Below are 127717 nucleotides of genomic sequence, written 5' to 3' on the forward strand. Positions count from 1 at the left end.
AGATGCATGCAATTGAATTCAATGCATGCAGTGCTGTGAAGCGAGAAGGCTGAATGGAGAAGGAATCTTGCAAGCAGAGGCTTGCATGTAGAACAAGTGGTGACCATGTGGCCAGAAACAACGGCAGATAAAAGGGAAATATTGGCTACTCCAGATTAGTGAGATCATGGAGAAATTTGGTAGTTAGGCAGAGAAATCTGGACTTGATTCAGGAGCCCATGCTATCTCTGAAGCAGGAAAAGGACAAAAGCCTTCAGAGTATTATAAAACAAAGAATGTTAACCCACATCCAGTTCTACAGTGACTGTCCCTAGCTCCTGCAGTTGCTGATCCTAAGAATTAAGAACCAAGACAGAGCACTTCCATAATTACATATATACCTCAGGAAGAATTTTGATAGGCCGAGGTTTTTTGCACTTTCCCATATTTACATGGAAAAACCCTGAAATCATTAACTGAGATATCTGTTCCTTGTGACTGACAGTAATCTTTTACCAAGATGTAAGCTTGACTGTATGTTCCCCCAAGCCAAAAAGTTAAGTATATACTAGCTTCACCCCTATGCCTTTGGGGCAATTTTCTCAGAGCTATTGATTGTCATCTGGGATATTGTCCTTGGTAAAACTCTAAACAAAACTTAAATTCACATCTCTATGTTATGCATTTTTCTTTCAATCTACAGTATTAGAAAGGTGAATCTAGGTGAATTTAAGGAAGAAAAGCCTAGAATGGAGGCTGCAGCTGGTAAGTTTGAAGGTAGAATGACGTAGCTATTAGAGTTTACTGCAATCAGATGGCCAGACAGCCAGGAACTGAACCCTGGCTTTATTTCTTACAATAAATTGTTTTTTGGGCAAGTCAATCTATACGATACGTCTGTAAATGGGGCTGAGAATCACCCCTGTCTTACTTGACCATTACTATGATCTAAGAATGAGGATTTGAATTAGCTTGGTAACACATAATAGAGAGGAAATGTGAAACAAACAGACAAATAAACTCCTCTCATAGCTTTGAGTCCACAAGAAAGAAAGAATGATTACATAGTACCAAAAATCACAAAGGGACTTCAAGATGAGGAAAATAAATCTGATTTCCTTTCAGAAACAATATTTCAAGCTAAACTTTCCAAATCCTTGCAAAGTAGACATACATTCATTTATTTTTGTTTCTAATTAGCTAGAGTATTGTCCTCTTTTGAGAGAGCTGGATTGAGATAATCTTTTTGATAATATTTTGTTTCTGGAAAAGGAATTGGCATGATTTTCAATTTTACTGGCATTCAGGGAGTTTGAAATAAATTTAAATTCATATGCTTTAATTCGTGTTTTAATTGTTATTATGAGCTTTGTAGTATTTGATTTTCTTCATCGTCATAAAGAGAATTTGTATGCCTACTGATGTTAAAAAGGAGAATCCCTAAGACACAAAATATTATTCAGAATGTTCTTTTCTTCTTATACTTATAGCATAAGGTACTTATATAAAGTAATCTAGACCACAAGGGTGAGGATCTGGTGGCAACTATTGATCCCTACACATCATGTTTCGGTAGTAAAATGCAGCGCTCTACATGAAGCTCTAACCTCCAAGTTCAGATGATTGGGCCACTGACTTTAAACTTACTTCATTTTTTACTTGCTGTTATTTGGTCACTAAGCCACATCTGACTCTGTTGCAACAGTACCCCACCAGGCTCCTCTGTCCACGGGATTTCCCAGGCAAGCATACCGAAGTGTGTTGCCATTTCCTTCTCCAGGGGATCTTCCTGACCCAGGAATCAAACCTGAGTCTGAGAGAAGCCCCTGGTGGCTCAGTTGTAAACAATCCCTCTGCCAATGCAGGGGATGTGGGTCATTATAATTGCCAAAACCCATAGAATGTATAGCACCAAGAATAAACCCTAATGTAAGTTGGGTGATAATGATGTGCTAATATAGCTTAGGTTCAGTGATTGTAACAAATGTACCAGTCTGGTGTCTCTGGTATAGGATGTTGATATTTGGAGATTATGCATGTGTAGGGGAAGGAGGTTATGCAGACCTCTGTACTTTCTGCTCAATTTTTATGCAAACATAAACCTGCTCTAGAAGTGTTATATTTATTAAATGTTTTGTATTTTGCTTTTATTTTTTAATATAAAAGGAGTTTTTTAGAATAAAAACTTTAGAAACAAAAATAATTTAAAAATTTAACAATGGCTTTAATCTACTTTTAAAAAATGTGTGCTCTTTAGTTCTTCTTCGCTTTCTGCCATAAGGGTGGTGTCATCTGCATATCTGAGGTTATTGATATTTCTCCCAGCAATCTTGATTCCAGCTTGTGCTTTATCCAGCCCAGCATTTCTCATGATGTACTCTGCATATAAGTTAAATAAGCAGGGTGACAATATATAGCCTTGACGGACTCCTTTTCCTATTTGGAACCAGTCTGTTGTTCCATGTCCAGTTCTAACTGTTGCTTCCTGACCTGCATACAGATTTCTCAAGAGGCAGGTCAGGTGGTCTGGTATTCCCATCTCTTTAAGAATTTTCCACAGTTTGTTGTGATCTACACAATCAAAGGCTTTGGCATAGCCAATAAAGCAGAAGTAGATATTTTTCTGGACTCTCTTGCTTTTTTGATGATTCAACAGATGTTGGCAATTTGATCTCTGGTTCCTCTGCCTTTTCTAAATCCAGTTTGAACATCTGGAAGTTCACAGTTCACATACTGTTGAAGCCTGGCTTGGATAATTTTGAAGAAGGGCTTAAGAACCTCTTAATGAAAGGGAAAGAGGAGAGTGAAAAAGTTGGCTTAAAACTCAACATTCAGAAAACTAAGATCATGGCATCTGTTCCCATCACTTCATGGCAAGTAGATGGGGAAAAAGTGACAGACTTTATTTTCTTGGTTTCCAAAATCACTGCAGATGGTGATTACAGCCATGAAATTAAAAGACACTTGCTCCTTGGAAGAAAAGTTATGACCAACATAGACAGTATATTAAAAAGCAGAGGCATTACTTTGCCAGCAAATGTCCATCTAATCAAAGCTATGGTTTTTCCAGTAGCCATGTATGGATGGGAGAGTTGGATTATAAAGAAAGCTGAGCAGCGAAGAATTGATGCTTTTGAACTGTAGTGTTGGAGAAGACTCTTGAGGGTCCCTTGGACTGCAAGGAGATCCAACTACCCTAAAGGAGATCAGTCCACTCTAAGGGAAATCAGTCCTGAATATTCATTGGAAGGACTGATGCTCCAATACTTTGGCCACCCGATGTGAAGAACGGACTCATTTGAAAAGACTCTGATGCTGGGAAAGATTGAAGGGGAGAGGAGAAGGGGACAACAGAGGATGAGATGGTTAGATGGCATCACCGACTCAATGGACACGAGTTTGAGTTAACTCCAGGACTTGGTGATGGACAGGGAGGCCTGGTGTGCTGCAGTCCCTGGGGTCACAAAGAGTCAGACATGACTGAGGGACTGAATTGAACTGAACTGAAAAATATAGTCATGTGTAATGTCACTTCAGTCGTGTCCTACTCTTTGTGATCTTATGGATGGTAGCCCACTAGGCTCCTCTGTCCATGGGATTCTCCAGGCAAAAATACTGCAGTGAGTTGCCATGATCTCCTCCAGGGGATCTTCCTGACCGAGGGATCAAATCCATGTCTCCTGCATGGGAGGGCAGGTTCTTTACCACTAGCACAACCTCTCTCTCTACATATGCACATTTGTATGTATATGTGCTAAACCGCTTCAGTTGTGTCTGACTCTGAGACTGTATGTACCGTAGCCCACCAGGCTCCTCTGTTCATGGAATTCTCCAGGCAAGAATACTGGAGTGGATTACTATTTCCTCCTCCAGGGATATATGTGTGTGTGCGTGCGCATATATGTGTATATATATTTCATGTGTTCTGAGTATGACTTACTACATTTATTTTTGAATCTTTAAGATTATTATTCTCAACAGAACAGAGATTATGTGAAAAATCTTGATTATAACAGCATGACTCTGCTGAAATAAAGATAAGATAAATTTAATGGAATAACAAAAACCCAGAAAATCCAAACAAATCATTAATATCTTTGTAATAATAATTAAGTGCAATCATCTCAACAGTTTTCTTGATATTCAATCATAAAAACTACAACCTTACACACACACACACATTCATATACATAGATATATTTATTTAGTCACTCTGAAATGTATTTTTCAAGGTAGAGAACAGCTTGTCGACTTGGCTATAAGTTTAGAATATTCAGACTTGGAGGAGGCTGAGGTCCGGAATCCAGGTCTGAGGTGGATGGGAAGGTTCAGGCGTGGCTTCTGGGGTCTTGGCTTGGAGCTGGATGGAGGCTGGTGACAGGATTTCGTGTTGGCTCTGCGGCAGAGACTGTCATTTCAGCTAGGAATTGGTATGACATTCTGTGGGCTTAAAAATACCGCCAGCATCTTCCTTCCCCTCTCTTCAGCTAAGGGCGTTTTCACTGCATTTCTTGGCAGGTTTTCCAGAGCTTCTCCCCTGAGAACCCTCTCGGGCTCGTGTGGGAGGTGGGATAGCTGGAGCTGAAGCTGATTCCAGGAACCCAACTTGTAAAAGTGGGGTGTGGCACTCTGTAACAGGCGCTTGTGCTAGGGGACATTTTGCGCTTTATTAACGATTAGGAGTACTTTTAAAATCTGTACTGTGTATCTATCAGCTCTGTGAAGTATTCAGAAGAGGTATTAAGTCCGTTTAGTGACCTTCCATCACTCTTGGCCAAGAGAGCTTAATGGGCTCATCCAAAGTCACACGGGTGGCTTGCTATAGAGCTGTATCAGGGCCCATCCTCTGAAATAATACTGACATTTAGTTTCATACTTTAGCCCATTTGGAAAAAGTAAGTTGGAGTCAGATCATTGAAAAACAGCAGATTTAGAACTGTTAAGAAGCAAAATTAGCCACTAGTTCCCCCTACCCCCTTTTTTAACAGATTTGCCCATTAAAAAAAAAAAAGACCTGGTGCATCCATTTCAGAAACTGCAGGAATCTCAGGCCTGTGGCATGAGGCAGGCAAAGTGAACAGGTAAGACGTTCAGCATGGGAAGGAATGGAAAATCATAGGGAACGTATAAAGAGACGATTTGAGCAGATTCTCAAATCCAGCCTGCTTACCCCCAGTTGAATATAGGCCCACTGTAGCCAAAGGTTTCATTCCATAAGAGAAGCCAGAAAACTGGATTTTCTCTCTAATAAGGCATTTCTCAAAGTTTTAAAATGCAGGCCAAATGAATTGTGTGTGTGTGCCTCTAGGATATACCTCCTGTGAAAGCAGATGGTGTGGTTCTATTCCCACCCCTGTTTCTTTATCCGGCTTTTAAATGAGATATGGGCAGAAACATTAGAAAATTTGCTTAGGCAAAAGACTTTGAGCTTTAAATTTTCCATTTTTTTCTTCCCATCTGCTATTTCAAGAAAGCTATTTCTAGAAACATTACAACAGTGCTCTAGATTTGGGCCTTTTTGTTGCACAAGCCACTGAGCTAAACTTCTTTACCCAGATACCTGACTCTGAAGTACACTCCAGCTCAGTAGTGTAATGGAAGTCAGATTATATGTCAGATCATCGATGTGGTATAATGATAGGAGATTTCCATTTAGAAATACACAAACTTTTCCTTACTTGGAGGGTTCACTGTGGAGTCTCATTCTTACAATATTTGAATTGTATATTTTTCAAGCCAAATAACTGAGAAATTTAGTCATTTCATACTATTCAAAACTGCAGTCAGCCTAACATACAAAGTTGGGGCTTCATGTATCTTCACCTCATGACAACACAAGAGTAAATTAAGTCTCTTGTGATCAGTTTGGGAGCCAATTTACCACAAATACTGTGGTTAAAAACAAACAAACAACTTCTGTGTGCCAAAATAACCTGAACAAGAGTTCCAGAAAAACATTTGCCTTATTGACTGTGCCAAAGCCTTCGACTGTGTGGATCACAACAAACTGTGGAAAATTCTTAAAGAGATGGGAATACCAGACCACCTGATCTGCCTCCTGAGAAATCTGTATGCAGGTCAGGAAGCAACAGTTAGAACCGGACATGGAACAACAGGGAAAGGAGTTCCAAATAGAAAAAGGAGTCCGTCAAGGCTGTATATTGTCACCCTGCTAATTTAACTTATATGCAGAGTACCTCATGAGAAATGCACAAGCTGGATGAAGCACAAGTTGGAATCAATATTGCTGGGAGAAATATCAATAACCTCAGATATGCAGATGACACCACCCTTATGGCAGAAAGCGAAGAAGAACCAAAGAGCTTCTTGATGAAAGTCAAAGAGGAGAGTGAAAAAGTTGGCTTAAAACTCAACATTCAGAAAACTAAGATCATGGCATCTGGTCCCATCACTTCATGGCAAGCAGATGGGGAGACAATGGAAACAGTGAAAGACTTTATTTTGGGGGCGCTCCAAAATCACTGCAGATGGTGACTGCAGCCATGAAATTAAAAGACGCTTGCTCCTTGGAAGGAAAGTTATCACCAACCTAGACAGCATATTAAAAAGCAGAGACATTACTTTGCCAACAAAGGTCCATCCAGTCAAAGCTATGGCTTTTCCAGTAGTCATGTATGGATGTAAGAGTTGGACTATAAAGAAAGCTGAGCACCGAAGAATTGATGCTTTTGAACTGTCATGTTGGAGAAGATTCTTGGACTGCAAGGAGATCAAATCAGTCCATCCTAAAGAAATCAGTCATGAATATTCATTGGAAGGACTGATGCTGAAGCTGAAACTCCAAAACTTTGGCCACCTGATGGGAAGAACTGACTCACTGGAAGGGACCCTGATGTTGGGGAAGATTGAAGGTGGGAGGAGAAGGGGACGACAGAGGACGAGATGGTTGGATGACATCACCAACTCAATGGACATGAGTTTGAGTAAACTCCGGGAGTTGGTGATGGACAGGGAGGCCTGGTGTGCTGCAGTTTATGGGGCTGCAAAGAGTTGAACATGACTGAGCGACTGAACTGAACTGAAATAATGTGAATTCTGATATGGAAGTTGTTAATTTAAGGCATAGGCCCCCCTCTCAAAAATTATGGATAGCATTAAGCAATGTGTTCTTTTTCACCAAGAACATCATAAAAATTTGAATATTCTTTGATCTTCTCAGAATGTTAACTCTACAATATTCTATGACAAATGTGTTACTAGTAAGAATGCAAAAATATTGTATTACTAATAACAAGAATGTCAAGCATTTACTAACACTACCAAAAGATATTGATATGAACTGTCAGAATGTGTCCTCCTAGCAACTTTGTGAGTTAAAACTTAGTGTCCTTAATTTTGTAGGGAAAAAATGAGGTCCTGATCAGTGGAAAATATATACTGAGAATTCTAGTCTTTTAGTTTTGCCCTCACTTCATTTGGCTTCCTGTTGGAAAATAAAATTTCTAGAAAAAGAAATTAGACTTCCTGTGTGTGGATTTCCATTTGTGCCCTTGCCCTGGGGTCTGCAAATGTTAGGGGAGGCTCTGGAGATGTCAGGAGGCCTGTGGAGTTGGAAACCATCTTTCCACCATATGGAGAAAATCTACCTTATAACAGGAGAAGGAAATGGCAACCCACAGCAGTACACTCACCTGGAGAATCCCATGGACAGAGGAGCCTGGCAGGATGCAGTCCATGGTGTCACAAGAGTCAGACATAACTTAGTGACTAAACCACCACCAGCACTACCTAATAACAGAACAAACTCAGAGAAAAGCAGAGCCAAGAAATGGAGAATGAGACTGAGAACTGTTGATATGATTAACATCTCTGGGTCCTGAAGATCTCCCCAGGAACATTTAGTTCCTTGACATAATAAATTCCTACTTTGTGCTCAGGTCGAGTTTTCTGTGCTTGGTATCAAGTGACATGACTCATATGAAATCCCGCTTCAGTTTTGGTCCAGAAAAATGAAATATTTTCACAGATAGAGTTATCAATGAGAGTGACTAGATAGCAGTGTAAGGAGAACGGGAAGGAACTGAACTGAGGAGGTTTTGGAAAATGGGCTTGAGTGAACGGTGGCAGGGAAAGAAATATTACAAATGCCATTCCAGAAATGTAAATATGAATAATCACTTCTGAGGCTTATACCCGAGAGCAACCTAGTGGTCCACAGATAAACTAAAAAAGGTTCACATAATTTGTATGACTATGTATATGCTCTTTTCTGGAAAGAGAGTTCATAGCTATTCACAGACTCTCAAAACCAAAATAGAACTGTGAACTCCCATAATAAGAAATACTCCTATAATAAGTATTTCTTATTAATACTGTCTCCCTACTAAATGGAGACGGCTTCTGAAATAGGGGTGGGATGTAAAATCAAAAAGGTTTACTTTAGACTATGAAATCACTAATCATGGCAGTGACTCAAATTACATGCCACAACCTACGTTATAATCACGTGGGGCTGTTGTTCAAAATTCACGTTCATGGCCTCCACACAGACTCAGTGAAGCAGAATTTCTGGGTGCAGGGCCTAGCACACTCCATTTGAAATGTATGATATGTCAATATTTTGAAATGTTACATGACTATTCCATTTGATTGATAATTTGGCAGAATTTTAAGCAGAAATCATATTCCCTCAGAATTTCAAATGCAATGTTTCACTGTCTTTGTGTTGCTATTGATAAATCTGACGACCTTCTGATTCTTGATACTTTGTGACTTTCTGGAAGCTCTTAGGATCTGTATCTTGCCCTTCTGAAAACTCCTGTCCTTCATTCTTGTAGTTGATGATTTCTTCACATCTGGACTACTCTTTTAGTATTCTTTTTTTTTTTTTTGAAGAGTATTTTTGTACTTTGCTCAGACATTCTGATTTTTTCCTAATTTCTGTGATAATTCTAATTTACATGAACTCTATTCCCATGCCCCTTTTAAAAAAAAAAAAGCATCCTGTTGCAGTTTTCATCTTCTCTTACCTTTCTGGGGATATTACTGAGAGGTGTCTTTTTGTTTTCTTTTAGTATCCTCTGGACAATGCCTGTTTCCTCCATATTCCTTTCTCTGTTGTTCAGTTTATATTATTTAATTGTTTTATTTGTTCTCAGTGATTAAAAGTAAGAGGTAAGAAGTAAAAAGAGAGGGAGCTCTGAGTGGGTGACTGGTATTTTTGACTTTGAATTTCAAAAGGATGATCTCAGGGCATTTCTAATATCTTGGGTCAGGCACAGAGTTAGTTATATTCCTTTTAGGTTAGGCTTAGGGTTAGTGGTACCCAAGCACCTACCAGAGAATTCACCCTCTTAGAGAATTAAGCCTCCAAACTTCAGCCTGGGTAGGAGAAGGGCAGTTGCCCAGACATAATGCTGGAGAAAAGATCTATAGATCTGACTGCTTCTCAAGCGACTCTCACCTAATTCCCTGCATTTTCTGACATCCTAACCTCCATCCCCCCTTCACCTCTAATTTCTGAGGTACCTCTTGCAGTTCTAGTGATAGGGACAGAGTGAAAGGACAAAGTAGATGATTAAACAGTTAATCCCACTAGGGGATTGTAAGTAGAAAAATGGGAGACCCTTGTTAAGTTAATGATTACTCAAGAGAGCAGGTTTGCTTAACCACAAAACCAAGCAGTCTTGCTTAGCAACAAAACCATGCAACAGACACATGAGACATGCCCCCAAACAATAAAACAATGGTGGCATGAGACCTGCGCAGTGAACTCAGTAAATTAATGATCCCTGCACATGCTCTCTGCACACACACACACAAATGATAATTTGGGGACCTAGCTTGACTTTGTAGGGATGAGAAAACTCCCCTGCTCAACCTGGAAGAGGAGCTGATGGAGGCAGAGCATCTACTCAGGAAAGACAAAGAAATTCTTTTCCTCCCTACTTTTCCTTTGATTATAAAACTGTAGTCCAGTAAGTTCTTGGGAGTATAGCACCCCCTTGCCCACCCACTTGAAAACATCACAAGCATCTTATTCTAATAAATCACTTCTTATCTATCACTTTGCCTCTCGATGAATTCTTTTCTGCACTGAAAATAAAAAACTATGGTACCAGAGCTCTTTGGAGCCCCAGAAACCACCCAAATTGCTTCCCTGAGAACTTTTGAAGATTCTATGAATTAGGTTGTTTCTCAGGTTTCTGTACTGTTGGGAGTTGGGGCACCCAGGCCTCATACTTGTGCTTTCAAACTTCCAAAACGTTGCTGTTATCTCCCTGCCCTTTTGGGTTCAGGTTTTTACTGGAGTTTAAGCATGGAAGGAAGCGAAATTAGAGTCCATATTCAAAACACCATCTTAATTCAACAGATACCCATATCTTTAAAACCTTTGGGCCATTCCCACCAGGTACTACAGTCATCCCTTCCAAGGCACCCTACTTCTCCACTTCGAGGGCTCCCAACGGTTTTCGACTCCACAAGGAAGAGACACACAACTATGACACAGGGCCAGAGAGAGGCACAAAAATGGGAGGCGGCATACACTTGAGCCAGTGCCCTGCTGGCCACAAAGGCCCTGGCTGCCTGGGCTCAGTGTGTTTTGCCAAAGTTTACGTCTGTGTAAGTTTTGAAGGGTTCATTAACAAAAGAAACCACTCATCACAGACAATAAACACTTTCCATATTTAATAGAAGAATATTTGACACAATTTCAATATACAGTCATTAAAAAAGAGAAACAGAAAAAGTAACAGCACATCCCTTGGGAAATCCCATGGACAGAGAAGCCTGGTGGGCTACAGTTCATGGTATTGGAAAGAGTGGGACACAAACTAGCAACTAAAACAACAGTACATCCATCACCAAATTGGGCTGACCAACTTCCAGATTAAACAGTGCTAGGAAATCCCTTATTAACAGCAATCTGGAGTCTCAATTAGGAAAAAGTCCTGGGCAGTGGGTCCACCCCATGGATGAGACTTCAGATTGTAGTTTTGGGGACCCCCGCTCATAATCCCAGGTCACAAACTCAAATCATCATCAGTTTACACGCAAAAAATACAGCTCTGGTTTTACTTTAATGTTTGCAATGCTGTTCCCCCCCCCCCCCCAACCCCCCTTCACCTTTTAAGTCATAAGATTTTCCAGATACCAGGGGTTCTGACGAGGTCTCCATGGGCTCCGAGAAAATTGAAGATCCACTCCCTCTCTTATCTAAAGCACGGTCGCTTGACTGGCTGATAGGAATTCGTGTGTTGGGAGACAAACACCTAGCCCGGAGGGGGTGGGGGTGGGGGGTTAGAAGGCAGTCAGAAACCTCCTCTCCTGCTTCTAAAGCCTGCCCAGACCACTTGCTTTTTAATTTCCTTCACGCGGCGCTTGTTGTTGTTCAGTCGCCCAGTCGTGTCCGACTTTTTGCGACCCCATGGACTGCAGCACGCCAAGCCTCCCTGTCCCTCAACATCTCCCGGAGTTTGCCCAAGTTGGTCTGCAAGGCGCCGGAGGCTCGGAAACTTCAGTGCCTCCTTCCGACAGCCCAGGGCCCCCGGCTTGGAGACCGCAGCCTCCCCACCGCAACCTGCCCAGACCAGGAGCCCCGCCCCACCCCTCCCCGCCTCTCCCCGCCTCTCCCCGCCTCCCCCCTCACCTCTCCCCTCCATAAAGCTGGCCCCAGCTGGGAATCCGAAGGTGCCGCTGCCTGGTGAGCGGCTAGCATGGCCCGGCTGCAGCCCGCGGGGAGCCGGCGGCTCGCTCCCTTGCCCCGCCGGGCGCCCAGACTCGCTCCGCTGCTGCTGCCGCTGCTGCTGGCGCTGCCCGACGGGGCGAGGGCGGACTGCCCGTGCCAGGTCCCAGCGCTGTGCCGTCCCATCACCCACCGCCCCGACTTCGAGGTCAGTGGCATCCCTCTCCCCTGACCCTCCGGGTCTGGTCCTCACAGGGCCCTAAAAGGACTTACAGTAGAAGAACGGAGCCGGAAAAAGAGGTGCTGGGGGGTGGGGGGCGAAGCTAACTTTGACCGCTCGCGGAGGACCTTTCTGTTCATGGATTTCCCTGAGGAAATTTGGGCTCAGAGAGGTTGAGTAACTCCTCCCACGTCTCACAGTTAAGTATTCCAACCCAGGTCTGAATCCAAGTCCAAGCCCCTTGCATTAGCCTGCTGTGTCTCTCCTGAGGTACTCTGGGCAGCAAACAAGGAGGCCTGTAAGGGATTAACTCCCTAAGCAGCAAGACCCATTGGTTTCCAAGAGGATGAGGATGAGGTCCAGTGAAAGACCGAAGGTGCTCCTTACTCTGCTCGTCTATACCTGGCACTCATGAAGGGGGATAAAAATTGGTCTTTAATTTTCTAAAATGCATAGCTAAAATATGTATATTCTCTTCTTAAAACCCTTTCCCTCGGGATAATTTCTCAAAAGGGCTTCAAGTCCTTTCATGATTTAACCCTGACTACCTCTTTCTGGTTCTTCATTATTGTCTTCCTCCAAATTCTAGGTGTCAGCCGAACATAACACTGTGCTCTCTGTGCCTCCAGGCACTTGCCACTATTTCTTCCTAGCTTACCCTCCCCTGCTTTCCAGACCTGCTAATTTCCTCTGCCACCAATTAATTGGGACCCGTATATCTAATTCACTCTTGTACTCTCAGTGTCTACCAGTGCCTGGCATGTGATCGATGATTAACTAATGTTTCTTTGGGTGGTCAGAATGGTATTCTTCCTGGTTTAAGTGAGGGTGCTTATTCCTGTTGTTTTGGCAGGTGTTTGTATTTGATGTTGGACATAAAACTTGGAAATATTATGACTGGTCACAGATTACAACTGTGGTACTTTTTTCAAATTATGACCCAGAACTTATGTGCCATGCTCATGCAAAAGGAGCCAGAGTAGTGTTAAAAGGTAAGTTACAATTTTAACCAGATGTGTCTAGCCAATTGCTAAGTTTAGTTGCATCATCTGCTATCACAAATTTCCAAACATTTTCATGTTTATATGTTTAGCATCCTAAAATTAACTCACTGTTTAATTCATTTTTCAGGTAGAGATATTTTTAAAGCATCAAGTAAACCACCATATGGTTTTGGGCAAAATATTGAGTCCTAATTAGCATGATGACCCTTAGCTAGCCACAGCCCACAATCTCTGTTTTTAATCTGAGAATATTACTAATTATTCATAATGGTTATTTAGGAGATCAGTGACATGATTTTCTGAGATTTTGATGTATTATTTCTTTGTTTGGAAAACTTAAATTTGAGGCTGAGTATTCAAAAATTATGAGATGTTTTAAAGACATTAGGATCTCTTTGGAATGGGTTTGTGAAATAGATTTTATTAAAATGTGGAAAGCATGTATGTACAAAAGATGTATATTTCTTCCATAGGAGATGTATCTGTAAAGGATATCATTAATGCTACTTTCAGAGCATCCTGGATAGCTCAACAAGTTAAGCTGGCCAAAACACAATATATGGATGGAATTAATCTAGACATAGAACAAGATGTTGCTCATTCATCACCTGAATATTATGCATTAACTGCTTTAGTTAAAGAAACCACAGACTCTTTCCATCGTGAAATTGAAGGATCACAGGTGAAAATTCATTTGCTGTTTTTTGGAAACCCCTTGTTTTTCCTCTCAAAATGCATTAAGGTAGAATCTCAGTTTTACTGAGTAGGAAGAGTTTCAGCACATCCTAAAAAGTTTTCTGGAACTTTTGAGATTCTTAACTAGAAGAGTTTTATAAAATTTTAAGGTCCAAACCTGTTCTTTATTCACATAAGTTTACAACACTGAAACTGCCCCACCTGCTTGCCTTGCAGCATGGTTAGGTATAGTAGATAGGCAGAGGAAGGACTCAGTTGGCCAGGCCCTGCTTTCATCAGTTCAGGACAGAAATAGCTTTTGCCTAAGAGTAGAGATAGTTCTAGAGAAGTGTCTCACTTGCTCCATAGACTCTGAATTACTTTGCAAAGCACCTATGGCCCATTGAGACTCAAACCCTAATTCTAGGAACTGTATTTTTATCAAGAGTGATAAGTGATTCTTATCACTTATAGTTGGTCAACATGAATTTGAGAAGCACTAGAAAAATAATAGACAACATAAAAATTGATATCTCTGTGTCTGTATGCAAGTAGGGAAGGTTTGTCAGTGTGGAATTCAGTTTTTCAGATAAGTACAATTTAGATCAAGAATAGCAAATACCTGGTATGCAGGTCACCGTACTCTTCTCACAAATTTTAGCCTCAGAAACTTTTCCTTCATTCTCTCGATTGCTTTGTTAATAGGGTAGAATTAATGCATGGGAACTTATTTGTTAGTCCTGATTAAACTATAGTGAAAGAACAAAGAGGAAGAGATTGAGCAGACTTTGCAGTATGAGTGTCTATTTTCCGGGGCAAGTAGAACAATTTGGGCTACGATGTCAAGTTCATATTAGGTAAGTCAGTGGAAAGTACGGTTGCCAAGCTGAGCCAGATTGTCACACTGAACATCCAGGATGTCACACTAAAGAGTATGCATTTGATTCTATATGTAATGGGTAAAGTGTGTAGAAAGTATCTGAGGAAGATTATTTATGGTAGTATGTAAAATTGTCTAGAGGAGACTTATAAGGACTAACCCAGTAATCCAATAACTTAGAATTTATGGTTTGAGTAGGGATGATGCCATAACCCTAACTGGAGAACGCAATGGCACCCCACTCCAGTACTCTTGCCTGGAAAATCCCATGGATGGTGGAGCCTGGTAGGGTGCAGTCCATGGGATCGCTAAGAGTCGGACACAACTGAGCGACTTCACTTTCATTTTTCACTTTCATGCATTGGAGAAGGAAATGGCAACCCATTCCAGTGTTCTTGCCTGGAGAATCCCAGGGACGGGGGAGCCTGGTGGGCCTCCGTCTCTGAGGTTGCACAGAATCGGACACGACTGAAGCGACTTAGCAGCAGCAGCAACATAACCCTAATACTCAGAAAGTGTTCATTGAATTAGTGGACAAATGAAGAGGCAGAACAATTGTGAGAGGCTACCCAAAAGAAAATGTGAGATTAGTTATAGGATGAGAGAGAAAGAGAGTCAGAAAAATCCTCAAAGTTCTTAAACTGGTGAGCAGAAAAACAAAAACAAAAACAAAACAAAACAAATGAGCCCCTAGAAGGAGAAATGAATTTTGAGGAAAAGTTAATAATTTAGGATTATAGAATTTGTCCTCACAGAATTAAAAGAACTAGAAGGGCTCTTGAAGAATTCTTTCTATACTTCCACTGTTATAGTTGGAAAACAGACCACATATTTAAAATGAAATAATCTAGTTATATGAGAGCCAAGATAAGAATCCGTCTTTTGATTTCTTTTCTAATATACTAACACTACCTGCTAAAAAAGTATGAGATTAACCATGACAGAAAAACCAGTGAAAATATTCTCGCTGCTCAGAAGAGAGGCAAGGACTTGCAAAAATGAATTTTAAATTTACCAGCTTAGAGGCAGTCACTTTCTCTTATCACCTTATTATACTTCCATTTTGTAGAGGAGAGAGTGAAAAAATGAAGTCCAATATGTAAAAATTTCACTTTATAATCTATTTTGCTGGAGAGATTTGGGGAAAGCCTGTACTTACAAAGCAGAGCTTTCTTTAGTGTTAATAATGAGAGAGTTATAGAGAGAATTTTGAGAAAGTCCTAGGAAGAGTTAAGTAGAATAAATTGGCCAAAGTGTAAAAATTTAACTAAAATGCCTCAACTTTTTGTAATATTAATCAGTATATTTATTGAGAGCCTAATTAAGCAGAAAACTTTTAATGAAGCTTTAGAACATTTGCAGGCATATATAATACTCAAAGCAATAAATCTTAAGAGGCTCATCCTTACCGAGGACTGGCTCATATTCAAAATAAAAGATAATTTACCACTCAAGTTTTATTTGAATATTTCCATAAAATCAACCTTTAAGTGACTTGTATAACATTTTGAGTTGATTAATATATACTAGTAGCCATAAAATACCACTACTCTTTAACTATAATATTGGACTAAACCTACCAGGTAGCATAGTTGTAAATCAGGAGCTCAAACTCCCAACGTAGTCCAGTCAGCTTGTGCCAAGAGATGACCTATGTAGCTTGCACGACATTTTTAAGAATTTTTTAATTTGAATTCTTTCAGTGTGTTTTTACTCTAGTTGCTTATAGACCCTACCACACCCTACTGTGATTACATGAGTTTTCTTTAATCAGTTGAGTTGCCAGTCTGAAGGCATTTGAGTTTAAAATTCCTCTTCTACATTGTGCCTGCTCCTGGTCATTGTACAAGTCCAAATATGTCCAGGTCCAAATATATGTCCATTACCTATATGGCCAAGACATTGTCAAAAACACCTGTCTGGGTCAGTCCATGCAGGCAAAAAATACATTTCTTAGGATTGTTCTCATTCCATACATGTCAAACTGTATGTTCATACACCTAAGTGGTTCTTTTTAGGGGATAATATGAGTCAAGAGAATATATAATCAACAAAACATCTGCCATAATATGCTTATTTGATCATGTTACATAAAATGGTTTTTCTATAGGTAACCTTTGATGTACCTTGGGGTCCAAACTGCGTCGGTGCAAGGTGCTATAACTATACCGGAATTGCAGATGCCTGTGACTTTCTCTTTGTGATGTCTTACGACGAACGAAGTCTGGCCTGGTCACGATGTATTGCAGGAGCCAATTCTCCCTATATTCAGACATTAACTGGTAAGAAATCACAAAGTGATCATTTATCAGTAATAGTAATTCTATAACCTCAAACATTATAGTATATTTTAGTATTTCTAAGTCATTTGTATGTTTTCCATTTGTAACACTTTCTTAAAACATAAAAACCTCTTAATTTGAGAACTTTAAATTTTACAAAAAGTTTTAACATTTTCAATTACTTCTTCTAAAAGTCTTGTCAGATAGGTATAATAAATTAACCCTTCATTATAGATGAGATGAAGGGTGTTAAGATCTCATGATTGCATGGCTATTAGGTAGTATATGGTTGGGATTCAAGCAGGTGTTCTAACTTCAAGTCACAACTCTTTTCAGAAAGTTACCCAAAGAAGATATTTGCTTATTTAGAATTTTACAGAATTTTTTTGTTGAAATAACCAAAGTTAAATAATAGCAAAGGTAGCTATAATGTAACTATTGTACATGATTGATAGGATTGGTTTTACCTTATTTGGCATTTACTTTTAGTACCCATGCCACACTGACAATTAGATTCCTATTAAGAGTACTTCTGGTATCTCATTCATATGACATGGACTTTGTATTATCCTTTCTGAAGTTTGCGTTGGTTTGTATACCATAAACCAATTGAATAAAAGATTGCCTGTTAACTTTCGGACTTAAGTGAGATTTTCTGGCATAGTTGGCACTGATTTAACTATTAAATAATAAATAAAAATTCCTTTATTTTTCATATACAGGTAAAATCATAGAACCTGACCTGATTTTATCATGTCCTATTGTCTGGATGGGTTTCCCAGGTGGCTCAGTGGTAAAGAATCCACCTGCCAATGCAGGACACCCTAGTTCAGTCCCCGGGTCAGGAAGATCCCCTGGAGAAGGAAATGGCAACCCACTAGAGTATTCTTTCCTGGGAAATCTCATGGACAGAGGAGCCAGGAGGGCTATAGTCAGTGGGGTCACAAAGAGTCAGACATGACTTAGTGACTAAACAACAACAAATTTTCTGAATAGACTAGTTTGATCATAAGCATATCCTATTTAAAATTTGAAAAAAATGTGTTATAATACAAAATAATTATTTAATCCAGTGTTTGCAAGCTGTGTTTATGCAAGAGATAATAATTATATATATATCAATAAAAGATTCATTATCAAGTATGTTTGGGAAATGATGCATACTCCATCCTCTTGGATATTGAACAGTACATGGTAACTTTAAAGACTCTGAAAAACAGCAAATTACTCAACTCATCCTAGCTAATCTTGGAACATGTCTTTGTGGGAAAACATATTTTGCAGCATGGGCAAGAAAGGAATTGATAGGACCATGGATTTATTCATTTTTCTCTGTTTCCTATCTATAGATTATCTGCTACCAAGTAATATAGTGTAGCTGTAATTCATGTTTATAGTTCAGTTCAGTTGCTCAGTCGTGTCCAACTCTTTGCAACCCCATGAACCGCAGCACGCCAGGCCTCCCTGTCCATCACCAACTGCTGGAGTCTACCCAAACCCATGTCAGTAATGCCATCCATCCATCTCATCCTCTGTCATCCCCTTCTCCTCCTACCCTCAATCTTTCCCAGCATCAGGGTCTTTTCAAATGAGTCAGCTCTTCGCATCAGATGGCCAAAGTATTGGAGTTTCAGCTTCAACATCAGTCCTTCCAGTGAACACCCAGGACTGATCTCCTTTAGGATACTGATAAAATGTGAAACACTTGTGCATTCAAGAAGTAGTTTTGGGACCCTTACCAGAACGTTTTGGAGAAGGCAATGGCACCCCACTCCAGTACTCTTGCCTGGAAAATCCTGTGGATGGAGGAGCCTGGTAGGCTGCGGTCCATGGGGTCGCTAAGAGTCGGACACGACTGAGCGACTTCACTTTCACTTTTCACTTTCATGCATTGGAGAAGGAACTGGCAGACCACTCCAGCGTTCTTGCCTGGAGAATTCCGGGGACAGGAGAGCCTGGTGGGCTGCTGTCTATGGGGTTGCACAGAGTCAGACACGACTGACGTGACTTAGCAGCAGCAACCAGAAAGTTTGACTTACACAACTTTTTTAAAGCTTTAGAATCTATGATATCAAATCTGTGCCTTAGTAGTTAATAGACACAATTAACGTGCTTTCCTGAAATGTGCCATTGTTCTTAAATTTTGTGAATTTTTTGCTGCAATTTGATTTTGTTTCTAATGTTTTCTATTCATTTACATGCTGCAACTAAAAGAGCTGCATGCCAAAAATAAAAGATGCTGTATGCCACAACTAATGATCCTGCATGCCACAATGAAGACTCAGTGCAGCCAAATAAATAAATATTTTATAAAACAAATGGCTTAGAAAGTGATACAAAATTTAAAGATTTTAAGGGATGACTTTTGTAGTATATTAGAGAAACACTGTAGTGTCTTGCATAAATGTACCTGTTTTTACAAACTTGGATTCTGAGTGGTTACATAGCTTATATGAACACATTAGTAGATATATGAAGAGAAAAATAATATGCTTTTTCTGTTCCTATTTGATCAGGATATGATGAATTCATCAAGATTGGAATTAACCCTAAGAAACTTGTAATGGGTATTCCCTGGTATGGTTATGATTATACCTGCCAAAATCTATCACTGGTAAGAACAGATCATTTCTTATGTAATTTTTTTCTCTTTTTATTATATTTTTTAGAACTTGTTTTGTTTCCTCTATATAAACTTCATTTTATTTAGAGTTTAGAAACTTCTCTCTATAGAATACATATACTTTATGGAGAACTTCTTTAATATAGCTTGAGACTAAATAAATAATTAAATCCCATACAAGTGTATGAATGTTACTATATTTCTATTTAATGTTAAAATTTAACTTTAATTTGTATAGTCAGATTATCTATTTATAGTTTATATTTCATGTCTAATTTTTATAATTTTGGGTTTGACTCTGAAGGTTTGCTTAATTGATAATCTGTGACATGAACATTTTTGTGTTTATAGGATCATGTTTGTACCACTGCAAAATACCCTTGTAGCGAAGCTGTACATCATCAAGTGGCTTATCAGACAATTATGAAGCAAGTAAATAGTTCTACTTCTGGAAGGCTGTGGGATAAAAATCAGCAGTCTCCTTATTATCACTATAAAGTAAGACTATCCACAAGTTACAAATCTTTATTAGTTTTCATAAGTTCATGTTTTTATAATTACATATTTGATAGTAAGATTTTTTTCTATCAGTTTTCTTATAGGATACAACATACAGACTGCTGTTTACATGAGTAGACTTGTTTTTGAATCTGTGTAATCAGGAACTTGACTTCCCTTGTGAGCAATTCAAATTATGCTAATAGTGGAACTGCTCTGCATGAGCCACTTGTCATTTTAGATGATATAATAAAAACATGTATATCACAAACAATTTTCTTAGGAGTTGACAATTGTAAATGATGTCTGTGGCTTTTGAAAGGACTTTGGACCAAAATAGGTTACTTGCTCTGAAAATCTCCATTTCAAAGCAGCCTCATGATTCTTATGAGGCTGTTATATTGGAAGGAATGAGACTGAGACTAGGAGATGCATCATCATGTACTTTACAATGGAAAATTGTATCATTCCAAATTTATCCCATAGTTCAAACTGTGATATTAAATAAATTATAAACAATATTAAAAATTAGAGAGTGAAAAATATTACAAACAGAAACTTGAAGAAACAGAGTAAATAACTAATAATTCTGTCAGGTAGTTTTTGATAAACAGGAATTGCCATACTGAAGGGATAAAAAAAGTTATATTATCCATAGTTTACCTTTAGCATAATAAAAACTTTTTCACACCTCAAAAAATTTTAAATACAAACCATCTTTGAATTTGCCTTAGATTATGTTAACTATTAAAGGAACCCTAAAATGATATGATGAATGTTAATTCCAGCAAGAATGTATATATATTTTTCTGATAGTCTGATACCCATTTACAAAAAATGAGTACTTATATACATATTTAATAAATTATAATTGATGTACATGTACATGCCTGTATATTATTTATGTAGAAAGTTTTAGGGTAGAGCTTTTTAAACTTTAGAATCTAGAATGTAAAGTATAAACATTAATTAAACTTGGGTATATTGTGATCCTGTCTTTACCAAACAGTATTTATAGAATTGTGTTCTGGGAACTGTTAACAATGCACACACACACACACACACACACACACACACACATACATACACTCAAGTGGTTACTAGTGGGAAGTGCAGTGAGGGGGCAATATAGGAGGTGGGCAAGTGGGAGGAACAAATTGTTGGGTATAAGATAGGCTCAAGGATGTACTGTACAGAACAAGGAATATAGCCAATATTGGAAAGTAACCTTCAAAATTGTATAATTTTAAATTTTAAAGGTTAAATTAAATTCTAAAAGAATTCACTGAAAAAAACCCCCACATACACACACATGCCATAGCCAAATATATCTGGAAAACACTACATACTATAAGTCTCTCTTGAAGATTTATAATGTATAACATAATATTCAAGGATTTGAGATGTACTATAGTACATAACAGAGAAGGCAATGGCACTCCACTCCAGTACTCTTGCCTGGAAAATCCCATGGATGGAGGAGCCTGGTAGGCTGCAGTCCATGGGGTTGCAAAGAGTTGGACATGACTGAGCGACTTCACTTTCACTTTTCACTTTCATGCATTGGAGAAGGAAATGGCAACCCACTCCAGTGTTCTGCCTGGAGAATCCCAGGGGCGGGGGAGCCTTGATGGGCTGCTGTCTATGGGGTCGCACAGAGTCGGACACGACTGAAGCGACTTAGCAGCAGCAGCATAGTACATAAAGTCATTTAATTGTTTAACATAGAACCCTGTTTCTCAACACCCTTAGAAACTTGCAGGGGAACAGTTTTTCATGGACATCAGTTTGGTAAATGGCTTATTTAACCAATTATATATAGTTTGGAAATACATATTTTAAAATAGTTTACCCTATGATGTACTGTTTTTTTGTAATTCCTTATTTTTTTCCTTAATGCATAATAAGACATATTCTTTAAGATTTTAGAACTGAGGAAACATCTTGATGAGCCTTGAAAACCATTCATTTAATGGCACTTCAGACAACCATCTAGCTATAACCAATTTGTTCTCCTTCATTCTTTGTAAAATTCCATAGCAACCCAAATCAAGTTTATGTTTTAACTGAAGAGAATCATTGTGCTTTCTAATGCTGCCTCAGCAATAGCAGCTTCACCTTGCAGTCAATATTCTTGGAGGCATATATTCTTTACCAGGCATATGTCATTTTTACAGATATCCAGTTTTTCATCCTTTGATCCTTCACTATTTGAGGTATTAGAAATTTTTAATATATCAAAAAGACTCAAAGTTCTATTGGGTTGGCCAGAAATTTCATTCCGATTTTGTAAGCTGGTAGGGAAAAAGCTAAACAGACTTTTTGGCTAACCCAATAGAATGATGACAAAATTCAAAGGGATATGTCTTCGGGGCAATATGTCTTTGCCCCTGCCTCTAAAAAAATAAATCTTTCTATATTTAGGGACAAGGTTTGCAAGTTGCCTTTTAATATTGAATCACGATTGATACTAGAGCATGTATGTCTTTTTCTAGCTCTAAACATTTTAAATAATGGGATATAAGATATAGTATGAGATACGCTTATATGTAATGAATCTGCTATACTTATATATCCACAGCTTATTCATTTACCAAGTGACTACTATCCTTTAAAGCAGTCATCTTAGGAGATGATTCTAATTCTCATGGTGCTAGTATAAATAAAAATATTACTGATATTCATTGAGAATTGCCTTTAAAGAGTTCCCCAGATGTATATAAAAATCAGTAAATTATTTTAAATCACAGATCGTTCTATTTTTTACTTCCTATCTTTCCCCCTTCCTTTACCCTTTTGCCTAATTCTGCTCCTTTCCTCTTTCTTTTATCCTTTATCCATAGCTTATATACCTTCTAAAAGAGACTGTGGTTAGTGCTAGATAGAGGCAAGTGGTGGTGGGGAAAAGGACTTTTCAGGGTGGAAAGTAAGCCTAAGACCAGTTTCTAGCTTGTGGTTCTTAATCAGGTGTATGCCTAAGTCACCCATGGGGTCCAGACCCACAGGCTCTTAGACTCAATTCTGTAAGACCTAGAAAAGGAGATATTTTCTTCATCCATTGTCATTACCTTTTGAACTGACTGTTCCATCATAAACAAAGTCACCTGTTGAGCTTCTAACTAGGTACCTTCCCAGGAACTGTAAGTGAATGCAAAAAAAAAAAAAAAAGTGTATAAGTTGGGTTTTAGAGGGCAAAAGCAGTGATCCTCCTTAATCTTGACTACGTATCAGAATCACCTAATGGAACATTAAAACATAACACAAAGACCCAAATATGTTACAGCACTAGCCCTGGAAGATTTTGATTCAATAGGTTTCATGTGGTGTGGGTCCTAGGAATCTGTTTTTAAAAGTCCTCACAAGTGATTCAGATGTGACCAGTACATCTTGATTGATAATCACCAAATCAGAGTAAGGAAGGAATCTTAGAGCATGAGAAGGATTTTAAATAAGATATATTGGGAGGTTCATTTGTGTAATCTTTATTGTTGTAAAAGTGCTACAGGCAATGATATCTAGAAAGTATCACATATAGAACGTTGGAATGTATTATGGGTGTCCTGAAAGTTTTATTATTTCAGTTGTATCCTATTTGAATCATTGGATTTAAGAAACACTTTTTCCTCTTATTGTGCAGACTATTTTCAAGTTACATTTTAATTTATTTGTACAGGATCAGGCTGGCCATTTCCATCAAGTGTGGTATGATGACCCTCAGAGCATTTCTCTAAAGGCATCATATGTACAAAAACGTGGCTTACTCGGCATTGGCATGTGGCATGCAAACTGCCTTGACTACTCTGGAGATGCTATAGCAAAACAGCAAACTGAAGAAATGTGGAAAGCCTTAAAACCAAAGTTGTGACCAGAGATGAACGTCTTTTGTTAAACTATGAAGATTTAGAAAAATGATCTGTTTAAATCTATCTAGTTTCTGGAAGAGATTAAAAAATTTAGACCTTTTTTCATGTTCTTATATATTTTAGTTATTAGTATTCTCAAAAACAGATAAAGAACAAAGAAATGCTTTGATTGTTTGAAATTGAAAAATACTTACCTATGTATATCTTCTGTGGTACACAACATAAAGGTAAGAAGCAAGTCAACTTACCATGTCAAATATTCCCCTGTAAGAAGTTTAATACCTATAGTTGGGAACAACTGCTTTCAGAATTTTATTATGCTAAAATTTTAAATGATAATAAATGATATTAAAATATATACTTACAAATCAGTGACAGTTTTAAAAATATGTATAATTTGAAGTGGAAATTGTTTGCTTAGGGATAGATTTTTAAAATTTTACTCTGGGAATCTGTTTTATACTTTTTTCAATAAATTTTAAACCTGCAATTTTGTGTCTTTAGGTTCACCAAATTGATGCAAATAATTTTTCTGCTTCCTGATTCCTTATAACACTCATGTTCTCTGAGTCACTTGAATGAAACTCACTTAAGTCTCCAAAGGGGAAAAAATGAATATAAAAGATCAAAATACTTAGAAAATATAAGAAGGTAACTTAATAGTAATTTTTGAATTAGTAGGTTAAATATATCTAATATTTACCAACTAATTATTTTTTTGAGGTCATATCTGAAATGTTTACAAAAAACTTGATGTTGAACCCAGTTCTGTTCATTGTCATTTACCCTTCCAAATTATTAATATTCCTTCACTGATGGACATTTATATATCCTGGTTAGTTTTGTTTGCATAGTTAAATTTTTTCAATTTCTATATCTGTGTTTTGATTATCTAAAAACATTAGTTTCTTAACTGTGGTTTTCTTCCTAAAAGAAAAATTTTGTGCAAAGAAATGTACAGGGGTCTGTGTTTCCTTCTCAAGCCAATTTAGAAGAATATTGTGTTGCATTTATATTAATTCCTATAAATTCTTAGCTTAAAAATCTGCACTCTTAAACTCTGGATTTACATTAACCCTGCCTTCACTGTGCATTCTGCCCTTTTCAAATTGGATAAATAACGGTTGAGTCTTCTGTTATGAGAATAATTCATTTCCTACTTGCATAATTATTTATAGCAAAGTAAAACCAACCATTTTCCATAGTATTTGCTGATTACTATTGTCTTTGTATTTTTAAAATAAATTTAAAAGATTTAAATACTCAGTACTAATCTCTGTCATAGCTGTGAATGCAAGTTAGACTCATATTTATTAAATAACTTTTCATTTTACAGTCATATTAGGTATTATATTTTAAGACTATTTAAAAATGAAAATGATAAAATATAGTACTGTAAAATAAAATGTAATACATTTCAAACCTTAAAAAAATAGCCAAATAACCACCATTTTGCTTTTTTACACCTATATTTCCTGAAACACTGTATAATGGCCACAAGGGAAAATATGTAAAACTTATAATTTATATGAAACAAGGACAACAATGGTTAAACAAATATGTTCAAGTAAGTAAAAAAAAATTTTTTTTTGGCCATACCACAATGCATATGGGATCTTAGTTCCTAGACCAGAGATTGAACCTGCACTCCCTGTAATGGAAGTGCGGAATCTTAATCACTGGATCTTTGACCAATAAAAGTTTTAAATTAACATACCTAATTGAGATTGAAAAGCTGTATTAAGTTTCTTCTGTGCCAGTTCAGCTTTCATTGTGCGTAAATCTGAAGTTGCTTGTTTTCTCATCTATAAAAAAGAATTGTCTTTCAAAAATGAACTTCCATCTTTTCTAAAATTATATAATTGTCATATAAATAAGGGGTTTTGAAACAGCTTTCATGTCTTCTCTCATTTGCCTTCAGTGCCTTTGTTTGCACTGGATTACTGTGGTAAATGTATAGTTCATAAGTCCCTCTGAGAAAGCATGCTTATCTACTGCTAGGTATGCTACCAAATAATTTCACTTATTAGTATATAAACATGATAAAAATAAAAAACTAGAGTGAGAAAGAATTTTATCTTTCATTTATTTCAATATCTTCTCAATGTGTAAAGAAAATGGTAAAAGCAAAAAACCTGTGACTCCTAAATAAATTACAAAAAAACTTAATTTCCTGACCTTAGAAACCAAGCAAGTACTTAAGAAATATAATAGTGTGGTAAGCACTCTTTTAAGTGCATTAACCCCTTAGATTCTTCCGGAAAATTTAATTGAAGCTGTTACTGTTATTTCTCCTCATTTTACAGCTAAGGAAACTGAAATGCCTAGAAGTTAAGTAGATTGCTAAGGTATAAAACCAGAAAATGGCACAGCCAGAATTCAAACTTAGACCATCTGCTACCAGAACTTGCCATTCTGAGTATTGTTTGTGGACCAGCAGCATCAGCATCACCTGGGAGTCTATTAGTGCTGAAGATTTTCAGGCTTCCCCCAGAGATCTGTTGAATCAGATCCTGCTAGTTTTAACAGGATCTCCAGGTGATGTAACATTGAACTTTGAGAAGCAGATTGTGCTATATTATTTGAATATGGTTGCAACAGTCAAAATAGGTTTTCTGCTTCTTAGATCTGTATCTTATGTATAGATATATAAATTCTTATAATGTATCTTATAATGTCTACTATGTGACAGTTAGTCCCTATGGTTAATGTAGGATTTTTTTCCCCTGCAGCCTGTAAGCCGAAAATGTGGTTCTCTTTTTTTACATGTCTTTCCTGTTTTTTCACTATAGTTCTAATTTGAGTTCAAACCATTTATATGTAATATTTATAAGGCTAAAATATACAAAAAGTGGTAAGAACTAATGTGTATGCTTTCCAGAAGAAAATGGCATTGAGGAAGTTGTAATTGAAGGCCCTGGTGGGTCTTCTACCCATCCACCTATCCTTAAGCGGACAAGTTTTATGCTTGATTTCTCTCATTTTTCTGGATACACAGGAGTTTTTATTCACTGAATGAACTATTTTTTTGAGTGTATATTGTATAAAAATGTCAAATAACTCCCTTTTTTTTGTTTAAAATTGTCCTTTACCTTTTTCCTTTCGTGTAGTTTTAAGCTTCTCAGTGCTGAGCCGGGGTTTAGTCTGGAGAATGCTGCTAGTGAAAACAATCTAGAACAGTTCTGTCCAGTAGAGTAGCCACTTGTCACATGTAACTATTTAACCTGAAAGTAACTAAGATTAAATCTAAAATTCAATTCCTCAGTCACACAACAATCTATATATCAAGTGTTCAACATCCTTATGTGGCTAGTGGCTACATTATCAGATATTGCAGGTCTTAAACATTTCCGCCATCACAGAAAGTTGTATTGGACAGTGCTAATTCTTGACAGGGGTCATTATTCTCTGTCATAAAGCTATTTCTGATAAAGAGGTGAATTGAGAGCACTCATATAACATTGTATATATATCTATGAAAATAACCAGAGTAAATGAGATAATTACCCAAGAGAGGAGAAAACATTAAAATTAAATGGGAGCTCAGAGAGCTCAGTGGTTTGTCAGACTTAGGTATGAATGATGCTAATGTATGAAAATTACTTCTTTCAAAATATTTTATGGAGACTCTGTACTGATTCACAGGCTTCCCTGATGGCTCAAGAGGTAAATAATCTGCCTGCAATGTCTCCTGGTTCTGACAGGAGACATGGGTCTGATCTCCGGGTCATGAAGATCTGCTGGAGAAGGAAATGGCAATGCACTCCAGTATCCTTGCCTGGAAAATCCCATGGACAGAGGAGCCGGGTGAGCTACAGTCTATGGGATCACAAAGAGTCGGCAGACAGGACTGAGCACATGATGGATGGAAGGGATACTGATTCACAAGGTTCTTTTACTTTACTTAGTGAAATTTTACTAAGTTTTGCTTTGGCCTTGTTAGGGATCTTTTCACAGGATTTCATTATTATTCTTGTACTTTTTTCATTCATGCTTTTTGTTAAGGTAACAATTTTAAGACAGTCCTTACTGCCTTTACACTATTGACAAGCAAAGTTAAAACACCAAAGTAGTTTATTTCAAGATAAATGTTACAATCTTATTAGGGGAAATTCAGAGTACCTTAATTTCTATTATGAGTTTCATTTTGTCAGTATCCAGTTTTCTCTTAAGTTGATCAATAGCATGTTGTACTTCAGTGATCTGGATGATAAGGTAATTCTGTATGGGACATATAAAGAAGCCTGTTTAGTATAACATCTACCTTTTAAATTTTTAATTATTTGTCAATATAAACAACAAAAAGACACCAAATATCAAAAGAGCATATCATGAAAATAACCTATTCCATAAAATAAGCTTATTGCTTTGCAGTAAATTATCGAGTTGTTTAAATTATTGAGTTGTTAATTTCTTATGCTTTAGGGACCACTTTCCTTTATGCTCTACTACCATTTTCATGTGTTATAAAAATAAAAATGTATTTGTAAAATTTACCATTAAATTAGCACCATAGAATCCAACAACTATTACTATAAGATGAATATACTAGGTTTAAGATACTTTGCAAGACTTCAGAAATTGGCATAATGGTTTATCAGTGGAATCATAATAGAATCACATTAAAATATTTAATAATGAAATACTGTATTTTATAAGAAAATCTGTTTAATATGAGAAAACCTATTTTAGTGAAGTAAAGGTTACTTAAGTAACCTTTTGGTTACTTTTGTTCAGAAAAGTTTGTGAGCTGTTATTGTTCTTTCTTTAGTTGTTAGTTGTGTCTGATTCTTTATTACCCTATGGGCTGTAGCATGCCAGGCTTCCCTGTCCTTCACCATCTCCTGGAGCTTGCTCAAACTCATGTCCATTAAGTCGGTGATGCCATTTGACCATCTTGTCCTCTGTCGTCCCCTTCTCCTGCTGTCAATCTTTCTGAGCACAAGGGTCTTTTCCAGTGAGTCGGCTCTTCCCATCAGGTGGCCAAAGCATTGGAGCTTCAGTTTCATCATCAGTCCTTCCAATGAATATTCAGGGTTGATTTCCTTTAGGATGGACTGATTTGATCTCCTTGCAGTCCAAGGGACTCTCAAGAATCTTCTCCAACATGACAGTTCAGAAGCATCAATTCTTTGGCGCCCAGCCTTCTTCATGGTCCAACTCTCACATCCATACATGACTACTGGAAAAACCATGAGATGGTTTCGTCACTAAGTCAAGTCCAAGTCTTGCAACTCCATGGACTGTAGCCTGCCAGGCTCCTCTGTCCATGGGATTCTCCAGGCAAGAATACTAGAGTGGGTTGCCATTTCCTTCCGCAGGGGATCTTCCTGACACAGGAATTGAACCCAGGTCTTCTGTGTCGCAGGTAGATTCTTTACCAACTGAGCTACGAGGGAAACACCATATCTCTGATTATATGGACCTTTGTTGGCAAAGTAATGTCTCTGCTTTTAAATATGCTCTATAGGTTTGTCATAGCTTTTCTTCCAAGGAACAAGTGTTTTTAATTTCATGGCTGCAGTCATAGTCTGCAGTGATTTTGGAGCCCAAGAAAATAAAGGCTGTCACTGTTTCCATTGTTTCCCCACCTATTTGCCATGAGGTGATGGGATTGGATGCCATGAACTTAGTTTTCTTAATGTTGAGTTTTAAGCCAGCTTTTTCACTCTCCTTTTTCACCTTCATCAAAAGGTTCTTTAGTTCCCCTTTGCTTTCTGCCATAAGGGTGGTGTCATCTGCATATCTGAGGTTATTGATATTTCTCCCAGCAACCTTGATTCCGGCTTGTGTTTCATCCAGCCTGGCATTTTGCATGTCATCTGCATATAAGTTAAGTAAGCAGGGTGACCGTATACAGCCTTGACGTACCCCTTTACCAATTTGGAACCAGTCCTTTGTTTGGCTCTAACTTGCTTCTTGACCTGCATACAGATTTCTCAGGAGGCAGGTAAGGTGGTCTGGTATTCCCTTCCCTTTAAGAATTTTCCACTTTGCTGTGATCCACACAGTCAAAAGCTTTGCCATAGTCAAAGAAGCAGAAGTAGATGTTTTCCTGGAACTCTCTTGCTTTTTCTCTGATCCAGTGGATGTTGGCAATTTGATCTCTGGTTCCTCTGCCTTTTCTAAATCCAACTTGAACTGGATTTTTAAACTGGATTTTCTGGAAGTTTTCAGTTCACATACTGTTGAAGCCTAGCTTGGAGAATTATGAACATTACTTTGCTAGTGTGTGAGATGAGTGCAATTGTGCAGTAGTTTGAGCATTCTTTGGCATTGCCTTTCTTTGGGATTGGAATGAAACTGATCTTTCCCAGTCCTGTGGCCACTGCTGAGTTTTCCAAATTTGCTGGCATATTGAGTGCAGCATTTTCACAGCATCATCTTTTAGGATTTGAAATAGCTCAGTGAAATTCCATCACCTCCTCCACTAGCTTTGTTCATAGTGATGCTTCCTAAGGCCCACTTGACTTCTTACTCCAGGATGTCTGGCTCTAGGTGAATGATCACACCATCGTGATTATCTGGGTCATGAAGATCCTTTTTGTATAGTTTGGTGGATTCTTGCTACCTCTTCTTAGTATCTTTTGCTTCTGTTGGGTCCATACCATTTCTGTCCTTTATTGTGCCCATCTTTGCATGAATGCTCCCTTGTATCTCTAATTTTCTTGAAGAGATCCCTAGTGTTTCCCATCCTATTGTTTTCCTCTTATTTCTTTGCACTGATCACTGAGGAAGGCTTTCTTATCTCTCCTTGCTATTCTTTGTGAGGTGTAACTGTCTGCAAAGAAATAATTTAAGCTGCTTTCATGAAAAGGACATTATCATATATTGAACTGGAGAAAACAGTAAGATAAAAAGTTTCAATGATGCTTAAAAATAGTATCTTCTAATACGGAGAAAACTTTATTTAAAACTATTTGGAGTTTACATTAAATTGACCTAAATGGTAAACTTTTACTCATAGAAACAGAGTAGATTGGTGGTTGGCGAAATGGGAGGTAGGGGTTGGGAGAAATGGGTGACAGTGGTCAAAAGTTACAAACTTGCAGATATAAGATCTACAAGTTCTAGGGATGTGATATACAGCACAGGGGCTTCCCTGGTGGCTCAGACAGTGTAGAATCTGCCTGCAAGGCAGGAGACCTGGGTTTGATCCCTGGCTTGGGAAGACCCCTGGGAGAAGGGACTGGCAACCCACTCCAGTATTCTTGCCTGGAGAATCCCCATGGACAGAGAAGCCTGGCAGGCTATAGTCCATAGGGTTGCAAAGAGTCAGGCACGACTGAAGTGACTTAGCATGCACACACAATAGAATGTGAACACATTTAATAGTACCTTAGAGTCTGTGATGTTTGCAAGATTCTTTGGTCTCATCTTGATCTCCCTGGCTTCAAGTTGCATGAGCAATTTTTTATAGTAAAGTTCCAAATCTTCTCGAAGTTTTGTTAAAACTTCCTCCAATGATGCTGTAACTTTCTTTGTTTCAAAGCACTTTTTTTTCCAAACACCGCAGGCTTAAAAAAAACCACCAACAATAAAAATGCAAATGCTATAGTTTGATTAAATTTTTCAATCTGGAAAGGACCCTGGAGTTAATTCAAACCATTCCTCTCTCATATGCTGAGAAAATTAGAGTTAAGAGCAAAATGTTTATTGAATAAAAGGCCTACAAATATAGTAAAATGCTCTTAAATCCAGGAACCAAAATCAAGCTCTTCAGGCTTCTACTTTTTTAATAAAATCTTTCTTCAAAATACTACCTATAACAAGATGTGTATATTTTTATTTTGATTACTTTTATCCATAATCTGATTTGAATTCAGCATTTATATAATTGAAAATATAAAACACAAAGGCAAAATATATATTTTCAGATTTTCCTTATTTTTCAGCCCCAAAATGACTTGTTTTGTGAAATCAGTTGATTCTAATTCATCATTTATCAAAATTATTCCCAATATATCCCCAAACTTCTGTAGGGCAGAATTTCTGAAATGTGACTTTTGGTTGAGAAAATTAGAAATTAAACTCTGCCAGTTTAAGAAATCACTTTGACACTAATGAGATTCTAAATATAAACTTATTTGGGACACAAACTGCATGCTAGTATACCAGAATATGCTTATATTTCCTTTTTTAAGATTATCATGAAAACACCTTAAAATTCTATATTATAAGGTGATTTAATTAAAAATAAAAAACTACATGGAACTTTAACTCAAGATTTTAACAATTTATCTCAGCCCTATATCTAACCCCACAGCAAGTTCTACTGGTATCACTCCCAAAATCCTTTGCACATCTCACACATTCTCCCTTTTTCAGTGCTGCATTGCTAGGCAATCCACTATCATCTTTTGAAAGATGTATTATCTTTCTAATGGCCTCTCTGCTTCCATTTTTGCCCCTCTACAGGCTATTCCATCTTTCTAAAACATCTTTAAAATACTTTAAAAATCACATAAATCCAAATATTAAAAATCCTCTGATGTCTTCCCATATTACTTGTAACAAAATCCAACTTCTGGAACTGGTCTATCTGTTCCTTGCTGACCTTTTGATTTTCTCCCTCTACATTCTTTCTTACTGATCACACTCCAGCCACACTGGTCTTGGTTCAGGTCCTTAATTCTGAAAGCTTATTTCTATTTCTATATCTTGACTTTTAGTGTTCCTCCTGTTTGGACTCTTTTCCCCCTATCTTTTTACATGCTTGTTGTTGTTTAGCTGCCAAGTCATGTCCAACTCTTTTTGCGATCCCATGGACTGTAGGCCACCAGGCTCCTCTGTCCATGGGATTTCCCAGGCAAGAATACTGGAGTGGGTTGGTTTGCCATTTTCTTCTCCAGGAGATCTTCCCAACCCAAGAATCGACCTGTGTCTCCTGCATTAGCAGGTGGATTCTTTACCACTGAGCCATCAGGGAAGCTCCTTCACATGTGTATCATTTTATTAATCAAACCTTAATGATAATCTCCTCAGAGAAGCCTTTTGAAAAGTCTAGCTAAACTGTCTCTCCTGCCCCACTACTCTTTACTGTACTCTTCTAATTAACTTTTTAGCTCTCATCAGTAGCTGATATTATCTTATTTGTTTATTGTCTGTATCCTCCAATTAGAGGCAACCCCTTGAGTGCAGGGCCATGTTTGTCTTGTTTACTGCTGTATCCTCAGCATTTAAAACAATGCTGAGAACCGAGGTGCATAGTAGGCTCTATCAAAATATTTGATGGCTGATACATTTTATCTTGAAACATTCCTGTTGAAATAGAAAGTAAGTGATAATTCTTATTTTACAAATAGATAGAGTGAGGCACAAAGAGGAGAAATAACTTGTGTAAGTAAAAGATTATTCTGGTATCAGGTCCTGGTCCTGTGATTTCTAATTTCATTGCTCAAATCTGTCTGATAAAATTGTTCTTTTATCACTATAACATGGCCAAATCGTTGCCACCTCTTCTGGGGAAACGCTTTAATATTATGAGGTAAAACACTGAGAAATACCTCCTGACATTGTCTGTAACCTCCAGTCAGATCTAGTACTAGAGCAATAATTTTGCTGTAAACTGAGAGATTCAAGGGATTAGATCTGATACACAAAGCACCTGAAGAACTATGAACAGAGGTTTGTTCACACTGTACAGGAGGCAGTGATCAAAACCATCCCCAAGAAAAAGAAAGGCAAAATGGCTGTCTGAGGAGGCCTTACAAATAGCCGAGAAGAGAAGGGAAGGGAAAGGCAAAGGAGAAAAGGAAAGATATATCCATCTGAATGCAGAGTTTCAAAGAATAGCAAAGAGAGATAAGAAAGCCTTCCTAAGTGATCAATGCAAAGAAATAGAAGAAAACAATAGAATGGGAAAGACTAGAGATCTCTTCAAGAAAATTAGAGACACCAAGGGAACATTTCATGCAAAGATGGGCTCAACAAAGGACAGAAATGGTATGGACCTAACAGAAGCATAAGATATTAAGAAGAGGTGGCAAAAATACACAAAAGAACTATACAAAAAAGATCTTCATGACCCAGATAACCATGATGGTGTGATCACTCACTGAGAGTCATACAGCAAATTCCCATTGGCTATCTATTTTACATATGGTAATATAAGTTTCCATGTTACTCTTTCCATACATCTTACCCCCTTCTCCCCTCTCCCTGTGTCCATAAGTCTATTCTTTATGTCTGTTTCTCCATTGCTGCCCTGTAAATAAATTCTTCAGAACAATTTTTATAGATTCTGTATATGTGCATTAGAATATAATATTTATCTTTCTCTTTCTTACTCATTTCACTCTGTATAATAGGTTCTAGGTTCATCTACCTCATCAGAACTGACTCAAATGTGTTCCTTTTTATGACTGAGTAATATTCCATTGTGTATATGTACCACAACTTCTTTATCCATTCATCTGTTGATGGGCATCAAGGTTGCTTCACTGTTCTAGCTATTGTAAATAGTGCTGCAGTGAACAATGGGATACATGTGTCTTTTTCAACCCTGGTTTCCTCAGGGCATATGCCTAGGAATGGGATTGCTGGGTCATATGGTGGTTTTATTCCTAGTTTTTTAAGGAATCTCCATACCATCTTCCACAGTGACTGTATCAATCTATATTTCCACCAACAGTGCAAGAGCATTAAAAATTCAATTATCTTTAAAAACTGACATTTATTTATTCATTTTAACAGTCATGTATTAAATAAGTGTTTATTAAGTGCCTACTGAACTTAGTCACTGCTCTAGGGGGTGGGGAGTTAGTAATAAGCCAACATAATCTTGTCCCTGCCCTCAAAGTGTTTGTGGTCCAGTGGAGGAATGATGATCAGGTTAAGCAGTAGTGATACATCCTGATAACTGCTATGATAAAGGAATTACAGATTCTATGCATGGGAGTACAGATGAAAAACACCTAAATTAAAATGGAAGCGATCAAGAAAGGCTTCCAGGAAAAGTGGTAGATGTACTGGAATCTGAGCTTCCCTGGTGGCTCAGTCAGTAAAGAATTTGCCGTTTGATCCTTGGGTCAGGAAGATCCCCTGGAGAAGGAAATTGTAACCCACTCCAGTGTTCTTACTGGAACAATCCCATGGACAGCGGAGCCTGCCAGGCTACAGTTTATGAGGTCACAAGAGTCAGACACGACTTAGTGGCTAAACTACCACCCACCATATTAGAATCTGAAGTGTGCCTCCTCTTGGCTCCAGGCCTTCAGTCTTTTCCCTCAGCCATCTAAATCTTATCTTCTCCTTCTGCTCCTTTCTTCAGAGTTCCTGGTTATTTCCTACTAATCATTCAATCTCAGCTTAGATATCACTCTCGAAGCCTTCTTTGAGTCCCTTACTCTCCCCTAGATGCTCAATTTTTTTGGTTTGAGTATCTGTCTGCTTTGCTAAATTGAATGAATGGGTGAACGAATGAGAGAAATGAGGTAAGAAAAATAGTTTCCTTGCAATAATTAGAAACAGTGTTGTTAGAACTTGTAGAAATGAAAAAAATGGGAAAGGGTGGAGGAAGAATAGGATAATTTGAGAGATGGTTAAATAATTCAAGAGGCTTACATTTTGGGTTGTATTAGAAGATAAAAGGGTAAAAGGTATATATGGAATTAATTGCCTTTCAGTTCGGTTCAGTCACTCAGTCATGTCCAAATGTTTGCCACTCCATGAATGCAGCATGCCAGGCTTCCCTGTCAACTCCTGGAGCTTGCTCAAACTCATGTCCATCGAATCGGTGATGCCATCCAACCATCTCATCCTCTGTCGTCCCCTTCTCCTGCCTTCAATCTTTCCCAGCATCAGGGTCTTTTCCAATGAGTCAGTTCTTCCCATCAGGTGGCCAAAGTATTGGAGCTTCAACTTTAGCATCTGTCCTTCCAATGAATGTTCAGGATTGACTTCCTTTAGCACTGACTGGTTTGATCTCCTTGCAGTCCAAGGGACTCTCAAGAATCTTCTCCAACACCACAGTTCAAAAGCATCAATTCTTCAGTGCCCAGCTTTCTTTATAGTCCAACTGTCAAATCCATACATGACTACTGGAAAAACCATAGCTTTGACTAGATGGACCTTTGGCAAGGTAATTACCAAAGTAATTACCTTGGCAAAGTAAGGTCTCTGCTTTTTAATATGCTTTCTAGGTTGGACATAGCTTTTCTTCCAAGGAGCAAGCATCTTTTATTTTTTTCATTTATTTTTATTAGTTGGAGGCTAATTACTTTACAATACTGTAGTGGTTTTCGCCATACATTGACATGAATCAGCCATGGATGTACATGTGTTCCCCATACTGAACCCTCCTCCCACCTCCCTCCCCATCTCATCCCTCTGGGTCATCCCAGTGCACCAGCCCTGAGCACTTGTCTCATGCATCCAACCTGGACTGGCGATCTGTTTCACACTTGATAACATACATGTTTCAATGCCATTCTTTCAGATCATCCCACCCTCGCCTTCTGCCACAGAGTCCAAAAGTCTGTTCTATACATCTGTGTCTCTTTTTCTGTCTTGCATATAGGGTTATTGTTACCATCTTTCTACATTCCATATATATGTGTTAGTATACTGTATTGGTGTTTTTCTTTCTGGCTTACTTCACTCTGTATAATGGGCTCCAGTTTAATCCATCTCATTAGAACTGATTCAAATGTATTCTTTTTAATGGCTGAGTAATATTCCATGGTGTATATGTACCACAGCTTTCTTATCCATTCGTCTGCTGATGGGCATCTAGGTTGCTTCCATGTCCTGGCTATTATAAACAGTGCTGCGATGAACATTGGGGTACACATGTCTCTTTCAATTCTGGTTTCCTCCATGTGTATGCCCAGGAGTGGGATTGCTAGGTCATATGGTAGTTCTATTTCCAGTTTTTTAAGGAATCTCTACACTGTTCTCCACAGTGGCTATACTAGTTTGCATTCCCACCAACAGTGTAAGAGGGTTCCTTTTTCTCCACACCCTCTCCAGCATTGTTTGTAGATTTTTGGATAGCAGCCATTCTGACTGGCATGTAATGGTACCTCATTGTGATTTTGATTTGCATTTCTCTGATAATGAGTGATGTTGAGCATCTTTTCATGTGTTTGTTAGCCATCTGTATGTCTTCTTTGGAGAAATGTCTGTTTAGTTCTTTGGCCCATTTTTTGACTGGGTCATTCATTTTTCTGGAGTTGAGCTGGAGGAGTTGCTTGTATATTTTTGAGATTAATCCTTTGTCTGTTGCTTTGTTTGCTATTATTTTCTCCCATTTTGAAGGCTGTCTTTTCACCTTGCTTATAGTTTCCTTCATTGTGCAAAAGCTTTTAAGTTTAATTAGGTCCCATTTATTTTTGCTTTTATTTCCAGTATTCTGGGAGGTGGGTCATAGAGGATCTTGCTGTGATTTATGTCGGAGAGTGTTTTGCCTATTCCCTCCTCTAGGAGTTTTATAGTTTCTGGCCTTACATTTAGATCTTTAATCCATTTTTGAGTTTATTTTTGTGTATGGCATTAGAAAGTGTTCTAGTTTCATTCTTTTACAAGTGGTTGACCAGTTTTCCCAGCACCACTGGAGCAAGTGTCTTTTAATTTCATGGTCGCAGTCATCATCTGCAGTGATTTTGGAGCCCCCCAAAACTAGTCTGTCACTGTTTCCATTGTTTCCCCATTTATTTGCCATGAAGTGATGGGACCGGATGCCATGATCTTAGTTTTCTGAATGTTGAGTTTTAAGCCAATTTTTTCACTCTCCTCTTTCACTTTCGTCAGGAGGCTATTTATTCCTCTTTGCTTTCTGCCATAAGGGTGGTATCATCTGGATATATAATATTATTGATATTTTTCCCCTGCAATCTTGATTCCAGCTTGTGCTTCATCCAGCCCAGCATTTTGCATGATATACTCAGCATGTCAGTTAAATAATCAGGGTGTCAATATACAGCCTTGATGTACTTTTCCAGTTTGGAACCAGTCCATTGTTCCATGTACGGTTCTAATTGTTGCTTCTTGACCTGCACAGGGATTTCTCAGGAGGCAGGTAAGATGGTCTGGTATTCCTATCTCTTTAAGAATTGTCCACAGTTTATTGTGATCCCCATAGTCAAAGGCTTTGCCACAGACAATGAAGCAGAAGTAGATGTTTTTCTGGAACTCTCTCGCCTTTTCTATGATCCAATGGATGTTGGCAATTTGATCTCTGGTTTCTCTGCCTTTTCTAAATCCAGCTTGAACATCTGGAAGTTCACGGTTCACGTACTGTTGAAGCTTAGCTTGGAGAACTTTCATCATTACTTTGCTAATGTGTGAGATGAGTGCAATTGTGTGGTAGTTTGAACATTCTTTGGCATTGCCTTTCTTGGGATTGGAATGAAAACTGACCTTTTCCAGTCCTGTGGCCACTGCTGAGCTTTCCAAATTTGCTGGCATATTACATGCAGCACTTTCACAGCCTTATCTTTTAGGATTTGAAATAGCTCAGCTGGAATTCCATCACTTCCTCCACTAGCTTTGTTTGGAGTGATACTTTTTAAGGTCCACTTGACTTTGGACTCCAGGATGGGCTCAGGAAACTCAAGTAGGGGCTCTCAACCTACAGGGTGGGATGGGGAGGGATATGGGAGGGAGGTTCAAAAGGGAGGTGATATATGTATACCTATGGCTGATTCATGTTGAGATCTGACAGAAAACAATGAAGTTTGGTAAAGCAATTATCCTTCAATAAAAATTAAGTTGAAATAAAAAATAATTGAATTTTAGTAAAAAGCATGTTGCATTTAGTGTATAAAATAGTCAAACAATGATTTCACTGTTCCTACAGTGAATCTATATCAATAGTGTATCATTTAAACTATAACAGTAAAAGAGTAAATATCATCATTTTGTGGTTTATTCTGTAAAATAAATCACAGGCACAGAATTTACAGGCATGAATTCTGTAAACCTTGAGTTTCCTTTATAGTGATAAAAGATATGTAATAAATTTTACCATGATAGTGCTTTAATTTGCTTTGTTCCAATAGCCTTTCAGCTTTTTTCATTAGTTCTTCTCTAATTCTTTCCAGATATCTTCTTTCTTCCTTTACTTGTTTCATTTGTTCAATAATCTTCTCCCCTAATAGATTATAAGCCATACTCATAAATACCTAAAAGCTAAAAGATGGGTCAAATTCTAAAATATAGAATATAAAACTAAAAAATGCTTAAAACAGCAAGTATAAATTTTACCCCAAACTCTGTTTTTCTACCTGTAGTATAGTGATTGCCACTGTGGAAAACACTGAGGAGTCATTTCAGTGTCTATAGGAGACTTATATATATGTAAACAATACAGTATGTTTCTTTTGCATTTATATATATGTATAGAAACTAGGTAAAGCTTGTGTAGTTATATCTCTTGATTTAATTCTTTAAGTAAATTTATCTTGGGTCCTAAGTTATTGTACTTAAATCTTACATAGAAAAATGTATATCTTAGAATATATTTTTTAAAAAGTAGAAATAATACTAGTGACACATATATGCAGTAATCAACATAAGAATCATACACTTTAAAATAATTTAACTTTTTGTGGTAAAATATACATAATTTACCATTTTAATCATATTTAAATGTACAGTTTAATGGCACTGTGTGCATTCATAATATTTTGCAAGCATCACCACCCCTTCATCTCCAAAACTTTATCTTTCCAAACTAAAACTCTGTACACATTAAACAGTTAACTCCTCATTAACATCATTTAATGTTACCTCCTAGAATCATCTGTACTTACAGTATCATCATACTTACTCTCAATCTGTGATAAAGATTTATCAGTTATTCCTGGAGAAAAATCAGGTTGACAAGGAAGTGAAGGAAAATCAATAAGATCTGGTAGGGGGATGTATTCTGTTTTACCTAGCTGTAAGCAAACATGAAAATCAGTAAGATCTGGTAGGGTGACACATTATTTTTCACCTATTTGTAAACATCTGATAATGCCAACAGTAATGCATCTTTTAACTTATAAGGTGATGAAGTCCAAAATCTGTCTTTGTAACTATAGACCCTCTCTAGTGCTCTATTTTGTACATTCCACTATTAGTTGGACGTTATACCACAGGAGCTTCAAACTAAACATTACAAAGAAAAAATAAAAAAGAATCCATATTCCTTTCTAAGCATGATTTCATTCCAAGATTTCTGATTTCAATTGTTTGTTATGACAACTTTTAAATGTTTCTCAGATGGCTATTGAATTTTTTCTTCTTGAGCCAATTTTGACCATTTATATTTGCCTAGAAAATTGGACATCCTAGCACATTTTCAAATTTTAGCATACATTATATTCTCATAAATTTTATCACCTCTGTATTTGTGTTACATTGCCTTCATCTCACCTAATTTTTTTGTTTCTACCCTTTTTTGATAAACTACCTCAAGCCTTACCGATGTTGATGTTTCTGCCACTACCGCTTTATAGATCTTGAACTCTTTTCAATTCTCCTAGGCTGTTTACTTCTGTAACTTATTAGTTTCTACTTTTATCTTCATTAAGAAACCCTTATCCATACTTTGTTTCATTATTTTTTCTAGTTTATTGCATTTTATTTTATTTTGTTAACTTATAAGGTCAGATTCCCACAGGATAATGGAAACCACCTAAATTAGAATCTCTCCACACATGCTCTCAACTACTATAAAAAGAAAGCAAATATAATCACCCACAACTTATGTCTGTGGTGTAACTAGGACACAGAATCCTTTAATTTACATATACTTTAATTTAGTAAGTGGAGAAATAAACACCCTAGGCCAGCAGTGTGTGCTTAGGAGCTCACATCTAAGCAGAGTCAGATGGGGACTGTGCATTAGAGAGACAATAGAGACAATACACAGATAACACAGTGAACATTAACCACAGTTCAGTCTTAAAGGGGAGAGTCCTACATGTGGTGGAGAAATATTGAGAGATAGGCTATGGACTGGTAAATCAGAGCTCTTTCTATGAGGAATCTAAAAGAAAGGGGCTTTTAAAATGTAGAGGACCAGAGGTGGTAATTATGAGGAAACATAGTTACTAGGTGAAAGGAAAATGCTTCAGAAGCAAGAGATGTTCTGTTAAGCAAGGTTGTAAGAGAAAGAAAGGTGATCAAGTTAGTTAAGAGCTCTGCTGAATTAAATCAGTAAGAACGTATACAAAGAAAAAAGACCATTTCCTCCAAATGCCCCATTTATTTAAAAATAAACAACCACATTTTATTATAACAACAGAAGAGGGCACTCCTAATCTACAAACTAAACTAAACCACCAGAACACTACTCCCTGTTCCTCTGTAAGAACACCTGCTACTGATTCAGAAAAATCCAATACAAATAAGCAAAGACAACATCTACAAAATAATCTAACATTCATGCTAAGTTACTTTTTGAAAACCCTCAAAATTAAGAACTAAAACAAAACAAAACCAGCATCCAAGAGGCAGAAAAAATTAACAATATCCCAACATACTGTATTAAATGAATTCAAAGCATTTTAGGTATTAATGAACACCATAAATCACAAATTTAGACATTCAGAATAAAAGTGGAAAAACAAAAACCCAGGAAGATGTAAAATGGAAATTGACCAAATTGAAGAAAGAAATTAAAAGAAAAAACAAACTGTCTCAGAAATGAGTAACAGGTATCCAAACAGGAACAGATATGACCAAAAAAATACAGTAAGCATAATATAGAAGAGAAATAAAAGGAGCAAAGAAAATTAAACATAAAGAAATGGTAAACTTGACCTAGAAGAAATAAAAAGGAGTTAATCAATAATGAATAATGCAATAACTGAGATCAAAAACAATCTGGAGGGAACCAACAGTAGAATAACTGAGGCAGAAGATAGGATAAGTGAGGTGGAAGATAGAATGGTGGAAATAAATGAAGCAAAGAGGAAAAAAGAAAAAAAGAATGAAAGGAAATGGGGACAACCTCAGAGACCTCTGGGACAATGTCAAATGCCCCAACATTCGAATCATAGGAGTCCCAGAAGAAGAAGACAAAAAGAAAGGCCATGAGAAAATACTTGAGGAGATAATAGTTGAAAAATTCCCTAAAATAGGGAAGGAAATAGCCACCCAAGTCCAAGAAACCCAGAGAGTCCCAAACAGGATAAACCCTAGACAAAACACCCCAAGACACATATTAATCAAATTAATAAAGATCAAACACAAAGAACAAATATCAAAAGCAGGAAGGGAAAAACAACAAATAACACACAAGGGGATACACATAAGGATAACAGCTGATCTTTCAACAGAAACTCTTCAGGCCAGAAGGGACTGGCAGGACATACTTAAAGTGATGAAAGAGAAAAACCTACAACCCAGATTACTGTACCCAGCAAGGATCTCATTCAGATATGAAGGAAAAATCAAAAGCTTTACAGACAAGCTAAAGCTGAGAGAATTCAGCACCACCAAACCAGCTCTTCAACAAATGCTAAAGGATCTTCTCAAGACAGGAAACCGAGAAAAGGTGTATAAAATCGAACCTAAAACAACAAAGTAAATGGCACGGGATCATACTTATCAATAATTACCTTAAATGTAAATGGGCTGAATGCCCCAACCAAAAGACAAAGACTGGCTGAATGGATACAAAAACAAGACCCCTATATATGCTGTCTACAAGAGACCCACCTCAAAACAAGGGACACATACAGACTGAAAGTGAAGGGCTGGAAAAAAGTATTTCATGCAAATAGAGACCAAAAGAAAGCAAGAGTAGCAATACTCATATCAGATAAAATAGACTTTGACATAAAGGCCATGAAAAGAGACAAAGAAGGACACTACATAATGATCAAAGGGTCAAGCCTTTGATCTAGAAGAAGATATAACAATTATAAATATATATGCGCCCAACATAGGAGCACTGCAATATATAAGGCAAATGCTAACAAGTATGAAAGGGGAAATTAACAGTAACACAATAATAGAGGGAGACTTTAATACTCCACTCACACCTATGGATAGATAAACTAAACAGAAAATTAACAAGGAAACACAAACTTTAAATAATGCAATGGACCAGTTAGACCTAATTGATATCTATAGGACATTTCACCCCAAAACAATGAATTGCACCATTTTCTCAAGTACACATGGAAACTTCTCCAGGATAGATCACATCCTGGCCCATAAATCTAGCCTTGGGAAATTCAAAACAATTGAAATCATTCCAAGCATATTTTCTTATCACAATCCAGTAAGATTATATGTCAACTACAGGAAAAAAAACTATTAAAAATACAAATATATGGAGGCTAAACAACACGCTTCTGAATAACCAGCAAATCACAGAAGAAATAAAAATATGCATAGAAACGAATGAAAATGAAAACACAACAACCCAAAACCTATGGGACTCGGTAAAAGCAGTGCTGAGGGAAAGGTTGATAGCAATACAAGCTTACCTCAAGAAACAAGAAAAAAGTCAAATAAATAACCTAACTCTACACCTAAAGCAACTAGAAAAGGAAGAAATGAAGAACTGCAGGGTTAGCAGGAAAGAAATCATAAAAATTAGGGCAGAAATAAATGAAAAAGAAACAAAGGAGACCATAGCAAAAAAATCAACAAAGCTAAAAGTTTGTTCTTTGAGAAGATAAATATAGACAAACCATTAGCCAGACTCACCAAGAAAAAAAGGGAGAAGAATCAAATCAGCAAAATTAGAAATGAAAATGGAGAAATCACAACAGACAACACTGAAATACAAAGGATCATAAGAGACTACTACCAGCAAATATATGACAATAAAATGGACAACTTGGAAGAAATGGACAAATTTTTAGAAAAGTATAACTTTCCAAAACTGAACCAGGAAGAAATAGAAAATCTTAACAGATCCATTACAAGCACGGAAATTGAAACTGTAATCAGAAATCTTCCAGCAAACAAAAGCCCAGGACCAGATGGCTTCACAGCTGAATTCTACCAAAAATTTAGAGAAGAGCTTACACCTATCCTACTCAAACTCTTCCAGAAAACTGTAGAGGAAGGCAAACTTCCAAACTCATTCTATGAGGCCACCATCACCCTAATACCCAAAACAGACAAAGATGCCACAAAAAAAGAAAACTAAAGGCCAATATCACTGATGAACATAGATGCAAAAATCCTTAACAAAACTCTAGCAAACAGAATCCAACAACATATTGAAAAGATCATACAGTATGACCAAGTGGGCTTTATCCCAGGGATACAAGGATTCTTTAATATCCACAAATCAATCAATGTGATACACCACATTAACAAATTGAAATATAAAAACCATATGACTACCTCACTAGATGCAGAGAAAGCCTTTGACAAAATTCAACATCCATTTATGATAAAAATCCTCCAGAAAGCAGGAATAGAAGGAACATACCTCAACATAATAAAAGCCATATATGATAAATCCATAGCAAACATTATCCTTGATGGTAAAAAATTGAAAACATTTTCCCTAAAGTCAGGAACAAGACAAGGGTACCCATTCTCACCACTGCTATTCAACATAGTTTTGGAAGTTTTAGCCACAGCAATCAGAGAAGAAAAAGAATAAAAGGAATTCCAGATTGGAAAAGAAATAAAACTTTCACTGTTTGCAGAGGACATGATCCTCTACATAGAAAACCCCAAAGACTTCACCAGAACATTACTAGAGGTAATCAATGAATATAGCAAAGTTTCAGGATATAAAATTAACACACAGAAATTCCTTGCATTCCTATACACTAACAATGAGAAAAGAGAGAAATTAAGGAAACAATTCCATTAACCACTGCAGCAAAAAGAATAAAATACTTAAGAATAAATCTACCTAAAGAAACAAAAGACCTATATATAGAAAACTATAAAACACTGATGTAAGAAATCAAAGATGACACAAATAGATGGAGAAATACATCATGTTCATGGATCAGAAGAATCAGTATAGTGAAAATGAGTCTACTACCCAAAGCAATCTATAGATTTAATGCAATCCCTATCAAGCTACCAATGGTATTTTTCAGAGAACTAGAACAAATAATTTCACAATTTGTATGAAAATACAAAACAACCTCAAAGAGTCAAAGCAATCTTGAGAAAGAAGAATGGAACTGGAGGAATCAATTTGCTTGGCTTCAGATGATACTATAAAGCTACAGTCATCACGACAGTATGGTACTGTCACAAAGACAGAAAGGTAGATCAGTGCAACAAAATAAAAGGCCCAGAGATAAATCCATGCACCTCTGGACACCTTATCTTTGACAAAGGAGGCAAGAATATACAATGGAGAAAAGACAATCTCTTTAACAAGAGGTGCTGGGAAAACTGGTCAACTGCTTGTAAAAGAATGAAACTAGAACACTTTCTAATGCCATACACAAAAATAAACTCAAGGTGAATTAAGGATCTAAATGTAAGACCAGAAACTATAAAACTCCTAGAGGAAAACATAGGCAAAACACTCTCTGACATGAATCACAGCAGGATCCTCTATGACCTAGCTCGCAGGGTAATGGAAATAAAAGCAAAAATAAAAAATTGGACCTAATTTAACTTTAAAGCTTTTGCACAATGAAGGAAACTATAAGCAAGGTGAAAAGGCAAGCTTCAGAATGGGAGAAAATAATAGCAAACGAAACAACTGACAAAGAATTAATCTCAAAAATATACAAGCAGCTCCTATAACTCAATTCCAGAAAAATTAATGACCCAATCAAAAAATGGGCTAAAGAACTAAACAGACATTTCTCCAAAGAAGACATACAGATGGCTAACAAACACATGAAAAGATGCTCAACATCACTTATTATCAGAGAAATGCAAATCAAAACCACAACGAGGTACCATCTAACACCATCAGAATGGCTGCTATCCAAAAGTCTACAAACAATAAATACTGGAGAGGGTGCAGAGAAAAAGAAACTCTCTTATACTGTTGGTGGGAATGCAAACTAGTACAGCCGCTTTGGAGAACAGTGTGGAGATTTCTTAAAAAACTGGAAATAGAACTGCCATATGACTCAGCAATCCCACTGCTGGGTATACACACCGAGGAAACCAGAATTGAAAGAGACACGTGTACCCCAATGTTCATCACAACACTGTTTATAATAGCCAGGACATGGAAGCAACTTAGATGTCCAATGGCAGGCAAGTGGATAAGAAAGCTGTGGTACAAATACACAATGGAATATTACTCAGCCATTATAAAGAATGCATTTGAATAAGTTCTAATGAAGTGGATGAAACTGGAGCCTATTATACAGAGTGAAGTAAGTCAGAAAGAAAAACACCAATGCAGTACACTAATGTATATATATGGAATTTAGAAAACTGGTAATGATGACCCAACATGCAAGATAGCAAAAGAGACACAGATGTAAACAACAGTCTTTTGGACTCTGTGGGAGAAGGCTAAGGTGGGATGATTTGAGAGGGTAGCACTGAAACGTGTGTATTATCATATATGAAGCGGATCACCAGTCCAGGTTCAGTGCATGAGACAGGGTGCTCAGGGTTGGTGCACTGGGATGACCCTGAGGGATGGGATGGGGAGGGAGGTGGGAGGGCGGTTCTGGATGGGGAACACATGTGCACCCATGGCTGATTAATGTCAATGTTTAGCAAAAACCACTACGATATTGTAAAGTAATTAGCCTCCAATTAAAATAAATAAATTTTTAAAAAAAGAAATGGTAAACTTGATCAGAAAGAAAGTAACAGAAATAAAAGGTAAAGAAGAACTAATAAAGACAAATTGGGGTCCCTGAAAGAAAAAACATGGAATGGATCTGCTATTTATACTGTTTTTTAGAACTATAATTTGTTGAAATAAAAGAAGTCTTGATTTTCATACTGAGAGGGCCCACTAATGAAAGTTGCTCAGTCAGGTCCAACTCTTTGTGACCCCACAGACTGGATTCCCCAGTCTATGGAATTCTCCAGACCAGAATACTGGAGTGGGTAGCTGTTCCTTTCTTCAGAGGATCTTCCCAACCCACGCATCTAACCCAGATCTCCCACATTGCAGGCTAACTCTTTACCAGCTGAGCCACCAGGGAAGCCCTAAAAGGACCCACTGGGTACTCATAAAAACCAGACCTAGAACGCTCAACTGAAGTATAGCCTGATAAAACTACTACACATTAAAGGAATACTCTGGCCTTCCAGAATACCCAAACCGATTTACAAGGAAAATAAAATCAATTTTGCATCACACTTCTTAATAGTAACAAATAAAATAAGACATCAATAGGGGAACATTTAAATAAACTCAAGGAAAAATTTCATAAGCCGAGGATGTTACAGACAATCAAGCTATCCCTCAAGTATCAAGGCTCAAAGCAGGGATGAGCAAACTTCTTCTGTAAAAGGCCTCAGAATAAATAATTTAGGTTTTGCAGGCCACAAATGGTATCTGTCATAATTCTTCCTTTTCCAACTTAAAAAAAAATATTTTTATGTCCCATGCTACACTAAACTGGCTTGAGCCTTATTTGTCTATTCCTGCTCTAGACAGATTTAAATATGGAAGAAGTAAGGGAATATTGTATGTAGGAGCTTTTTAAAAAAATAAGTGGAGCTTAACCCAGCCAGGAAATGATTGAAAAATCTTGTGCAAAAGAACTGGCAGTAAGTGTTGATCATATTTAATTATAGATCTAAGACTAAAACAAGGTTGAGGAGAAGACAAGAAGCACAGCCCATAAATGTTCTGTTCTTTGACAAAGTAGAAATGATACAACTCAAAGTATATGAGGGAAGAAAAGAGACAGGGATGACTTTTTAATCACCTTGAATGTAAAGGTAGGAGTCAGAGGATAATTTTAGAGGTAATGAAACAAAAACTTCAAATTTTTGAAGAAGCATAAATTTTAAAAAAGGAAAAAGGAGGGTGAGGAATACTAACAAAAATTTGTATTAGTAAAAAGGTAAACACTAGAATAAGATTCAACCTTCCTACATACAAGGAAGGGGGAAAGTGCAAATAAGCCACATAGTAACTATAGCAAAGTAAAATGACAAATTTGAGGTCAAATATATCAATCCCATCATAACATAAAAGGGCATAACTCATCTAGTAAATGAAAATGACTTTCAGACTGTTTACAAAATGAAACCCAACTTTATGATGTCTATAAAGACGTACCTAAAACAATGCAATCCAGAAAAGTTGGGGGGAAAAGTAGAGGAGGAAGATGGGGTATACCAAATAAATGTAAACAAGAAGAAATGAGAAGTTAATGTCTTGATTTGCAATAAGAGAAAAATACTTCAACTACTTGAAAAGGTAGTTCTTCAAAAAAGTTATCAAAATGGAGCCCATAAAATATATAAACAGGATCAAACCAACTGTATGGGTAACCTGGGAAATTAAAATTCAGGCCATAGTTAAAAAGCATTTAGTACCCACCAGGTGGAAAAATTTTATTTTTAAGTGTGAAGATATTAAGTTTTAGTAATATCTAGCAACAACAAAATAATTATTTGCTGCAGATGGCATGCCTTTACTCCAAAACTCAAAGGCTCTGAGCTGTGATTCTTCTACCAGGACTTGTCTCAGACTCCATTCAGCATTCCAACTTATTACATATCAAGTATGATTGGACTAGATGAATGTTAGCACACAACTAGCAGCACTGCTTGCTGTGTCTCTTGGACCACTTTGTGAGCCATTTCTGCCCAAAGTTGATAGTCTTTTAGATTACTTGTTTGAGAAAAAAAAAAAGGAAAGATTGGAGCCACACATTTGAATGCTATATATAAATCTCCGAATTCAAAAGAGGTGCATCGGGTGACTAATTTTCAATGGTAGCTGGGACAAGGTTCAAATACCTGGTTTTTTACTTTAAAGGGCATATCTCAACATATCTCCCAGATCATAAAACTCCCTGAAATTTCACTGAATTGGCAGGCTCCTGAATTTTCTTGAAGTTTATCTCCCCCGTCTCTAATGTATAAGGTAGAAACCTTGGACATTTTAATCTGCAGTTTCATTTTCAATCTGCAATCTGCATTTCAATTTCAATATAAATATGGTACAATATCACATTTAAGAAAAATTTAGAAATCATACCTGATTATCCTCTCTTCTAGTGATATTAGCTCTATCATCTTCATTTTTCCAAAGAAACTGACTTAAAAGGGAATGATAAAGTTGACAGTCATATTAAAAATGATTCCATGAATATTAGCTTTTCATATTTTTAATTGTTTAACATTCTATAAACACAAATATAACATTAAAAATGTTTACAGTCATCTCAAAACTATTATGTTATCTTTCAAACTCATTAATGATTAACATAAACTACATTTAGCATGAGTTATAAGATAATATTTCATTATGCTGTTCAATTGCTAAGTCATGTCTGGTTCCTTGTGACCCCATGGACTGCAATGCACCAGGTTTCCCTGTCCTCTATCTTCCGGAGTTTGCTCAAACTCATCAATTATAGCTAAATTTAAATCACAGTCCAATGTTGATAGCAGGGTAAACTAACTGGAAATTTAATAAACATACTTTGTTTATAGTTATTTTGAGAATAATTATTCATAAAATTCCTTAATTTCAAGAAGAAGCTTTTAATATGCAAAGCTGTGGTTTAAGTACTATAATTTTGACTGAAATTATACCAATGTGAAACTCAAGCATAATGATTAGTTTACCATACCAGGAATGTAAAAGAGCCAGAAAGATTAATTCTAGGAAACAAAAATGAGGACAGAAACTTTTCTGCCATTTAGGTTGTCCCTGATGACAGAAGAATTACAATAGAATAAATTTAAGCAATACATTATCCCCCATTATATTGGAGGGAAATACTAGTATACAACAGTAAACATCAGAATCAAGGTAGTTTTAGTTAAAAATGTCATTAACTTCACTTGGTCCTTGTTTTAATTACAAGATTCTAAGACAGTACCCTGGGTATCTCACTCTTATAGATTGATATGTAGAATCAACATTCATGCTAATTACCTTTTACTGTCGCTAAAATAATCATTATCTGAATCTTCCTGTGATCGTGGCAATTCAGGATTTCCAGTTTGATTATTTCCGATCTGATTCTCATTTGGAGTAGCTTTTCCCCCAGCTGATGCTGATATCCATCCATAGCAAAGAAAGTTTACAATATTAAGAAAATACTAAAATAATAAATTTTTATATGTACATACTATATATTCTTCCATGTTTCAATATCTCCATGAACTTTACTATTTCCAAACTGAATTCCATGAAACCTTTAGTTTATGCAAAAGGCGAATTCTTTGGTAAATTCAGTTTGGGGAAAATTGGATTAAAGCAATCCTAACAGGAACACAAACCCCATTAAGACACACACCTATTGTAGGATTTCTCTGTTTTTATGTACAATATGTACAAGGTGAGGTAAGTTGGGTTTTATTAAAATCTAATTTCTCTAAAAAGCCTTTGCCAAAAGTACCTTTTAAAATAGCATCCTGAGGATCCTACTCTGGAAAGCACTGGGTATAAATACAGAGCATATGTCATTTGTTATTTTACATATGCAAACATGTAAGTGTTCCCGTCTGGGCATTATCACAGCATGTGTGACCTTAGGTAAGTTATTTCTCACTTCAGTTTCCTTAGCTCTAAAATGGCAATAGTGCATATAAAACACTTTCTGTACAGTATGCAATCGTTAGAAGTCTTCAAGTTCTGATCTCCATTCCATAGCATTTCCTAGTTCAGGTCTTTATCACCTCAGTCTAGTCTCCATATTGTCTCCCACATTGTTTTTCTGGAACTGAAATCCAATTACACAATTCCTGTTAAAAACTTCAAATGGCTTCCCATTCCTGCAAAACATTTTAGCTTTGTAAACTTGTAGCTAAATCCCTACCTACCTCCAATTGTACTATATGGTACTTTTTCCTCCCTTTCCTATCACCAAACTATAATAATAATAGTGTGTGTGTGTGTGTGTGTGTGTGTGTGTACTCAGTTGCTTAGTTGTATTCAACTCTTTGCCACCCCATGGACTATATTAGCCTGCCAGGCTCCTCTGTCCAAGGAATTTTCCAGGCAATAATAATAGTACTATTACTAATACCAGGTGAAAATTATTGAACTAACTACCACATTAAACAAATCCTGAAAGCTCCATTCAAATCATAACCTATGTGAAGAAAGCCTTCTGGAATCGGGCTGCATGGCCCAACATTTGTAACCCGGATTTGAAGTCAAGAGTATGAATAATTCTCTATGCCATTTTAAGGAGGCTTAATCAGTGACTCTTTCAAGGGTTTTTATATAGGAAGATAAATAATCCAACTTGTAACAAGAAGAATGATGCTGATGGCAGTCTAGAAGATAGACTAGAAAGGAGATATAAGCAAGAAGGCCACTCAAGATGCTTTTTAAGTTTTCTTTAAACTAAGAAGCTATCATTTTACAATAAGGAAATTTTCAAAGCTTTAAGCCTAAACAACTGGAAGAACGATGGAACGAAATAAATAAGAAAGTGTACTGGCTTGGGGGCAACAACAATCAAGGATTAAACATGATAAAGTTGAGGCATATCAAAAAATATAATAGAGATGTGTACTGCTGGAAAAGAATAAAAGATAACTAATGGAAATGACTATCCATTTTAATATGTAAAAATAAGTAAATAAATACATCTTTTCTCCTTCATTAAAGAACCAATGCAATATACTGTGCATATTTTTACCAGTTATATTTTGATACTATCACAATGTTAGAGCTCAGATATTTTGTATTCTCAAGCACCACTAAAGAGCAATCTGACAATTTTAAGATACTGTACAACTATCATCAATAAATGATAGTGTACATATGATAAAAATTAAGGAAATTCATCTGACATCACACATAAAAATAAATTCCTGTTATATTAATGAACTAAATGTGGAAAGCTAACCATAAAATATTTGTAATATAATACAGGGCCATATCTTCATGCTCTCAGGGTAGAAAAGGGATTTTTTTAAAGAAGACATCTTAATACAGAGCAAGCACTAACCATGAAAGAAAATGCTGACAAACTTGACTAAAGAACTGCAGCTCCACTTTTGCTAAGTATATAGAAAGACAAAACTACTCCCACCCGAACAAGGAGAAAAACAATCTATAAAATAACTGAACTCATCAGAGTTAAGTTTATAAGAAATCAGATTCCAGTTTCCTCCAAGGAGAAAATAAGATGTTTCATTTTTGGCAGAGCATTGGAGGAAGTAAGTGTCATTGTTTGAAGAAGTAAAAAGGAGGCTTCCTTGATGGCCCAGTGGTAATGAATCCATCTGCCAATCCAGAAGACATGAGTTTAATCCCTGATCCAGGAGGATCCCTCATACTGTGGTGCAACTAAGCCTATGCACCACAACTATTGAACCTGTATGTGCTCTAGAGCCTGTGCTCCACAAGAGAAGCCACCACAACGAGAAACCCACACACTACAACTAGAGAGTAGCCCCTGCTTGCCATAACTAGAGAAAAGTCCACAGAGCAATGAAGACCTAGCATGGCCAAAAATAAATAAATATTCAAAAAAAAAAAAAGAAGTAGAAGATGGTGGAGGAATAGGACAGGGAGACCACTTTCTCCCCTACAAATTCATCGAAAGAACATTTGAACGCTGAGCAAATTTCACAAAACAACTTCTGATCGCTAGCAGAGGACATCAGGCACCCAGAAAAGCAGCCCATTGTCTTTGAAGGGAGGTAGGACAAAATATAAAAGATAAAAAGGGAGTCAAAAGAGCTACGGACAGAGACCCGTCCCGGGAAGGGAGTCTTAATAGAGGAAGTTTCCAATCACCAGGAAACCCTCACACTGGCGGGGCTGGGGGAAGTTTTTGGCAATCTAACTGGGAGGAAAAATTAAACAAGCCCCACAGATTACGTGCCTAAAAGCAACTCCCAGCAGAAAAGTACCCCAGACGCCCGTACCCGCCAGCAACAAGCGGGGGGGGGGGGGGAACGGAGAGGAGCGGGCGGCATTGCTTAGGGTAAGGACCGGCCTGAAGACTCTGAGAGCAATCGGAGGGAGCTTTTTTAAACTGTGGGATATCAAGGGACAAAATTAACCAGTCCCGAACACACTGCCAGCGGTTCACAAAACAAAGGGACTGAGAAACTCCAGAGAAGAGCTGGCCCATCCCCACTGGAGGTAGGAGGCAGGGGGGAGGGGAAAAGGGCAAACTCAGCCCCTGAGAAGCCACCCCCTCCCACACTGCAAACAGGCCCCCGGTTCCTATCTAAAGACTTCCTGAGACCCGACTGGTGGCTCGCGCTGGGGCTGCGGAGGGAAAAAGCGCAGCGTACCCGGGGAGATTGCGCCCAAGCCTCTGGCTGCCTGAGCCGCTCGCCGCGGAAGGAAAAGGCGCGCCGCATACGGGGAGAGTACGCCCAAGCCTCTGGCTGCCTGAGCCGCTCGCCGCGGAGGGAAAAGGCGCGCTGCACCTGGGGAGAGTACGCCCATGCCCCTGGCTGCCTGAATCGCTCAGGCCGGGGAAGGCACAAAACGCAGGCACAACCGAATCCGCGCTTTTGTGGAGTACCCGAAAACTGGAACCGCACTCAACACAGGATCCGCTCCATATAGAGCAGCTGGGAGCCTGAGCAGTGTAGACGGGGAAAGCACTGACACCCATGAGCGGGGCAAACCCAGTGTGGCCGGAACACGGTGAGTGCTATCCACACAGAGCGGTATCTGTCTGCAGCGCCCCGCCCTCCCCGTAGCAGGACTGAACTGAACTAGCGAACCTAAATAAGATATCACCTCCACCCGCCTGTGTCAGGGTGGAAATTAGACACCGAAGAGACGGCAAACAGAAGCCAAATAAACAAAGGGAACCGCTTCAGAAAGGACCGGTACAACAGATTAAAATCCCTGAAGGTAACACCGACTACACCGGAAGGGGCCTATAGATATCGAGAAGTGTAAGCTGGAAAGAGGAGCTATCTGAAGTTGAACTGAACCTACACTGACCGCAACAACTCCAGAGAAATTCCTAGATATATATGTATATACTTTTTTTAATTAAAAAAATTTTTTTTCTTCCCTTTTTTTATTTTTTATTTTTTTCTCTTTTATTTTCTTTTAAAATTCCCTATTACTCCCCCATTACTCCTCAACTTTCATTTTCATATATTTTTATGATTTTTTTAATTAAGGGAAAAAATTTTTTTCTTTTTCTTGTTTTTCTCTCCTATGTCCTTTTAAAGTCCTCTAATACTCCTCTATTATTCCTTAATTTTCATTTTCATTTCACTATAACCTTGCCAAAAAAAAGAGAGAGAGAGAGAGAGAGAAACCCTATTTTTAAACTGAACTTCATATACATTTCTAAATTTTTTTTGTTTTTGTTTTTAAACATTGTATTTCAAAGAGTCTAACCTCTACACTAGATTTTTAATCTTTGTTTTTCAGTATGTGATATAAATTTTGTACATTTAAGAATCCAATATTGAGTTCCCATTTCTATTCAGGAGTGTGGTGATTACTCTCCCACTTTTGACTCTCTGTTTTCTACCTCAGAACACCTCTATTTCCTCCTTTCCCCTTCTCTTCCCAATCCAATTCTGTGAATCTTCGTGGGTGTCTGGGCTACGGAGAACACTTTGGAAACAGATAACTGCGTAGATCTGTCTCTCTCCTCTTGAGTCCCCCTCTTCTCCTCCTGCTCACCTCTATCTCCTTCCTCCCTCTCCTATTCTTCATGTAACTCTATGAACCTCTCTGGTTGTCTCTCATGGTGGAGAATCTTTTCACCATTAACCTAGAAGTTTTATTATCAGTGCTGTATAGTTGGAGAAGTCTTGAGACTATTGGAAGAATAAAACTGAAATCCAGAGGCAGGAGACTTAAGCCCAAAACCTGAGAAAACCAGAAAACTCCTGACTACACGGAACATTAAGGAATAAGAGACCATCCAAAAGCCTCCATACCTACACCAAAACCAACCACCACCCAAGAGCCAATAAGCTCCAGTACAAGACATACCACGCAAATTCTTTAGCAACGCAGGAACATAGAGTTCTGTATGAGTGTCAACATACAGACTGTCCAAAGTGACACCTATCACATAGACCCATGGCAAAACTCATTACCGGACATTCCATTGCACTCCAGAGAGAAGAAATCCAATTCCACGCACCAGAATGCTGAAACAAGCTTCCCTAACCAGGAAACCTTGACAAACCAATCATTCAACCCCACCCACTGGGTGAAACCTCCAGATTAAAAAGGAACCACAGACCACAAGAATACAAAAAGCCCACTCCAGACACAGCAATATAAACAAGATGAAAAGGCAGAGAAATACCCAACAGGTAAAGGAACATGAAAAAAGCCCACCAAGTCAAACAAAAGAGGAGGAAATAGGGAATCTACCTGAAAAAGAATTTAGAATAATGATAATAAAAATGATCCAAAATCTTGAAAACAAAATGGAGTTACAAATAAATAGCCTGGAGACAAAGATTGAGAAGATGCAAGAAATGTTTAACAAGGACCTAGAAGAAATAAAAAAAAGTCAATTAAAAATTAATAATGCAATAAGTGAGATCAAAAACACTCTGGAGGGAACCATGAGTAGAATAACAGAGACAGAAGATAGGATAAGTGAGTTAGAAGATAAAATGGTGGAAATAAATGAAGCAAAGAGGAAAACAGAAAAAAGAATCAAAAGAAATGAGGACAACCTCAGGGACCTCTGGGACAATATGAAACGCCCCAACATTCGAATCATAGGAGTCCCAGAAGAAGAAGACAAAAAGAAAGGCCATGAGAAGTTACTCGAGGAGATAATAGCTGAAAAGTTCCCTAAAATGGGGAAGGAAATAGCCACCCAAGTCCAAGAAACCCAGAGAGTCCCAAACAGGATAAACCCAAGGCGAAATACCCCAAGACACATATTAATCAAATTAACAAAGATCAAACACAAAGAACAAATATTAAAAGCAGCAAGGGAGACACAACAAATAACACACAAAGGGATTCCCATAAGGATAACAGCTGATCTATCAATAGAAACCCTTCAGGACAGAAGGGAATGGCAGGACATACTTAAAGTAATGAAAGAGAATAACCTACAACCTAGATTACTCTACCCAGCAAGGATCTCATTCATATATGAAGGAGAACTCAAAAGCTTTACAGACAAGCAAAAGCTGAGAGAATTCAGCACCACCAAACCAGCTCTTCAACAAATTCTTAAGGATCTTCTCTAGACAGGAAACACAGAAAGGTGGTATAAATGTGAACCCCAAACAACAAAATAAATGGCAACGGGACCATACCTATCAATAATTACCTTAAATGTAAATGGGTTGAATGCCCCAACCAAAAGACAAAGGCTGGCTGAATGGATACAAAAGCAAGACCCCTATATATGCTGTCTACAAGAGACCCACCTCAAAGCAAGGGACACAAATAGACTAAAAGTGAAGGGCTGGAAAAAAATATTCCACGCAAACGGAGACCAAAAGAAAGCAGGAGTCGCAATACTCATATCAGATAAAATAGACTTTCAAATAAAGGCTGTGAAAAGAGACAAAGATGGACACTACATAATGATCAAAGGATCAATCCAAGAAGAAGATATAACAATTATAAATATATAGGCACCCAATATAGGAGCACCGCAATATGTAAGGCAAACACTAATGAGTATGAAAGAGGAAATTAATAGTAACACAATAATAGTAGGAGACTTTAATACCCCACTCACAACTATGGATAGATCAACTAAACAGAAAATTAACAAGGAAACACAAACTTTAAAGGACACAATGGACCAGCTAGACCTAATTGACATCTATAGGACGTTTCACCCCAAAACAATCAACTTCACCTTTTTCTCAAGTGAACACGGAACCTTCTCCAGAATAGATCACATCCTGGGCCATAAATCTAGTCTTGGTAAATTCAAAAAAATTGAAATCATTCCAGTCATCTTTTCTGACCACAGTGCAGTAAGATTAGATCTCAATTACAGGAAAAAAATTATTAAAAATTCAAACATATGGAGGCTAAACAACACACTTCTGAATAACCAACTAATCATAGAAGAAATAAAAAAAGAAATCAAAATATGAATAGAAATGAATGAAAATGAAAACACAACAACCCAAAACCTATGGGACACTGTAAAAGCAGTGCTAAGGGGAAGATTCATAGCATTACAGGCCTACCTCAAGAAACAAGAAAAAAGTCAAATAAATAACCTAACCCTACACCTAAAGCAACTAGAGAAGGAAGAAATGAAGAACCCCAGGGTTAGTAGAAGGAAAGAAATCTTAAAAATTAGGGCAGAAATAAATGCAAAAGAAACTAAAGAGACCATAGCAAAAATCAACAAAGCTAAAAGCTGTTTTTTTGAAAAAATAAACAAAATTGACAAACCATTAGCAAGACTCATTAAGAAACAAAGAGAGAAAAACCAAATTAACAAAATTAGAAACGAAAATGGAGAGATCACAACAGACAACACTGAAATACAAAGGATCATAAGAGACTACTACCAGCAGCTCTATGCCAATAAAATGGACAACTTGGAAGAAATGGACAAATTCTTAGAGAAGTATAACTTTCCAAAACTAAACCAGGAAGAAATAGAAGATCTTAACAAACCCATCACAAGCAAGGAAATCGAAACTGTAATCAGAAATCTTCCAGCAAAAAAAAGCCCAGGACCAGATGGCTTCACAGCTGAATTCTACCAAAAATTTAGAGAAGAGCTAACACCTACCTTACTCAAACTCTTCCAGAAAATTGCAGAAGGTAAACTTCCAAACTCATTCTATGAGGCCACCATCACCCTAATTCCAAAACCAGACAAAGATGTCACAAAAAAAGAAAACTACAGGCCAATATCACTGATGAACATAGATGCAAAAATCCTTAACAAAATTCTATCAAACAGAATCCAACATCATATTAAAAAAATCATACACCACGACCAAGTGGGCTTTATCCCAGGAATGCAAGGATTCTTTAATATCCACAAATCAATCAATGTAATACGCCACATTAACAAATTGAAAGATAGAAACCATATGATTATCTCAATAGATGCAGAAAAAGCCTTTGACAAAATTCAACATCCATTTATGATTAAAACTCTCCAGAAAGCAGGAATAGAAGGAACATACCTCAACATAATAAAAGCTATATATGACAAACCCACAGCAAGCATCACCCTCAATGGTGAAAAATTGAAAGCATTTCCCCTGAAATCAGGAACAAGACAAGGGTGCCCACTCTCACCACTACTATTCAACATAGTTTTGGAAGTGTTGGCCACAGCAATCAGGGCAGAAAAAGAAGTAAAAGAAACCCAGATAGGAAAAGAAGAAGTGAAACTCTCTCTGTTTGCAGATGACATGATCCTCTACATAGAAAACCCTAAAGACTCTACCAGAAAATTACTAGAGCTAATCAATGAATGTGGTAAAGTTGCAGGATATAAAATTAACACACAGAAATCCCTTGCATTCCTATACACTAACAATGAGAAAACAGAAAGAGAAATTAAGGAAACAATACCATTCACCATTGCAACAAAAAAAATAAAATGCTTAGGAGCATATCTACCTAAAGAAACAAAAGACCTATACATAGAAAACTATAAAATGCTGATGAAAGAAATCAAAGAGGACACAAACAGATGGAGAAATATACCGTGTTCATGGATTGGAAGAATCAATATTGTCAAAATGGCTATACTACCCAAAGCAATCTATAGATTCAATGCAATCCCTATCAAACTACCAACAGTATTTTTCACAGAACTAGAACAAATAATTTCACAATTTGTATGGAAATACAAAAAACCTCGAATAGCCAAAGTGACCTTGAGAAAGAAGAATGGAACTGGAGGAATCAACCTGCCTGACTTCAGACTATACTACAAAGCCACAGTCATCAAGACAGTATGGTACTGGCACAAAGACAGAAATATAGATCAATGGAACAGAATAGAAAGCCCAGAGATAAATCCACAAACCTATGGGCACCTTATCTTCGACAGAGGAGGCAAGGATATACAATGGAAAAAAGACAACCTCTTTAACAAGTGGTGCTGGGAAAACTGGTCAACCACCTGTGAAAGAATGAAACTAGAACACTTTCTAACACCATACACAAAAATAAACTCAAAATGGATTAAAGATCTAAATGTAAGACCAGAAACTATAAAACTCCTAGAGGAAAACATAGGCAAAACACTCTCCGACATAAATCACAGCAGGATCCTCTATGACCCACATCCAAGAATATTGGAAATAAAAGCAAAAATAAACAAATGGGACCTAATGAAACTTAAAGGCTTTTGCACAACAAAGGAAACTATAAGTAAGGTGAAAAGACAGCCCTCAGATTGGGAGAAAATAATGGCAAATGAAGCAACAGACAAAGGATTAATCTCAAAAATATACAAGCAACTCCTCCAGCTCAACTCCAGAAAAATAAATGACCCAATCAAAAAATGGGCCAAAGAACTAAACAGACATTTCTCCAAGGAAGACATACAGATGGCAAAAAAACACATGAAAAGATGCTCCACATCACTCATTATCAGAGAAATGCAAATCAAAACCACAATGAGGTACCATTACACGCCAGTCAGGATGGCTGCTATCCAAAAGTCTACAAGCAATAAATGCTGGAGAGGGTGTGGAGAAAAGGGAACCCTCTTACACTGTTGGTGGGAATGCAAATTAGTACAGCCACTATGGAAAACAGTGTGGAGATTTCTTAAAAAGCTGGAAATAGAACTGCCATATGACCCAGCAATCCCACTTCTGGGCATACACACCAAGGAAACCAGATCTGAAAGAGACACGTGTACCCCAGTGTTCATCGCAGCACTGTTTATAATAGCCAGGACATGGAAGCAACCTAGATGCCCATCAGCAGATGAATGGATGAGGAAGCTGTGGTATATATACACCATGGAATATTACTCAGCCATTTAAAAGAATTCATTTGAATCAGTTCTAATGAGATGGATGAAACTGGAGCCCATTATACAGAGCGAAGTAAACCAGAAAGATAAAGACCATTACAGTATACTAACACATATATATGGAATTTAGAAAGATGGTAACGATAACCCTATATGCAAAACAGAAAAAGAGACTCAGATGTATAGAACAGACTTGTGGACTCTGTGGGAGAAGGCGAGGGGGGGATGTTTCAAGAGAACAGCATCGAAACATGTATATTATCTAGAGTGAAACAGATCACCAGCCCAGGTTGGACGCATGAGCCAAGTGCTCGGGCCTGGTGCACTAGGAAGACCCAGAGGGATCGGGTGGAGAGGGAGGTGGGAGGGGGGACCGGGATGGGGAATACATGTAAATCCATGGCTAATTCATTTCAATGTATGACAAAAACCACTGCAGTGTTGTAAAGTAATTAGCCTGCAACTAATAAAAATAAATGGAAAAAAAAAAGAAGTAAAAAACGAAAGAGATAAAATTTTAAGGAATTCTAAAGTCTAATGTGGGCTACCAAGATACTCTGGAATTTCTAGGATCCCCAGACACAAAAGGCAGTTAATACTCATAGCAAGCTCCTTTCCATGTACCTGTATCACACACTCATAAGAAAGACTAGGGGCAGGGCAGGAGACCCAAAAGAGTCATCAGTGATACACAGGTATGAATGTGTGTGAATAAGAAACCCTATCTTTCTTAACACTCTTTTTTCACAAAAAGTGAGAGCCTTAAGCCAATGGGAAAGGAGCACAAAACTCTCCCATCATAGGAATTGGACAACAATCCGCTGGCTCTGGAGGAAGAACAGTAGCAAAAGCCATACACCCTAGAGGAAAAAATAGGTAACTCCTCTTCCACCAATTTCAGGCTTGTAAATTTTTATTATCGAGTAGGGTATAGGAAACTTTCCCACCCCGAGTCTTAGATAAAGCCTAAAGGAAGAATAGAAGCTAAAAGCTGGCAGGGTCATCTTGGGCCCAGGATCACAAACATACAAAGCATTGGTTTACTACTAAATTCTCTCCTAGATTTAAAAAAGTCATTTTCCCTTTATTTTTAATTTCTTTAAAAGATAACACGCAGCAAAAGCAAAAACAATAAAAATGTATCATGGAGTTTGCAGGGGTAAGATGTATAACAACAGTAGCACAAAAGATTTGAGGGAGGGAATAGAAGTATATTACTGTAAGGTTCTTACCCTACATATGAAGTTGTATATAATTGAAAGTATACTTCAAATTAAAGGTCTATATAATGTATATCCTGCAGACACTTCTTCTTAAAGATACAGACAGCAAATATTTCAGGCTAGTAGACCATGGTCTTTGACACAGCTACTCAACTCTGTCATTGCAATGCAAAAACAGTCATTGACAATACGTAAATGAAAGGGCTTGGCTTTGTTCAAGTAAAAGTTTATTTATAAAAAAAATGAGCCAAAGGGCATGGATTTAAATAAACTTTTTTAAAAAAGGTGTTTTCTGACCATCAACCTACAGTAACCACTAAATGCTTTTTAAAATGAGGAATAACTAATGAGCTAATGGTGGAGATAAAGTTGAATCATAAAAAAAAACTACTCAATCAAAAATAAAAGCCAAGGAAAAAACAGAAAACAGATGAGACAAATAGAAAATAAATACTAAAATGGTACATTTAAAACCAACCACATCCATAATTACATTAAATGTAAATGGTCTAAACATGCCTAATATTAATAAAAGGCATAGATGGTCAAACTGGATTAAAAAGTAAGATATAAATATATGCTGTTTATAGGAAACCCATTTTGAATATATAAAGTCAGATAAAACTGAAATAGATATACCATCAAAAACTAATCAAAAGAAAGCTAGAGTGATTGTATTAATATCAGACTAAGTGAATTTCAAATTGAAGCATTACCAGAGATAAAGAGAAACCTTACATAATAACATAGAAGTCAATTTTTTTCAAGAAAACATAACAACACTAAATTGTGCATACATCTCATAACAGAGCTTCAAAATACATAAAACAGAGCTGAAAATGTCAACACTCATCTATAATTTTTAAAACATGCTGACAAAATTTAAGAATTCCTTTCCTCAAAAGAATCTAAAGAGAATAAAAACACAAGCCACAAACTAAAATCTAGAGTGAATTATATAGAAATACACACACATGTATATACACACACACACATACAAATGCTGGAAAAATATCTGTACATATTGTCACCCTGCTTATATAACTTATATGCAAAATACATCATGAGAAATGCTGGGCTGGATGAAGCACAAGTTGGAAACAAGATTGCCGGGAGGAATATCAATAACCTCAGATATGCAGATGACACCACCCTTATGGCTGAAAGCAAAGAAGAACTAAAGAGCTTCTTGATGAAAGTCAAAGAGGAGAGTGAAAAAGTTGGCTTAAAACTCAACATTCAGAAAACTAAGATCATGGCATCTGGTCCCATCACTTCATGGCAAATAGATGGGGAAACAATGGAAACAGTGACAGGCTTTATTTTTGGGGGCTCCAAAATCACTGCAGATGGTGACCGCAGCCATGTAATTAAAACAAGCTTGCTCCTTGGAAAAAAAGCTATGACCAATCTAGAGAGCATATTAAAAAGCAGAGACATTACTTTGCCAACAAAGGTCCATCTAGTCAAAGCTATGGTTTTTCCAGTAGTCATGTATGGATGTGAGAGTTGGACAATAAAGAAGGCTGAGTGCCAAAGAATTGATGCTTTTGAACTGTGGTGCTGAAGAAGACTCTTGAGAGTCCTTTAGACTGCAACGAGATCAAACCAGTCAATCTTAAAGGAAATCAGTCCTGAATATTCATTGGAAGGACTGATGCTGAGGCCAAAACTCCAATACTTTGGCCACTTGATGTGAAGAACTGACTCATTAGAAAAGACCCTGATGCTGGGAAAGATTGAAGGCAGGAAAAGAGGATGACAGAGGATGAGATGGTTGGATGGCGTCACTGACTTAATGGACATGAGTTTGAGCAGGCTGTGGGCGATGGTGAAGGACAGAGAGGCCTGGTGTGCTGCAGTCCATGGAGGTGCAAAGAGTCAGATATGACTGAGCGACTGAACAACAACAGCAAAATGAGTCAATATTTAAGAGAACATAAAATAGGCAAAACACTTGAATGAAGACAAATCCAAATGGCCATGAAACATATGAATAAATGTTTAAGCAAAGAGAATGACTAGAAAAGAGAAACAGAATATATGGAATTAAAAATTCAGTGTAAGGGTTTAATAGCAGAATGGCACCCCACTCCAGTACTCTTGCCTGGAAAATCCCATGGATGGAGGAGCCTGGTAGGCTGTCATCCATGGGGTCACTAAGAGTTGGACATGACTGAGTGACCTCCCTTTCACTGTTCACTTTCATGCATTGGAGAAGGAAATGGCAACCCACTCCAGTGTTCTTTCCTAGAGAATCCCAGGGATGGGGGAGCCTGGTAGACTTCTGTCTATGGGGTCGCACAGAGTCGGACATGACTGAAGCGACAGCAGCAGCAGCAGCAGCAGCAGACATAGCTAAAAAGAGAATTGGTAAGGTAGATTTGGAAGAAAGAGGTGAACAAATTATACAGAATGTAGTCTGACAGCAAGATTATGGTTCAACAGGAACTTTTAGATATTGTTGTTAGGTACAGTCATTTTGGAAAACACATAGAAGTTATTTAGTAAAGTTGAACATGTACATACAATGCTAATTCTAGGTATACTTTTTTGAGATCCTTCTGCACATATGCATTTAGGACTCATGTACAAGAATGTACAAAATAACATATTTGTAATAGCCCCAAACTGGAAACCAGTTGTCTGTCAGCAGAAAAGGTAAATAAATCATGATATGATCATACAATAAAATATTATACAACAGTAAAAAGAAATGAAATAGTATTATACATGACAACATTGTTGAATTTTTCAGTTATAATGTCAAGTAAAAGAAAAAAGTTCCAAATAAAATGCTTTCAATATGATTCTGTCTAAATAAAATTCAAAAGAGACAAAACTAAATTATTATTAAGGAATACACATTCAGGTTGTAATAAAACTATACAAAAAGTAAGAAAATAATTCAAGTAAGTAAAAAAATCAAGTAGGACTTCCCTGGTGGTCACTGGTTTGGAATCCACCAGCCAATGCAGGGGACATGGGTTTGATCCCTGGTCTGGGAAGATTCACATTCCATGAGGCATCTAAGCCTGTGCACAACTACTGAAGCCCACACACCCTAGAGCCAGTGCTCTGTAACAAGAGAAGCCACTGCAATAAGAAGACCATGCACTGTGACTAGAGAGTAAACCCTGCTAACTGCAACTAGAGAAAGCCGCACACAGCAACAAAGACTCAGCACAGCAAAAAATATATAATTTTTAAAAAAATCAGAGTACCCTTTTTATTGGAGAAGGAGGAAGATGTGCCCAGAAAGAGGCACACAAGGTTGGAAAGCTCTTTTAAGAAGCCTAGTGAAATATGCCAGTCAGACAGAGACAAATACTATATGTTATCATTTATATATGGAATCTAAAAAATAAAATAGATGAATATAAGAATAACAAACAAAACACATCCCCTAAGAAACAGCCATTAAACTTCTAAGAAGATAATACGATAAATGCATGATATTGTATTTAGAAAAATGTTGCTTATAGCACCATTCATAATAGCAAGAATATTAAATCAAGGTTATATAAACAAATATACCACAAGAGAATTCTATAATGATATAGATCTATATTTATTGGCATGAAATGTGGGTGACGTTTTCTAAAAGAGGATTTAAAAGAGTTTGTATGTGTTCTCATTTTTCAAAAGTTCAAAAATATTTATATGAACTAAAAAAAAATTGGAAGAATATACACCAAAATACTAACAGATACTAACAGCTATGGGCTTCCCTTGTGGCTCAGCTGGTAAAGAATCTGCCTGCAGTGTGGGAGATCTGGGTTCGATCCCTGGGTGGGAAGATCCCCTGTAGAAGGGAAAGACTACCCACTCCAGTATTCTGGCTTGGAGAATTCCATGGACTATATAGACCATGGAGTTGCAAAAAGTCAGACACAACTGAGCAGTTTTCACTTTCACTTTACAACAGCTATCTCTGGATGGTGAAATTATTGTTAATCCTTATTTTCTTCCTAATAGTTATTGATGTTTCTAGAACTTTTTAAAATGAACATACACTGGGCTCTCAGTTAAATTATAGTTAATTTTTTTGATGTGAAGCACCAAGAAATTAATACTATTTAAAAATTACAATTACACAAAATTCATAAAGATTAAATATTCTCAATCAAATACTTTTTTGGGGTTTTGTGCAAGTAACATAGTTCAGGGACTTGGCCAGTAGCCTAGAGTATAAAATATGATACTACTCATAACTTTATGTAGGGTAATTGCCTACTTCATTAGTTACTTGATCTTGTACTTTTCAGGACTACTGGAATCCCACAATCAACTTTTTTCCTAGGTGTTTCTTCATTTAACCTCTAATTGATACCATGACTGGAAAGCCATATGTAAAACTGCAGGGATATACCTAGATAAAAAAAATAAGGTAAAGACTCTCACTGATCACATCAAATGTGTGCATGCTTAGTTGTTTCTGATTCTTTTGAGAGCCCATGGACTGTAGTAGCCTCAGGCTCCTCTGTCCATGGGATTTTCCAGGCAAGAATACTAGAGTGGGTTGCCATTTCCTCCTCCAGGTGCCTTCCCAATCCAGGGATAGAACCCGTGTCATTTGTGTCTCCTGAATTGGCAGGCGATTCTTTGTCACTGTGCCACTTGGGAAGCCCATATTAAATGTACCTAAGGTTAAGCACACACACACACACAGGAAGGGGCTAAGTTTGGAGTGTCACTAGGCATAGTATAAACTTAGAATGCAGAATGCAATAATTGTTATTATTGAATTGTTATTACTGAAGATGAAGAAAAATGCAACTAATTAAGAATAAGTGTATTTTGCAGCTGTAAAAAGTGTTGTCATTAATTGATGGGGGATTCATTTAATTCATAAATTTTTAGTATATTTGGTTTTCCATCACAATTTATTTGCTGTATGCAGCCAGGTAAAAAAAATCCAACTGACTTATTTCAATAGATTCTTAGAGTGTAGTACCAGCTTAATTTATATGTTTATAAGTTTAACTTTGATTTTTTAAAAACCTACCACTTTTTGAGAACTAAACTACCAGTAAGTTGGTATGTGTAATCATAAAAAATTTTTTAGTCTTTGAAATACAAATGTCTCCCAATATTAAAGTTATTTTGCTTTGGCCTGATACTGTTTGCCTGGATAAGATACTTCTGAACTTACAACAATAAGGTTTTATGTAACAATCACTTCCCTTCTCTTCTCCTTTAGCCTTAACTTTATCTGAAACTATTATAAAAGGTGGTAGACTTTGTGTTGTATTTTGATTTTATTTTTATTTTAGCAGAGTATTTAGTCTTTTTTTCTCCCAACTCATAAAACTATTTTTAGAAATCCCCAAATTGAATTGGAGCTTTCCTATTATATTGTCTGTATTTGTAAGGCTAGATTTGCCCAGAGTTTGCCCAGACTTGACTATTAAAATGTACTATAACAACTTCATTCCAGTTGAAATCACCTTTTTCCTGATTCTTGTCAAGAAGTTCTTTCAAAGCATTTTCTAAAAAACTGAAATCTGTTCCAGGTTCTTCCTTTGACGGAGTTATACTAAGTGGTCTGTGTATTATTCTGTCAGGCTCAGCAACACCATTATTAGTCTGCTGTTTATCTAAAGAAACTGTTGCTGATGCTGAATAAATATTTCCTAAATGATCCATTATAGGAAGCAAATATAATTCTGGTTGAAGAGCCTAAAACATACAGGAAATTTAAAAATTAGTTTATACTTTAAAAAGCAATAAGTTAAAAAATTGGCATAAGTTTAAAATGTCAAATTACACACATATGGAGGAACAAATGATTTGAGTTTCAGTTCTGATTCTTGTTTTGTCTTCACCTACAAACAAATGAAAAAATAATTAAAGCTTTTGTAGCATTTTACAGTTACTTTTAACCTCACTTTTTTGCAGAAGGCATATATCTGTGATATAAAAATCACATCAAATAGTTGGTACTAAAGCTGGTAACTGAGCTAGATTCTAGAAAAGGTAGAATATATCCTACTTGTATTCAGTGTACTAAATATAATAGAAACTCTATGTTATTTAACAACAGTAATTATGGCTCTCACTTGCATGGACTTACTATGTGCCAGGTACATATGTACAATGCTTTACACTTACATACAAAGCTCAGTTAATCCTCACAGTTCCATGTGATAGGCATACATATTGTCTGTAGTTCACAGATGAGACTGAGGCAAAGAGAGGTTAAGTATCTTGCCTAAGATTTTAGAAATAGGAAGTTTCCAAGTTGGGATGCAAAACCAGGTAATCTAGTTCCAGAATCCAACTTTGTAAACCTTACTTCCTAAACGTTAGACCAACAGAGTTAATTTGTTACTTGTTTATTCATTCAACAAGTATGGAGGAAGAAGTGTGTCAGGCAATGTTCTATAGGGTGGGGATACAATGGTAATGTGAAGTCCCTGCTCTCATGTAGCTTATATTCTGCTTGGAGAACAGATGTTAAAATAAACATGATTTAAGGTAGTGATATGTGATTTATGAAAATAAAATGCAGTGATGTAATAGAGAGTAATTCAGAGAAACAACATCTGAAAATTAGGTGGTCAGGGAAGACATTTTGTAAAAAAAAAAAAAGAAAAATAAGGACAATAATTGAGCTGAGAACTGAATTATGAAAAAAAAAAAAAAAAAGCAATCTATTTGAAAATCAGGGAAGTGATTTCCAGGCAGGTACAAAGATGATGAAATAGATGTGAGTTTGGCTTCATGTGAGGACCAAAGGAAGATTTTGTGGCTAAAATGTAGAACCAAGAAGAAAATAGTAGTAGATGAAATCTGAGAGCCAGCCTGTTCATGAGACTCTTCTTATCTCTTGCCTAACCACTGTAAGACTCCTGGTTACAATTCCTGTCTTTGGTTTCTTAAGGCTCTCATCACGTTATCTTCTGCTCAAAATCTACCAAGTGTCAGAAAAAAAAAAATCCAAATTCATTAATCTGGCATTCAAGACCTTCAACCACCTACGTTTACAATTGTCTACTATTCCCTTTCACACAGTCAATGCTCCAGTAAAAACTGAACCACTCACTTTTCTGTAGTTGCCTGCTTTGCCACTTCCGTGCTCATTCTGTTTTCTCTACTCAGAAAGCTTCTGCTACCCAACATTTTTGCAAGATCAAATCAAGATCAAGATCTGTCAAAATCCAAACTGATGATCACTTCTTTCCTAAAGTTCTCCATTTCACCTGTTCTCTTTCTGGAAGGAGTCTCTTTTTCTTCTAAATATACAGAATCAGTTCAGTTCAGTTCAGTCGCTTGTGTCCCACTCTTTGCAACCCCACGGACTGCAGCACGCCAGACCTCCCTGTCCATCACCAACTTCAAGTTTATTCAAACTCATGTCCATTAAGTTGGTGATGCCATCCAACCATCTCATCCTATGTTGTCCCCATCTACTCCCACCTTCAATCTTTCCCAGCATCAGGGTCTTTTCAGATGAGTCACTTTGCATTAGGTGACCAAAGTATTGGAGTGTCAGCTTCAGCATCAGTCCTTCCAATGAATATTCAGGACTGATCTAGGGCTTCCATGGTGGCTCAGATGTTAAAGCATCTGCCTGCAATGCGGGAGAGACCCAGGTTTGATCCCTGGATTAGGAAGATCCCCTGGAGAAGGAAATGGCAACCCACTCCAGTATTCTTCCCTGCAGAATTCCATGGACAGAGGATCCTGGTGAGCTACAGTCATGGGGCTGCAAAGAGTCGGACATGACTGAGCGATTTCACTTTCTTTTTCTTTCTTTCTTTTTTCCTTTAAGATGGACTGGTTGGATCACCTTGCAGTCCAAGGGGCTCTCAAGAATCATCTTCAACACCACAGTTCAAAAGCATCAATTCGTTGGGACTCAACTTTCTTTAAGATCCAACTCTCACATCCATACATGACTACTGGAAAAACCACAGCTTTGACTGGATGGACCTTTGTTGGCAAAGTAACGTCTCTGCTTTTTAATATGCTGTCTAGGTTGGTAATAGCTTTTCTTCCAAGGAGCAAGTGTCTTTTTAATTTCACGGCTGCAGTCACCATCTGCAGTGATTTTGGAGCCCCCCAAAAATAAAGTCTGTCACTGTTTCCACTGTTTCTCCATCTATTTGCCATGAAGTGATGGGACTAGATGCCATGATCTTAGTTTTCTGAGTATGAGTTTTATGCCAACTTTTTTACTCTCCTCTTTCACTTTCATCAAGACGCTCTTTAGTTCCTCTTTGCTTTCTGCCATAAGGGTCGTGTCATCTGTATATCTGAGGTTTTTTATATTTCTCCCAGCTTGTGATTTCAGCTTCTGCTTCATCTAGCTCAGCATTTCTCATGATGTACTCTGCATATAAGTTAAATAAGCAAGGTGAATATATACAGCCTTGACGTACTCCTTTCCTGATTTGGAACCAGTCTGTTATTCCATGTTCACTTCTAACTGTTGCTTCTACCTGCATACGATTTTCTCAAGGGGCAAGTCAGGTGGTCTGGTATTCCCATCTCTAAGAATTTTCCACAGTTTATTGTGATCCACACAGTCAAAGGCTTTGGCAGAGTCAGTAAAGCAGATGTTTTTCTGGAAGTCTCTTGCTTCTAGAGTTTCCCAAGAGAACATACTGGTCATAACAAACACCCTCTTCCAGCAACACAAGAGAAGACTACACATGGACATCACCAGATGGTCAATACTGAAAACAGATTGATCATATTCTTTGCAGCCAAAGATGGAGAAGCTCTCTATAGTCAGCAAAAGCAAGACTGGGAGCTGACTGTGGCTCAGATCATGAACTCCTTATTGCCAAATTCAGATTGAAATTGAAGAAAGTAGGGAAAACCACTAGAGCATTCAGGTATGACCTAAACAAAATCCCTTACGATTATACAGTGGAAGTGAGAGATAGATTCAAGGGATTAGATCTGATAGACAGCCTGAAGAACTATGGACGGAGGTTCATGACATTATACAGGAGGCAGGGATCAAGACTATCCCCAAGAAAAAGAAATGCAAAAAGGCAAAATGGTTGTCTGAGGAGGCTTCACAAATAGCTGAGAAAAGAAGTTAAGGCAAAGGAGAAAAGAAAAGATATACACATCTGAATGCAGAGTTCCAAAGAAGAGCAAGGAAAGATAAGATAGCCTTCCTCAGTGATCAATGCAAACAGAGGAAAACAAAAGAATGGGAAAGACTAGAGATCTCTTTAAGAAAATTAGAGACACCAAGGGAACATTTCATGCAAAGATGGGCACAATAAAGGACAGAAATGGTATAGACCTAACAGAAGCAGAAGGTATTAAGAAGAGGGGGCAAGAATACACAGAAGAACTATACAAAAAAGATCTTCATGACCCAGATAATCATGATGGTGTGGTCACTCACCTAGAGCTGGACATCCTGGAATGAGAAGTCAGTGGGCCTTAGGAAGCATCACTATGAACAAAGCTAGTGGAGGTGATGAAATTAAAGTTGAGTTATTTCAAATCCTAAAAGATGATGCTGTGAAAGCGCTGCACTCAATATGCCAGGAAATTTGGAAAACTCAGCAGTGGCCACAGGACTGGGAAAGATCAGTTTCATTCCAATCCCAAAGAAAGGCAATGCCAGAGAATGCTCAAACTACCTCACATTTGCATTCATCTCAGACACTAGGAAAATAATGCTCAAAATTCTCCAAGCCAGGCCTCAATAGTATGTGAACCGTGAACTTCCAGATGTTCAAGCTGGACTTAGAAAAGGCAGAGGAACCAGAGATCAAATTGTCAACATCCGTTGGATCATTGAAATATACAGAATATGCTGTTTTAATTATTTCTATATTTTATCTTCACCACTAAACTGAATATTCGTTAAGGGAAAAATCTATGTCCAATTCTTTTTTTCTCTCATTTTGTATACAGAAAAACATCAATAATTATTTGTTGAAAACAATAAATTATTAGAAACATTTTAGAACTTGATTTTAATTACTGTGAAATCACTTCTAATTTAGAATTCTGTGGCTGATATTTAGTAATTTACATATCATGAAAAAGAACAAACATTTATGGGAGTAATTCTTTTTCTTCTGAGATTCAGTTCAACTCAGTTCAGTCGCTCAGTCATTTCCGACTCTTTGCGACCCCATGAATTGCAGCATGCCAGGCCTCCCTGTCCATCACCAACTCCCAGAGTGTACTCAAACTCATGCCCATCGGTGATGCCATCCAGCCATCTCATGCTCTGTCATCCCCTTCTCCTCCTGCCCTCAATCCCTCCCAGCATCAGGGTCTTTTCCAATGAGTCAACTCTTCACATCAGGTGGCCAAAGTATTGGAGTTTCAGCTTCAGCATCAGTCCTTCCAATGAACACCCAGGACTGATCTCCTTTAGGATGGACTGATTGGATTTCCTTGTAGTCCAAGGGACTCTCAAGAGTCTTCTCCAACACCATAGTTCAGAAGCATCAATTTTTCAGCGCTCAGCGTTCTTCACAGTCCAACTCTCACATCCATACATGACCACTGGGAAAACCATAGCCTTGACCAGATGGACCTTTGTTGGCAAAGTAATGTCTCTGCTTTTCAATATGCTGTCTAGGTTGGTCATAACTTTCCTTCCAAGGAGTAAGCGTCTTAATTTCATGGCTGCAGTCACCATCTACAGTGATTTTGGAGCCCCAAAAAATAAAGTCTGACACTGTTTCTACTGTCTCCCCATCTATTTCCCATGAAGTGATGGGACCAGATGCCATGATCTTAGTTTTCTGAATGTTGAGTTTTAAGCCAACTTTTTCACTCTCCTCTTTCACTATCATCAAGAGGCTTTTTGATTCCTCTTCACTTTCTGCCATAAGGGTGGTGCCATCTGCATATCTGAGGTTATTGATATTTCTCCCAGCAATCTTTATTCCAGCTTGTGCTTCATCCAGCCCAGCGTTTCTCATGATGTACTCTGCATAGAAGTTAAATAAGCATGGTGACAACATACAGCCTTGACGTACTCCTGTCCCTATTTGGAACCAGTCTGTTGTTCCATGTCCAGTTCTAGCTGTTGCTTCCTGACCTGCATATAGGTTTCCCAAGAGGCAGGTCAGGTGGTCTGGTATTCCCATCTCTTTCAGAATTTTCCACAGTTTATTGTGATCCACACAGTGGAAGGCTTTAGCATAGTCAATAAAACAGAAATAGATGTTTTTCTGGAACTCTCTTACTTTTTCGATGATCCAGAGGATGTTGGCAATTTGATCTCTGGTTCCTCTGCCTTTTCTAAGACCAGCTTGAACATCTGGAAGTTCTCGGTTCACGTATTGCTGAAGCCTGGCTTGGAGAATTTTGAGCATTACTTTACTAGCATGTGAGATGAGTGCAATTGTGTGGTAGTTTGAGCATTCTTTGGGATTGCCTTTCTTAGGGATTGGAATGGAAACTGACCTTTTCCAGTCCTGTGGCCACTGCTGAGTTTTCCAAATTTGCTGGCATATTGAGTGCAGCGCTTTCACAGCATCATCTTTCAGGATTTGAAATAGTTCAACTGGAATTCCATCACATCCGCTAGCTTTGTTCGTAGTGATGCTTTCTAAGGCCCACCTGACTTCACATTCCAGGATGTCTGGCTCTAGGTGAGTGACCACACCATTGTGATTATCTGGGTCATGAAGATCTTTTTTTACAGTTCTTCTGTGTATTCTTGCCACCTCTTCTTAGTATCTTCTGCTCTGTTAGGTCCACACCATTTCTGTCCTTTATCGAACCCATCTTTGCATGAAATGTTCCCGTGGTATATCTAATTTTCTTGAAGAGATCTCTAGTCTTTCCCATTCTGTTGTTTTCCTCTATTTCTTTGCATTGATCGCTGAGGAAGGCTTTCTTATCTCTCCTTGCTATTCTTTGGAACTCTGCATTCAAATGGGAATATCTTTCCTTTTCTCCTTTGCTTTTTGCTTCACTTCTTTTTGGGAAACTAACTTAATGATCAGTAAATTAATATTCTGTGTATGGAACAGAACTCTATGACAAAAATGTTCAAATCTAGTAGATAAGCCCAAGAATTCCAATAGCAAATTCCTCTACAGTACTACTTTGGGGGGATGTTTATTTTTTTCCATTATCATTCATTATTTAATTTTTTCAATAAACACTTAAATGCCTCTAAGTGCTAAAAGACTTGTTAGGCACTCGTATATAAAATAGTGACTAAAATAAGGCCTTTGCTCAGAGGGAGCTATAGTCTAGGCAGAGTTAGATGTTAAACAAATAACACATAAGGAAATACATAATAATGATATGTTTAAACTAGAGTAGAATAGGGGTAAATGTCATTTTAGAGTTTCAGTTCAGTTCAGTCATTCAGTCATGCCCAACTCTTTGCGACCCCATGGACTGCAGCACACCAGGCTTCCATGTCCATCACCAACTCCCGAAGCTTATTCAAACTCATGCCCATCACGTTGCTGATGTCATGCAACCATCTCATCCTCTGTCATCCCCTTTTCCTACTGCCTTCAATCTTTCCCAGCATTAGAGTCTTTTCTAAAGAGTCAGTTCTTCACATCAGGTGGCCAAAGTATTGGAGCTTACGCTTCATCATCAGTCCTTCCAATGAATATTCAGGGCTGATTTCCTTTAGGACTGACTGGTTTCATCTCCTTGCAGTCCAAGGGACTCTCAAGAATCTTCTCCAACACCACAGTTCAAAAGCATCGATTCTTCGGTGCTCAGCTTTCTTTATAGTTTAACTCTCACATCCATACATGACTACTGGAAAAACCATAGCTTTGACTAGGTGGACCTTTGTTGGCAAAGTAATGTCTCTGCTTTTAAATATGCTGTCTAAGTTGGTCATAACTTTTCTTCCGAGGAGCAATCATCTTTTAATTTCAAGGCTGCAGTCACCATCTGCAGTGATTTTGGAGTCCAAGAAAATAAAGTCCATCACTGTTTCTATTGTTTCCCCACCTACTTGACATGAAGTGATGGACTGGATGCCATGATCTTCGTTTTTTGAATGCTGAATTTTAAGCCAGCTTTTTCACTGTCCTCTTTCACCATCATCAAGAGGCTCTTTAATTCCTCTTTGGTTTCTGCCATAAGGGTGGTGTTAACATGCGTATCTGAGATTAATGCTACTTCTCCGGGTAATCTTGATTCCCACTTGTGGTTCATCCAGCCCTGCATTTCACATGAAGTACTTAGCATATAAGTTAAATAAGCAGGGTGACAAAATATAGCCTTGACATACTCCTTTCCCAATTTGGAACCAGTCTGTTGTTCCTTGTCTGGTTCTAACTGTTGCTTCTTTACCTGCACACAGATTTCTCAGGAGGCAGGTCAGGTGGTCTGGTACTCCCATCTCTTTCAGAATTTTCCACACTTTGTTGTGATCCACACAGTCAAAGGCTTTAGTGTAGTCAGTGAAACAGAAGTAGATGTCTTTCTGGAATTCTCTTGCTTTTTCGATGATCCAGTGGATGTTGACAATTTTATCTCTGGTTCCTCTGCCTTTTCTAAATCCAGCTTGAACATCTGGAAGTTCTTGGTTCACATACTTGAAGCCTATCTTGGAACATTTTGAGCATTACTTTGCTAATATGTGAGATGAGTGCAACTGTGTGGTAGTTTTAACATTCTTTGGCATTGCCTTTCTTTGGGATTGGAATGAAAACTGACCTTTTCCAGTCATGTTGCCAGTGCTTAATTTTCCATATTTGCTGGTATATTGAGTGCAGCACTTCCACAGCATCATCTTTTAGGATCTGAAATAACTCAGCTGAAATTCCATCACCTCCATTAACTTTGTTCATAGTAATGCTTCTTAAGGCCCACTTGACTTTACACTCCAGGATGTCTGGTGCTGGGTGAGTGATCACACCACCATGGTTATCTCTGTCATTAAGATCATTTTTTGTACAGTTATTTTGTGTATTCTTGCCACCTCTTTTTAATATCTTCTGCTTCTGTTAGGTCCATACCATTTCTGTCCTTTATTGAGCCCATCTTTGCATGAAATGTTCCCTTGGTGTCTCTAATTTTCTTGAAGAGAGCTCTAGTCTCTCCCATCCTATTGTTTTCCTCTGTTTTTTACATTGATCACTTAGGAGGGCTTTCTTATCTCCTCTTGCCATTCTTTGGAACTCTGAATTCAGATGGGTATATCTTTCCTTTTATCCTTTGTTTTCCCTTCTCTTCTTTTCTCAGCTATTTTTAACGCCTCCTCAGACAACCCTTACCTTTTTGTATTTCTTTTTCTTGGGGATGGTTTTGATTACCACCTTCTTACAATGTTATGATCCTCTGTCTATAGTTCTTCAGGCACTCTATCAGATCTAATCCCTTTAATCCATTCACTTCCACTGTATAATCATAAGGGATTTGATTTAGGTCATACCTGAATGGTCTAGTGGTTTTCCCCACTTTCTTCAATTTCAGTCTGAATTTGGTAATAAGGAGTTCATGATCTGAGCCATAGTCATCTCCTGGTCTTGTTTTTGCTGACTGTATAGAGCTTCTCCATCTTTGGCTGCAAAGAACATAATCAATCTGATTTCAGTATTGACTCTCTAGGGATGTCCATGTGTAGTATCATCTCATGTGTTGTTGGAAGAGGGTGTTTGCTATGATCAGTGCGTTCTCTTGTTAAAACTCTGTCAGCCTTTGCCCTGCTTCATTTTGTACTCCAAAGCCAAACTTGCCTGTTACTCTATGTACCTCTTGACTTCCTACTTTTTCACTCCAGTCGCCTATGATGAAAAAGACATCCTTTTTGGGGTGTTAGTTCAATAAGGTTTTGTAAGTCATCATAGAACCATCCAACTTCAGCTCCTTCAGCATTAGTGGTTGGGGGATAGACTTGGTTTGCTGTGATATTAAATTATTTTCCTTGAAAACGAAAAGAGATCATTCTTTTGTTTTTGAGATTGCACCCAAGTATTGCATTTCTGACTCTTTTGTTGACTGTGAGGCCTACTCCATTTCTTCTAAGGGATTCTTGCCCACTTAGAGTTTAAATAGGGAAAATCTTGATTAGAGAAATAAACCTTATATAAATATGAGAAACCAGAAACTTTGAGATCTAATGGTTTGCTGGAATGAGATTTCAGCTAGGAGAACTCTCTATTTAGAAAATCCTGCCACTGAAGTTACAAATAGGAGTGTTCAATTGAGAACAGCTGATTCCTGCCCCATCAAATACAGTATGTTGGAGTCATTCCACATCAAACAAGGCTAGCTGTGGCCTAACAAATGAGAATCCTTTTTTTCCCCCACAAGTGCTCATTTAAAAAGCTTTTAAATGCTATTAAATTTAAAATTTTATTATCACATTTAAAATTTATCTTTCTTTTCTCCCCAAGGAAATTACACACCAAAACCCCCCATATTTTAGTGCACAGTAATATACCAGAAAGGCCCATCTTTTCTTGATGACCTATGTGCTAAATGATATTTACATTTTGTTATGACTGAGATTATATATTGCATAGTATATTAAGGAGTTGAGTTGATAAGCATTTAGGAAAGAAAATTTGTTACTGTATGCTTTTCTTTAATCAAAAGGAAAAATTAAGAAAACTTACTACAGCTAGATTATTTCCAATGCATTTGAGAAATAAAAATTTTTCTGCAATAGCTTCTTCACCAAGGAACTCACTGAGACGCTCCCTCAGGTCTTGTAAAGTTAGGTGAGGAGATACTCTGAAATATCATGACATTGCCTTATAATGTAAAATAAAATAGGTTTCAGCTATAATAAAGATTCAATAGCTTTACTCATTTAACTTAAATCCAAATACTAATTTAATATATCATATATAACTTAATATATTGTGTTTCTACATTGCTTGGAACTTTGTAGGCTTGAAGGCTATAAATATATTTTTACAAAATGGTTAAAAGTCACTTAATCAATAAAATCATTAAAATTTTAAATTATCCAAAGGTACAGTTTATAAAAGTCCTTTCTGTACTAAAAAGGACTTATTTTCTCATCTACCTTCAGTTTCACTTTTGTCATCTACCTTCAGTTTTTTTATTAAAATAAAACCTTGCAATGATATTTATATAATGTTATATGTATCTTAAAGAAGGATTTAGCCACAGATAATTATTTTGGAAGTTTGACAGTGTTAGCTAATGTTTAAAACTTTCTTTGATGATCGAATGTCATCAGACTAAACATCTTTGCTTACTGGGAACACTTCATTCCTCAACATCTAAAATTTAAAGCTCTTGTTTGTTCTGAGTTCTTATTTTTGTAGACTTTTAGGGGAATATTATATAATTAACTCATTCAATTAACAAATATATATTGAGCTCCTCTTTGTATCAGACATTGTTGTAGGGTTGAGAATAAGGCAATCAACAAAACAAATATTTTTGCCCTTATAGACCTTATAATCTAATAATGCTAGAAGTGAAAAATTAACAAAGTAATAAGAAAAAATTAAATTCATAAGACACCGCTAAGTACTATTTGCTGTTGTTGTTTAGTCGCTCAGTCCTATCTGATTCTTTGTGACAGCATGGACTGTAGTCTGCCAGGTTCCTCTGTCCATGGGATTCTCCATGCAAGAACACTAGAGTGGGTTGCCATTTATTTCTCCAGGGAATCTTTCCAGTGCAGGGATTGAACCCACGTCTCCTGCATTGGCAGGCAGATTCTTTATTGCTGAGCTACCAGGGAAGCCCAGTACTATAGAGGAACATAAAGCAGGTAAGGATGAGTATTCTGATGATAGAAAATATAAACAAAAAAGTAACATTGGAGAAAAGACATGAATGAAGGAGGTGAGATAGCATATGTAAAGACACAAAGAGCATTTTAGACAAAAGAAACAGCAAGTACAAGAGTTCTGAGGTAGGACTATGTCTAATGTGTTCCAGAACAGAAAGGAAGTTCGTGTGCTTGAAAGAAATGATCGGGAAGATTAGGAAGACTGAGGTGTCCTCAAGAGAAATAACAACAGGCAGTTAGAACACATAGTATCATGTGTGTTTCTGTGAATGTGAAAATATATATATGTTATGTGCGTGCTCAGTTGCTTCAGTCGTATCCAACTTTTTACATCTCAGTGGACCACGGCCCATCAGGCTCCTCTGTCCATGCAATTCTCCAGGCATGAACACTGGAGTGGGTTGCCCTGTCCTTCTCCAGGGGATCTTCCCAAGGAATCAAATCCATGTGCCTTAAGTCTCCTGCATTGGCAGACGGGTCCTTTACCACTAGCGCCACCTGGGAAGCCCATATGTGTTATATGTATATATATATGTGGTGTTTCTATTTTTAAATAGTTCAGTGAAAAAGTCATTGTAGATATGCTAGTTTAACCACTAGTCATAGCTCTTCAGTAGGTTTCTAATTTCAGGTAAATACGGTCTTAATTCTCTTTGTGTATAGCCTGGTTACTACACAGGTTAGTTTTACTCTGTTTTCTAGGTGGCAGTGCGGTGGCTAAGTGATACCTGTTCCTATGGCACTTTTAACAGTTACATAGTATTATTTACTGATAGTATTCATTAAGGCAGGGACTGGATCCATCACACGGACAAGATATTTTTCACTTACAATTTTGAATTTCCACAAAGCATTTTTCTCTGCAGAAAAAAAAAATCACTTTTTCAGATATATTGTAATGTGACTACAAAATACTTGCCTTATAAATCCAGCTGAAATGAATTTGTTAACAACTTCTATTGAAATGGTATTTAACTTATAATTCCATGATCCTTCAGGTACATAAAAAACATGAAGTTCCACCAACTGAATAAATTGAGAATAAAGTCAGTTAAATCATTTTTAAAATCATTTTTAAGTGAGAAAAATCGATTAGTGTCCTCTAGAATTTGAGTTTAATAAACGCTGTTGAAATAAAGAAGGTATATATGTATCCTTCTGAACAAACCCATACAAAAAAACAAAACGAAGAGCCTGAAATAGCTAAGTTGGCTACTTGGCACTGGAGCACATTTTCCCTTGGAAACAATGTCCTAGATGTGGTGCTAGATTTCCTTAACATATATATGACACACAAAACATTTGTGGCTTGCAGTGAGGACACTAGATTGCCAAGATCAGATTTCCTATTACCAACCAATGCCCCTTTCCCTGACCCCTGCCTACACAGTTTATTTCGTGTGACTTTGTGGAATCCTTATTTCTTATATATATACATATATATATATATTTACACACACACACACACACACATATATAGTTCTTATTCTATATATATATAGAATTCATATATATATATATATATATATATATATATATATATATATATAGTCTCCCTAACACAGCTGTGATGATTGTTGCTAGTTCTAACCTGCTGAAGTGTGAATACAGGGGTTTGGGAAATATTTTTGTTTAGCAGAATTTGAGGAAGAACCTATTCCTGACCAGTGATGGATAGGAATGGTTGTTTCCATATAGGGCAGGTGTGTAAGCTTAGATCGTCTCTGTTTATATATTGTCTGTGCTTATATGTACTATCATCTTTTCTATTAATGTTTTATGACCTTAATTAGAATTCACCCACTGAGAATATTTAGATTCCTACAGTTATAGCAAATAAAGACTTAATACTTCAATGAAAGTTTGCTACTCATCCATACTAAAAGTCAAAGCATTTAAATGATTATACACTACAGTATAATGTATCTGAAAAAAATGTTTTTTAAATTTGAAGTAAATATGACCTCACATTAATATTAGTAATTCTTATAGGAAATGAAAATGACTCTTGAATGAGTAATTTGCTCAAGTTGTTATTATAGACCAAGCATATTATCTGTATATTTTGATGTCAGAATATTAACTAATAGTTTAAGATGTATGCATAGATTGAATAGTGAAGTTTCCTATATGCTGTATTTTAAATATCAGGGTTTTTAAAAGATTACTCTCTGGCTATACCATCCTATTAACAGCTAAAAGCTATACTATGTACTAATACTACAATAGTAAATATTAAAGCTATACTAATAAATATTTACATTTCTTACATTTCTTAATGGCTAACTTTTTCCAGAACAACATATTCGAAAAAATACTGAAAATTTTGCAAGCCTGTATTAAAACTCAGGACATCACTTTAAGGTTAAAAATTCTATTTATATCAAAACGCAACTTCACTATAATTTTACTTTCCTGGCTTTAATGGAAGTAAACTCATCAATGATATTCTCATTAAAACAATTAATTATTTAAAAATACATTAAATAGCACAGGAAACTATACTGAATATTCTGTAATAACTTATAAGGGAAAAGAATCTGAAAAAGAATATATATACACACACATGTGTAACTGAATTGCTGTGCTGTGGCTTCCTCCTGCAATGCGGGAGACCTAGGTTCCATCCCTGGGTTCAGACGATCCCCTGGAGAAAGGAACGGCTAACCACTCCAGTATTCTGGCCTGGAGAATTCCATGGACTGCATAATACATGGGGTTGAAAAGAGCTGGACACGGCTGAGTGACTTTCACTTTCATACCTAAAACTTACCTGTGGAGTGGTCAGTTGCTCAGTCATGTCTGACTCTTTGGGACCCCATGGACTGTGTGGCCTGTCAGGTTTCTCTGTCCACAAAATTTCCCAGGCGAGAATACTGGAGTGGTTTGCCATTTCCTACTCCAGGGGCTCTTCCTGACCCAGGGATCAAACCTGCATCTCCTGCACTGGCAGGCATATTCTTTAACACTGAGCCACCTGGGAAGCCCGTCTTAAACTTACACTATATTGTAAATCAACGATGATTAAAAATTTTTAAAAATAAGTGAAAATAAAAATGACTATTCTACAATAAATAAATACATAAATTAAAAATACATTAAAAGGGATACAGAGGGGTATATATTTTGCCTTTTGCCTCTGGCTCCAAAATGGCTAGGCATAGCATTATTGGATCCTGTTTCTATTTAAAATGTTGATATCTTGTTCATCATTGGTTTTTCCATTAATGTTTCATTTTAGAAATATTTTATTATTTATTTAAATTACTTAATTTATTGGGTGCGCCTCTTTAAGTTTTGCACCAAAGACAACTGACTCCTTTGCCTCAGACTAGTCTCAGCCTTGTGAGGGACACAGACAATAAACATTAAATATAAAACACTGGTAAGTTATATAGAAAATTAGAAAGTGAACAGCCCTGGTCAAAAAGAATAAGTAGAGCAGGGCAAAAAAAAAGGGAAGATAAAAGAGGGAGTACTGTTCAGTTTTAAATGGAATAATCCAAATACATATCTAAGAAAACTAACAATTCCTTAATGTCAACTGATATCTAGTCCATATTCAAATTTCCTCTATTGTCCAACTGTCCTCAGAACGTTTTTTCAATCTAGAATCCAATCAAGGATAACATATGCATTTGATTCTCATATCTTTTTTATTTTAATTAAAGTACAGTTGATTTATAATTTTGTGTTAGTTTCAGGTGTAAAGCAAAGTGATTCAGCTTTTTTTTTTCAGATTAAATTCATCTCACACGCTAGCAAAGTAAAGCTCAAAGTTCTCCAAGCTAGGCTTCAACAGTATGTGAACTGTGAAATTCCAAATGTTCAAGCTGGATTTAGAAAAGGCAGAGGAACCAGAGATCACATTGCCAACATCCGCTGGATCATTGAAAAAGCAAGAGAATTCCAGAAAAACATCTACTTCTGTTTCACTGACTACACTAAAGCCTTTGACTGTGTGGATCACAACAAAGTGTGGAAAATTCTTAAAGAGATGGGAATACCAGATCACCTAAATTGCCCCTTGAGAAATCTGTAGGCAGGTCAAGAAGCAACAGTTAGAACTGAATATGGAACAACAGACTGGTTCCAAATATGGAAAGGAGTACGTCAAGGCTGTATACTGTCACCCTGCTTATTTAACTTATATGCAGAGTACATCATGAGAAACGCTGGGCTGGATGAAGTACAAGCTGGAATCAAGATTGCTGGGAGAAATATCAGTAACCTCAGACATGCAGATGACACCACCCTTATGGCAGAAAGCAAAGAACTAAAGATCCTCTTGATGAAAGTGAAAGAGGATAGTGAAAAGGTTGGCTTAAAACTCAACATTCAGAAAACAAAGACCATGGCATCTGGTCCCATCACTTCATGGCAAATAGATGGGGAAACAATGGAAATAGTGAGAGACTTTATTTTGAGGGGCTCCAAAATCATTGCAGATGGTGTCAGCAGCCATGAAATTAAAAGACACTTGCTCCTTGGAAGAAAAGCTACAACCAAACTAGACAGCATAGTCTAGTTGGCAGAGACATTACTTTGCCATCAAGGGTCTGTCTAATCAAAGCTGAACTGTGGTATTGGAGAAGACTCTTCAGAGTCCTTTGTACTGCAAGGAGATCCAACCAGTCCATCCTAAGGAAATCAGTCCTGCATATTCATTGGAGTGACTGATGTTGAAGTTGAAACTCCAATATTTTGGCCACCTGATGCAAAGAGCTGACTCATTTGAAAAGACCCTGATGTTGGGAAAGATTGAAGGCAGGAGGAGAAGGGGACAACAGAGGATGAGATGGTTGGATGGCATCACCGACTCAATGGACATGAGTTTTGAGTAAACTCTGGGAGTTGGTGATGGACAGGGAGGGCTGGCGTGCTGCAGTCCATGGGGTTGCAAAGAGTCAGACACGACTGAGTGACTGAACTGAACTGAGCGTCCAAGAAGTGAAGTTTGAGTAAGGCATTAAGTATGACTCCAAGGTATTTGGCCTCATATGTTAAAAGGATGGATTTGCCATAAGGTCATGGTTAGTACAGGTTTGGGTTGCGGGGAGAAGTATAGTTCAGTTTCAAACATGTTGAGTTTCTGGTGACTATTGGTCATCCAAGTGGAGATTTCAAGTAGGCAGTTGACAACATCTGTCTGGAGTTTGGGAAAGAGGGTTGGGATGGGGATATAAATTTGTGAATACTTAGCATAATGTTGGTATTTAAAACTACTAGATTGAATAAGATCACAATGAGTGCAAACAGAGAAGAGAACAAAGAGCTGACCCCTGAAATTCCCCAGTATCAAGAGATCAGGAAGAAAAATAACACCTAAAAGAGAAGACAGAACAGGGACTTCCTTGGTAGTCTGGTGGCTAAGACTCTGTTCTACCAATGCAGGGGGCCCAGGTTCGATCTCTAGTCAGGGAAATAGATCCCATATGCTGCAACTGAAGATCCTGCAGGCCTAAACTTCAGATCCCATGTGCTGCAACTAAGACCTGATGCAGCCAAATATATAAATAGTTTTTGAAAGAAGACTGAGAATGAACAACAAGGAATTATGTCAAAGAAGAGAGTGATCAATGGTGTCAACTATTGTGCACATACAGATCAAGCATGTGTGGGATAAGAATTAAACAATAGCTTTAGTAATGGAAAGGCGAACAGGGCAGTCGGTTTTGGTGGAGTAGAGGAGTGAAAACTTGTTTGGAGTTAATTTAAAGAAAAAAATGGGAAGAAGGTACTGGGGTTTGAGAAAGTATGAAATAGTTGTCTAAAACAGTGGAACAGAAAATAAGTGGGAGGTAGAATTGTTGCCTCTTAGCAAAAAGTTCCACTTGAGATTCATGCTCATTAATTTAAAGTGAGAATAGTCCTTATGCTGGTATATTTTTCTCCAGCCATGTGCCAGTGTAGGTATACATGAGGAACAGATGAAGATTAACCAGGGTTTTTGTTTTGTCAAGGAGTACAATGAAATGAGAGGGGGTAACGAGTCAAAATTTTGTGCAAGAGAGTGATCAAGAATGCTCCATGATATTTAAGATAGCCAGAGAGGGTATCCTGAGAAACAAACAAGCAAAAAAATATTATAGGGTCAATGCACTAGAGGTACCAGTATAATTGGGGTCCTTAGAGATACAAGATCTGTAATCAAATAATGGGATACAGAAAATTGGGTTCACAGTGGAGTTAGTATCTAATACTTTATATAATCCATATTTTTACGTTATCAAAACTTTTTAAACCAATGGTAGGTAGGTGTTTCTTATATTTTAGCACAAAAAGATTCTCTTACCTCTGATGAAGAAGGTCGACTTGGATTGAGGGACATATTCACCAATGTCTGAATAGGGTAATTATCAGTTGGAATTTTGTAGGGTTTTTTTTTAAATCTTTTCTTCATTTAGTATTTAATAAAGGTTATAACAGATTTTTTGTTTGGCTTGCTTAACTTATAGCATTCCACTCATTTCTGGTCTTTGATTCGTTCAAAAAGTAAACAGAAAAAAACAAAAGGCTTTAAAATAGAGTCAAAATGAAAACTTCGATAAGTATGCAATCTTATAATAATAATTTAAAACAATATACTACTGATAAGTAGGGCTGGTAAATGCAAGGAAAATCATATATCCCATACAACTAAGGGGTAAATTATTAATACAGTAGACTTGTGACTAAAACTCTTTTTACTAAATAATTCATTTTCTCTTGATCAAAAATTAAGCTTAAATATATATAGCTTTTTACATAAAGTAGAAATACACTTTTGGAAGTAGAAGGACTAAAAATACAAAAATGACTGCTGCTATTCAGTCACTCAGTCATGTCTGACTTTTTGCTACCCCGTGGACTGCAGCACACGAGGCTTCCAGGTCCAACACTAACACCCAGAGCTTTCTCAAACTCATGTCCATCAAGTTGGTGATGATATCTAACCACCTCATCCTCTGTCATCCCCTTCTACTCCTGCCTCCAATCTTTCCCAGTGTCAAGGTCTTTTCTAATGAGTCAGTTCTTTGCATCAGGTGGCCAAAGTATTGGAGCTTCAGCTTCATCATCAGTCCTTCCAATGAATGTTAGGACTGATTTCCTTGAGGATTGACTGGTTTGATCTCCTTTCAGTCCAAGGGACTCTGAAGAGTCTTCTCTAACACCACAGTTCAAAAGCAACAATTCTTTGGTCCTCAACTTTCTTCATGGTCCAACTCTCACACACATACATGACTACTAGAAAAACCAAAGCTTTGACTATATGGACATATGTCGGCAAAGTAATGTCTCTGCTTTTTAATATGCTGTCTAGGTTGGATATAGCTTTTCTTCCAAGGAGCAAGTGTCTTTTTAATTTCATGGTTGCAGTCACTATCTGCAATGATTTTGGAGCCCCACAAAATAAAGTCTGTCACTGTTTCCATTGTTTCCCCACCTATTTGCCATGAAGTGATAGGAGTGGATACCATGATCTCAGTTCTTTTTCTTTAAAGCCAGCTTCTTCACTCTCCTCTTTCACTTTTCATCAAGAGGCTATTTAGTTCCTCTTCACTTTCTGCCATAAGGGTGGTGACACTTGCATATCTGAGGTTATTAATATTTCTCTGGGCAATCTTGATTTCAGCTTTTGTGTCATCCAGCCCAGCATTTCGAATGATGTACTCTGCATAAAGGGGCTTCCATTGTGGCTCAGCCAGTAAAGAATCTGCCTATAGTGCGGGAAACCTGGGTTCGATCCCTGGATTGAGAAGATCCCCTGGAGAAGGAAAAGGCTACCCATTCCAGTATACTGGCCTGGAGAATTCCATGAACTGCATAGTCCATGGGGTCACAAAGAGCCAGACACAACTGAGTGACTTTCACTTTCATTTTCACTCTGCCTGTAAGTTAAATAAGCAGGGTGGCAATTTACAGCCTTGACTTACTCCTTTTCCTATTTGGAACCAGTCTGTTGTTCCATGTATGGTTCTAACTGTTGCTTCTTGACCTGCACCCAGATTTCTCAGGAGACAGGTAAGGTGGTCTGGTATTGTCATCTCTTTAAGAATTTTCCACACTTTGTTGTGACCCACACAGTCAAGGCTTTAGTGTAGTCAATAAAGTAGATGTTTTTCTGGAACTCTCTTGCTTTTTTGATGATCCAGCAGATGTTGACAATTGGATCTCTGGTTCCTCAGCCTTTTCTCAATCCGGCTTGAACATCTGGAATTTCACAGTTCATGTACTGTTGAAGCTTAGCTTGGCACATTTAGTATTTTGAGCATTACTTGGCTAGTGTGTGAGATGAGTGCAACTGTGTGGTAGTTTGAACATTCTTTGGCATTGCCTTTCTTCGGGATTGGAATGAAAACTGACCATTTCCAGTCCTGTGGCCACTGTTGAATTTTCCAAATTTGCTGGCATATTGAGTGCAGCACTTTCACAGTATCATCTTTTAGGATTCAAAATAATTCAGCTGGAATTCCATCACCTCCACTAACTTTGTTTGTAGTGATGCTTCCTAAGGTCCACTTAACTTCATATTCCAGGATGTCTGGCTCTTGGTGAGTGATCATACCATCATGGTTATCTGGGTCATTAAGATCTTTTTTGTATGGTCCTTCTGTGTATTGTTGCTACCTTTTCTGATTCTGTTAGGTCCATACCATTTATAGGTGTATGAGGCTTCCCCTACGGCTCAGCAATAAAGAATCCACCTGTAATTCAGGAGACACAGGTTTAATCTCTTGGTTGGGAAGATCCCCTAGGGAAGGAAATGGCAACCCGGTACTCCAGTATCCTTGCCTGGGAAATCGCATGGACAGAGGAGCCTGGCAGGTTACAGTCTATAGGATTGCAAAGGAGTGGGAAACAGCTTAGTGACTAAACAATATATATGCATGTGGCAATTTATCAGTTAAGAATTAACGGTAATAATCTATAATAAATACAGCACACAGGTAATCATTAACTAGTATGCCAATTGGGAGACTACAACTTTCATTTTTAGTGGATGCATTAAAAATTTGATATTCTAATTCAGAACTAATTTTTGATTAATTGAACTCAAGACAGAGCAATCAAGACCTGCTTTACTATTAATATTATCCTAAGGTAAACTGGTCAAGGCTATGGTTTTTCCAGTGGTCATGTATGGATGTGAGAGTTGGGCTGTGAAGAAAGCTTAGCACCAAAAAATTGATGCTTTTGAACTGTGGTGTTGGAGGAGAGTCCCTTGGATTGCAGGGAGATCCAACCAGTCCATCCTAAAAGAGATCAGTCCTGGGTGTTCATTGGAAGGACTGATGCTGAAGCTGAAACTCCAGTACTTTGGTCACCTCATGGGAAGAGTTGACTCATTGGAAAAAACCTTGATGCTAGGAGGGATTGGGGGCAGGAGGAGAACGGGATGATAGAGGATGAGATGGCTGGATGGCATCGTCGACTTGATGGGCATGAGTTTGAATAAACTCCGGGAGTTGGTGATGGGTGCTGAGATTCATGGGGTCGCAAAGAGTCGGACATGACTGAGCAACTGAAATGAATGAAGTATGAATGAGATTAGTTAACAAAGCATAAAGGTCAAATAATTTTCACTACTACTAGGGAAGAGGAAAAAGAGACATTTATTGAGATACTTGTCATACTCTTTACATATAAACTTTCATTCAGAAAGACAATTCTGCGAAGTAGGCTTTATTATTTCATTTTGAAATGAGGAAACGGAAGCTCAGGAAAGTGGCCTGCCCAGGGATACCAAGGTAGGAGACAGAGACAGAATTCAAACTCTGGTCTAGTTCCAGCCAAGTAAACTGTACATTCCTGTGAAGTGATTTAAACTGTTTTACAAGTTAGGTTTTGTTGAGATAGAGCACACGACACACAGATTTCTCACTATACAAAGCAATTGAAATGTATTAATGATGAAATTATGCACGTTTCTAGAAAATACTAGTGTATTCACTGACGGACTATACCAGCTGAACAAGAAACATTTGTCCTAAGTGCGTGACCTACGTTCCCATGTGTGAAACATGCAGTGTCTGAGCCTTCTTTGCTTAATTCCATCCTACTATTTCTCCTGAAAGCTCCTCTGAAGGTCAATTTCAAGCATCAGGTAATAAGCTACAACTGAAACATAAAAGAGCAAACTTTCTCAAAGTTTTTATTTCTTACAGTACAACAAACGTTTATCCACCAAATGAAATGGACACGAAGAGATAAATACAATTTTTAGTCAGCACCTTGGCTTCTTCACAATCGTTTCTTAAAAAACGAGAGGTAAGAGGCGCCAGAAACCAAACCTTGTGAAGACCCCCTTTTCTCTAGCGAACCAGCGCCCTCGCTGCCCGCCGCCCGGCTCCTCTCGGTCGGTTAGAGACCTCGCGCCCTCCTTCACTCTCGGGGGTCTGTCGGTGGGAAGCCATCTGCGGAAGGGCCGCCCGCTGGACAAAAACGGTCGCTGAGGGACGCGTCCCTAGGGGACAAGGTGCCAGCGACTCAAGCCCATACTTCTAGCTCCTACGCCTCCGTGGGGCTCTCCCTTCCCTTTCCTCAATCTCTGCCAACTCTGCCAGGGACACTGGAACCGCCTCGTAGTCCCGCCACCATGACTGTTACAAAGTCTCTCAACAACTGACTTCCCTCACCGACCCTCTTTGGAGTCCCTTTCGGGTCTCGCAGGATAACTACGGTCTCTTTCCTTACCTCTCCAACTCTGCCTCTCGGGAGAGGGAGGACGGAGAGGATGGGCGTCCGTTCCAGTCGGCGTCCCGTAGCTGCCACGCCCACCGTCCGCTCCGCCCCTTCTCCCTCCCAACTCTCCCCTCACCCTCGGAAGCTCGCGCTCCCTTTCGGGTGTGGAGCCAAAACGGCGGGCGAGGGAGAGCGCGCATGCGCGTTGAGGGTGGAGCCGCTGGGTAAAGGACCGGAAACTTAAGAGACAAAGTTCCGAGTCTCACCCCCAGCCCCGCCGACTGGCCCAGCGGACCCACCGCAGACCTGCCGACGGCCCGCGGATCTGCTATCCTTTCGAGTGCGCCATGTCTGGTTCATCCAGCGTCGCGGCTATGAAAAAAGTGGTTCAACAGCTCCGGCTGGAGGCCGGGCTCAATCGGGTGAAGGTGAGCGGGGGCGGGTGGCCGAGGGGGAGGGGAAGGCGGGGAGGTGGCGGGTGGGATACTGCAGGCGAGCTGACGCGGCGGCCGCCACTCGCCCCTGGGGAGAACGCCGGCGCGGCGGCCGCGATCTCGGCCAGCTTTAGAGAGGTAGCGGCACGGGTCGGCGCTGTGGTTTGGGGGGCCGGTTAGTGCGCCCTTGCGCCCCAAGGCGGTCCCAGGCGGGCTGGCCCTGGGTTGAACAGCCGCTTTCCGCATTCCGGCCCTCGTCCCTGTCTTCCTCCCTCGGCAGTACTCTGGCGGCTGGGCTCCCCAAGAGCTGCGCCTCCGCCCGCGCCCTTCCCGGCTCTCGCGACCGTTTCCCTCGTTTCTTGTCACCGGACGGAGTTTTATCCGCCTTTTGATTCACAACAGAAGTATTTTTTCATGTCAGAACTTTCCCAAATCCACACCCTTTAGTAGCCGAGCCTTACTTCCAGCTCCACTATTCACCGAACACACACTTGAAAACGAATTCCTGCATAACTTTAATTGTAGGTTAAAGAAGCCTGTTTTGGAAACGTTTACAGTGTCTAAGATTACCACTGGTGCCCTGCGCAAACTCGGACAAAGCGTGCATTTCAGGGCATATCTCCTGGTCTGCATACCCGACAAAGTAATTAGGGTGGACCAGTGTTATTTATTTTGGCGTCTGGTTAGCATTGACCTTGTCCTGAGATATTTACTTTGGGGTAAAGTCGTGTGTGTGTGTTGAAAGGACAAGCTGACGTTAACTGCTGTTCCAGGTTTCTTGATTTTTTAAATCCTGCGTGGATTGGCTTCTTTGTCGTGCACTCAGTTTACATGTGAAACGCTTACTGTAATTAGAAAAGAAACAGGGAAGGATATAAACCATGCTTGTGTTGAAAGAAATAGCCAGTTTCCAAGATGATTTGATTCTTCACTCATCACACTGGTTTTTACTTCCCCCTGAAGTGTTTCGTGTTGTAAGACGCTCTCTCTTTACCTATTTCCTTATGTAGAAATGCCAGGAACCTGGTTTACCCGGTTGTGGTCATCTCAAAAGGGAAGGGAAATTCCCATCTGTCTTGGGATGGGATTCCCCTCCCTTCTTGTCCTTTAAGTGCTATAAACACCATTGCTGTGTGGAATCCATTTCTCTAATTTCCAGATTCTTACCTCATCCCAGTGATTTATGGTTAGCCTTGCCTGGATTTATCTCTGAAATCATTGTTATTATTCAGGTGTGCCTTCATCTTAGGTTGGAGTGGCCGAGGAAAGAAAAAAACGGGAAGGGGGGGGCAAAAAAAGGCTGGTTGAAAGCAGTAAGTGTTAAGTAGGGATATTTAGTCCTAGTCCAAAGAAAATGAATATACCCTGAGGGCTTCACCTTAAAAACCCTAGCTCTTGCAATAACTCTCCAGCGGGGTGCCTTCCTCCAGTACTAAAGAGGGTTTTGGTCAGCATCATTAAAGCCATCACAAGGGTTTGGTTCTAGAAATCTCAAGTCTAAATGGCAGGGCTGTGTGTAGCAAGGAGGAAAGCACCTCACCTTGGGGGAATTGAAATGAACTTTTCTTTGGACATGTTGCAAAATGTGGTGAGTTAGATTTCATTTTGTGCTTCTGTTTTACCCATGACTTTGCTAGATGCTTTTGTAGTGCCACTTTACTTTTGAATTAGCACGAGTTTATTTTTTAAAAGCTTTTGTTTGAGTAGTTGATAGAAATTATCACAAATGCTTGACAAACTCCCCCAGTGTTGGTGACCATACACTTTGTTCCCAACCCAGGGCACTTTTGAGAGGGAAAGAGGCTCTGATAATTATGCCAGGATTATAGGGTTTCAACCTCTCTGATGGTTATTATAGTGCCTTAGGGGCTAGCAGCTTGTTTTGAGTTTTAAGCCTTTATCTCCACTCTCCCTATTGATTGGAATTCTTACTGGTTATTTTCACTAATGGTTCCTTGGCTGGATCTCTTGTCACATATCTCAATTTAAATGTCACCTTCTTGAAAACACTTTGCCACAGGTCCTGATCTAACAAACTACTCTTTTTTTTTTCCTGCAGATCATCTTGTCTCTTTTCATCTGAACTGTTAGCTCTGTATCAGGGGCCTGGTTTTTCTTCCTCAGGGCCTAGAATTATATTAGGCACATAGAGGTGATGAGAGGTTTGTGAAAGGGAGTTTAAGTTGGAGTCTGCCTACATTTTGGCAGAAAATTAAGATTCTTTCTCATGTTTATGCTCAGTCATGTCCTGAGCATAAAGTCACAAGTCTTTGTGACCCTATGGACTATAGCCCACAAGGCTCCTCTGTCCATGGGATTTTCCCAGCAAGGATACTGAGTGGGTTCCCATGCCCTTCTCCAGGGGATCTTTCCAGACTCAGATATCGAACCCACATCTCTTATGTATCTCCTGCATTGACATATGGGTTCTTTATCGCTGAGTCACAGGGGAAGCGCAGTAGATTCTTTACTGCTGGTTAATGTGAATGAATGAAACCATGTTATAAGATACTAAAAAATGATACCACCCTTCCCCCACTGTAGCTACACTTGTGAGGGGGAGCAGGGTGCCCATTTCTTGTAGTACTTGGAACCCAAAACTACTTACACAGTTGCTAAATAGATTCATGAAACTCTTTATCCTGGGCTGGTGTATAAACCAAACATATAAGTAGATTCCAGAAGAGTTTAGATTCATCTCACGGTGATGGATCCGTTTATCAGAAGCTGTCATGTGCACTTGTGATGCCCTTAGCTCCCTTTCAGAGGCTAAATATTACCCAGCCAGATTGGACACCTGTTCTTATCCTTGTAGATAGTTAAAACAGAATAAAATAAATGATTGCCTTCCTCATCTTCCTAAATCACAATTCAAGAGTTAGGATACTATATTTATTTGAGGCATCCTTTAGTCATTTATGTTATATATCTGAACTAATCAGTTTATTGTTTTGGTGTCCTGCACCATGCCTTCACAGAATATATACAAATAGTAGATGTTGAAGTTGGTATAAAGTTGTTTTAACTGTGAAACCACAGAAGTTCTCTAAGTCCTGTTTGATTGGCTTTGTACATATATGAAAATTATTAAGTCACATTTAAGGCAGTTTCTTAAAGGCAGGCTGCTCAGTAAAGTTCTTAAATTGAAGTTTGCTAATAATTAGCCTTTCAGTCACATGTCACTGAGCAGAAACTGTCATTGTCCAATTTTGTAACATAGAACAGCTGATGGTATGTAATACCAAGACACTCACAGAATTTTCTCAGTATACCGCTTTCAAGACAGAGTGATAGTTTACTGGCATTTTAATTTATCTTTACCCTATAATATCCTGTGTATCGCTTTTAATAAAAAAAAATGTTGAGTACCTTCATGGTTACATTAGAACATCCTGTTTTATTAGTAAACTAGCAAGATGTACTATGCTTTGCAGATAACAGAATTGTACTGTTCATGCTTGTTTTATTTACATGGAGTGTTTTGACTGTATATGATTGTGTATCAAACATATGTATATGTTGACAGCATATGACTGTTGATGAGCTTCCTGGTGGCTAAGTGGCAAAGAATCCACCTGCCAAGCAGGAGATGCAGGTTTGATCCCTGGGTCAAGAAGATCCCTTGGAGAATGAAATGGCACCCCAGTCCAATATTCTTGCCTGGACATGGACAGAGGAGCCTGGTGGGCTACAGTTGATGGAATTGCAAAAGTCAGACATGATTTAGTCAGACACAATTTAGCCACCAAACAACAACAGTATGACTGGTGACCTTCAATTAGCATATATATTTTTTGAGTTAAGTGTTTATTGGCAGATATTTTTATTAAAGATTTGAGAAAACTTTCATTAAAACATTGTTATCACCTCCCACTCCCTCCCCCCACCGCTTGTTATATGCAGGTTTCCCAGGCAGCTGCAGATTTGAAACAGTTCTGTCTGCAGAATGCTCAACATGACCCTCTGCTGACTGGAGTATCTTCAAGTACAAATCCCTTCAGGCCCCAGAAAGTCTGTTCCTTTTTATAGTAAGATGAATCTTGACAAGGTAAGTTTCCTTAAATTAAAACAACAAAACTCCATATAGTAGGGATAAGGAGTCAAGTTTCTTTCTTTGTAGCACTTTATAAGTTGAGCAAGATCTCACCATAGTTTTGTTTTGCACTTGGATTTTCCAGTCTTTTTTGTTTTGTGAAGATTGAGGAAATTCGCTGATTTAGTAATCATGAAGACTAGTTGTTTCTATTTTACCAGAGGGTTAAGTAGAGGATTTAATAACCATAAAGAAGATATAGGGGTTACTAGAAAATTTCACTATTGTGACAAGCCATGTTAACCCTTTATAGTATTGCCTAATGGTGTACTCTGGTGTCCCCAAATACTAATTTTTTTGTACCCAGAAAATATTTAGACATTTAAAGAAATCTGCTGTGTTCATGGTGGTGACTTTTAACGTACTGTCAGTGGATTTGGATTAATTATGATCTACTAGAATAGCATAGAAAAGAATTGAAGTAGTGAGTGCAAACTGAGGAGATAGCTGCATAAGCTGACATAGTGCAGGCATTTGGAGTTGGGGACAAAAGGTTTTAACTTTATTCTTTTTAGGTAAAGATAATGAGAGGGAAATGAAGTATGTAAGTTTATGGTGGGAGACGGTTGGTTTTCAGAGGATTAAGAAACTAAAATTTGGGTGGGTTTAAAGCATACTTCTATATGTTAACCTGTCAAAACAGATGTCAATATGTGTAAAAATGTATAATGTTAATCCACAAGAGAGGTGGCCAGACAACATGATGTGTGGATAATTGAAAATGGACTCTTAACGGTACTGCTTTCATGAAGCCATAGGACTTTAGTCAGAGCATTTATTTGTTATAAAGACAACTCTGTGTATGGTACACACCCTCTGCAAATATTCTGACTCCTCACAGTGCAGGAAGCTGCTTCCTAAAATACCATGTTACATAGTTGTGCCCTCCCTTATTAAATTTAGTAGACTTGGGAGTGTCCAGGAAGTCTGTATAAGTAACAACATGTCTCTAGTAAATACCATGATTGGTTGAATTGGTTAAGGTTTTTCAAACAGGGAAAAAACTACCTTTGAGTTCAAGGAAGTAATTCTTTTCAACATTCAAGCACCTTCATATTTAACAGGTAAAGGTTTTTTGCTTCTGGCAATTTTGAGAAATTCCGTATTATGGTTCCTCTTGTATTTTCCTCACAAGTTTATTTTCATTGAAAATACTGCTAAGTGTGGCTTCTTAACTGGCTGTTCATAGTTTCATTTCATAGAATACAGATCAGTGCCTAATTAACTTGGCTCTGGTTGGGATAAGAATCCAGATTTCAAAGTAAAATAATGGCTGTTAATCCTGGCAGTATAATAAAAACCCACAGGTTTATGAATATTATGATTTGAAGCACTCTTGGCTAGGAAAAGTATTTGGATGGAAAAGCATTTCTTCTCAAACATGAATGTAGCTACAAATCACTTTGTTGAAATAGAGATTCTGAAACAATAGGTCTGGGACATGCTGATGGTGGTGGTCCTTGGTACACTGAGTGGCATGGATGCAAAACATCTGTATTTAAATCTGTGCTTAAGTCTTTACACTCATAACTTTTAAAAATACATATAACTTACAGCATAGATATTTTAGCAACAAATAGTCCAAGGTATTAAAATAGAAGTTACCATGATTTGCACACCTAGAAATAACCACTGTTAACAGATGTTTCCTTTTAAGACAAAAAAAAAATAAAAATCATTGAAAAATGATTATAGTATGCAGTTTTGTTTTTTTGAAGTTGAATTTTCTTGTTTCATTTAATAGTCTTTGTAAATTCCCTGGTGGTCAAGTGCTTAGGCTTTGGTGCTCTCATTTAATAGTTTTTGTAAATGAGATTTTTCTGTGGTTGTACTATAACTTAAATTATACTTCATCAAATATTGAGGTTTCCAAATCTGAGGCTACACTGAGGTGAACATCTTGGTACCTATAAGTATACTCTACCCATTTCTTTAAAATAAACTTCTGGAAGTAAGTTATTCAGTAAGGAATGACATTTAAAATTTAATAACCTTGATAATATTGCCAAATTAAACTCTGCTGTTCCACCTGGAGCTTAAGAGTACTTTTGGCTGAGCCCCTGCCAAACAGATCACAGATTGTTTGCTACTATTTCCTGCCTATCTCAGTTTTGTAATTTGCAAAACTTGAGGCTAAACATTTTCACCACTGATTCTGTTTATGCTTCTTGTAAAACTTTCTGTAATGAAGTAACAGGAAATTTTAAATCACTATAAAAAACCAATTATCTGCTACCCAGAATTAAATGGTTTACCTTGTTATCTCTGAGCTGTGCAGCCCATGGATCTCAGTTCCCAGCCAGGGAGTGAACCTGCTCCCTTGGCAGTGAAAGACCAGAGTCCTAACTACTGGACCTCAAGGGGGTTCCCAGCCTTGTTAATTTTTATAAAGAAGATACTTTTTCTACCTTTCCAAATATATAACTTACCCTGGAGTTGTTATGCCCATGTATTTTATAGTTCTAAAACCCAGCTGTTATTTTTAAAGAATAACTATTAATGCATTATTTTTGAGATTTGTGTTAATCCATAGATTGTTTAGTCATTTTAATTGTTGTATTGTATTCCATCATGTTTATAAACCTTAGTTTACTTATACATTGTCCTATTGAGTTGCATTTCTTTGCTATTAAAACACTACTATAGTCAATATCTGTGTGTCTAGATTTATGTGGGTAAACAGAAGTGACTGCATCTTGCTCTCAGTTGTTGCTCATTTTTTAGAAGTGCTCAGATATCTCCCATCATGAGATTTTTATATTAACCTTTTTAAAAATTAGAATCCCCAGAGAGTGTTTTTTTTTAATGTATTGGCAAGTTACTCTTTAGGTCCTTTCATTCACGCATTTTCTATGCCGCCCCTCTCCACCCCCCAAAAAAACCAACTGGGATGTGATTTTTTTTTAAGGAAAAAAAAAACAGGCTTAGTTTAATTGAAAGTACTTTATAAGCTTACACTATTTAAATACCCTAAAAGTGATGTAATGTAAGATGTACTGCTATTCATAAAAAAAGCTATTGTTCTTATGATACTTTACCCTAATTCACTTTATCTTTTTCCATTTCAGGTTTTCCAAACCACTTTTCATAAACCAGTGAATATTCAAAGGAAAGCTAAATTTGAAGCCTGTACAAAAGCCTCTCTGTAACGTGCCATACTACACAAACTTCTACTTTTGTCAGTCCTTAATGTCTACCTCTATGAATATTCTTAATTTTCTGTTTCACAAGGGTAATTATTTTATATACACTGATGGCAGCATACAATAAAATACTTAGTATAAAAGTTTTATGTATTAATTTGTTTTGTACACTTAAAAAATGAAAACTTCCCCATCATACTTTTGATTAAATTTTTAATGTTCTAACAACTCATCTCACATAACTTTATGCCATGTATTTACAAGATTACTAGGGAATTAAAGACTGCAAAGTAATTCTTTTAAGGTCAGGAGAAGGCTGCTAGTAATACTAGTTTTTATTCATGAGTTATTTACATGGTTAACTTTGTTTTCTAATAAAGCCCTTTGTTGGGTGTTACTTCATATTAGGTGGCACTCCTAATAAGGATAGTAAAGACTAGACATAATTCCATTTTAAGTTGTGAGAAACATTCAGAGCCTGAATTAATTCCTGAATGGAGCCCTACAGTACAATGTAATGAGGTAAAGAAATACCAAGGAAAAAAGGAACCAAAAGCAAGTATCAATAATTTGCAACTTTTGCTCTTAAGTCCTTAGCAAACCATCTTGCTTTAAAACTTTTTACCCTTCTTGAAAGGCTTAAAGAAATGTTAAGACATCTTAGAAACCTGGCCCCAAATATATGTGTTTTCAGGAAACAGAATTCAAACTATGAATACTAGTCTGATAGAAAATCAGGTTACACAGTATCTACCAAGCACTGTGTTTCTCAGCAGCCCACATGTTCCATGAAAGTACAAATGGCAATGTTAGTTTGAATCTTGATTCCAGAATATTCACAGTTACCTAAAAATAAGAGAATTAGATTTTAGGAAACTTACAAACTCTTAACAAAATGACCTTTTTATTTGCTACATAAATAGTGGTAAGTCATGGCACTTGATACTTTGTTCAGATATGAAAGAAGGTTTATGAAATCAGTAACTGCCATTTTGAAAAGAGTCTTGTTTCATAAACTCAAGACAGGCCTGTTCAGCACAGTTTAATACTATCCTCTCAGTCCTTTATAAATGGAATTTTCTTCTACTTGTATCCATTTCCCGGGGCTGGAAAAAAAAAAAAAAGTTAACATTCTGTAGGTAATAGCACAAAACACTCTTGGTTTGTCTCTGAGACTAAATTTATCTTCAGGTCTGTGTGTGTGTATATATATATAATTTTAAAGTCATGCTTATGTATTTTAAAGTATTATTTTCATTTATAATTTAAAATGATCTCCAAACTTTTCTGTAGCAATAATTCTCAAGCATGCAGCAGAATCATTATAACACAGGTTTATAAACAGACTGATGGCCCACTCCCTAAGCTAGTGATTGAGCAGGTCTGTGACCCAACAGTTTGCCATTGTAACAAGTTCTTAGGTGATGCTACTGGTCTACCTTTCAAACCACTGATCTTTAGGGATGTTTCAGGTGAACCAAGATTAATCTCTAGACCAGAATGCTGTATCAGAGATTAGTTCTAACTCATGGGAGTAAATGCACAAGCATAACGTAAGGTATAAACACTCAAAGTTTAAAGTGCAGGGTTTTATTCTCATTCCATCCTTTATAAAACTGCCTAAATGGCTTTTCATAGAGTAAACACATACCTTATGGACCCATTCATATTCTCCATATTTAGAATCAAAGGTTCCTTTCTGAAGAGATCTTAATTTTAAGGTAAAACGTGGTCCAAGTTCCTGAATTCCCACTTTCTTTTCACTCTTGAATATGTATCTTAAAGGTAAAAAAAGAGTTAAGGAAATTAGTCTGAACGAACCCAACTATTACTTCTTTAATATGTCAGTTTTAATTTCTCATCTACAATACTTGTCAAAATACACTGGGAAACAGGTTTATGTAGAAAACATGTTTCATAATTGAAGTCAAAGTCCAAGGAGTTAAAGTACTTTCCTCACCTGTGAAATCTGAAGAAGATATAATCCCGTTGATTGTGGAATGTGGCAACCTGCCTTCCAATAAACTGAGGATTATGGGGAAAGAGAGATGCGAACATACGTCCAATAGAATGACCCAGTCGTGTTGTAAAATTGTTCAAAATTATTTCTGGTATGTGTTCTGTTGGGTCTTTGCCTCTTCTCTAGAAAAATGAAAAATCACAACAAAGTGGCAAAAATATATCTCATTGCAGTTTCAAGTTTTAGAATTTACATGACATTGAAACATTTTAGTTATCTTAATGACAAATTACTATAGATAGCTTAATCAAACCCAAGAAATAAGATGTATCTAAAATTATGTAATACACAGTGAACACCAAAAAGAAAGTGCTACTATAAAGTGACATGTTTCATAGTCATGGAGGCTGTTGCTTGTCTCCTCTAACTATTATAATCTCACAAGAACACCGTAGATAAAATACCAATTTTAATCAGAAGAGCAAACATCATTATTAAAAATCAATTAGATCGGGCTTCCCTGGTGGTCCAGTGGTTAAGAATCTGCCTGCAATGCAGAGGACACCAGTTCAGTCTCTGATCTGGGAAGATGCCACGTGCCGTGGAGTGGCTAAGCCCCGGCGCAATTACAGAGCCTGTGCTCTAGAGCCCTTGAGTCACAGCTACTGAAGCCTGTGTGCCTAGAGCCCGTGCTCCACAAGGAGAGAAGCCACTGCAAGAAGCCAGTGCACCACAACTAGAGAGAAGCCCCTACTCACCACAGCACCACAAAACCAACCAGCAGCCCCAACCCCTGCCCCTGCCACATTAAATCAATTAGAGGTTACAGCATTTACTAACCAGATACTGTGAGGAAACCCATGCCAGTCAAGGAATGCATAAAACTCACCTTAATTTCTTTACGCAGACGAACACTGCTCATTTTAAAGTGAGCAGTTGGGCCGTTGGGCAGGTGACTCAGAATTAATCCATCTGTTCACAAAGCTAAGAACACAGTGAACTCTGTAATCTAAACCTTAAGTTGTTTAAATAACTAGTCCTTTGTATGCCGGCTCCTAAAACCTGTAGGTAATTCAACTATTAGGTGAATAGGTGGGTGCATGTATTCCTTTGACTTGATTTTCACACCATACCCAAAACTCAAAAGACACATAAATCAACCTGAATCTTTCAGAAAGACAGATTATGTTAAGCACTGAAATGAACTAAGTGAAAGAGCTAAAATCCACTACTCTAATACAGGAATAAGGATAAGATTCTAGCATAACTGTAGCACCACAAATGGAATGTAAGTTTACCTCCATGTTCAGATGCTTTATAACCCTTAAAAGCACACTTTCATACGTCTGTATATACATTTCATACATTTGTAAGGCCAGGATATGCAGTTTTGAATATCCCGTAAGACCACATACTCAAACTATCTTCTGGAAATCAAGGTTATTAGTGTTCTCAAGAGACAAGGTCTTAATTCTTAGGATTACTGTACTACAGTTTAAAATCAACCAATTAACCACTTACTGACCCTACCACAAACAGAATTAGGCTATACACTCTAAATTACAAATGAAATATAAGACAACTACCTACAATCAAGGCTAGCTGTCCAAGGGCTTTAAAAGTTTGGAATGCAGCTCAAGCCTCTGTAGCACAACTTGATTCTTTCAAATACTTAACCTTAAAAGGAGGTCAGAACTAGACTTTTTTTAAGTATTTGCACACAATATAAGTTTTATAAAACATGTTGCCATCTTTAAAAGACGTCAACATTCTCCCATTCATCTATTAAATTAGAAACTATGGTGGTTATCATCTGCAACTTCCTTCTCTCCCACCACCAGATCCTGTTTATTGCTTTTACCTTCATAAATTCCTCACTTTTATAGCTGCCTCTTTTACCCCAGGTGTTATTGTATTATTTGAGGTCCTTGAGATTTTTTCACCCAGATTAGGAAAACAGTATCCTCCTTGGTCTGACTTCTCTTTCACCACTTCAAGTACATCTGTTTCCTAATATAGACTAATCAAGTTGGATTTAGGCCTTGGTTCTGTAAGTAATAAGCTATGAGACTTGGATGTGCCATTGTATTTGTAGTTTCTCATAGCTTCTTATGTGCTAAGTGAAAAACTAGATGCCTTGAGAGTTTTGCCAGCTATAGGTAATTTCAAACTACTCTCACCACAGACTCATCTACAGATTAAAAAATCAGCATAGCACTCATACTGTGGCTCCGCACTCCCCTTTTATTAATAACCTCCTGTCTCTACATCTTGTTCGTAACTGGGAGACACTGACAGCCTCTCTAATACACCATAAACAATCCTATCATGTGCTTTTTGCTTATGCTATTTCAAGTATCTACAATATTTTACTCATCCATTAAGGCCTGCTTCAAATGCCATCTCTTTTTACACTCAAGCTCTAAATATCCTCAGCTCTCACTACTATAGCACTTGTCATTTGACTTATAGTTAAATGCCTTTCTTCCCAATGAATTTGTTAACTCTAAGATATACTTCTGACAGATACTATGCCTACTACACAGCAGATTATCAGTAAAATGTTTGAATTCTTTCCTTTTCTTCAAGGTTTGGCTATACTCATGAGGTACAGCCAAAAAAAAAAGTATTTCTGTATCATTTGCACTACAAAAAAAAAAAATCATAAAATCTTTAGGGGATTAAGAGAAATAGAAGTCATTTAACCTAAATGAAAGCTTGACTCTTTTCTAGAAATTTCCACTAAATTGTGGTTTGTGTCAAAAGAAACTACAAAATCCAAATATATCTATCCCTAAGTACCTGCACTGTACAAAAGGCATTACTTATGTTATTGCTCATCTCTAACACAAACCATGCCACATAGGACTCATCCTGACTTTTAGTAATGATTTAAGCAACGAAGAGTTTGAGAAGGGTCAGGTAGATTCATTCAAGTGCTACATGGCATATCTAAACTGGGTGGGATTACACCTGAGTCCTAGACCTTAGCTGGTAATTTGCAGTCAGAAATATATAGAGGCATTTTGTTACCACTAATGTGAAAGTTATTTTGTTATGACCGACTCAAAGGCCAGGAATGTAAAACACCCTATATAAGCTGCCAAGAGCACAAAGACTTATCCTACCCTCAAATTTCCATTTAGAAATAAGGAAGAGGAAAAAAGTGAAAGTGAGGAAATACTGCCTGCCCCAAAACAGAGGAATAAAAGTCTTGAAATCTCATTTGGGGGGTGGGGGGTGGGGATGACATGTTTTAAAAAGGCAGGGATCAGTATCTTCAAAGCAGATCTCTTCTGGAATAGATTAAGTATTCAAGAAACTTTCTCCCTAAACTCACAATCCAGCCAAATTATAAAATGACTAACAACACAAAGCTAGTTTAGTCTCAAAAGTCTCTGAAAAGCAAGTGGTGCAAGGGGATACTTGGAGAAGGAAATGGCTACCCACTCCAGTATTCTTGCCTGAGAAATCCCATGGACAGAGAAGCCTGATGGGCTACAGTCCATGGGGTTGCAAAGAGTCGGACACGACTGATCAAGTGGATGTCTTTAATTAACTTATACTGAAAACAATAAACACCATAAAAGTTATTTAGATGGAAAAAAATAGCTTGTAAACCATTATTTTTTAAAAAGCAGTGTTCGTTGATTTTTTAAAATGTTATCCTGGCAGCACGGAAGTACTATCCCCATTGTTTATAAATCCTTAGTAATTTTGTTTTGATAATTATGACATTCAGTTGGTCATCTTTAAAGTTACTGAGTTCACAGGCAATAGGTAAGTAAAACAACATCAATGACAAAAACAAATCTAGGCATCCTTTATATGATCTTTTATCTCAAAACAGGAAGAAATACCTAGGGTTGAGGTAACACATTCACCTTGGATCTAAGACTCACAGTAAAAGCATAGGTTATTCTTGGTATCTGAAACACTAGTTGATACATAATATGGGCCCAAATACCTACTTTAAAAATGCAATCTGTGACACCACTTCTGGCAACACAAAATCTAGCCATATCAAAATAGTTGCAGATCCCAACTGGGAGAGCACCTTCATGCCTCTATATTTTCAAATGGTTATATTTTTGCAATAGGTATTCTTTCTCTGCCTTACCTCATTCTCCCATACCCACCTAGACAGGGTTTAGGCATCTTTTTCTGTCAAGTACTTCTTCCCTAATGTCCCCAAGGCAGATTTTTACCAAAGTTTGTACTGTATCCCGTATTTCCCTATATAATTGTACTATCGACACAATATTTTTGTTTGTTTATGTATCTATTTTATCCTACTGGATTATGAATTCCCTGAAGCTGACTTTCTCGTTTACCTTTTACTAACCAATAATGTCTTGCTTATAGCATGTGCTTAACAAATGCTTGCAGAGTGAAAAGGAAAAATCAGTTCAGAGTCTTGCATAGAGATATATAACTCTCTGGTTGAAAAAATTATGTTCTAAAAGTTACAGGAAACATTTTCTTATTTTTTCAAATATATCTTAAGAGAGGGTGAAGGGGAGACAAGAAAACTCCTTAAAAAGAACAAAGGATACTTGGTATCTTACGATCTTCATTAATAACAATCAGGTCTGTGAAATCTCTTGAGATGCACTGTGGAATAATTTTTTTCAGAGCCAGTCCTCTTCTGTAATAAACATGCGAATTTGGTATAACTGTAGAGAGCTGTTCACAGAGTCGTACTGTTCTCTATAAAACAAAATAACAAAATCCTCAAAAATGAAAAAGAATAAAAATCTAAGTGGCATATATTTATAAGGAAAGAAGTAATCATTATAGTGTTATTAATAGAGAGCAAGGCTAAGGAAGAATGAAATCCAAAGAGTTTCATCCTCCATGAAGGTTGATCTACCTAAAGCAATCATTCTCAACTAGGGACAATTTTGTCATCAAGGGATGTTTGGAAATATCTGGAAACATTTTTGGTGGTCATGACTGATGGTAGTGGTAGAAGTTGGCTGCTATGGGTATCTAGTGGATAGAGGCCAGAGATGCTGCTAAACATCCTATAATGAACAGGACAATCTGAACAATAAAAAAATCCAGCCCAAAATGTTTAAACAGTGTTGAGGCTGAGAAAGCCTATCATGAAGAATCACACTTGGTGAACCTACATCACATCACCGATACATTTTATTTAGCTTATTTACAGGCATTACCTAAGGCAATTACTAAAAATTTAACTCTTCTGAACGAAGTTATTTTAAATAACCTATGTAAGAAAATCAAGACTTTAAGAACTATAGTAATTGATATGTTTACCCCATGAGGTCTATCTGATGTAGTGATGAGAATCTTGGGAGAAGTTTGTCTATTGAAGTAAGAAGCAAATTCATCTGTAGCTTCATCATAAGCAACCTGAAAATGGAAAGAGAGGTCACTTTACATCAAACACTCTACTGGGCCAGCATTTTACAAGCAATTCTAGTAGGATTCTATTAACACTGGGTATCCGCCTGACTCGTGATTTAAAGAGGGCCCAGGAGGGTCAGGTTAATGACAACATGAAGAGGTTGGATAATTTTATAGATGAAGAATACTAATGTAAAACTGGAGGAAAAAACTGTCAAAAATAATTTAAACAAATTGAGATGCATTCATTCTTGAAAAATGGATCCATTTGTGGGCAAGAACATCAAGAATCTTGCCTAGAGCTATTCCATTTCCCGTATCAACCTGGGTGGTAAAAACAGTCATTTTATCAATTTCAGGACTAACGGTAAGCGAGCACCAGCAATCCTAGATGCAGAGGTGTAGACCAGATTTGAGGACAGGCGGTGGACTTGGACTTGGCTGTGCCAGTCCAAGGTTACAGGCCTAGTTCAGGGTAGGTGAGGACCAGCCAAAAATTTCAATGAGAGCTCTGGGAGTGAAAAAATCATAGACGAACTGACATAATCTCTCCCCAAATCCTTGACTGACAGCTAAGCTACACATAAGAGAGACCTGAGAATCCAGTGCACATGAAAGACAAGGGAGACTTGAGAAATGGCTACAGCTTTGAATGCATTCCTCAATCCACACACACCTCAGTTAGCAAAGGGTATGTATGTCTTGGGAGCCCAAGGTTTCACCATGCAACCTCTGCCCAAATCACTGGCTGACCATTAAGTCACACAAACAAATCTCTAGGGAGGAAGGTTAAAAATAACACAAACTGAGTAGTAGTGCAATGCTACTGTCAGAGATTCCAGTTTAAGTCCAGACAAGTTACTAAAACAACAACAAAAAATCAATAACCTGTAAAAAAAAAAAAAAAAGAACAAAGATAATCCAGAGTTACTGCAATGTTTTCTACAAGTGTCCAATTTTCAACCAAGATATCAGATATACAAAGAAAAAGAAAAGTATGAAGTATAATCAGGAAACGAGAAGTCAATAAAACTGACTGAATGGATCCAGATGGTAAATTTAGTGACAATTTCAAAGCCATCATAACAAACATATTCAAGGAATCAAGGAAAAATACAGGCTTTACAGTAGATCTAAGATGCAGGAGAATCAATAATCTTGAAAACAGATTAACGATCCAATCTGAAGGATGGAGAACACAATCATAGCAAAAAGAGTAAAGCTGCAGAAATTTTTAGGATAATGTTAACCATTTCAATAGTGTGTTAGAAAGGCAGTCCCTGAAGGAGAGAAGAGGGCAGAAATAAAAATATTTCAAGAAATAATGGATTAAAAACTTAACTGACAGGTCCAAACTCAACAAACATTAAGTAGAATTTAAAAAAAGAACAATATCTAAACACACCAGTGTCAAACTGGTAAAAGTCAAAAAACCAGAAAACTTTAATAAATCATGTGCAGGGGAAAAATGTAATGACTGGTTTCTCAAAAGAAAAAGTGAAGGTCAAAATTCAATGGAACAAGTTCAAAGAAAAAAACAGGTCAACCAAGGATTCTATATTCCACAAAATTTTTTTAAAAATAAAGGCAAAATAAACGCTTTTAAAAAGACAAAAACTGAGATAATTAGATCTCAGACTTGCTACAAAAACAAAGACTTAAGAAAATCCTGCAAGCTGAAAGAGAATACTACTAGATGATCCAGAGGCAGGAAAGAAGAGGACTATAAACAGGTAATGATGAAGGTAAACATAAGACTTTGTGGGGGTGTTGTGTGTGTAAACTCTTAATTTTTTTTTTTTTAAACATCAGGATGCTTAAAGCAGTAATTACAACACTGGGTTTATAACATAGACAGATACATAACAACATGTGCTGACAATTAACAGCATGAGTAAGAGTGGAGGTCACAAAGCTATACTGGTGCAAACTTGCTGTATTTTACCAGAACTGTCTCAGTATTTACTAGAAGTAGGTTGTGATAAATCATTCTCCAGAACAGATCTTATGCTAGGACCTTTCTTCAATTGAAAAGGACTGAAATAAAACAAAATATGTCCCAGACCACAATTAAAACTGAACTAGAAATCAACAGCAGAAATCAGCAGAAATCGGGGAAATCCTCAAATATCTGGAAATTAAACAAGATACTTCTTGAAAATTGTAAGCCAAAGAAAAAATCACCAGAGAAATTAGAAAATATCTTCAACAGAATGAAAATGAAAACACCACAAACACACCAAAATGTATGGAAGGTGGTTAAAGCAGTGCTTGGGCGAACACCAGAGTTTTATATGCTTATATTAGAAACAAAAAATAAAATCAATAATCTAAGCTTCCATCTTAGGAAGCCAGAAAAAGAAGAGCAACTAAAACCCCAGGTAAGCAGAAATAAAGAAAAAATAAGGATGGGGGAAATTAATGAACTAAAAAAATACAGCAAGCAAGAAGAAATCATCTTTCATTAAGAGGTACTCAGATGTAAATGATTAAAGAAATGCATCTTAAAACTTGTGGGCTATATATAGCAAATGTGAATTTTATGACCATAATTGCTCATCATAGAAAGATAAAAATAAGTTAGTTAAATAAACAAAAATAGAATAAACTCAGAGTATAAAAGAAATAATAAAGGTAAGAGGAGATATAAGTGAATTAGAAAACATTTAATAGAGAAATAAAAGAAAATAGTAACTTGAAGAGAATAACAAAACAGGTTTGTCTCTGATGAAAAGCTCAAATAAACGAAATTAGGAATGAAAACAGGGTATTACTTCAGTCTCACTCATGAACATGTTCTAAACAATGCACTTAACAAACCAAAACAATATTTTAAGAAGACAAAACACCTTAACTAAATTGGATTTACCCCATGAATAGAACTGGTTTTTACTGCAATAAAGGAGAAAACTGGATATTCATCTCAATATTTGCAGAAAAGTGCATAAATTATCTTAATATTTGCAGGAAAGGCATCTAACTTTCAAATTCATTAATTAAACAAAGCATCAAAAAAAAAAAAGGAATTTCCTTAAGTCATAAGGAAAAACTAGCATTAATGACACATATATTAATGATGATACACTGGAAGTATTCTTTAAAATTAGTAACATAGCATAGAGGATAATACTGCTTTTTAAAATTTATCTGATATGATGGTGAGGTTCTAGTAAGCACAAAAGAAACTGTTAATAGTTTGAAAGTAACAAAAACATATTTGCAGAAATGATTATCTAAACATGAAATGAAAACATTCAGAAAAATTATTACAAGTGAATTCTACTGATTAAAAGATCATGATTCAAAAATCAATCTCATTTTTGTAAATATAAGATACCCAGGAATAGTTCTAACAAGATTTATATGTATACCTTGTATGGAGAAAACAATGATTCACTGAAATACATTTTCAGTACTTAAAGGCCCAGTGAAGCAAAATTAGAGATACTAAAGGAACATTTCATGCCAAGATGGGCACAATAAACAACAGAAATGGTATGGACCTAACAGATGCAGAAGATATTAAGAAGAGGTGGCAAGAATATGCACAAGAACAATAGAAAAAAGATCTTCACGACCCAGATAATAACGATGGTATGATCACTCACCTAGAGCCAGACATCCTGGAATGCATAGTCAAGTGGGTGTTAGGAAGCATCACTATGAACAAAACTACTGGAGGTGATGGAATTCCAGTTGAGCTATTTCAAATCCTAAAAGATGATGCTGTGGAAGTGCTGCACTCAATATGCCATCAAATCTGAAAAACTCAGCAGTGGCCACAGGACTGGAAAAGGTCAGTTTTCATTCCAATCCCAAAGAAAGGCAATGCCAAAGAATGCTCAAACTACCTCACAATTGCACTCATCTCACATGCTAGTAAAGTAATGCTCAAAATTCTCCAAGCCAGGCTTTAGCAATACGTCACCCGTGAACTTCCAGATGTTCAAGCTGGATTTAGAAAAGGCAGAGGAACTAGAGATCAAACTGCCAACATCCACTGGATCATCGAAAAAGCAAGAGAGTTCCAGAAAAACATCTACTTTTGCTTTGTTGACTATGCCAAAGCCTTTGACTGTGTGGATCACAATAAACTGTGGAAAATTCTGAAAGAGATGGGATACCAGACCACCTGACCTGCCTCTTGAGAAATCTGTATGCAGGTTAAGAAGCAACAGTTAGAACTGAACATGGAAAAACAGACTGGTTCCAAATAGGAAAAGGAGTACATCAAGCCTGTATATTGTCACCCTGCTTATTTAACTTATATGCAGAGTACAGCATGAGAAACACTGGGCTGGATGAAGCACAAGCTGGAATCAAGATTGGCAGGAGAAATATCAATAACCTCAGATATGCAGATGACACCACCCTTATGGCAGAAAGCAAATAAGAACTAAAGAGCCTCTTGATAAAAGTCAAAGAGGAGAGAAAAAAAGTTGGCTTAAAACTCAACATTCAGAAAACTAAGACCATGGCATCCGGTCCCATTACTTCATGACAAATAGATGGGGAAACAGTGAGAGGCTTTATTTTTGTGGGCTCCAAAATCATTGCAGATGGTGATGACAGCCATGAAATTAAAAGACACTTGCTCCTTGGAAGGAAAGCTATGACCAACCTAGATAGCATATTAAAAAGCAGAGACATTACAGTATTGCCAACAAAGGTCCATCTAGTCAAGGCTATGGTTTTTCCAGTAGTCATATATGGATCTGAGAGTTGGACTATAAAGAAAGCTGAACACTGAAGAATTGATGCTTTTGAACTGTGGTGTTGGAGAAGATTCTTGAGAGTCCCTTGGACAGAAAGGAGATTCAACCAGTCTACCCAAAGGAAATCAGTCCTGGATACTCATTGGAAGGACTGATGCTGAAGCTAAAACTCCAATACTCTGGTTACCTGATGTGAAGAACTAACTCATCTGAAAAGACCCTGATGCAGGGAAAGACTGAAGGAGGGAGGAGAAGGGAACAACAGAGGATGAGATGGTTGGATGGCATCACAGACTTAAAGGACATGACTTGAGTAAACTCCGGGAGTTGGTGACGGACAGAGGCCTGGCGTGCTGCAGTCCATGGGGTTGCAAAGAGTCGGACATGACTGGATGACTGAACTGAACTGAAACAATACATATATACTAAGACTTCCCTGGTGGCTCAGACGGCAAAGCATCTGCCTACAATGTGGGAGACGCGGGTTCAATCCCTGGGTTGGGAAAATCTCCTGGAGAAGGAAATGGCAACCCTCTCCAGTGACTCCTGCCAGGAAAATCCAAAGGATGGAGGAGCCTGGTAGGCTACAGTCCATGGGGTCGCAAAGAGTTGGACACAACTGAGCCATTTCACTACCTACATATATATAATTACATATATATATATATATATGTATATAGTGGATACACACACACACACACACATAGGGTTGGCCAAGAAGTTCACTCTGTAAAACATTCCGTTAAGAAGGCACAGAAAAACCCGCATGAACTTTTTGGCCAACCCAATACTACCTAGATTCTGACACTGATCAGATTTAGTATGATTCATACTTTTACATGGAAGATGAAAGATCCAGGAAGATAACACTCTTGGAAGAGAGGGATTTGAGGACGAGGGGCATCTTTCCTTCACAGCTATCAAAACTTACCATGAAGCTAAATAATCAAGAAAGTAAAGAACTGATCCAGTAACAAGCTACCAAAGAAAAAAAGACTCAGCACATATGGACAACTAATGTATCACACAGCACTACAATTTACTATGAGAAAGACTGTACTACTTCAAAAATGGTGCTGGGAAACTGGTTATGGAGTAGAAGAAAGAAATTGATTTCCTTTCTCACCCTAATAAGAGAAATCCGTTTCTGATAATTAAGTACATGAATGTGTTTTAAAACCTTGACTCTTTCACTGTACTATTGCAAACTAAAGGGAAAAGTGAAAGATTATCTTGAAACCAAGTTTTATATGGACACACACAAAAATACCATCAGATTACCTTAGTTGTCAAAATGTCTACCAAATACTACAAAAATCTATAGCAAAAATTTATAAAACAAGGACTGCTTTTCAAATGACATTAAAAAACACTGGAAGTATTATTGATTAAATGACAAATAAGTCTATCTGCATAAAATACCTTTTGAGAAAATAAATAATTATTGCCTTTTTCTACAGCATTGTTGGAAAACCCAATTATGAAATAATCTTCAACAAATAATAAGATAATATGCCAGCATTATAGCTACATCAATCCATTATAAAACTTCACGAGCTAGTACTTTAAACACTGGCGTAAGAACAGATAATTTATCAAATGTGATTATCCAAATTTATTTAAAACTTCTAACATTTACCTCTTCATCATTAGGATCTACTATGGTTTCATCATACACTCGCTGGTTGTCAATAGTCTTGGGTACAGGCTTTGGTGGAGCCTAAATAAAAGAAAAAAAATGTTAAGTCTGGGAAGCATTTCACATTAATAATTTTGCATTATGCGTGGGGAAGAATAACAAAAATCTGCAAATAATGCAAAAACTCAATGTGTCCCTCATTCAACCCACTGCTACATCAGTCCTAGTAACCGTAATACTGAGCAAGAGGCTTTTTAACTCTGAGCACACACAAGCACTTACTGGAAGAATTGCAGACAGGATGAAATGGCTTAAAGCCAGGCAAAAGTAGCAGAAAGAGAAGACAGAATTCAAAATGGTTATTCAAAAAGATGAATATCAAACATAACAGAAAAATTACAAAGGTACATATTTAGGTAGGTTTGTTCGAATACTTTCAGAAAGCTATTCAGAAATATCTAACAAAGGCTACAAATCTGTATCTTTCTGCTGAACTAGTAATTCTAGCTTAGAGAATTTATGGTAAGGAATGAAAAGGGGAGCAATTTATACAAAGAAATATGTATAATCACTACGGTTAGTGGAAATGAACAGTAAACAGGGCAAATGCCCAACAACAAGATAAGGACTACGGCAGTGCCAACTTAATGGAATACCATTAGCATCAGCAATCACATACACTCAGCTTAGATCAAGAAATTGTGTAAACGAAATTTTAAGGAGCAAGAACACAAAACCATAACCATACACTGATTAATCTAAAATATATGTACACTAACAGAGATGAATATGACCTGTCAAACTATTTAGGAATTCTTTTGTATTACTTTATGAAATGAATATTAAGTTTTAAGTAATTTTTTAAAAAGAGGCAGTTCTAGATCATCTATCAATCCAAAAACAAGAATGGTGATATTTTCAAATGGTGATCAGCATATTAATTTGCTGTAACTAACAGATTATTGAGTTAAAAAGAGACTAACACTGCTTGATAGGATTTTGCAGGTGAAAACAGTCTTAATGTTGGAATTTCCTGTGATTTAATCTAATACCATTCAAGAGAATTCATGGAAAAGTAGTATTTAGTTTGTATACACTATATGTATATAGTCTGTATTTTTCCCTTCCTCAAAAATGCTTATTATTACTTGGTACTCCATTTTAAGTAAAAGATGGGAGGAGGGGGGAGTTGAACATTTTTAAAATTTTGCACGTATAAAACGCAACCTAGAACTATAAATAAAATGAAAATGACTTAGCTGTGCAATAATGCAGGAGCAGTCAATAGTTCTTTTAAAGTTTTTCAATAGAAAGATTTCACTTTTTGTCAGTATCACAAAAACAGCTAAATCCTTTCTTGATGCTCTCTTCTTTGCCACAATCCACTCAGGTGTCTCACCTTCCTCCTACTCCCCATTCTCACTCTTCACAGGTTATATCCTCTGTCAGCTCTCAGGCTCACACATCCCAACCCTACAACAGAAGAGGCTCTATCATGCCCTTCTTCAGCCGAGCATAACAAAACGCCTTTGCTTCAAGTCTGAAGCACTCCAGTTACAGGCCTATGGTGGGGAGCTTCTCCATTCCCAATCAGGGATAATGCGTCTCTACCTCTCAAACACATGAAGTTAAGTAAAATAAGCAAGCTGGAAGTATATACACCACTTTGAAATTCTGAAAACATGCAAAATACCACTACTACTGTATTTACTGTTTATGCACACAAACATAATAAAGGAAACAAATAAAGTGCATGGCAATAATAAAAAGCAATTTCATGAGTTATTGTCTTTTTTTTTTTGACCCTGCTTCAGAGACAAAAGGGATCTTAGTTCCCCAATCAATCGAGGATTAAACCCTTGCCTCCTGCAGGGGAAGTGTGGAATCTTAACCACTGGACTGCCAGGGAAGTCCCAATGAGTGATTGTCTTTGGAGAGGAAAGCAATCAGAAAATACCACACAAGAGACTTGAACACTATTTACTAATGCATAATTTCTTGAGTAAAGGATAGAAAGGGGTGTGCTGTATTGTTTTTATATCATTTTAAACATTCAAAATATTTCATAATAAATTTTAAAATAAAATGATTCAATGTAAATATCAGGGAACATTCCTTAATACAAGATATAAAGCAGAGGACTAAAAATTTTATTTACCTTATCACCAAGAGCTTCTCTCTCTTTTTTAAGTTTTTTCTTAGCTGCCAACTTTTCCTAAAGGATTTAAAAAAGAAAAGAACAATATTGAGAAACTACTAGTTACATAGCAAACACATAATGAAATTACTAATGCTATGAATATTTAAACTGACCAGTCTTAGAACTGAATTAAAATAAACATCCAGACTTAGATGTTCACACCTAAGTAATTGTAAACCAGATGATCTTGCTCCCTCAAAATAATCTAAATGGACAAGTTTGAATATTCAAAATTTCATTAGCTTTATCTTTTACTCTAAAGCCTCAAATAAAGTGAAAGTGCAAAATGTATGCTAAGTTAACAAGCTTTAGTTATTTTGCATTCCTAACAAGTTGCAACCTAAAGAAAACTTATGGCTATTCTGGTGGCTTCTCTTGAAAAGTGCTAAAAATAATGATAATGAGAGTTTTCACACTGGTTACAATAAATCCATTACTAGTTATTCAAACATTTTATAATCAGAATATGCTTTTATTATTCAGAATCTGGAGGATGTTACTGTAAATTTGTAACGTCTGGGGACTTCTGAACAGGATGCTTGCCACACAATATAAAATAAAAAATTTCTTTTCCCTAGCGCCTGTTGATCCTCAATCCACCAGGTCTCCGATTAGAAATTACAGACCCAAGACATCTAGGACACCCTTCCCCCATACGTGCGCCACAAAACGGGTTTTTTGTCCTTCCAGGTACTCCAATAGCACTTTGTCACCTACGACAAATAACACACCGTGCAGGGCCTTAACAAGTCTAGCAAGAGGCAGCAGGCAAGTAAAAAGAATACTGTGTATGAATTTTCCCTATATGCAATAAGCAACTTGCTTCCAAGCGTAATTTAACCACAAATGAGCACTATGACTTTGGGCTTTATCTTTTTCTACGTGTTTACCTTCTAGATTGGTATAAGGACAATGAAAAGAGTAAATCCAATTTCTAGAACTTTACAGTCTAACTTCGGTAAGAGCGGCTACAGCAATCAGGGAAGGATCATTTTGGATGCTTGTACTGCCTGTAATGCAGATTTTAGGCATTAGCCAACGTTAGGTTGACGGGGTAAATCGGAGACGAAGATTTTGCCTTCTAAATCTGGCGGGTGGAGGGGGGCACAGAGGAGCCAGGCAGGGAAGTAATTTTTAATGCTAGGAGAGCAAGGCTTCTTGCTTTCTTTCGCAATCGAGGACAACAGAGCTGACAAGGAAAGCAATCCATGCTGCTCAGACGGAAAGCTGAGCCGAGAGTGAGGGTGCAAGAACCAGGGCAGGGTTGCTTGGCCCCTACCCCTTCCGGATTAATAAACGCCGCCTGCGACCCGGGCAGTGGTGACCACGCATGTGCATCATCCAGCCCGCCCCACCCCACTGGCTCCTAGAGCGACATCGCGCACGCGCCCTGGCGACTCCGCCGCCTCATACCTTCCGCTGTTGCTGTTTCCACCGCGTGAACATTAAGTGTCGCCGCTGTTTGTTCTTAATTTCCGAAATGCTGAATCCTGGAGGAAAGGCAGCCGTCGTTGGGGGTTGGACCCCGCTTTCCGTCGTCCCATCCTCACCGACTGCAGCCTCCTGAGCTTCTTCAGGAGCGGCTTTGCGTTTCAGGCCTTTCTTTCCGCTGCCTCCGCTCTTATCTCCGGCCTTCGCCATGGTATTTTTGCTCCTTGTGGTCTGTACGGAAACGGAAGTAGCTTCCTCTTCCCACCCCCGTCCTTAAGCTTTTATTTCCGGGTCGGGAAGTTCTTAAAGGAAAGTGCATGTTTGCTGAGTTTTATCAGTTTAAGGAGGTACTGAAATTTAGGCTTGAGGAGAGTATACGGAGCTTGCCCAGGCGTGTGAACTGTGAAATGAGTTGCTGAAATTCATTATTGACTTTTAACATTAGCAAACCTAAATGTTAGTTGCTCAGTCCTGTCGGACTCTTTGTGACCTCATGGACTGTATGTAGCCTGCCAGGCTCCCCTATCCATGGAATTCTCCAGGCAAGAATACTGGAGTGGATTGCTATTTCCTTCTCCAGGAGATCTTCCCCACCCAGGGATAGAACCTGGGTCTCCTGCATTGCAGGCGGATTCTTTACCACTGAGCCACTATGGCCTAAGTACAAAACAGTCTTTATAGAGTTTACATTGTACTAGAAACTAAAATGATCTCCCAAATAATTACTGTGGTAAGCTATTAAATATGCATGGTGTTGTAAAAATAGAACAGGATAAAAGAAGATGAGGGGATAAAGGGACGGGTTATAGCTCTTAAATAGGATTCTGAGAGTGGTCTTAATTATTGAGCAGAGATTTGAAGGGCATATGGGTTTCCCTGGTGGTTTAGGGGTAACGAACCTGACTGCAATGCAGGAGATCCTGGTTCCATTCCTGAGTCCGGAAGATACCCTGAAGAAGGAAATGGCAACCCACTCCAGTATTCTTGCCCCAGAATTCAAATGGACAGAGGAGCCTGGTGTGTTACAGCCCATGCAATTGGAAAAGAGTGGAACACCACTTAGTGACTGAACAGTAACAACAAATGGAGCATACAGTGCAGTTATCTGGGGGAAGAGCTGTTAATATGAGAAAAGCAAAGCTTTTTATCTAGGAGAAAAGCTGTTCAGGCCAAGGAAACATTCAGCTCCAAGGCTTCAGTCAGTAGCGAGCCTGGCTTGTTCAGAAAACTTCATTGAAGCCAGAGGTTAATGAGAGAGGAGAGTAAAGGTGGGCGGGAGTGGGCATGGGAGGTTAGGGTGACAGATTGTGTAAGATTTTGTAAGGGCTTTGGCTTTTATATGAGATGCAGATTTCTTGGAAGATTTTGAGTAAAGGAATGGTGTGATGACATATTTTAAAAGCATCACTCAGACTCTTCTGAGAGTAGACTGTAGGGGAGGGAAAGTGATAGGACGGGAAAAATGAATGTCTTGAAGCGGTGGTACTAGTGGAGGTGGTAAGAAGTGAACAGATTGTTTTGGGAGGTGCAATTCCTGACAGTTGAATGAAAGGCATAAGAGAAAGAGAAGAGTCACAGATGACTCCAGGATTTTTGACTGAATGACTGGACGGTTGGAGAGAGAGATATGGGCTGGAAATCAGAACTGGGGAGTCATCAGCTAATGGATAGTAATTCAAACTATTATAGTGAGTGTAGATAAAGAACTGAAATAGAAAAGAGAATGATGAACTGAACCCCGAAGCAGCCTCACATGAAGAGCTAGAATGAAAAGGAGGACCTAGTAAAGGAGAATGAAAGGGAAAAATCAAGAGAGTAGCATGTCATGAAAGCGAACATGTTTTCCCAGTAATTAAATTTTGCTATATTCCTCATTCTAATTTTAGGAAAATGACCTCTAAACAATTCTTTTTGGTTTACTGTCAGCAGTTGATTTTCCAGAAATTACCTTAATTTCAAGTTATATGTTTCAATATTGACATTGGGTGTTTTGATAGTCTAATATTTTGGTTTCCATCCTTCATTTTCACCTTTTCAAGTTCTTTTAAACAGGATATTAAAGATATCAAAACTGTATTTTAGAATACAAGCCCCACCAAAACCTACCAAGCTACAAGTCTAGAATTGTGATTAGAAAACAAAACCTGTCTGTTTAGATCCAAAACTGGATTTGAATTATACAATACAATAAAAAGGAAAAAAATAGTGTGGAGCTAAAAAGTCACTAGCCTACAGGTTTGGCTTCAAGCAGTCATAAAAATATTACTTGGCTTATTTAAAGAGGAATAATCAGATTGTAATTGAGGTGGGGGGGGGGCAGCAGGAGGAGACAAACCAACCTTTATCTAAAAAACAGACTGAAATATTTTGGAAGTCTCTTCTAGTCTTAATATTTTCTGTCTCTCTACATATAGTACATTCTTTCCTTGTAAAAATAAAATAATCCTGAAATGGATAACTGTTTTTATTTATTTAGAGGTGCTATACAAATGAGACCAAGAGATGTTTATAGAGGCTGCCTTCATTGCTTGTTGCCTTCCTTGCTTGTTGGTAATGATAGTTGTATGAGTTGAATAAAATTATTTCTATGATCAGAATTCTTATCTGGAAGAAATCACAAAAGTGTTGACCAATTCAGCAAAAGTGTGTTTAATACTACTCTAATGAATAGGGAGAGCAAGTATGATGGAAACAGTGGGCTCTGTGTTCAGATCTGTGTTTAGGTTTTGATTCAGTCACATAGATGATATAAAATCTCAGTTAAATCAGTAATCTCTCTGAGCCTCATTTTCTTCATCTATTAACTGGGCTAATATTACCACATACTTTCTTCAGATAATGTACATTAAAGAAACATACACATGCAATAAATGCTAACTAGTTATTTTTATTACTTCTAGATCTAGAGGCTAAGCTAAGTATTGTTGAGGAAAAAAGACATCATGCTTGCCCTCAAGTAGCTTACAGTTTGGAAGAAGATAAACAGAATTCTAGTGTAAGTATTCAGTAGTGTTCAATGTAGAGTGCTCCTTAGTTTGAGGTCCATTTCTTCCATGCACTTCTTTTCAGTAACTGCTTTATTGTTTGTTATTTGCAGGGCCTACTCCTAATAGACTATACATTATTTTAAAATAACACATTTAATTTTGATAGTTAATAACTTTTTTTTACTTGATATTTGAGAATACAAATATACATGATATTCCTGAATACCCTGGAGTACAACACATGAACACCAGATGAGTTCAGTGATCCAAAGAGAAAAAACCTAAGATTCTGCTGAGAAAATTTGATCTGTGTTTACAATATGAGTTAAGCTCTTTACATAACCGAAACCATTCCATAAGTACAAAATATTAGTCTATTGCATGAGGAAAAAGAAATACAAAGTTTAGGGATAAAAATTTTTTTGTTTACAATGTGCTATAACTCTTTGAGAAACACAAAGTAATAAACTAATGCTCTCTGAGCTTGAATTATGCCATTTGGTCTGTTAAAGAAAAACCAAAATAGAGGCCCCATTTTGAGTAAACTTTTAGACAAACACTTATATAACCAAAACTCTTAAACTGTCCAGATTTGCCCAAAGCCTGACTCTGATCTAAAACTAAAACTGCTTTTTTCAGGTCAGTATGACCTTATAGCTTCCCAGCGAATTGCTATAGACAGTTAAGCTTGCACAGTGCTGCTACCATAAAAAGACTGTAAGTTTCTAGTAGCCAGTCACACACACACACGCACACACACACACACACACACACACACAAATGTGCTCCCACATTCATGCTTTTTAAACTCAGCTGTCACTGCTGCATGCTGAGCTTCTAACCACGTTTCAGCTCAAAATTGCCCTGTTTTTGAGCAGTGTTTCTAGCTCAATAAAATGCTTGTATCAAGTGAAGCTCTCCAAATTTTCTTTTGACAGGACAGTAGAACCATTACAAAGCTAGTGTCTCATCTGTGAATATTTCCCTGGTATCCAAGACCTGTTTTTGGCAGTTACTTATCTCATAGAAGTTTGAGAAGCCTCTCTTTTGTTTATTGTATACCTTAAATTGTCTTAGTGACTAGTGAAGATGGTAGAGAAGTTATTACAAGAATTCACAGTGTCAATACAACTCTCAGGATGTCAGCTCTCCTTTGAAAGAAGTTAAAAAAGTCAATGAGTAGAATGAATACAATTTTGTGAGGCGATACTGGAGCCACACACACTCCTACCCAAAACTGAATTAGAATGACTCAAATACAAGAACTCAAATACTGAAAACCTGGAGATTAATTGTATGGTTAATACTGTCATCTCTATGTACTCCACACGATGAAATAGACATAATGCATATCCTGGCCTTTCCAGAAACCAGAAATATGTTAGGAAACCAACAGTTTTCTTCCAGAAGTAAATCTTTATAGATTGTAATAATTTCCTTGAGACGTTTAATGTTTTTTCAGTAGACACTAAACTTGGCCATGCTGGTGTTGGATGGAAGGACAGTCCTTACTTTATTTTCTGAGTAGCCTCATCCTTAGCATTAAGGTGGGCTGTTTGCTTAAACAGGGTTTTTTTCTTTTTCCTGCCTGCTAATATTTGCAGAGTGCATGTAGTTCCACCATATCAGAAACTTTGATACACATTTCTGATCCTTACCAGGAAAAGTAACACCACAATAAAAATCCAGTTTCACTAAAATATCATCTCCTCAAGTGATTTCTTGTTGTTTGAGTTCATCACAAAAGCTTTTATTTATATTTTTGTAAGGTATTCAGTGCCTCTGGATGATATTTCTGACTATGGAGCAAGCATAAATAAAATTTAAACATCAGCCTGGCAGGACTTTTGTATATCTAAGTATTTAGTATTCTGTTGATTCACTCGTTCAACAAGTATTAAGTCATACTTAATGCCAGATCCTCTGGCTTTTTTAATATATGTATTTATAGAATTAAAAAACAAAAAGCAACTCCCTGCCCTCAAAGATTTCTAGTGGGGAGAGCCCAAGTACAGAATCAAATGCCCAGAGTATGAGAGGTTCTATGACCATCACTGTGTTTTATAATCAAGACCAAATTTCTTCTCACATCTTCTTCGAAGAACCAGATTAGGTGTATTTGCAAGTCACTTGTAGCTCAGAATATATTTTCCATAGACGTTAACCCATGTGTTGTGATTCGATCACCCAAACCAGAGATACAAATATCAATTGTTTACAACCAATACTGTTTATTTTCCCCCACATTTATGTTCTAATTTTCCATTATCATAGAATTATAATGTGACATAAAATATTTTCTACTGTTACCATTTTACAAACAAAATATAGCAAGCATTCTGTATAATCATCAGACATAATATTAAAAATGAAAGCTGATGGAAGCATAGTCCTTAGCTTAGGATGAAGTGAAGTGGAGTGAAAGTCACACAGTCGTGTCCAACTCCTTGTGACCCCGTGGACTATACAGTCCATGGAATTCTTCAGGCCAGAATACTGAAGTGTGGTTAGCCTTTCCCTTCTCCAGGGGATCTTCCCAACCCAGGAATCAAACCCAGGTCTCCCACATTGTGGGAAGATTCTTTACCAGCTGAGCCACAAGGGAAACCCATAGCTTAGGTTAGCAGTTTTCAAGCTTTTATCCTTAAAAATTATTGGGAAATTTTTCTTTTAATAAATAAAACACTTAAAAAGAATTATTGGGAACTCCAAAGAACATTTGTTTATATGCTTTATATCTATCAATATTTACCATGTAGAAATTTTTAATTTCTTCAGTTTTCTTAGAAAAAATTTATTTAAAAATAATAACAATAAACCAATTATGTATAATATACACACTTCATGAAAATAATTATATTTTTCCAAACAAAAAGGCCAATGAGAAGTAACATTTTACATGCTTTGCAAATCTCTTTTATGTCTGACTTAATGGGAGATACTGCATTTGTATCTATGTCTCTGTTTAACATATTGTGACATACCATTTTGGTTAAAGAATATAATGAAAAATCTTGCCTCAAACAGGTCTGTGACTGGAAAAGGGAGGAGTATTTAAGAACTTTAGCTGAGAGCCAAGGATGTTCTTTTTGATATTACATTAATATTTGACTAGCAAGTTTTTTAAAGATTGAAAGTGAATGAAAGTCGCTCAGTTGTGTCCAACTCTTTGTGACCCCATGGACTATGTAGTCCATGGAATTCTCCAGGCAAGAGTACTGGAGTGGGTAGCCTTTCCCTTCTCCAGGGGATGTTCCCAACCCAAGGATCAAACCCAGGTCTCCCGCATCGCAGGTAGATTCTATACCAGCTGAGCCACAAAGGAAGCCCAGGAATACCAGTGTGGGTAGTCTATCCCTTCTCCAGTGATCTTCCCAACCCAGGAATGGAACCAGGGTCTCCTGCATTGCAGGAGGATTCTTTACCAACTGAGCTATCAGGAAAACCCTTAATTTTAAAGATTAATTGCACTGTATAACCTAAAATCATATCAGCAAACTCTTTATGTTCTATTACCTTAAAATCTATTGGTCTGTTTTGCATTTTGAATGGATCTTTTACTGATGCATGATTTTGTAACATCATGCATTCATTGGTCATCTGAAAAATAGTGGTTCACTAAGTTATGCATTTCTTCTATAAGTTGACACACTCTTTATACAGTATCAAAAAAATCACAATGTTAAAATCACTACTAGTCTCATCAGAGAAGTCTTCTGGTACTAGTAAGTTGTCAAGCTTACCGTAGTGAACTGTTTTCTGAAGTTCTGCTTTTTTTGAATAGAGGTTTCTTTTGGCTCCAGGTTACTGATGGTAGTGCCCATAATGCAATGCAGGGATAGGAGCAGGGAATTAGGAGACTCGTGAGTAGTGAGAGCCTTTTGTTGACGTATACTACCCAGGGCTAGGCCATCTCACTGTTACCTTTTCTCATCTGTGGACCCCTGAAGGTTGCCTGACTCTTCCATTGCCACCATTATTTAGCTAGAGACACCTTTTCATTTACCTGAGTATATTCCGGGAGTCTACTTATGGAGGCAGTCTGAGGGGGGCTTTGTGGGGGTCCTTCTACCCTATTCACTTGTTCAGGATGCATGAGCCACAGTTTATACTATTAGTTGATTCTGACTAAGGTTTCTCTTCCAACCCACTATGGAAAAGAATGCATCATAGCCTGTCTTCCTCTTCTGGAGGCAATCAGCAAACCTTTTCAATTTTTCTGAAGCTTCCTTTTTTTTTCTCTATAGCAACCAGATGAAATAGATATAAAAGGCCCCTTATCCTTTATCCCTTTAGATTCTAACAGGGATGATAAGGTCTGAAAAGGTCTTATATATTGTTGGTCATTGGCTAAAACTTCATTTAGGGGGAATAACAAAAGTCAGTAGCTTTCCTGGAAATTCCATCACAAGAGCCAGGAGGACCTCTGAGACAGAGAAAGTTAAGGAGATGGAAGAACAGCCTCAGGAACTGAAGACCTGTTCATGAGACACGCATTCATGGCAGTGACCTGGGCAGAAACTGCAGAACTGGATTATACTCTTCTGTACTTTTTCCCTAGATTACTCCCATTTACTAGATTAACCAGGGTAAAAAAATAGAGATTAAAGATAAAGGACCCCTCAGTAAGTGACCAGATTCAAGAAGTTTCCACCATGTACCAGTGCACTCCAGGGAGATTTTGTTGACTTAGTTTCCCTACAATTATCCCTTTATTCTAAAGACTTGGGTTCAGGATACAGATTTGTATATTCCAAAACTTGCCTTAGTCAAAGGCATTATTTCTTGTTTTGTTTGTTTTTTCTTTATTTCTTTCTTCTTAAATTAGAGTGTAGGCACTTTACATTGTTGTGTTACTTTCTTGCTGTACAGCAAAGTGAATCAGGCACCCAAAGAACTATTTCTATGACAGAGCATTGCTAGGAAGTTCCAAGATTCTCCAGGGAGTACTAGATGCTAGAACATCTTGTATTTGCTAAAACCATCAAAAGGCATATACCTAACCTGAAGTATGATCCACGACCAGCAGTAATGCATCATCTGGAAGCTTGATAGAAATGCAGAATCTCAGGGTCCACACCTAGACCACCTGAAAGATCCTTAGGTGATCCATAAACACAGCAAAGTTTCAGAAACACTGCTGAAGATGTGTGTTTCATCCCCCAGCCCTATTAAGTTTCATTGACCAATCAGAGGCCTTGTTTCAGGTCAAAAATTTATGGTTGGTTTATAATAATATTTTATTATTGTCAAAAAATATTTTAAAAATGATTGAATTGATTGAAGGGAAGATAGACTTGTGAGAACTGCTGTGGAAAGCTCATATCTTTGTTTTATTTTTCTAACTTAGTCCTCGCACAAACATGAAGTGAGATTTAACAGATCCCTTATCAAACTGGTAGGCAACAGATAAATCCAGGGACCTATGATTATACTTACCTCATCAGAACAAAGTGACTTTATTTTTCTTCCGTGCGACTGTCAACAAAAGTAACTCCCAAAGCGTAGCTCCGGGACTAGCATCGTCCACAGCACCTGTGAACTTGTTAGTATGCAAATACCTGGGCTAGCCCAGACCCTCTGAGTTGGACACTCTGGGGATGGAAGTCAGAAATCTGTATTTTAACAAGCCCTCTGGTAATCCTTGTGCATGCCCAAGTTGGAGACCCATTGGTCTTGACTCATAATTATCTTCTAATACATGTTCTGTTTTTGTTCAGTTGCTCAGTTGTGTACAACTCCTTGAGGCTTCCTGGACTGTAACCCACTTGGCTCCTCTGTCTATGGGATTCTCCCAGGCAAGAATACTGGAGTGGGTGGCAACCACCTACAGGGGATCCTTCTCCAGGGAATCTTCCCTACCCAGGGATCAAACCCATGTCTCTTGCATTGGCAAGAGGATTCTAGATCATTGAGCCATCAGGGAAGCCCTCTAATACATGTTTCAGTCAGTTCAGTTCAGTTGCTCAGTCGTGTCCAACTCTTTGCGACCCCATGAATCGCAGCACACCAGGCCTCCCTGTCCATCACCAACTCCCGGAGTTTACTCAAACCTATGTCCATCGAGTTGGTGATGCCATCCAACCATCTCACCCTCTGTCACCTCCTTCTCCTCCTGCCCCCAATCCCTCCCAGCATCAGGGGCTTTTCCAATAAGTCAACTCTTCGCATGAGGTGGCCAAAGTACTGGAGTTTCAGCTTCAGCATCAGTCCTTCCAGTGAACACCCAGGACTTATCTCCTTTAGGATGGGCTGGTTGGATCTCCTTGCAGTCCAGGGGACTCTCAAGAGTCTTCTCCAACACCATAGTTCAAAAGCATTAATTTTTTGGTGCTCAGCTTTCTTCATAGTCCAACTCCCACATCCATACATGACCACTGGAAAAACCATAGCCTTGACCAGATGGACGTTTGTTGGCAAAGTAATGTCTCTGCTTTTTAATATGCTATCTAGGTTGGTCATCACTTTCCTTCCAAGGAGTAAGCATCTTTTAATTTCATGGCGGCAGTCACCATCTGCAGTGATTTTGGAGCCCCAAAAAATAAAGTCTGACACTGTTTCCACTCTCTCCCCATCTATTTCCCATGAAGTGATGTTTAGCAGACTACTTAAGGTCTTGTTTCTCTAGTATCTAAGGTAAGTTTCCTTAACTGGGACCCAAGTCAGCCTCTTCTCATGTCTTCATTTGGAAAATCTAGGTGTCTATACTAGGTGATAGCAAAAGAATAGTCTTAACAAAATCTCATGGATATTAAAAAAAAAAAAGGCCCCCAAAACAATAACCAAACAACAATGACCAAGAGCCCTCTAGAAATGATGGTAGAGCTTGTCTTGATACAGTCATCTTCAGGTAAATAAAAGAGGTTAATGACTACCTACAAAATCACACATACTTTTTGCTAAGGTTAAGAATCTGACACTATGGTGTGCCCAGGTGGCTCTTGAACACTCAGTTTATTTTTATTACTGCTCCACATTAATATTTTGACTGATTAACCTCATTGCCCAGAAACAGTTGATTTTTTTAATCTTAGCAGTAAGACATTAGACACTCCTATTAAATGCAATGTAGGGTATAAGGACTGAATCCTGAAACAGAAAAAGGTATTAGTACAAATGAATGAAATTAGAATAAATTCCACAGTTTAGTCAATAGTAACATTCCAATGTTGGTTCTTAGTTTTGAAAAATGTACTATGGCAATGTAAAAATACTAACATTAAGGGAAACTGCGTAATGGTATATTGGAACACTGTAGTATTTTTTGCAACATTTCTGTAAATCTAACATTATTCCAGAATAAAAAGTTAAGAAAAAAAAAAAAGTCTCCCTGACCCTTCACTGAGTAAAGCTGTAGCAATATTACCAGGTAAAATAAATTAAAGAACTGCTCTCCACCAACCCAGATTGCCCATTTGTTAAGTAGACCAACGTTGTTTAATTTACTTTGTTGGGATGCCAGCAAAGCTACTAGCAGTCACAAAACACATTTACTAAATATATAGGACAGGCAGTTAAAGCCGGAAAGGTGCTGCTTTTATTCTCCATTTCTTGAACTTTTGTGTATAGAATTTCCACTTGAGTGCTTTGTGCTTGGTGATCTGTTGTGTTAATAATAATCCTTAAATCATTTCATGATGACTGTTCCCATCCACCCCCGCCCTCCTCCAGAGCACTTAATGCAGTGTGGTACAGGAAGTAGGCTTTCAGAGCTCAGATTTCTCTGACTAACTGACTGACTCAATGTGCTACCTGTAATTATATTTTAAAATTTAATCAGGGCAGTTCTAGCAACTCAAGGGGATAAAGTCAAAATCAGCTATTCAAGTTAGGTTTGCATAAATTGTCTAGAGTGAATAGACTTCATCAAAACTTGTCAAAATGGAGAATTCATCAGTGGGAACCAGAATATCAGAAATTTAAATCATCCCTTTGAAATACCCTTAAGACTAAAGGTGAATAGTTCATTGTGAAGTTATCATTTCTAAAATAAATTTTGAGCTGAACAGAAAGTTACCACTCTTAACTTTTGTGCTTTTTAAAAATTGTGTTTTGTTTTTTAAAGTAATCAAGGATCACAAATATTATCTTGTTCTGGTCGTTGATATGTGTTAAGAAATTCTAAAAAAGGCTTGTAATAGAAGGAACCATTATCTCCCCAGTCTTCCTTACTAGTATCTATGTAAAATAAAAACCAAAGCTATTTAAAAATACTAGGAATTATGATACAACTAACCTTAGATAGTCTCAAAGTATTTCTGATATAGCATCTCAGTCCTCCTAAAATTCCTATAAGTAGATGCAAGGCAGGCATTTTCATCATTTTTCCAGTGGGAAAATGGAAATTCAAAGAGATTTAAAATAGCATCCAGATTAAGCTATGAATTATTAGTCCGTTGCTCTTTTAATTTACCATGGGTCATGCCTTTAGGTCCATATAACTTAGAGTAAATGATTAACTGAACACAACCCCATACAGCTGCATATAACTCATTTTCTTTTCTTGACTCTGCAGTGAATTCTCAGGAACAAAGCCCTTGATGAAATCAAATGTGGATCCTGTAAAAGAGGCAGATGCATGAAGTTTGAAACAGTGAATGTGAGAGCAATATTTGTTTTTCATTTAATTATTTCAAACCATGTTTTCTTTTATGGAGATGATAGAGCTTGATAGAATTTTGGCAAAATGAATTTAAGCAAGATTTTATATATACATATATATTTGATGTATTGTTTCCCATATCTATAACTAAAAAGAGATTTAACCTCAGGAGTTCCCAGTTGTAAAATGTGGGAAAGAATTATCTTTATGATTTCCTGACATAATAAATTGAAAATTATTTGGTTGACACAATAACAAAATTGTTGGTCAGAAGCCAGGAAGATTTCTCTTCCAGATTTCTTTCTCAGGAACAAAATAGTTTTCAGATACCTGAATAAGGGGCCTCTCTGGTGGCTCAGTGGTAAGGAGTCTGCCTGCCAGTGGCGGAGACACAGGTTCGATTCCTGGTCTGGGAAGATCCCACCTGGCAGTGGAGCAGCTCAGCCCGCGCATCACAGCTGTGGAACCCGGGAGCCGCAAGCACTGAGCTAACGTGCGGCACCTGCTGAAGCCCGAGCGCCCTAGACCTCATGCTGCACAGCAGGAGGAGCCGCCCGAAGAGAAGCCCGAGGCGCACGCAACTCGAGAGTAGCTCCCACGCTTCGCAGCTAGAAAAAAGTCCATGCCGCATCAAAGACCCAGCGTAGCCAAAAATAAACAAATAAATAAAAGTGTTTTTTAAAATGCCTGAATAAGATTTTACTTTCACACCATTCATGGGGAGATTTAGTGCCTTCTTGCATTGTGCAAAATGAAGATGCACCTAATGTACTGCATATAGCTAATAAAAGTATCATCTATTTAATATTTTATTTCAAATTAACATGACTTTCCTGGTGGTAAAGAATCTGTCTGCCAGTGCAGGAGACACAGGTTAGATCCCTGGCCAGGGAAGATCCCCTGGAGGAGGAAATGGCAACCCACTCTAGTATTCTTGCCTGGAGAATTTTATGGACAGAGGAGCCTGGCAGGTTACAATCCATGGGATCGCAAAGAGTTGGATGTGACTGATCAACTAACACTTTCACACTTTCACTTTCAGATTAACAGAAACATTGCTACAATTGTTTTGAAACTAACATCTAACATAGATTGCTCAAGTTTGATGTTCTAGATAAGAAAATACCGTGTGTTATCTTTTCCAGTGGATGATTGTATTGTCATATCAAATACTTAAATAGGAGTCATGGCTTTGATTCTTAGGCATCTTTATTAAAAATGGAAGTCTTCCTAAACTTGGAAATGTGTTTAATGAATATAGCACATTTAGTCCACATAAACTATTAAGTAAGATTGTTCTAGTACTCATTTATTCATGCATTCTATAAATAGTATAGAATACTATAGATATACTATAGAATACTGTTCATTCTAGACTGTACTTTCCAGGGTAAGGTATCTTACCAAGTAAGGCATCCTCACATGTTATTCCAGACATGCCAAAATAGCACAGTTATTTTTCCCTAGCCAGTAATCTGATTTTACTCATTAATACACATACCATCAAAAGATAAACTCTGAGAGATTATGGAGGAGGGAAAGTATTTTAGTGATTTAAGTTGTCTTAGTGCTTGGCTGTCCTTGATATTAGGGCCAATGCTTATTTTCATGACTATAAAAACATACAGTGTCCTTAATCAATTTGTAGTAAGCACAAACTACAGAAATGTTTGGCTTTCCAAGCATCTTGTCATATAAATAGTGTGACAATTTGGAAACTCCTGAACAAGATTATAACATATTTCATTACATAAGTCTTACTGAGTGACCAGCATGTTTAGAAAGCTAGGAAAGCCAGTTTTATGTGGTACCAACTTCATTTCAACTGGATTTACAGTGAATAGATAAGTTATTTAAATTTCCTTAAACAAAGGTCAGTTTCATAGTAAATTCTCCCAACTAGAGGCAATCCCTTCCTCTCTTAGCCACTTCAGATTAAGTAATCTCATGGCCTCCTATTTGGTTATTTCCCTGTCACTAAACTCTTGTGTGAGGAAGCATCCCTGAGTGGGTTTGGATTTCCGTTTACCCTCTTTTGGGCTTCCCAGATGGCGCTAGTGGTGAAGAACCTGCTTGCCAATACAAGAGCCACAGGAGACGCGGTTTCGATTCCTGGGTCGGGAAGGTCCCCTGAAGGAGGCGTGATAACTCACTGTAGTGTTCTTGCCTGGAGGATCCCAGGGACAGAGGAGCCTGGCAGGCTACAGCCCATGGGATCACAAAGAGACACGGCTGAGGTGAGTTGGCACGTCTGCGTATTACCCTGTTTCCTCCATTCATTCATTAGCTCCTTAAGCGTCGTTCTCTATTGCAGTGGCTTTGAACGCTTTCTTGTATCCTGATTATTACACCAGAGAACCTGAATCCTACTGTGATAGAAGTAAATTCATGTTTTCTGAATGCTTCCTGTAATTATACTTCTCATGCACTGTATTAATGACAAAAAAATGTGATACTATGGTAGGGTGTACATTTTATTTCAATAAGAATGGTGGCTAACATTTATTTAGCAATTTTTATCTGCCAACCAATGTTCTAAGTGCTTTACATCTGTGACCCATTTAACCCTCTCAATGATTCAATGTGTTGGGTACTATTACGGACCTTACTTTCGTTGATTAGGTGCCTGAGGCACAGAGTTTGAATAGTCTGGCCCAGAGTCACCTGACCAGGATGTCAGGTGACCTGGCCCAGAGTGCCAGGATTAACACCCAGGCTGTTAGGGGACAGTGCTGTACAGTGAAATATAAAACCAGCATTTCATTAGTAATTTATAAATAATTTGGAGTATGAACTTTACCATTACAGAAATGAAATGAAGACAAATAAAATTTGCAAAAGTAATATCAGCAAATAAAATAGGCAGGAAATGGTGCATTGTGCTTTCAGGTAGACATGGGAATTAAGGAATAGTGAATATTCAGAGAT

General features: G+C 37.6%; 4 protein-coding genes across 4 annotated transcripts; 2 read left to right on the forward strand and 2 right to left on the reverse strand.

Annotated features, from left to right (window-relative positions):
• Window positions 1-11608: 11608 nt before the first annotated feature.
• On the forward strand, window positions 11609-24937 carry CTBS (chitobiase). Its single transcript, XM_020891297.2, has 7 exons — window positions 11609-11834; window positions 12700-12838; window positions 13324-13532; window positions 16516-16687; window positions 19204-19301; window positions 19662-19808; window positions 23482-24937. The coding sequence occupies exons 1-7, from the start codon at window positions 11658-11660 to the stop codon at window positions 23671-23673; spliced, it is 1134 nt and encodes a 377-aa protein (XP_020746956.2). The 5' UTR covers window positions 11609-11657; the 3' UTR covers window positions 23674-24937.
• On the reverse strand, window positions 16667-88332 carry SPATA1 (spermatogenesis associated 1). Its single transcript, XM_020891293.2, is given in 16 exon segments — window positions 16667-16684; window positions 22877-22946; window positions 25389-25416; window positions 25418-25476; window positions 27794-27892; window positions 31010-31188; window positions 38640-38765; window positions 39444-39555; window positions 48744-48804; window positions 49650-49770; window positions 66299-66530; window positions 66623-66676; window positions 76391-76508; window positions 78467-78573; window positions 83843-84024; window positions 88225-88332. Coding segments are annotated over 13 exon segments (1404 nt in total). The 5' UTR covers window positions 83951-84024; window positions 88225-88332; the 3' UTR covers window positions 16667-16684; window positions 22877-22946.
• A 117-nt stretch (window positions 88333-88449) lies between these two features.
• Window positions 88450-96033, forward strand: GNG5 (G protein subunit gamma 5). Its single transcript, XM_020891300.2, has 3 exons — window positions 88450-88640; window positions 92550-92694; window positions 95808-96033. Exons 1-2 carry the CDS (start codon window positions 88560-88562, stop codon window positions 92673-92675), a joined length of 207 nt encoding a protein of 68 aa, XP_020746959.1. The 5' UTR covers window positions 88450-88559; the 3' UTR covers window positions 92676-92694; window positions 95808-96033.
• A 736-nt stretch (window positions 96034-96769) lies between these two features.
• RPF1 (ribosome production factor 1 homolog) lies at window positions 96770-113439 on the reverse strand. The gene is made up of 9 exons (XM_020891299.2): window positions 113183-113439; window positions 111728-111784; window positions 109570-109650; window positions 103126-103221; window positions 102399-102552; window positions 98732-98814; window positions 97843-98024; window positions 97534-97660; window positions 96770-96988 (listed from the first exon to the last, which is right to left on the reverse strand). The coding sequence occupies exons 1-9, from the start codon at window positions 113408-113410 to the stop codon at window positions 96947-96949; spliced, it is 1050 nt and encodes a 349-aa protein (XP_020746958.1). The 5' UTR covers window positions 113411-113439; the 3' UTR covers window positions 96770-96946.
• Window positions 113440-127717: the final 14278 nt, after the last annotated feature.

Source organism: Odocoileus virginianus, chromosome 5 (assembly GCF_023699985.2).
Source record: "Odocoileus virginianus isolate 20LAN1187 ecotype Illinois chromosome 5, Ovbor_1.2, whole genome shotgun sequence".
In the NCBI taxonomy this organism is placed as follows: Eukaryota; Metazoa; Chordata; class Mammalia; order Artiodactyla; family Cervidae; genus Odocoileus; species Odocoileus virginianus.

Excerpts from the sequence above, each read along its gene's own strand:
- CTBS (XM_020891297.2), top strand. The coding sequence starts at position 11,658 with ATGGCCCGGCTGCAGCCCGCGGGGAGCCGGCGGCTCGCTCCCTTGCCC. Across the intron at positions 16,688-19,203 it reads CTATATTCAGACATTAACTG|GATATGATGAATTCATCAAG; the intron begins GTAAGAAATCAC and ends CTATTTGATCAG. Across the intron at positions 19,302-19,661 it reads CCTGCCAAAATCTATCACTG|GATCATGTTTGTACCACTGC; the intron begins GTAAGAACAGAT and ends TTGTGTTTATAG.
- GNG5 (XM_020891300.2), top strand. The coding sequence starts at position 88,560 with ATGTCTGGTTCATCCAGCGTCGCGGCTATGAAAAAAGTGGTTCAACAG. Across the intron at positions 88,641-92,549 it reads CCGGGCTCAATCGGGTGAAG|GTTTCCCAGGCAGCTGCAGA; the intron begins GTGAGCGGGGGC and ends TGTTATATGCAG.
- RPF1 (XM_020891299.2), bottom strand. The coding sequence starts at position 113,410 with ATGGCGAAGGCCGGAGATAAGAGCGGAGGCAGCGGAAAGAAAGGCCTG. Across the intron at positions 111,785-113,182 it reads GGAAACAGCAACAGCGGAAG|GAAAAGTTGGCAGCTAAGAA; the intron begins GTATGAGGCGGC and ends TAAATCCTTTAG. Across the intron at positions 98,025-98,731 it reads GTCTGCGTAAAGAAATTAAG|AGAAGAGGCAAAGACCCAAC; the intron begins GTGAGTTTTATG and ends TCATTTTTCTAG.